Source organism: Coloeus monedula, assembly GCF_965178545.1.
Source record: "Coloeus monedula genome assembly, chromosome: 11".
NCBI lineage: Eukaryota > Metazoa > Chordata > Aves > Passeriformes > Corvidae > Coloeus > Coloeus monedula.
Genome location: NC_138791.1, coordinates 15,920,426 through 16,064,604, shown reverse-complemented (window position 1 = coordinate 16,064,604; position 144,179 = coordinate 15,920,426). Strand labels below are relative to the sequence as shown.

Genomic DNA, 144,179 nt, shown 5'->3' with positions numbered 1-144,179 from the left:
AGTTGTTACAGGCAAACAGTGAACTCAAGAGGAATCTTGGGATGAGCAAAAGCAGGCTAGAAACCACAAAAACTGAAGGATGGCTATTTTAAAAGGTAATTTGCTTGTGACTTCTACCACTTTCAGAAGGGCTACCAAAAGTATTTTCTGTCTTCCTAAACTATTTTCTCTGTATTTGCAACGTCTCCCAGCTCTGTTGCAGACAGGGAATATCTCTGGGTCAGAATTAGGCCAAGAGCATTCAGAGAAGCACTGACCTGCTGGATCATCTCATGGCTTTGGGCTTCAGAGCAGCAAACTCAGATTATTCAGAGGGACACTGAGATTGGGATTCAGCAGCCACCAGCCTATTCACACTTGGGACAGTCAACAGGTCTTGATTTCAATGTCTGCTCATCTCTAGGGACAAAATCTCTTCTCTGAGAGGCAGTACCATGACTTTGCTTAAGTGATCATCTGACCCAGATGAAAAGCTGTTTAAAGACCCTGCTTGGATTAAAAAGCCCAAAAGGAATTGCTTACACTTTCCTGCCCTTTTACCCACTAGCATTGAGGGTTAGCATATGTCTGTGAACAGTAGCATGCTAATCCTAACAGGAGAACTGATGCTTAACACCCGGTGTATTTTATCTCTTTGATCACAGAAAATAGATAAAAACTTCCTGCCGTGAACCAATACCTCATCCCACAAAAGCGAATTCCTAAAGAAAAATATGTTGCATAAGGTCACCTTGAAAAAATCTCTTTGTGACACATGGACCAAGTTTAAACAGTCCAATTGCCTGTGCCAGTTAAATCAGTGCCAATCAAACATCTAATCCATCTTCAACAAAGCATTCTTCCAAGTAAGAATATCATAGAATATTAGAGGCTTCCTTCTTACTTTTCAACACAAATTTGAAATTCTGATTTTTCATTCAACTCACAAAATCTAGAGGATGAGCTAAGAAAATATGTCATGATAGAGTCTGCATAGTTTACCTATCATTTGATAGGCAAGACATTGTTATTTGTTTGGTTAAACAGTGCATAATTAAAAGTCAATATGCAAAACCGTAATAGAATCTGTGTAACTAGTCAAATTTTTGTCAATGACATTGTCTAATTTATTGGAAATCAGTAATAAAATGTTTGTTTCCAACATTATCTACAAAATGATTTGTATATGATTTGAAAATAAATCCATATGGCTTTGGGTCCCCAGATAAACATCCATGGGCAAAGTTCATGGGAAGGTGATCCAGCTTAGACACTGAACTAAGAAGTGCTATTGGGGAGAACAAATTATAGTTTACTTCTTCAGGTCTCTAGTACAGTGTGCAGAAATGAGTTTAGTTCCTTTGGGAATATCTGTCATACCCAAACAGGGAAATACCTTAGTAGGCTGTACCCATTTCATAATGCATACAAGATAGATGTCTCCAGAGGAGGGACAGGAGTCGTCTTATGTTTAAAAGTTTCAGAGTCCAAGCTTGTTAAGAAAGCTGGAAATCAATTATAGAAACTAATCCTGTCAATGAATTATTACTGTTTGTTAGCAAAGCACCACTGGTGTGAAATAATATCATTAACTATAACAATATACATGCTACACTGTGCCCTAGTCCAGCCGGTTTTCTAAAGTCCGACATGAGTCAATGAGTGGCAGCTACCCAAATCAAAAGAAACAAATCCAGTAATCCTAAGGATTTTGCTTCCAAAAGGATTTAAAAGGAAACAGTACTTATTAGTGCTTGACAGGTGCACGTAGGAGAATAAGGAAGGGAACCTACAGATTGAAACAGGATACTTCCAAACAGTTCTTCCAAATGCCTGAAAACATTTCCAAAAGGATTTGTTCATGCCAAGAAAAGCAGTCTTTTCTCCATTGTTGCTCAAGGTGCCAGGCATGGTAGGGAGCTCACAGAGACAGGGCAGGAAGCCAGACCCAGCCAGTTCCTGTTGTGGATTGGAAACCGGCCAAAGAGCCAAGCCTGATTTACAGAGCTCAGGCTGAGATCTTGATTTCAACCTTCCCACTGCCTGCGTCAGTCTGAAATCAGGCTCCTTGCTCTGGACCCTCTCTCAAGCTTGGCTTGGCTGGATATTTTTTTTTTTAGTCCTCTGAACAGGAATATAGGGGTAATTTGATGTGCAAACAGCACAGCTCTGCAACAACAAGCACATGAAAGATAAGAGACATAGTGCTGTAAAGTAAGCCCCAGAACTGCTTTGGATTTTGAGCAAGGACACAGCTACTGAGTGTGCAGTGTTACAGCACTAGACCACATGCCCTGGGAGGGAGAGGCCAGAGGACTGAGTAGGTAGATGGACCCCTTTGATTCCATGATTCCTTCCATATTCCTATTTACTAGGCAGAGGAAATGATGCACTGATACTAAGCAGTGCTAATAATACTTAGAGCCTGAAGCACTTCCCAGTTCTGCCCCTGTTTTGCCTATGTGACACAATGAACTGCATGTGTGGCAGTGCAGTCAGGACAAGCAGTGCTTAAATTTTATATAATAAACATCCTAAACCGACTCCAAACAGCTTCCCTCTGTGACCATAGGTGGGAAGAATCCATTTTGGAGACAAGTTGAATCCACACTTAAGCTTTGAAAACTTCCTGCCTGAGGCTGAGGCATAAGGGGGGACAGGCAGAGAGAGTCAAGAGATGCAAAGCATCGGTCTCAACATCTCACCTCCCTTGTTAGCCTCCTACATACCTACAGAAGTTTACATTGAGATTTAGTGTATTGCTCAGATCCTCCCTCTTCCCACCTCCCTCTGCCTCCTGCACTGGCTGCAGTCACACCATCCCTTGCAAAGACTTTGAGAATCTTCCAGTCATAACAAGAGAAGAATTAATTCTTTCCTTCCCCAGCACACAAGCAGAGGAAGCACTGCTGGTTGGCTCTGTGGGCCATGCATGCCTATGCTCTCATTAGCTACAGCAGAAATTCTATCCTGCTGAAGTCACCAGGAATTTTGACAAATGACTGTGCTACACTCTTTGAAAGCACTGGCTAATATCTCAGCATCTCCAAACAAGTAGAAACAGCAATTTCTAGTTTAGAGGAGATTATCTCACAGATGGATTAGGAAATGTGAGTAAAACCTCCTGGATATTCCAGGTAGGAGAGATTGGCAAAGTCTGTTCCACATTACATGAACAAGAGCCCCACAGTGACCACTCGTAGCCTACTGCCCATGTAGTGCCTTCACAAGACTTGCAGAAGCTCCTGAGAGAAGATGTGTCCCAACACCATGGTCTATAGAGATTACTAGTACTTCCCCGCTGTATACAGCTGTCCTTACAGCAATGTTTGGAAAAAAAAAATCTTTGAAATAATTATTTAATGCCTGTGCTTCTTTCAAAGTCAAATTTCTGTCTTAAAGGTCCTCAGTCCTGTATGTTCACCATTTTCTTATCCAATGTACATTGGAGACACCAGACACTTTAAAACACTGGGAAACATGGTGAATTTTTATGGAATATTCTTCTTATCTTCAAGCACTCAACTACTTAAAAGAAAATGTATTTTTCAAACGTGTGCAGCACTGATTTGGCATCTTTATGTTAAAATTAACTAATTTTATGGTGTTACCTTCTGGCTGCTGCACATGACAATACAGAGCTGGCAGTTACAGCCCATTATAAAGGGAAGAGCAGCAAGAGGGTGTTAACAGCCTATTTAGGATTTAAAGCATCTTGCAGCACGCCGTTTTAAATTCAGGTGCAGTATAAGGTCAGCCTTGAATTGTATGTATAATATGTTTGTCAGGCACCCCATGTGTAAAACTGACAGCTCTAACCTAGTTGCCACAGGCTGTTTTATACAGTTGGGAATATTATGTCTCTTTGACTTCAGTGATGTACACTTGAAAAGAAAATTGTTTCATTTTGAGGAAACTTGGAAAGTGAGAACCTATTGCATTAATAAAATACAACATAAACTTTCTAGCTAAAAAGGCTATTTGGAAGTAGTTAGCATCAGGTCATGCCACAATTAAATGCAATACATACACATTAATAATAATAAAAATAATAAAAGAATAATGAGGCTCACATCGTCTGGTTTTATTCTTGTAAAATTTGACACGTGAAGTCTGGCTTTGCTCTGCTACATTAGAAACGTGAGTTGAATGCTTGGAACACTCTGGATTCCAGGGAGTGCTTGGTGCATGGCTCTGAGAGGAGTGCACAGAGCCAGCAGTGCTCACAGCTCTGTGCCTCCTGCAGTACTTGAACCTCATGGTTCCTGCACGATCTTGAAAGTCCTGCTGCACCACGATAAGGGGTTACTTTCCCACTGCTAGCTTTGGGATACAAGCTGTTTGCTACCACCACCACCATCTTGTAGACCTGCAAAGCTGGGGCCCTACCTATTCCCAGATGATTTGGTAACAATTAAACTTTGTTGTCCCCATTTTATATTTAGCCAGCTCTAACCAGGACAGAATAACCCTGCCATGGAGTGAAACATGAGCAGTCCAAGGCAGAGGCAAGGCTCCAGTGCAAATCAATTGAATTTAAACACCAGACAACTTCTCACTGAGAGCAATCCTGCCTTTCAGAAAGAAAAGAATAGTGGAACGAGATAGGGTAGCTTGGAAGGAGCACATTGATGAAGAAATTCAGGTACACAGCAGCACTGTAGTTTGCCAAAGTCACGTAATGGCTCTGGAATAGAACTGTTTCTCAATCTCCTGCCTCAGCAGAAAGCCAGTCTTACACCACCTGTAACCAACCACCAGAACGAAACAGAGGAGGGGCCATTGTACAGCAACTGCAGCAATGACAAAGGTGGAGGCTCTGACAGGATGACTGACCAGTATTTGGTTACCATCTCTTTGTTATGTCATACCGCTTTCTTCCAGAGAACAACAGTTTCCAATCACTTCTGCCTTACTTTCTCAGAAAAATGGATGCTGATTTATCAGGCCATTGCACACTGATCTAAAGAGTCCAGCTCTTCACAGAAAGGTTTGAAGGTACAAAAGTTTTTTATAATCTCTCCTGGGAGGTAGTTCCTCAACTGGTGTAAAACAACACTCAGTAATGTCAAATGGAAATAGGCCATTTTATATTGCTCGAGGATTTTGTAGCTTTATTTCTTACATAAGTGTTCCCAATATCTTTCAGTCACCTCCCTAAAAGGTGCAATTCAGATTGAATATTTATCATCCTTCTACATTTTTTTCTTCACTTTAAATTGGAAAAGAAAATAACAAGCTGTCTGCAGAGTAATCAGTTGCTATAGTAAACATTACTTTAGCATACAATGCAGTACTTATCTCTGTTCTCTTTAATTAAATCTGTGGTATATGCTGTCATTTGCCTATGCAGAGCAAGTGTTCTTCTCTTCAACCCGAAACTTAATTTCACTAAATAACTCTTTGGTTTTAGAACAAATTGTGAAAGAGGTTAAATTAGCCTGATTTTCCTCATTTCCCACGTCACTCATATGTGCAGGATGTGCGTTACTGCTCTGAACTAGCAAACTTCAGCACCCAGTCGTAATGATGGAAAAAACACTTACACTGTGGAAAAAAAGGCACTTTTACAGGCCTTATTTATCTTCTAATGATAATGGATGTTCCAAGCCTAGTGTATAACTGACTATATGAATTTTTAAGTTGGGGGATTGCATGCAGGCACTATCACTAGTGAAGGGCCAAAGTATGAAGATACTAAATAGACACAAGACTCATGATTTCAAGCATTTATGAAGGAATCTTTGGGTCTCAATTTCTAATGTGTGCATATATGCATAAACAAGTATTGGTGGTAAAGTTATACGTCATTTGTTCAGCTGGTCCAAATCCCTAAAAATCCCTCCTATATCAGAGAAAATGGTCAGGGTTCTGTCAGCAAAGTGTCTGGTCCTACAGTCCAAAGAGAAGGGCATTTAGCTGTCTTGGGAAAGTCTCAGAGAAAAATGTAACCAAAGGCAAGTTTTCCTACCACTGAGAAAGCACCTAGAAAGACATTTTACCTGGAGACTCCAGCTATTAAACCAAGGCATCGCTTAGAAGGCAGCAGTACCTAACAACTGTCTTCAGTGAAGTCTTTGTGCCCCAGTTCAGAGAACCAGCTCCAGCAGAGCAGTTCTGGGCTGAGCTGCAGAGCTCAGGAGCTGCTCTGCAGTGGCTGTAAGTGACTGGTGTCTGTAGCCATCATCCACAGAGATTAGGACCCCACTCTACACCCAGGTATGTGCAGATCTTGGCTCAATACTCCAGAGTTGGAGAATCATAGAACACTCTGAGCTGGAAGGAACCCACCAGGATCATCAAAGTCTGCATAGAACAGCCCCAGTAATCACAGCCTGTGTCTGAAGCACAGACACTTGAAGAACAGTTTGCTTCTGAGGCTCCAAACACTGTGTTAGACACTGAATAATCCAAAGTTGAACTATTAAAAGCAATAAGAACATAGCACTGCATGTAGAATATTGCCTGAATTTTTGTCAGTGCACTTCGCAGAGATGATGTTTTTCTTCAGGTTTAACACTTGTGCCAGTTCAGTCACTCTGCAGAGTGAGTGCATATCCTTGGTACAGAGACATGGAACACTGTGCTGTTTCACAGTTGTGTGGTGGGGCCCATGGGCACTGATCTAATTCCTCTGCGTCAAAACAAGGCATCTGTAATATTACAGCACAACTTACAACCAGGCTGGAGCCAACACAGCCTCCACACTGCTGGTAGGACTGTGTCAGTTCAATTCTTTATGCTTTCTTCACCAGCTAAGGCTCATCTCCCCAGTCTAATTGTATCAGCTAATAACCAGGAACAGTCTCTGCAATGGAAAATCTAGGAAAGTCAAAGGAACAAACTGTAATGATGAAACAGCAGTTCCCATTTCTGATCTTTAGTTACTTACTCTGGAAGTTGCAAAAAAGATCTTCATCTCAGCTACAGTACTTCTTTTTCAGTGCCAGAACCCCAGCTTTGCACACTGGAAATAGTGATCAGTACCTGTCTGTTCAGACTGTCACTTGATTATTGTCCAAATTATCCTTACATAGATTTTCTTCAGTAGTTAGGATATTACAACAATCTGGAAAAATCTTGACAAAACTAGGCTCCTCTATGAAGATTTAGACTATCCTCACACTATTCAGTCTTTGCTACAGAAGGTGAAAAACTATATGATCTCTTTCATAAAAAACTATATTTAATTGTGAACTGTATTGCACACATAAAAACATGTTCTCTAGCTTCCAAAATTATTCTGCAATCATGTTTAATAATATTCCCTATCATATTTACTTAGACATTATATTAAACTAATAAATTGTTGTTGAAATATTGCATAATGAAAAAGGAAATATGTTTATTTTTCTAATAAGTTCCATGTTTTTTAATCAGTTCAATGTGAATTCAATACAGCCAATCTTCTCTTGGTACTGCTTCCCTTACTGAAATCAATTCTTCAAAAGGGAAGGAAATGAAACAAAAAAGGGAATGTAAATGTCTGAGTTACAGTCAATGGAAGTAATCATAGAATCATAGAATGATTTGGATTGGAAAGGGCCTTAGAGACCATTTTGTTTGAAGCCCCCCTGCCATGGGCAGGGACACCTTCCACTAGATCAGGTTGCTCAGAGCCCCATCCAACCTGGCCTTGGACACTTCCAGGGATGAGGATCCCATAGTTCCCTTCCATTTTTAAAAAACAGACTGGGAGTTCTGCCTTTACACTTGTGCAGGGGTAAAAATTTTCTCCCAAACAAAGCACTCAGACATGATGCATCCTTGGTCCTCCTGTGGGCAGTTCCGAGTCCAGCCAGTTATCAAATCTGGCTTCTGCTTTTAGCGGAACAAACTACACAACTTCCCTCTGTGTTTGAAATCTGGTGCTCAGTGCCTGCTGAAGCACTTTGGATGATTTCTTTGTCCCCATGGTGGTCTCATAAGTAGATGAAAACTTCTTACCTAAGTTCATAACCAAAACACTATGAATTCTAGGACTTCCCTTCGTGATTAAATAAAATAAACACAGAAAGGAGTGCCAAACAATATATGGAAGAAGTAACCTGCTTTCACAGTTCATTATTTTTGGGAAAAAACAATCAAATTGGCATGATGTTGATGCACTACAAACTTCAAAGACCAAATAATGAGAGAGCCTGTCAGCTGAGGGCAGGACTCGGTGCAATACCTGTTGGATCCTGAGTGATGGGGAGAAGTTGTGCTGCTGGACTTCACTGCCTGTCACTTACATCCCCTTTATTTTTACAGAACAATTTACACATAGCCACAACTACTGTTGTAAAGATAATCCCACGCCACAGCAAACAAATTAAAATGGAAATTCTCTGTGAGGTAGCATCAAACACTGTGATTGATGCTTTAGACATGCAAGACAATAAATTTTCTGGGAAAACATGACTGTTTAGATTTCCATAGGACACATTCTGGGGGCTTTTGATTTTGTCCATGTGCATGGCCAGTTTCATACTCTACCACTTAACTCTATGGCAGAAGGAAATTTTATTCGATCCATTGGCCAAATAATGTATACAATTGCAGATTCAGGATCTTGTAATTTTGTCATTTTGGAAATATTCTGTTTGATAGTTTATTTTTAAATGTCCTCAAAGGAAAATAATTGCATGTGTAGGAATTTAAAAAGCAAGAGTTATCTAAAGAAAGTGTCTCACCTTGTGATAAACTATTCTGTCAACACTTGAGCTGAACTTCATAATTCTTCATTCCTGTGAAGGACATAATATTCTGGATCACTTTCAGACAGAATTTTTTTTTTTTTTTCATTTTTTATTTTAAGAGCAGAGTTAGGATTTTCTTTTCTACACAAGAAATCTGCCTTCTCATCCTCTTCTCAGTGTCTGACTCTCAAACACCATTTGGTAATTTAAAACATCAGTTTGTCGTATGCCATTTTCACCAGGGAAAGGATATTAGCTCTTGTCTGTTCTTCACAATAATTAAGAAAAACAGGAGTATTAAACGGACTGGATGTACCTCAACTTTCATGGTTCAGATATGACCATCAGAGGAGTAATGTGTAGGATGTGCATGTCTCTAGAGCTGTAGGATACAGAGTGTAAGCCTTGTGCTCCTGTCTGCGCATTTTGCTCATCTAGTATGGAACGTAGCAGGATAGTATTGATTCTCCTTCTACCCTTCCTTCATTTCCTATGGTCTCAGCCTGTTCCAAATCACCCAGAAAATGTAGCTCCAGCAGCAGAAACTTCACAGGTGTCAAATCCAAAGCAAGAGATAACAGAATTAGCTGCATCAACTTTGCACAGATGAAGATTCCCTTTAGCACAAGGTGTATTCTCCAGGTGTCAATCTGGCCAGTTAAGTTCATTTTGTTCTGACTGAACTTAATGGGCTGTAAAATCTCTTTCACTATAAGCAATTCTTATTCAAACCTAGAAGCTAAAATAATTTGTTCTCCCTTTTTGAAGCCAAAACTGAAAGTCCCATGAGTTTTCTTGCAAATTGACCACACTTTTCTTTCCCTGTGCAATGTTGCCTTGTTCACTGGAGAGAATGATAATTTCTGCAAAACAGTGCAAAACTATTATAATCAACACTGCTCCTGCTTCCTCTCCAATATAACACTGCAATCAGCAAAGAACACTTATGGATTTCTTCCATGGAGCCCTGAATTTGTTCTTTTCTTGTTCTCCTCAAATCCATTAGCAGGCCAGGAATTAGCTATGCCAGTATGTTCATCTATAAGTTGCTTCTTGAAAGCATTTTAAAGCCCAGAATAAAAGCCCTGGATCAAAGATGCTTGGCTGAAGCAATCTGTCTGGGGAACTGTAGGAAAGAATTCCTATCACAATGGGAAAGATAAAGTGACTAAAACTCAATCCTAGTAGTAGTTACTCTCAGGAAAGAACAAAAACCACCATGAAGACAGGAAGAACTTTCCATGCACTGTGGCAGGGGGCCAGAAACGTTGAGGTGCCACAATGTTTGGCTGCTGTTTCCAATCCCCTCGGCGAGAAGGCTACAGGTGATGGTGTGGAGATGCAAAAAAAACACCACACAGAAACACAAATGTCTGTGCTTTACTGGGTTCACGTGAGTAACACAGATGCTTGCCTGAAATGCGGAAATATCACCTTTAATAGAGATAGATCCATGAAAGAACTTGCCTTCAGAATCCCTGCTTACTGATTAGCATTTCTTTTTTTGTTGTTTTTAAAGTGTTGCAGGCATTCTTGACATTTGTGCCATCTGAAAATTACAGCTGCACTCCCAGTCTTCACTTGAAGGCATCCTCACCACTGAGAGCTTTTCTGAGAAATGGCAACCTGTCCCCTCATCCAGAAGTGTGATTTTTGAATGGAGTGCAGGCAGATGATTTCAGCTGAATGGTGTCTTCTAGAGGAACACTCTTACATCTTCTTATTTTCTTTGTGTGATAGCAAAAGCCTGAGTCTATTTATTCAATTACCATGTGTTTGAGCCTACAGGCTTTGCATGCTTCTGCCTAGCTAAAATAACTCGTTCTACTGCTGCAATCTAATTGAAAGAGTTCTGTGCAGTCTCATTATGAATTATTCTGTGTTATGCTAGGAAGGCTAGAGGTTGTGAAACTAGTTATATCAGCAAAGCTGGCATCTGATTTCATTAGCTTGCACTGTAATTGCCTTACATTTGATGGGCCTCATACTACCACTCCTGCTCAGAGAAAATTTCTGTTGCCTTTGTTTCAGAGCTGTCAGTTCCACTTTGGGACCTTATGGCTCTGTGATCTGGCACTTGATACCACAATGAGCATCTGCCTGCCAAAATATCCCAAGCAGTCAGGGTGCAACAAGGAGTGTGGAGATGCCATGTCTTTAGGAAAATGCTTGTATTAGTCTAGTCAACTCCAGAATTAGACAACTCCATTTTAGAGTACTCTGAATCGTTACAGTCCTTTCATACCTGGCCAGTTTGCCCAGTAGAAGCACCGTCATGTCCAACAGTGTTCCAGGTAAAGCAAGACCAGGAGGTCTCCAGGACAATACCAAGTGCCAGATAAGCACAGTTCTGAGAGAGAACACATGGGTGAGCACTGGCACATGAGTAGTGACAAGTGTTTACAACTGTTTCCAATGCCATCCTCTTCTAGAAACGTTGACCAGTGTGGAGTTTTCAAGCAGGATTTTGGTAAGTGGCCACGCCAGTATTAGTATCTCTTTTCCCTAGCTTTTTTTTTTTTTTTTTCCCTTAGCATTTATCTCAATCACTGCAGTACTCAAATAGTTGATCAACAGGTTTTGTCTCTCCGACAGTGGGAAAGTAGAGTGGAAATGGGATCCTCTGTCTCTGCCATTCACAGGAAGAAAGATGTCATATACCAATTATTAAGTTTCACCTAGATTTATGGCATGTGTTTGCCATGCAAAATGAAGACATTACCCACAAAGATTCTATGATTTATTACCTGGAGAGGTGATGCATCACTGAAGAAAAGGAAATGGTGGAGGAATAATAAAAGAGGGAGCTAAACACAGGCAGCATCAAGGTGGCAAGGGTTTTCTTCCTTTGCCAACAGAAATTATGCTTCCTAATCCATGTACCTCTTTTAGCTCAAGGAAAGGAATTGGAAATCACAAGGATTTCTGCAAGCAACCTCAAATTGCAGCTGAAGGTCACATTCTTCTATCAGTTTCTTATCACTGTTCTCCAGTTCACTGTAATATTTGCAACTGTCTTTTCCTCCTTTGAAATTCTCTGAGTCTCTGCAGAAAGTATATAAAGTGAACTAATATACAGTTCTGGAAGAGTTGTGAACTTTAGTCTGTCATTTTCTTCCACAGCCAAGGAGCATTCCTTCACATTCCATTCACAGCATTCCTTCTTCTGGAGTTTCAGAAGATGTGAGCTTGGGCTCTTCCTGTACCAGAAGGACCACGCAGTGCTCCTGGGGCCATAGACCATTACATCATTACACCACCACTAAGAATTACATCAAGAGTCACTGTCAAACACCTCCCAACAAATCAAACTCAATCCTCTCAAATTGCTGGGATAAGAATAGTACAATTGTCAAAAATACATCACATTTTGTAGGAGCTCTCCAGCTCCTTTTAAATCTTTTATTTGGAAGTATGCATGAAAAGATAAAGTTACTGGCACATTTAGTAGAATGTCACTCAGTTTCTTCTGTCTGCTCTTAAATGCTTTATCAACTAGTTTGATGTAGTGAAAATACCACAGTTCCAGTAAAAAATTAAATGTAGAACATGAATGGCTTTTAGAGAAAAGCTATAAACCAGTGTGTCATAACAAGCTGCCTCACTGCAGGACACAGGGTGCTTCCAATACATACCCTGTAGAAAGGTGAAATAGCTGAAGCACTTGAAGAGTTTAATACAATATCTGCCATTGTTTCTACTGTAGGGGTGGAAGATACCAATATAGCTTGGGTACATTTTACATAATGCTATATACTGTTGGCATACTACTTGAATTTGTATAAAGTTTCCAGTTATCCTTGGACTAATCAGCTTTTTATTTATGTTTTACTGTGGAGTTTTATGGCAGCAAATTCTTCTGTAACACATAGTAAAACTGAGCTGGTCAAGCAACCATGATATCCCAGAGAAATACATGCTAGTGGGGTAAAAATTTCTGAGGAAGAAGGTGTAATTACATAGACAATGCAATATTTCCAATGAAATTTCAGAGCAGGCTTGAAAAAATGAATTTTCCAGGCATCACCAAGTTCACAATGTAGAAGAATGAATGTGAAAAAGAAATCAAGACAGAGCTGCACAGAAAAATAAAATAAATAAAATCCAACATTCACACCTGTACATCACTAAAGAAATAAGTGTATCTGCTCAGGTCAAGTGGAAAGCAGTTGAAAATACACAGGCTGGGGTACACCTGAGAAGATCCACCCAGTTCAGTCACAACAGGAAGGTTGGCAGAAGTACCTCTTTATGACAAAAACGTCTTTGCTCCAGAGTCCCTTGCAAGCGAAATGGATCAGAAATATTCCCCCCACACTGTGTGGACAAGGGAGTGAGAAATGAAGCTGAGCAATCTATTAAACAGCTCTGTGATGGAGCTGTAAGTCACATCATAAGGTGAAAGGAAACTGAAGCAGAGTCTGTGACAAATCTAAGGAACTGGCAGCATTTGTTAGATAAATGGAAGCAAGTGACAATAGACAACAAGCCAGGCTGTCTGGGCAAAGACTTTGTAGTTCTGAATTTTCCGGTGACAGAAAAGCACACCAAGATTTTTAAAGGCTTTTGTTCCCAGGACCACTGACATGTCACTAGGGAATGCCAGCAAATAAAGAAATAACACATTTTTTATTGCAAAAAGACACAGTGCAAAAGAAGGGAAAGAAGGTTGCTATGAATATTCAGCCACTGGCTTGCCTAACATTTCTGAGGTGTTGGCAATTGACCATTTCTATCCTCTTTTAGTGCCCAAAATGCATTTTGGGCACAGAACTGTGGAAAGCAGGTTTTACAAAGAATAATATTAGAATGCTGGAAAGACTGTTGGTCTGAGACAACCTCATATGATTTCACTTGAAGAGCGGCACTGGGGTAACATGTCTAAGATGTAGCTTTCCTCCCAAATTCATTGATTCCAGAAGTGCCAGAAAACTGGCCTTGAATAACAACTATGAGGAATGAAATGATGGCAGTTCACAGCCCTCTCCTCAGTAGAAAATACCAATTAAACACTGCATTAACTTAGTGTTCACCAAGAGTTATCTACTTAGCTCCAATCAGATATATGCTCTATATTAGTTGTAAGCTATGTTTAACTAAAAGGGTGCAACAAAGGTGAATGGGGTGCAGTTTTTCTTTATATTTTTGTGGATGACACAAGTATCATCTGTGGCTATTTACTCTAGCCAGGGTTGATCTGGCCTGTTGCTTCTAACATGAAAGTATACTATTCTCTCCCACAGGCAACAAAAAACCTCTGTGAAATTAAAATCTTGATGCTATATCATAAAATCAGACAAAATGAGACAAGCACCAGCAATGCCTTATCAGCTGATGTCAGGGGCTGAAAAAGAAGTTGAATGTTCTCTGAATGAAGCCCACCTGCTTCATTCCAGAGAGACTTCTTGCTATATTGCAAGGCATTGATAGCAGTACCATCAACTCAACTAAAATCAGAACCTAGCAGAATATTGATCAGCAGGATCTGAAAGCACTCTTAAGAACCTTGGCCACCTCAATATCAAGCAGGAGCAAACTACAAAATATGTCCATTGCTCCTTAGTACATCCTGCTATCGAATTTTTCCACATCTCAGAAACTTTTTACTGAGCTTATATAGCTTATTGTGGGAGTAATAGAATGAGTGAATAAAATAAAAGTATTCTATCTTCTGTGTCATTGAAATGCAATCAGATTTGCTCAAAGAAAAAGTGCCATACCATCTCCATCCTCAGTGTTAACATTCAGGAGTTTCTCCCAGGTTTGCTTATCTGATAAAAAGCCTCTCCACCTGAAGCCTGATATTAATGCATAAATCCCAGAAATGTGTCTAGAAAAGTTCACACTATTCAACTAAAAAAACATTAAACGAACATGAAGGGAGGATAAAACCCTTTCAGGTTAAAATATGATTTCTTTATTTCCTTTGGAAAGAATAACAACAGACCACAATCTCAAGGGAAATTGTAAATTCCCCAAGGAACAAACAAAATAGCTGAAGACTTAAGAGATTTAAGATATTTGAATAAAATGGTTTTGTAAATTTAAATTTGTAAATTAAATATTCAAAACTCTGCTATTTATTTAGGCCTCAATATTGTAACGATGTCAGACTGCAGCATGGCAATAAAGAAGCAATGAACTGGAGACCTCTGGTCCTAAATATATCAGCTCCTTCTGCTTGAGTTTAATGACCAACCCTGGAGCTAAAAGTGGTAACAGCATATCATCTGCGGATTGGGACCTAAGAGGATAGGAAAAGGCACTGACTGCTGGCCAATAAACACTTAATCATGTCTATCCATCTCTCCCAGGGTTTTACTCTGCCGTCCATCACTGTACCATCTGAGTGCCTTCACGTAAAATCAATAGCAGTGGTGCAATCCCTGGAGGATGTCACAGAAACTCCAGCACATCTCCTCTTCTAGGTGTTTGCATAGCCACAGAGTCAGTGTCTTTGATTTTAATGAGACTGTTAGTGAGTACTGTGTTAAGGAAACTTCCTGTAATCATACAAACATTAAACTATTCCTCCAAATGTTACTGGTACTAACCAAAAGGACCAGACTCAGATACTACATCTTATAGCTCAGTTTGAACATTTGATGAACAAATGATTTTGTAGTTTATCCATCAGCTGCACACCTTTCATCATTTAAGATAGGGAATAGACAAACTCACAAACACTCTCAGGAAGGGCTGCCTCATTTCATACAGGAAGTAGTTCACTGTCTCCCCCATTTACAGCCTTTGTCAGCGCCAATGCTGGATGATTATACCTCCGTGATGCTACCAGCATCTTCTGTCATGCTGATGCCTGCACTCCATTTCTCAGAACACTCAACACATCATATCAGTTAGGAATAGATGTATGTACATATTCATATTCATATTCATTCAGTTCCATTTACTAGCCCATGCAAGACTGAAGTTCAGTTGTGGTAACTCCAAAACAGATAATATTTAAACACCATTCTGATTTTCTCCAGCATAAAACATGTATACCGTTATTTCATGTCTCCGATTCTCCAAGTTTTAGTCACTTCCTTAGGAAATCTATAGAAATGCACCTCAGAAAGAAAGCAGGCAAATAAATAGGCCCAAAAGTTTGTACATAAAGCTCCCTCTCTTCTCAGTTCACTGAGAGGTGGCAGCAAAGTGCTCCTTTCCTCAGTTTCAGAGCTGCCGCAGTTTCAAACAAGTATTTTGTGAACACTTACACTTTCAAATATACTTTCAGATGGATGACTGAAAGCTTCATTAACAAGAGCAGATTTTCTTCAAGGGATAGGATTTGTCTCTTTCTACTGCCACATTCAAGGAGCAGACAAACACAACCACTGATGTATCAAAAACCCCCATGAGCTGCCCAGGACTGGCATGCTGAGGACAGGCCAAGGTCAGTTGTAAGGTACCCAAAGGACAATTATGCAGCATCACAGGAGCTGCCTTTCACATTCTGACCTGTAAAACAAGGTACAGTGTATGGATGGGTTGGTCAGTGAATCACTCCAGACTTAGGAAGAATCACCACAAACACAACAATGCTCTGAATATTTGCTATACATGCTACCATACACTGATATTTATATAGGAGAACTGCAATGGGAGAAAGTATATGGAATCCAACCTTCCTACTGCCCACTCTGAAAACATGCCAACCCAGAAAGTTGAACAAAAGTAATTTCTCCAATTTCACCTGATTATACAGTTAAGAACTGAAGTAACAGTTCTATTTGAAGTAACAATATTGAAGTAACAGTATTATACTGGACTTAACTGCTAAAGACATCAAGAAGAAAAAAAACTTCAGTTTTTTATACTTTCAGTATATTGCCATGAATCTTAGATTTTCATTAACAATAAAGTGTAACGTTGCCACTAAGGCAATGGAAAGCTCATAGCTGAAATGACCAGGAAAATATACTGTGAACAGCTACAGTTATACACATTATTTCAAGAACAATCTAATAAAGCCTAATTGCTTGAATAATATTAGGAGATTGAACAGCAACTGCTTTAAACTCACTGTCTCCAAGCAAAAAGTCCACAGTTGCAATAAATCTTAGAGCAAAAGCTCTCAAACATGGCTCTGGAGCTTTCAGGCTACTTCATCAAATCATTCCAATAGCCAAGATTTCCATCTCTCATAGATCCTCCTCAGCGCTCAGCTATCCTCTCTGTTACCCTGCTGAAGTCAAAGGATACTGGGGAAAAAAAAGGCTTGAGGTTGCTCCCACTGCAGCATCAGCAAAGGCAGATGGGATTTGCACGCAGGCTGAGTTTGGACAGCCCACAAAGGCTGCGGGTGTGGACACAAAGTGCTTTCTGAGCAGCTGCTGTTCCTGGGCCCGGACACTTCAGTTACCCAGGAGAGATGAACAATGTTTTTTACTGCTGTGCTGAAGCAGAGAGAAGCTTTTTCTTAGCATTCATTTCATTCATTAAAATGAATCGTCCTAATGAATTATTGAAGTCTTACACCTCAGATTTAGTTTCACTTGTTTTATGGTATGTACAATTGTCTGGGTATCATTTCTCTAACAAAATATTTTATAGGTCTCTACTACAGTTATTTTCTGAATACTTGCAAGGGCAACTGACAGGTTACATTTTTATTTCCTGGGCACACAGGAATGCCAGGTATGGGAGGGAGAATCTTTACTGGGTTTGTCTCTTAAAACTGCCACTAACCTATAGCAGTATTTTCTCACCCTCCTCTTCCCTCCCTTTAGGCAAAATGGTACCTCAAAGGCTCCTAGTTTTACGCAATGCTCTCTAAGCCTCCTCTTCCCCAACTCCACACTCCCAAAATAGAGAGCTACATCTGCCCCTATTTTTGTCTCTTCCTAAAAAGTTTATTGAAATTTTTGCTTTACAGTATGTTTCAAAACTGCAGAAGGAATGACAGAAAACAGTAAAAACTTTACAGCACATCCCCTTCTCCCCCACCTCACACCCTATAATCTCTGTAATTAGAAATAAATTGTATTGCTTTTTGTTTTTCTCAGGCTTTCCAGAATAATTCAACTTTCAGCAAAGAACATATCTGGAAATACATTTATATCCTAAACATAGAAATAAAAATTTTCTAATGAAAGTTAAGTTGCACTCTTACCTACAGCATTCCCTACTGTGAAGGTTACTGTTTAAAAAGTCTGATTATAAGGCACCATCTGCTTGGCTTCTTTACACTCGCTTTATTCTTTATTGTGTGCTGTAATTAATGAGGCTTTCTGTATTATTACCATAATAGCTGATGTTTTTCTTTATAAATGAGAAGCAATAGCTCCCTGATGAAAATTTCAGCTTACTTCAACAAATGAGAGGAATTGCCTTAAGACTGGATGGTTGTTCAGGTGTCATTGCAGTAGCAAAAGTCTCAGCAATACTGCAGCCACAGTGCTTTGAAACACTGTGACCATGAAGTGATAGATGAGCTGGATGAAGTTAGGATGGCAACCTTGTCTGTAAAGGACAGCTGTCCTATGTGACTACTGTACACTTTAGCAGATAAGGAAAGAAATGAGACAAAATAATTTAACATCAAATTTCTCTGTGAGTTTTTGCTTCATCTTTGTTCCATGGCTATGAAGTACATCACAAAGATAAGGCTGATGCCTTTTGGCTAGGAGGACAATTTCTGTGTGATCCTGCTGCCTCCTTTGTGGTTTTTTTTCTTCAAATTGCAGAGTATCTTATCTTCATGGAGAATGATGGAGTTTTTAGATACACAAACCCAGCATTCTTCACAAAACGAGCAGAAATTGCATGACAAACAGGCCCTCTGGTTTGGTTCCACACAGACAAAGGAGCAAAATTCTACACAACATGAACCAATCCCTGGCTTTCAGTTCCCAGATAAGCATGATGTCCTAAAAGGTCCTTTCTGTGGATTTTGACTTTGTCTCTTTTCTTCAATTTTCAATAAACAGCTCTCACTCTGCAGACCACAGCTGTACCTATAAGACTTGTGAACTTGCCATTTAGTATTACCTAAAGCCTAAGAGATAATCAGCTGAGGTTGAAATGACCTCTGATAGTCACCTTTCAAACACTTAACAGCCTACCTTCAAAAACACATTTCTCCATCTGCTCATCAAGAAAAATGATTTCTGATGGTCTGTACTCACCGTTCCTTCAGGACTGATTTTCTCATTTGGGTGGAATTATTATGGAGCTATTTTCACTCTCTGAACCTCTCTCAGGTTATTAAGACAGACCTGTTCAGTCTGACAGCACAAATGCAACAGGGCATGACTGGGCTACATGAACAATTCTACGCAATTTGATCTCTGCTATATGCAATTAATCTGTACATGCCCATAAGAAATTCCTGGAATACGAGGTATACTGAAACTACCTCACCATTTTGAAGAAACTGGAGGAAACCTGAGGAATCAGGAAGGGAAGTATTGCAAAATCCCTAATGTCACAAAAACCAGCAGAAGAAAGATCTTAAGTAATATTTAGCATATATTTTAATATAAATCTTCTATCAGTAAAGGCCTCCACTAAATATATATATATATATATGCACACACATATATATATGCATGCACCTACACATACATATATGTACATGTATCTTCTGTGCTTTAAATGGTGCAAGAAATATTTGACTTATCACTTCCACTGGCCTCTGAAGAATGAGACACTTCTGCAGGATATAGTGGTGACAAGTTTGCATTAGGCACAGTGCCACGGCTGAAGTCCGTGCTTCTGAGGTAAGACAGCATGAACTGAACTGCTAGTTTCAATGACAGGTTAAAATAAAAAGTCATTGCTACTCTCCAGAAACTCTGGACAAGAGATGAATCCCTTTTCAAGACTATTCATTGTCTGCTTATTGACTGGAGCTCATATTTTTATGCTGCATCACAAGATCATACTTAGCATTAAAGCTAAGTGATTAATTCATAACAATTACTGCCTAATAAAGTCTTCTCTTCTTCACAGAAGACTGATGTATTTTGCAAATTCCTCAGTTATTTGTTGTTCTGAAGTAATGAATTAATTGCAATAATTTTCCTTTTATAGGGTGGCAATAGTCGTGTTTTCAGTTGAAACATGGCATGTGTCATACCAGGCATACATTACTGTTTTTCTTTCCTAGCTGGCAATATTAGATGCAATTATTGAATGAAGCACGCACAAACTCTTACACAGACATAAATTTCATTGGAATTTGGGGGAGTATTCACTGGCAACATTAAAATTCTTTTAAATTCTTTCAGTTATAAATAAGACTTCACTACTTGAGCATTCCTACATTATGCACTTGCATAAATGTCTGCAGGATGATTAGTAGTGAAGTTCGCTCCTTTGTAGAGAACCGAACCATGGGCCATAGACACTGTAAAAACTGTGCTCCCAGAAACCAGCAGACATAAGAAAGTTTACTCTCAGCATTTATCCCTTCAAACTCTGCTATTTTTCATGAATCCTACTCTGAATTCCATCAAGTAAGCCACACGTAGCCTTGAGTAACAAAGGGATTCATTTCAGTATATAGCTCAACGCTCGTTATATACATTAAAAGTCTAAGGAAGCTAAATCCAAAGTGAATAAATAGTGAATTGCTCAGAATACTACACTTAAGATGCATGTTACCTCAAACATAAAATCATCCCAGCCATTAAATGAGCTGTCCATGTAGATTTTCTGTTGTTTCCCTGAATTTTAATTACAGTACACAGGATTTTGATCCTAAATGATTCTCAAAACAAATCACAGACCTGCTTTGGCAGTTGTTGTTAATGAACTGGTCTTCACCGGTTTTCTAAAGAAGAAATTCAGCATTTTCTGAAGCGCAGACTGGTAGCATAAAAATACCTTTTGGGGTAGAATTTTGATTGTAGATTTGCTTGTATGCACTAAAACATTCCCAACATTCCTAGAGAAACAAAATCATCAAAACACATTTATTAAGGACAAACAATATAGATAGCAGAAGCTATAACTGACGGTGCTAAATTTAACAGCTAAGCTTGCAAACGCTACTTTACTAAATCAGATGGATACTAGAACTTGTTGTTTGGAAAAATTTAATTCCAATTTCTTTTGTGAGGCAGAATGCAGAAGAAGAATTTTTTTAGGCTCTGCTACAGCCAAGCTGATGGCTAAAGCATTCCCATTTTGATCTGTAAAACAAGTGCATATTAATTAAAAATACAGTAATTCCAACATACTTTTGTAGAAGCTAGTAAAGGAATGGGCCATGGGGAAGTTCTTTGTGATTCCTTCTAGCTCTACTAATAGAAAAAACCTTTATATTATTATTTCCCAAAGCATAAAAAACTGTAGTGTATGTGTGTATACACACACAAGACTTGAAGTTGAGATAATCTATGTCCATATCCAAGAGTTGATAAAGATAGTTAACTGTATGTATATTTTTTATTACGCATTGTAACAATCTTCATAAGCAAAACATTTTGGAGTTATTCTGCTTACAGGCTAAAGAAAGTTTTACAGAAATGAAGTCAATAAATTATATGGCTTCTTTTACTGAATAAAATGCATCTATATAGAAAGCAACCATGAGGCTTTACCTTCCCTACTCATCTGGTCATATAGATACCGTTTCCTGAGGATACAGACTCTGCTCTTTGCCCATTTTCTCTTTGAATTTCCATACAATTTGCAAGCACCATTCAAAGAGCAAATACTAATGCAGCTGATTTACAAACCTCTGTATAGGGAAGATGATGCTTGCAAATGTAGTAGGAATTCTGTTGAAGTATTTAGGCTGTATGGTCAGGAAATTATTTTCAGTCCACCATGGGTATGATCAGTTCTTAGTCAATTATATTCAGTGTTTTCATCACATTCCTAAAGGCTCCCTGTATGTAATTTGAAGGGATCTAAGAAAGAGTCACTGTTTGTTCTACTCCAGTAACTGACATTTTGACTACATTTTCATGTTTGAAGAATTGATACATTAGCTGGTAATTGATACATTAACTAGCAAAAGAGACACCTGGAAGCACCCCTTGCCAGTACCATATGCAGGAAGATTGCTATTTACTGGTAGTTTTATTCTAAAGGGAACAGATTACAAAACAAATCAGCACAGTCTGTGTGATTGCATTTGTAGATATTCTTCTTCTCACAGCTGGTCTGAGAGGTAACACCATACAACACAAGAAAACCAGAAAAAATTTACAAACTTTGGCCTTTTTATATAGAGGCACAGAGATCTTTTCAAAGCACTGGTGATGAAGTCTGCTTGCTGTTGTGACTGAGGACAGCCCAGCTCCATCAGCTGTGACTGCTCTTGCCACCAGTTAAGGTAAAAAAACCTCCTTTATTTTACACACTTGTAAATGTCCAAATATGCTGTCTAGACAACAAAGCAGTGAGCATATGCACCAAATGCCATAGTAACTGTTGTCATCCTGCTTTATGTTTAGGCAGTTCAGTTTCCTCTGGTGGTGTATTCAGGTTTTGTTACAAGCTTTTTCACACAGTGCTGCACTTCTTTGTTAGGCTCCTCAGAAAGGTTATGGTTTTTATAAACTTCCATGATCACTGAACCGCTTGCTGGTGTCCAACCAATTGCAGTGAAAGTGAAACCTGCCTCCATGACAAAAGATTTCATTGAAATAGGAAAACACAGCAAGCAATCTACAAAATCCACAGAAATAGTACCCCATGACCCCAAACTAGGTAGCATAGTAAGCTACGTTTAGATCAATACTTCATTTGGCAGAAAAATCAATTTCCCTGCCTCTGCAATCCATAAAATTCATCAGGAAAAAATTACCCCTCACATATTAGCAGCCCTTTCACCTTAATGGTTTTGAAATTAATTACAATAGACAATTTCAAACCCTGTAACAGGTTGGGGCAACATGCTATAAGGTATTTCACAACTTGTGGATTAAAACATGGATTAGATGTGATGGGAACACCTATAGCTTTCCTGACTTGCCCAGCCTGCCTTTGGTAGGGGCAAACACTGCGCTTTTAGCTACAGCCTTCAACAGTCTCAAGCAGTAACCAGGTTTCATCCCTGGAAAATGCTCACCTGTTTGCAGATACTGTGCAGAATACACACAACCCCATAAAACAAAGCTTTTTCTCTCAACATCCAAGTAATTTCTCTAACGGTAGTGACATCTTGCCTTTGTTCTTCCACATGGGAATGGCAGCCCTCCTGGGAAAGAGTTAAAGAGCTTTACTGCATGGCACAGGTGGAATTCACAGATTCCTATCAGTCAGCATGGTGGATATGGAGGTTTCACATTTGACTGCCTTGGCAAACTTCATCTGGAAACTTTCCTGCACACTCTGGAGAGCTTGCTGATAGGAATGTTTCTAAATATAATGGCTTGCTGCTAAATATGTTTTTAAATACAAATGTACAGAAGATTATTGATCTAGTCAAGATTTTGCTTCATATTTAATAAATCTAATTTATTTTTAGAATGTTTTTCTACATAATAAACTGCTCAGCAGACACAACAGAGCCTGTCTTTTCATTATGTCACTGTTTTGCTGCTACTCTAACCTCCATTCCTTCCCCCAAGTAAATTTAGCTTTATTTTTTAAGACTGTTAGACATTTCTTTCCTGAATTTAGATTCACTGTATTTTTTAGAGACTTCAAAGTCTTTGTGATGATATAGTGACATCTTACCAAAGAGGTCCAGCCTTTGAGAGGTTGTTTTCTTCCACTGTATCCCACAGCTCAGATCTTTACATTTTTTGTATTCACAGTCCTGTATCGTCTCTGACAGAAGTTCAATAAAATTGTCTTTCTACCCTCAATATCAGGGTTCTCAGCGTTGTTGGAACTGAGTGTTATAGACCTACAGTCTATCTCTGCTGAGAAACCTGAACTCCCCTGTCTGCCTCATTATACAGCAGGCCACTGGAAAGAGGTAGCAGTAGCTCTCCTGTAAACTGATGCATCACTTCTATTGTTTTCAGCCTATCAGTTTAGGTCATCATTCCTGAAAGTTTTGTTTTTACAAAGTCAGGTGGTTAGATAGCAAAAAAAGTGGAGCATTAGTGTTGCTATTGCTACCCTCTTGCTATACATCTTTTTAAAATTCCTTATTCCACTATTTTTCTCTTTATTCCTACATAATATTATTTAAAGTCTTCCCTGTTTTAGACACTTTTCACTTTTCAAGTCAAAGTTATCACACAGTGTTAAAATGCATCACCCTGGCTTCCCACAGAACTGAGCAGAAGATGCAAAGACTGTTTTAAGGCTTCACTTGGTTCCTTCAGTCTGAGCCAGACACAAGTTCCACTATGTACAGCAGAGGTGCAGACAATTTGAAAATGAAAAGGGCAAGCTGATATTTACATACACAGCCTAGTGATGCAGCAGTACACAGAGCTCCTGTGTTACTGCAGACAGCGCAACCAGGACATTTGATCCTACCTAGTCAAAACCACTCTATCCTGCTTCCTTCCAGGATACCTTCCAGTATATTTCAAAAATCTTTTAATGAATGGAAATTTTGTGGCCATATGTAATGGCTGAACTTGGTGACCTAGGAGGGAAATTTACAATTCTAATACACTGGTTTTCCTTCCTTATTTTCACCCTTCCTTTTAGACCCAAACATTGTTATTTTAATCCATTGTTACCCTTCCTCCAACCATTGGTGTATTTACCACTTACCACACATTTTTCTTTTTTAACATTTGAACAGAGAAAGGGAATGAGAAATAGCAAAGGACTGACAGAGCATCATAGTCTGAGAGGTGCTTGTGCATCAGGACCCACGCTCTGCAGTGACACTGTCAGACTCACCCTATGATCTTGTTTCCTGTTCCTCAGCCACCTACACTGGGACTGTTTTACTGAGTTTGCTGCAGCTTTATTACCCTCACTTGTTATTCTTGGGAACACTGTGTGTGGGGTATCTTTCAAATAAACTTATTTATTATAAACTTATTCCCTATGAAATCTGTGTGAATATGAAGCTCAAGTTCTGTGGTTAACCTAAGAATAATTACAAGGCAATATGGAGATGAGGAAGTGCCTTTCAGCCCACTGGTTCCAGTACTCTGAAATGAAACTACAACCCATCAACACCCAGCTAGAGCAACACATTATAAAATTAAAAAAAAAAAATTGTTTGGGAGGTAATCTGCACAGATAAGAAAATGAATATACAATGTCACTGCAAAAACACTTAAAATTGTGCTTTACCTGTGATAAGGGGATTTTTTTTTGTCTTTAAATGTTTTCACTTGAACACTACCAACCATTTAGCCTTAAGGGTAACTTCTAAAGAGGTATAAACTTTACACAATGTTCTTTTTTAAACTTAATTGCAAAACCATTACCAGTTGTTTTGCATTAAGTAGACCACTGCTAAAAACTTAGCTACAATCTAGCCTTTTGTGCATCCTGGGGAAGGTAGAACAGAAGCACACTCAAATGCTGCATATCCATGAGAGATACAGGGAGGAATGTCTGGAAGTCTAGAAGCAATGACCTTTGAAACCAGCCTCTCCCTCTATCCTTTTTCATTTTGCACTTCGCTTCCCTCCCCTCCTCATTTGTGAGGATGGTGTGTTGAGAATACTCCTTAGCTGTTCCCGAATTCCTGCATTTCAAGCGTGTTCCCCAACAATAATTCGTAATTTGTCCCTCCTCTCACACATCAACATATCCTGTACCTCATGATCCAAGAATTCTGGCTCTTGCTCGCTCTAATTACGTCAGAGACCTGTTTTATCTAAATTCTCTTTGGTTTACACATACATAGAAGGAAACTGGATGTGAAAATTATGAATCTCTATCTTTTCTCCTCATACTTTAAAGGTCAGCTATGTTCTGCAATAGATACAAAAAAAAAAAAAAAAAAAAATCATGTCTTGGTGACTACTACACACTGTGCATTTGCACAGTGGTTTTCCACTAAATCTAAACAATAAAAATATAGTAAAGCAGATCCTGCATTATTTATATTAAGCAGTGAAAATGCTCCTCATAGCATTAAATGATAGCCTTGCATGCAATTCACAGACATTATCTGAAAGCTTATATACCTGCTATATATATAAACCTAATGCAGACAGCCATAATAGTCTGTATGAATAGGGAACGCTGTACTTATTGAACCACAGGCATGAAACTAAAAATGAAATTATAGTTCCTCCATCATAATACCCAAGTCAGTATATAATAATCTGAAAGAACAAGCACACAGTAATACCTGGGTTAATACGGGGTACCATACATTATTGCTCAATGCTATCAAAAACTAGCATCTCCAGATTCTTTATTGAAACATATTACATTACTTAAATTGTCATGACAAAGACAAAAGTGTTCCATTTCAGACTTTTCTAGCACCTCAGTTTTTATGGAATTGCAGATTTTTTTTTCTAATAGATGTATAATTTATTTGCTGATTAAGTACCAATAAAGGATTTGTTTGGTCCTGATTTTTTAAAAAACACATTTGGGAGTGTAAGATCTAAGCCCTGCAATGAGCATTCTCCTTTGTTCCCACTCACATCCTGGAGTAGAAGATGTGGATTTAAGTGTTTATCCAACTATTTCATCATAAACCACTGAATAAATAATGTTCTGCATAAATAATGCCTCCATATAATGCTAACTCTGCATGCTTCAATATAGGTGAATTTAACATGAACTGTTGTAAAATTGCAAGCGTATCTCATCCACCGCTAAATTTTAGCATTTTTTTTTTCAAACCATGATTGTAAATTGACCATTTGTGTGAGCTATTTGGTTAACTCTCTGTTACTCATAGGTGGGTTACCCAAAGTGTGCAGTAACCAGAAACAGATGAGGAAATGCTCAGCTGGGGCACATATAGAGACTTTATGTGCAAAGGCCAGGCCATCTCACTGTTGAGTTTGCTTCAGATTGTAGACATGGTACACCTGTATCAACACCAGCCCTTAAGTCATTGCTGATGGATGGAACAATGTTCTCAAATCTGACTTCTGGGACTCTCTTTCATGAAACCTCTGCTCAGACTTGGAACTCATGTTAGATTTGAAGTCCACATGATGGACATAAAGCTACCATGGCTCTGCTCTTCTGCTCCATCCCCCAAGTAGGCCTGAATTCAGTGTCTCAGGTTTGGCATTAACTAACAGGTTTCACAGAATTATTTAGGTTGGAACAGACCACCGTGATACTCAAGTCCCACCTGTGACCAATCACTACCTTGTTAAATAGACCACAGCACCAAATGCTACACCCAGGCCTTTGTTAAAAACCTCCAGGGATGATGACTCCACCACTTCCCTGGGAAGCTGACTGTAATGCCTGACAACCCTTTCTGTGAAAAAGTTCTTCCTAATGTTCAACCTGGCATTGACACATTTCACCTGTGGATGAAGAACAGAGGCGTTTTGTGCAATTCAGATTAAAGTGCCTATGAAGAATCAGCTGGATTCCAGCAGGCCTTATTAGGGTTTATTAGCTTGGGTTAATTTGGTATGTCCTAATAAAAGCCAAAAGAACTTTTAGTCATGAAAAAAGAAGTCAGAAGGCAATACAGCCTCCAGCAGTTCCAGGCTGTCACCTCACACTCCCCAGCCCCTCCCCTCATTGCTGCCTGCATCGCTCCCAGGCTCTGTCTTCTCCACAGAGCCTTTTCCTGCTCTGGTCACCGCACTGGGCCCCAGTCCCAAACCCGGCCGTGCTGGGCACAGTCATCTCAAACACAGAATGGGTCAGGCGCGAAGGGACCACAGCGGCTCCTCTGGTCCAACCTCCCTGCTCAAGCAGAGTCATCCCAGAGCACATGGCACACGATTGTGTTCAGCTTTGGAGTATCTCCAGTGAGGGAGACTCCACACCCTTTCTGGGCAATTTGTTCCCGTGGTCGGTCACTGCACAGCAAAGTAGTTCTTCATGTTCAGGCAGAATTTCTGGGCACCAGTTTCTGTCCATTGCCTCTTGTCCTATCGCTGGGCACCACCGAGCAGTGCCCGGTCCATCTTCTTGAAATCAAGCCTTCAGACACCTGTACACATTAACGAAGTCCCCTCTCAGTCGTCTCTTCTCGAGGCTAAACAGGCACAACTCCCTCGGCCTTTCCCCGTCAGAGAGATAACGCACCCCCTCTCACCCGGGCCGGTACCCCTCGCCACGGCGCCGACCCCACTGGCCCGGCCCCTCACGGCGCACCCCGACCCCGCGGCCCCGCCCGGCCCCTCTCCGCCTCCGCCGGGGCTTCCTCCCGGGGCGCGGGGCAGGGCGGGTACGGCGGGTAAGATGGCGGCGCCCTTGGCTGGGCAGGCGGGGGCTGTGCTGCGGGACCTGGCCCTGCGATCCGCCCGCCTGCGGGGAGAATTCCCGGTGAGTGAGCGAGCGAGCCCGGCCCCGCATCCCGCCAGCTCTGCCGCCGGCAGCCTCCGCCCCGCTCGCCGTGCCCGCCTGAGCCCCGCGGCCGGCGCGGCTCCGCTCGCAGCCTCCCCGCGCCCGTGTCTGGCAGCGGGAGGAACCTTTCTCCTCCCGCCTGGCTGCGGGTGCTCGGGCTGGAGGACGCGTCCAGCCTGGAGCCCCGGCGCTTGCCGGGTCGGGGCGAAGCTCTGGCGGCGGCGGCGGCTCAGGGCTGTGCAGACCAAAGCTGACCGGGAGCGCCCGCTCCGCACGCCTTCCTCCCCCCACAGCTAACAGAACTCCGAATTATTTCCGTGGCCGAGCTGGGGAACGCTGTGCACGAAGTGATATCGTTTGTCTGACAACGCTTCGGGTGGCCCCAACGGGTTGGTTTGGCTCAGTGCGGGTGGCTGAGGTCAGGCTGGGGTGAAGATGCCTGTTTGTGCTCTCCTGGGAAAATGGATCCTAGCTCAGGCTTCCCGGTGGGCTTGAACCTCAGCAGAGCGATGGGAAAGAGTAGATGAACCTCCTGGAGTGGTTCAGGGGCTCTCTTAAGGTGTAGCAGCAGTTCATTATTCACGTCGACAGCAGCCATGCCGAGGTAAAATGAGATATGCACATTTTAGACAGCTCTTATGCTGTTGGCAACCAACTGTTATTTTACCTTTTCATCATGAGCAGCTGTATGAGAATCTACTTTGGTCCACACTTCTGAGCATAAGTGTTTTTCCAGAACCAAAAGCCCCTGGAGCAAAGCGTGTTTGTGTCCGGTTCTCTCCGCAGGTGCCATTGCAGGGAATGCTCCTGGCTGCAGGTGCAGGGCTGTGAAATAAAGAGTGGTGTTGGTGCTGAGCTTGTGTTGCACAACTGCCGTGTGATTTATCTTTTAAGTCACCCACCTCGGTTGCAAATCTGAAATCTTTTGTGCTCAACTTTCCTATTTGAATGCTGGGTACAGTATGTGAGAACTCAATGCAATTGATTTGTTGATTTAGCATTCGTCCATTTCATATATGTATGCATAAACAGGGAGACTGTTTATATGTGTATATATACACACACACAATGATGTCTATATATATATACATTTATCTGTATATATACAGATTTAATTTCATTAGTGTAGATGGGCAGTGCTGTCAGTCACAACAGTGTTTGGGGAATAAGCATTGTATGGTTGAAGATGTGTTCCTGCCGTCATGGCTTAGGTGAGTGTGATCCTACAATAAGGATTTCAGAGGTAATATCCCTGTTGTTGTAGGGCTGTGATATGGAGGGCTTGGAAAGACTGGAGTATGGAGCATTGTCTGGACAGAGTTATCTCGGTGTGAACTGTAGAAGATGTTCTGGTTGAGGTGCCTTGGTTGGTTTCAAGCCCTGTCTTTATCTGGTGCTGCAGTGGGAATTTGAGATACAGGTGGAAATTAGGAACTCATGCTCTATTCTGTCATCTCTCAAAGCATGGAGGCACTGTAAATTACCCCACTGAAATAACTGGGTATCAGCTCAGATCCTCAAGAGTATTCTTAGGATATCAAGGTGGCCAACTTTAAAAAAAATATATTTTTTTGTGCATTATTTTTGAATTAGAGATGTTGAACTTGTATTATAAATCACATTTTGTTATTCTGCTTCTGAACTCTGCCAGATACTGAGAGCATCTCCCAAGATCAGTGCTTTCCAAGTAGGCTATTTTCAAGAACCACATCAGTACTGTATAACAACAAATCAAGTTCTTGATTTCAAAGCAAACCATTTTGTTTTATAAAGGTCTTCAATTTTACAATATTGCATAATAGAATTCCCATTTAAACAGTCTCCTAATCTTCCACTGACTCAGACTTTAAGCTACAAATAAGTTGATCAGCCAGAGTCTGGATTTCTGTGCTACAAAATAGGATAAAGAATCTGAGAGTAAGAGCCCTTTCATTGAAGGTTTTTCTCATTTGTATCGCTCATTCCCTTGCTCAAATGAGAAGTTACACTGTTACTTTATTTAACATAAACGTTCAAAACCTGTCCTCCAAGCCCATCCCAGTGTTTCTTTCACAGATGAGGGTCTTCCATATGGTGTGGGTGTGATAAGGAAATATCAGTCTTAAACTTTGTTATTTCGGTAACCCTGTGTGAGATTTAGAATCTTGCCTCATAACCCTTATGACTTCCTGTTGGAGTGGTGTTTCTATACTATTGCAAAATTTTGTATGATTTCAAAACTGTTGCTGTTCATAGCTGTGAAATTTGGTTGTATGTTGAAACTGTAATCTGCACACATGTTCCTGTGTAACTTCATTTTAGGGCTGGAGTAAATGGTAATCGATCCAATCGCATGAAAATATTTGATCATCCTTCTGCTTTCCCTTTACTTTTTTATAACTGTTAAACATTTTTTACTCCTTTTGCTGTTTATATTCTTGGTAGATTCAATTCTTTGTGCTTCTAAAGTTTTAAATCTGACCAAGTGTTTCAAGAAGATAAAAGATAGATTTGAGTTGTCTACAGTGCATGTGGACAGGAGCATTCAGGCCTGCTCTTGCTGGAGCAGTATTTGTAAAGAGCTGTGACAAACGCTCCTCCGGGCGCCACTCGGCAGCAGAATTCAATCTTGTTGGCTGGCAACAAATAGGCTCCATTGAAGGCTGTTTATTTGAATGGGAGTTGGATTGGGCCCTTTGGGAGAATGCTGTGTTTTCAAAATAGCTTCAGATGCAGTGAAATTCAGTGATGAATATAAATGAGGAACAATTAGAATCATAAAAAAAAATGCATACGGTAACTCCAGTATTCTAATAGAGTGAGCAGGTTGGTTGGTGCGTTATGAGCCCTATCCCAGCCTTCAAAATGGGCCTCAGTCCTGCCAGAACACATCCAGATTCCACATGTGTTGAAAATATTAAAAAAAAAAAAAAAATGAGGGTGGGGGGAAGATGAAATTAAACAATATTTCTGTTATAAAATCTGCTGGAATCAATAGATTTTACAAATAGGGAACTGTGCAAGGTTGCTCACTGCAGATGCCTTCAGTTCCTAGACTTGGATATCTGTAAAACCTCATTAATGTTGAACAGAGAAAGTTCTGCCTTTTTTAAGAAACTATCAGCGGTGGTAGCTGATCTTCCATGCAACACAAAACATTACTGAAAATAACTTTTCAATTCATGGCTTCAGAAGCTACTTTAATGTTGAATTCTTATTTTTTTCTTAGTTTTCTTTGGAGTTCTTGAAAATTTCTTGAAGGTTTGGACTGCTTCCCTATTTGGCTTTTCCTGGTTGGCAGTTTTGCTGTATTTTCAAGGTTTTACATTTAGAGGCAGGAAATACATGAGCCTACAGACTTTCACAAACAGCTTTTTCTAGAGGCTCCTCATCCAAATGACAGGAAAGCCCTCTTCAAACTCTAGACAAAACTGAAATGCCAAAGTGGAGCAGATGTTTGGCCCACTCCTCCCCGGCAGTTCCATTAAACACATGGTTATTGAATCCTATTTTGAGATGAAAGAAGGAAATGAAAACATAAATATAACCTCAGACTGTGATTTTTTTTTTTTTTTAATAATTTTTTCCCCCAGTTAGTTTTATACTAGTGGAACTTCCACCTTGGGAGCAATCTGGCTCTGACACAGTCAGTCACAGCTTTGTCTTGAAGTAGAAAAGCTGCACTTTGCTGCATTGATTTGTCTTCCTTTGTACCTCATGGAGGTATAATTGGAGGATAGGGCTAATTAGGTAAGAGGAGACAGCCTTCATGAATATGACATTAGACTGAGAATTAGCCACACCTGTAGTCTTAAACCTGGCTCTGAATGAATAAATCCTTCTTCTTGACCCTCCAGCTGAACTGCCAACCAGTTTATCTAGAGACTCCTTGCATCCTTGGGTATGTTTAGGATTGGTTAAAGGTTTTTTTTATATAAAAGCAAGTTGGTTTTTTTCATTGATCTGCCTCCTGAGGAACTAGATAAAGTGTCAATAGACAAACTGTGCTTTCTTTACAGTTATCTGAGTGACTGTTTCCTCCTGTTTTTCTCTGGAAATGTCAGTGTATGTTGTAATTTTTTTTTTCTTTTTTCTTTTTTTTTTTTTCTATCTGGCTGATGACTGCCGGCAGGGATTTTATGAAAAATGTGTGAAGATACTGAGATTCTTTTGGGAATACAGAGAAGTGAGATGAAGGTTTAGAAGTTTACACTTGGGGTATAGTTGTTTCTTAGAAGTAGTTCATTTCTCTGCTGTTTTATCCTTTCTCTTGTTTGGAAGGTTCATTTTCAGCAAAAATGGCCAGTGTCCTCATTTAGTTTAGAGATGAGATTGTCTCCCTGCCCGTTTTGGAGACTCACTTGTTCCAAGATGATTTAACCTCAGATGATAATTTTTATTGTTCGCCACACCTGTAATGAGTAGCTCAGCTCATTATTGCCTTGGCCAGTCCAATTTTCTGTGCATATTTGTGACTATCATCTACAGCTTTGAGCATATACTCTGAGGATTTTCTCCAGAAAATTTCCTCCTTTGATACTCACTGCTGAGAAAAGCAGTTTCTAACCATCTGTGACTCAGCTTACACCCATCTCTTCCATAGCATTTTAATAAACCACAGGACAAAGAAGTCATATTACCTGTCCAACTGCTTATGACAGTAACTTTAAACTGGTAATTAAACATTGATCCATGATTAGCTGGCTATTGATTTTATTTTAACTAGATAACAGCAGGAGTGGGTATGAAACAAATAGAAGTTAAGATTGACTATTGTGAAAAATTCCTTAATAGTGGGGCTATGTTGTGCTGCTGAATTCTTTGTTGCATGAGTGAGACTTAAAACAGATTCTGAACTGCAAGCTGAAGCCATCCTTTAATGTGGTAATGAAAATGAAAACTCTGGGTTGGTGTTTTAGTTTGCTTGTGACATTGTGCTGATGGGGATGTTTTTGTATAATTAGTGGTTAAATGTTAACTGTGAAGGAATTTAAAGACTTGCTATTTTTCCACCTACTTGTTGGAACATCTTTTTTAAATCTTCAGTCAACAATTTATACTGATAGCACAAAATATGTTCAATAAATGCAAGTTTTGTTTTGTTTAAAAGGTGCTGTTTTGAGCAGATTTACCCATGAGCTTTTTTCTTCCTGTTCTCTCTCTGGTCTCTTTCTAATTGCTTATAGGTTTCCCTAAACTGTAAGTCTGTATCCCGAAATTGAATTCAATTTTATTTTATATCTATGAAGATCTGAGAGTTTATAAGCTTTGAATCCAAAATCATAAAGCTCTAGGCACTCACAACCCCATTGGGCATGAATGTAAGTTGGGGTATTTAACTCAAAGACTGTTTCTTAAGACTTTTTAACATATTTTGTGATACATTGTTATTCATTTGTGTTTACTTACCTTGCACATGGGTAGTACTTGGTGACAGATCAATTTCTGTCTACCCTGTTTGTCTTCAATTTGTGCATCATAGAATCACAGTCTAGGTTGGGTTGGAGTCTGAGCAACATAAGCTGTGGGAAACAGCCTCAGTTTGTGTCAGGAGGAGAGACTCTTGCACTGTAGTTTACCTTTGATGTCTTAACTCCTGTCCACCTAAATTCTTCATGAGATGCAAAAGTTTTGTAAGAATTGTCAGGAGGAATGAAAAATTAAGTGAGATTTTCAATCATGTTTGGTAGATTTGCCTGCTTGTCCAAGACTTTTGACTGAAAAATAAAGCTGCAAATTAAAAACCAGACACAGATTACTAATGGAACACTTCATCATCTTTTGCTATCTTCCTCTGAAGGATCTGTGGACAAAAGGACAGTTTAATTTGACATCTGCTAATTTCATGGCAGCCAAGAAAGCAGTTACTGCCTTGTGGGGGAAAAAAAAAAAAAAAAAAAGAGTTGTTCATACAGAGTACTGCTATAAAAGTATCAGGGAAGTTCTGGTTATTGGAGGAGTTCTGTGTGCAAATTGTACATAATGCTGATGGCTATAGGTAAAAGATAGAGCTATTCATGATAATTAAAGATAAAAGGGCTATTTAAAGCAACCATATCCTTTTTATTGTCAAGATAGTACTAGCTAAGGTCTGAAGATGGCATAAAAAATGTATTTTCCGTTAAATTTTCTATTGTCTTCAATTCTGTCACTCCAAACACATTGGAAACAGTGAATCTATTTAATTGAATTCTTTCATGCAGAGTTTCAGTCTAGATTTGTTTTTCAGTTAAATGGGTTAGCTTATAATAGTCTAAAGTAATGCCATAAATTTTGGAAGTAGAGGAACAGATATTTGGAGCTTGCTTTAAACGTGATGTGAGATGATTAAACATGATTCCAGAGCGGCTGGAGTGCTGGAGCTCCATCTAGGGAGAGTTGATGACCCAGCTGAGAACCCACGAGTCAGAGTTTGTGGGCAGACCAACATCACTGACAGGGTTATTGTACATTCCTGCTGCAGGCACCTTGATCAGCAAGGACCAGATGAAGCTGCAGGCAGCTGAAGAAGCCTCAGTCAGCAGGCCCTGGTCCTCATGGAGGACTTCATATCCCCCAGGATCTGCTGGAGTGACAGTGCAGCAGGGAACACATAGTCAAGAGTTCCAGGAGGTTTCTGGAGAGCTCTGATAACAACTTCCAAATGCAGGTGTCCGAGGAGCTGACAATAGGAGACATTACTGAACCTCACATGTGGAAACAGGAACTGCTCAGGGCTCTGGCAGCTCCCTCTGGGGAGGTGTCTGGTTTTAAAGCTGAGGGAAGAACCATGGTTGTTTATTTCTATGGATACAGCATGGACTGCAGTAAGACAGAAGGAACAAGGCTGGGCATAGTCCCAATTTCCTTAACCAGTGGAGTAATGCCATCATCCTTTGGGCTTGGAAGTGCTGTTCCATTGGATCAAACTTTACCTTCCTCTCCCTCCATACAGTCGGAAATGTAGAAATCTGCTTTAAGGTCAGAATTTTTGAGGATGATGAGATGATGCTTCTTGTAGTGTCCTAAGCTTGCTTTGAGATTTGAGAATGGCAGCAGGGTGAATTTATATAAATAGGTATAAATAATGGAGAAATATTAATAAAGAAATGACCTGCAAAGGAAAGAAAAATATTCTTAATGCTTGACTTCCTATTAAAGGCTTACTTTCATTGATTATTCTGGGCAGTTTCTGGTTACTCCCCAGCTCTGCCCAAGCAGCTGAAGGCTCTCTACCTTTTGTGTCTTTGTCTCTTAGAGTTTGCTTCATGTCAGTCTACATCAAATGGTCTAATTAAAACCAAGACTTATTAACAATAAAAGGTGTGAAGCACTCAGATTGAAACAAAAAATGGGTAGCAGTATTTTCTTTTCTTACTGCTTCCAGGAAAGAAATTGGTACAGATCATTCTGCACTGGTTTGATAGGCCAGTTATGACTTAGGCATGCAGTGAAACTGTTTCTGTAGATACTTTTCTGTATTTCTTTATTTTACTACCGTGGGCATTTGCATTTTTGTTGCTTCGAAGTGTTATGTTGCTTAGTGCTCAAAGTCATATTCTTCTGTGATGACATAGTTGGGTAGCGTGGAAATTATGATGATTTGACTTCAATATTAAAGAACTGGAACAAAAAAGCTGTGATTATGTTTCATATTTCCTTCTCTGTGATGAAAAATGGAGCTCAAATGGTCTAAATTGGCATTTTATCGGTGTTTTTCTTAAAATATCAGCGACTTCTAACACTTGAAAAAGCATTCTTCCAGGGTATGGTAGGCGTGAAACACTTCTTTGATAGATATGATTACTTGAGATATGAATGCAGAAACATTTCTGTTCATCTTATTGAATATGCTCTGAGTTTCATAACAATTTAGGAAGCTTAATTTGCATGCAGGAAAATAAAAATTGATAGTGGCTACTTTGTCTCATGTTTGGTGGTACAATAGTTTTGGAACTATTTTTTCCTGGCTATGTTTGCTGTTTAGAACATTTCTTCATAGTTGCATAAAAGTATAATTTTAATCTTGTAAAATTTAGGAAATTAAACACTTTTATAAGATCAGAACAAAAATATAAAATTTCCCCTCAAGATTCTTAAAATAAAAGAATATTTCTGATTTATGTGGAGAAGATGGCTATTTCACTTTTTGAATGTGTTGTGCATATCACCAACAATCTTCTTTCATTTCCCAGGGCAGGGTATGTGTTACAGTATTTTCTGCAACTGATTATGCAGTTGTGTATGGTAGTGAGTTTATTTTCATCAGATACTTCAAAGCCTTACTTTTTAGGTCAGGAAAGTATGCTTCTCTTAAAGCTTTGAAGTTTGAAATAAGCAAAATGAACATAATTTGGCTAAAATTAATTACTAATGCAAAGCAGAACTTCTGATGGCGAGCGCATTGACAAAAGCAGAAATTGAATCTGGGAATTCATGTTCTTCCTTTACCCAAGCAAAGGCTCTGAAAATCGATTCCAGAGGTGTAAAGTTTCTGTAGACACGCTTGCTCTTTGGGCATGTGTGGATGTACAATAAGTAATTTTAATACTGTTTTATTCAGCTGGATTTTGGTTTAAAAACACAAGGAAAAAATATTTTGCTATCAGTTTGTGCAGTAAGGACAGAGGGCATCGTTTGGCCCTTCGAGTGTTCTGGCAGCTTGGTGTTTGGGTGGCCAGCTTTGTTTTGTGACATCCTGTTTGTGATGTGACCTTCTGCATGTTGTTTGAACCAGACAGATTTTGTGTAATCCCACAGAGTAAGGAACCTGCCCTGTTTCAAGGTTTTTAGAAGCTGCTAATTGTTCACTGTTCAGGTGAAGGTTTGTGGGGTTGGGGTGTGCTCAGCCCTGCTCAGGCAGCCTGTCCACACTAGCCAAAATGCATCCCAGAAGTTCTCAGGGTCACAGGGGTGCTGCCACTTAATTTGCAGAAATTTAATTTTGCTGATTGCATGTAGATAGAGGCCTGAATACTCCCCTGGGTGGGGAGCAGGACACAGTTGTCAGGGATTTGGTGATGTCCTGCTTTATTTGGAGGTCAGTCTGTAGCAGCCTGACTGAAACAGCTGCTGAACAATAGGCTGGCAAGGTGTGGGAAATGAAGAGTGGTCAGGGTCTTACTGTTCAAAGGGACACTTCCCACCATTTTCTCTTTTACTTTTGAGAACTGTAGTCCTCAAAAGCCATACATGCAGACACCCAGAAGGATCATCCAGGTGGTGGCTGCTAGGATCTGCCTTGTAGGGCCTGAGGATGTGGGCTTAGATTCTGGTTTTGTGAGATAAGGAGAATAAGAATGGCAGAAGGAGCTCAAGTCTGACCCTGTGCATGTTTCTTGTAGATTACAATGGAGCTTAGTGGGTAGGAGAGTGTATTTACAGAATAGCTGTCAAAATCCCTGAGTGTAAGCAAGCTGTAAATAAGTCTATAAAGTGTAATCGTTACTGGAGACTTTAAATCTGCAATGAGTGAAGGACTTGCTTCAAGTTCATTCTTGTGTCTGCTTCCTTGCATGAGAAGTAAACAGAAGGATAAATCAGAAAGCTGCGTTTATACATATATAGGCACATTGGAAGAGAATTATGTAGTTTCCCTTGTGTTTTCTGGAGCTAATGACCCAAATGAGCCCTGCAGTGGAAGAACATCACACCACCCTACGTCATGTCCAGGAGAAGGCAGAGGTTAAGCCTGGCATCAATCAGTTTGCAGTCAGACTGATTGTAGGTGGACAAGGAGGAGTACAAGATCAAGTCAAAAGAACATAGTAGGGCAGGCATTCAGGAACCCTTGAAGTGAAAGGGTTTCTAGCAGTAGACAGGGAGCAGGAACATTCAGGAGAACTGATAAGGGAGTCATGATGTTTTGTTAAGAATGCAGTCAGGATTTTCAGTCACACTTCCAGCCTGAGTACATTTACTATCCTTACTGTTTCATCTGCAATACTGTGAAATATCCATATAACTGAAGTGTTTCTGAAACATTGTGGGTTTTATGTGCATATTGCTATGGTTTTGTTTAAAGGGAAAGGTTCATGAATAGATACTGTTCTGGTTTTTTTTTAATCCAGTCTATATGGTTTTGTAATCTAAATTTCAGAATTGTGTAAGAGATGGGTGCTGTCTTCTGAAATCCTCTTCTGTTTCTGTGACATTTGTTAAAGCACAGCGAAATTGTACTGTTTCCTGTTAGAGCCACTGTGGAAAGATTTAGAAGGTGGGCTTTAATGAAAGAGAGAAATAAAGCAGAGAAAGCCTTGCTAGCATCCAGCCACTTCAGAACTGATGGATACACTCCTGATGTTCCTCTTTCCCAGCTGAGAGATTCCACCACTGAGAGAGGAAAGAAAGCACTGAGTGAAAAATAAAGAGGGATGTTGAAGTATCATTATATGTTTCCTAATAAATATTGATTTCTATGTCATTGCAGTTTAATCTATCGTTTAGTGGAAGGGAACATTGTTTTAGAGGTGGAAGAGGTAAATCCTCATGAATATTTCATGTATGTATTAATGAATTAATTTTAAGGTAGTGGGTAGTGAATGAAATGTTTAAACCCCCCAGTAATGGTGGTATTTTAATTTTAATGTGAAAAAACTTCGATAGAGCCACATATTTTTAGATTCAATTACCTTGGAAAGCTGGCAGTTCATCTAGTGTGCGAGTTTTGGGAAGGTTCTCCCACTTCAGTGAGCAAATCGGGGGAGAGTGCAGGAGTTTGATTCATGACTTGACTTTGGGGTCAAATCCAGTAGGCTTATTTCTTTAGTTAAATCATTCACTTTCCCAGGTTAATTTTAGCATTTTGGGTAGGCTGTTCAGGTTGAGGCTGAAACTGTTCTTTTTATAATTGGTTTCTGCAGGATCTTGCTACTTCGAACTGTCCTGTATTACCCAAAAATGTCAGACCTTCCTACTCTGCCTAAAAGTGCTCCCTGCTGCAGTCCCTTGTATCTGACTTTGTATTTTCTTTTTAAAAAGCAGAAATGTGGCTTATATGGCCATATCATGCAGAGGGTATTTCATAGGTGTTTATTTGATAGAAATTTCTGTTCGTTTCTGTGGTATTATTGAAATAAAACTCCTTTGGTAAGACTGAAATTTGAAGGACAACCTAATACTGTTTCTCATTTAAATTGTGTAAGAATAAATGATTACAAATTGACAGATATTGCTTGTAGTGATTCCTTTCTTGAGTGAAAAACCAATTTCTATTTCCTTCTTAATTTAGGAACTTAAAATTATGAAGAGAGAAAAAGAGAAACTAGATGCAACCCCAACACAAGCAAAACAAACTATGAATTGAAAATGTAATCACTGCTTTTGTTTTCAGGGCCTTGTTGCATTGCACTAAATCTGCAGATGAACCAGCTTTTACTCAGGATTTATTAGTAACAAATAACAGAGGTACAGCAGGTGCTTGTGTGGAAAATGCACTATACAATGTTCTGCAGTGTCCCTGCGGAGTCCCTCAGCCTCTGCCCTGGTGGGCTCAGTGCCTCCCCTGGACACTTTCCCTCCAGTTCAACGTGCCTTTGCAGGGGTGTGCAGAGCTCTGGCATTGTGCACCAGGTAGGCCCAGTCTCTCACCTGTGTCCAGGAGCATCCAAATCCCTGGGGGTGAATTCCTAGGAGACATTTGCTGCTGGAGCAGTAGGTGTTTGGGTCCATGCACTTCTGAGAACTTGTGTCTTTTTCAGAGAGCTCACCCAGAGGATTCGCTCACTACCAGGCTTTTATTATTCCATTAAATAGTGTACAATATTTTCTGGTTTAATTTGTTTTGAAATAATTCAGCCATACTTTATAATGCCTTATGGAACTCATCAATATTGCCTGTGTATCTGTCTAATGAGAGTTCAGTAAATTAGCATATTCATTAAACAAACAAATTATTGTTCCTTTAGTAATTGGTGACTGCCTGTTTCTCAGCAGAGGAGTGATGTCAACTGGCATCAATTAGTTAGTTTAGTGTGCGTTGTTACCTGGAGTTAGGTAATCTGTGGCTGATATCCTGGCTTCATTAGGTTGTATTAGAAAAATCACTGCTGCCTGGTGATGGGAGAAAAGTAGTTTCTCTTGACTAAAAGGATGAGATCCCTAAATATACCTTCTTTAGCTTTTCAGTTAAAATAGCTTCCTTCTCTAAAATTGACATGTTGCTAGTTCAACAAAGCTCTTCTCTTCATTTCTTTGATGTTTGTCACCATCTTTGTTTCCTACTGTGATTCCTGTCTTCCTCTGCCTGGTTTGCAGTGGCTCCTCTTAATAAGAATCTTGCAATGTGTGACAAGAGAAATTTGCTTTTCCTTGAACTATGGGAAAGTATTCAGGGGAAGATTTAACTAAGCACTTTTGATTGCATGGACTAGAACTAAATGGTGACACAAACACCTAATATAGTAATAAAAAAATTCCTGTGATTGTTTCAAACTAGATTTCTGAAGTAAAGTTCTTCTGGAGTGTTACTGTTCTGGACAGTGAGTTGCAGTGAATTTGAGTAATTGCTTTGGAAGGAGAAATGCACTTGAGCTGGTAGTTTCATACTGTCTTCCCCAGACTTGGTTTGCAGCAGGCAGTGCAGTCTCATTTTCAGTGATGAGCACTTCTGGGCAGAGGTGGTGGCCTGTTTCACTCCATTGAAGTTTTTAAACTTAAACAAAATGTACACTTTCCAAGCTCTTGGCCCCTCTCTGAACTGTTTAAGTCTAATGTTTGTAAACAATTTAACAGTAGCAATCCTAATAATTATAGTAACTGTGAGCTCCTTTTATAACCAAGCCCCCATTTATTTGTCTGTGTTTTTTGAGTATATGAAGAGAACCATTTAGTTATTTAACACAGGCATCTTGTTTCAAAGAGTCGTAGATGTTAGGAATAGTAATAATTTTCCACCAGAACAGGCAGTCCAGATTTACTAAACAAAAATATAAGGGCTTACTTCATGTGTGGTTTTTTATTTTATTTGAAGTTAGATTTCATAAACCTTTGTTGCACTGACAGATCTCACTTGTTCTGAAAAGTGAGTATATGGTTCAGTGGTATAAAACAGTAAATTGCCCCTGCAGTTTATTGATCAAAATGCCTTAGCCTTCAGAAAACTGGGAAATGTGATAGGTTGGGCTTTTTTTTTCTGACAGACATACTGCATTTTACTGCTCAAGATATTTTGTGTGGTATATTTTCAGAAATAAATATGGAACTAAAAGGCCTATAGCTGTTCACTAGAGTTTGTGTGTTGGTTTTAATTCAATTAAAATGAATTCCCATTTGTAGGAATAGGTAATGGAACATAACTGTTTAAAGGTCTTCAGCTGTGCCTGTAGATTTTAAAATCAAATGCTCTTGTTTAAGGCCCTGTCTGCTTGTGGTGCTTTGATACAGACTAAAAAATAAGCAATTCCTGACTGCTGTGAACAAAAGTATGGAAACTGTTTTTGTCAGGGAAATATTCAAGACTTCTTCCTAAACTAGCTCACAGAATCAATTTTATCCCTCATAAATATATCACAGAAGTCTAGATTGAGACTTTGATCATAATGCTCAGTGTTGGATGAGGCTGCTGGACTCTGCTCATACCAAAGGGACCTTGCTGCCATATGGCATACCAGCTAAAGTGGGCAGTTTGGGATGTTGATGGAAGACAGTTTCCTCTGTGGCTTTTAAATAGGATGACCTGGAGGCTTGCTCCTGCTTTGGAAGATTAAAATTGCTGGTTTGTGGCAGCCAACAGGACGTTAGTTTGGAAGGACATTTGCTGTCCTGTTTTCCATAATGAGCCCCCAGGTTTACAGTGTTGGCCATCTCTGGAGAGAAGGGGATGTGTGGTTTGGCTCGATGGGACAGCTCTTACAGCCCATGAGCCTTACCATGACTCTTTCCTTTCTTTTGTGCTTGAAAGACTTGCTTTCCTACAGAGCATATTTTTGCTTTTTATGACTCACATTTGTGATAAACTTCTGTTTAGTGTGGTGCCTTTTTGCTAAGTTTTTGTTTCTTGTCGGGTTAACTTACTCATTTTGTGGGCACTGCCAGCAAACTGAAATAAGTGGTTTAGTTTGTTTTCAGTGGCCTATGTGGTATATTTTAAGTATATGACCTAATAAAATGTGTCTATACCTGCAGTGGTTTATATGAGGGTATTCAGTTTATTTCGTTTATTTCTGATGGTTTGTTTTTGAGAGAAACTTCTACATCTTTGTCAATTGCAGAAGCTGTATGTCAATAAATATAATAAAGGTTTATGCCTCATATTGATGGATGGCCTACTCTTTCATTACTGTCATCTTTGTGTATCTGTTTTCCTTCATATGTGCTTGGAATTGCATTGCAGGTCAGAGTACACAAATGGAATAAACTGGAATGCTGTAGGATGTGTTGGCTGAGCAAATAGATTTTTCTGGTGACAGACATTTATTTTTGATCACATACACTAAATACACCTCCTTTTAAGTTCAGATACAGAATACATCTGAAAGACCTCAGGAACATCACAGTTTTTATTCCCAATTTACTTATTTCCAAGATAACCATTACAATAAAATCCAAGTTTATAAAACTTGATACTTTATGTATTTGACATATAATTTTCATTCATGTAGAGTTAATTTGTGTTGCTAGAGCTATTTCACAGGATCTATGAGCACAGTTAAAGGTACTTGGCATCAGTGGAGCAACAGAAGAGGAAGAAAGAAGTGGGCGTTTATTTGACCAGCTTTACTGCCAGGTGCTTTTCAGAGGTCCATCTTTGTTTTGTGATATTAATACTGACTTCCATTCGTACTGCAAATGAAAAGGAAATGTTGGATGTTAAAGTGTGTCTTCCTTTTAACAGTCATGCAATAAAATGCATTAAGCTATGTTAATGAAAACAGTAGAGCTGCTCAAATTATATAGGTGTGTCAAGGGATGTTCAATTATCCTAGAAATTAGCTTAGTAGTGGTCTTGTTTTCCTTAATAGTGTTGATGAACACTGGATTCTCTTCCCCAAACTAGAATTGTTTGGCATTTTACAAAAGTAGAGATTTGACCTGGAGAGTCTTACCAAGGGAAAACCGGTATTTGAGATTTTTTTAGGGAAATGATCTACACATGAACACTGGACTTGATAAGGTGAAATACATAGTTGTGGATGGTTAGCTGAGGTAGTTTCATGTGGAATTAGGCATGAAATGGCACTAAATTTTTTTAAATTTGATTTTTTTAAGACCAAGAGGCCTCAGTCGTAATAGAGGATATAATTTGAATTTTCAGTTGCTTGTCAGACTTGACCCTTCAGTTAATTCTTTTTGACAGCTTTTTCATATACTTGTTACAGAACACACTTAAGATTCTATTACATGTATTCTATTTTTAAAAGTCAGCCTTGGACATTTTACCAGGGAGGCCAAAGAATGAGAAAACCTTACACCAAGTGTATAGGTTCAGGTAAGAAATAATCGGTGACATCATCTGATGAAGTTTGGGTTTACTGATGCTGCTCCTGTTTTGTGCTTATATGGAGCATTTATTTTCGAGCAGAGTTTTGCTGAAGTAGTTAACATGCAACTTGCAAACTTCTTGATGAACGTGTTAAGACAGTTTCTTCTGGTTTTATGAGCGTGTGCTTTCTTTTTCCAAAAGTAAGCACTCAAAAGATACCTCCTGGGTCATCTGAAAGATATTGTGCATCAGAGTAGTTAATGCTGCATATGTAACCACGATGTCTCTGCTGCAGTGTTTTCTAAATCTGTTTGGGCTTTTGGGGGTTTTTTTAGTGTTTTTTGGTTTGGGGTGGGTTTTTTTGTTTATATTGGAAGCAAATTTCTGCTAGAAAATGTATTTGTAGTTCCACTCCTGTTTAACTAAGTTGTTATTTTTTTAGCCCTTATTATTTAAATAATACCATTTTTTTTTCTTGTCCTGTGACTGCTAAAGAATTGGCACATGGAACAGTGGAAGAATAATGCAACTGCTATCCAAATACATTATTTCTGCAGAGTCTTCAGCATTTTATGAAAAAAAAAAAAAAACAAACCAAACCACCAAACAAAGAGGAGGTAAATTAGAGATTATTGCAGGTTATATGAAGAATCAGTTTTTTCTCTAGAGTAGTCAATAAACCACTGATGCAATTCTGGAACACCTGACCTTGTCAAGATGATCAAAAAGAAATGTTTGATTTCTTGATGTGTGTGCCACTCATTTAATCATGTGGGACCAAACATTGTCTCTGTTTATATAGAGAAGGAACTTTGAATGGAAGGCTTGTCCAGAACAAAATATGCAATTCCTAGTAATAGTAGTTTTCTAAATCCTCCTTACTCTATGTACTTTTGTTCTACATTAGTGTGATTCTGACTGGTAACAAAAATCTTGGAGGTTGGAGAAGGGAAGGAAGATTAGAAGTGAAACCCAACCAATCCTTTGTGCTTTTGGAAAATGCCAAATAATTCCAGCCAGCAGGAGAAAATGTGGTTTGAAATTTGTACTTGATTAAATCATTCTGACTTCATCTCACTTCATGTTACTGCTCAGTTGAGGCCTTTTGTTCCACTTACTTGAGTTTTGGGATTTTTGATGTTGTCAGGCTCTCAGGAAATGTTATCAGTTGTAAAAGAACCCTATTTAAGTGTATTAATCTCTTTGATAAGCACTTACGTTAGAAATTTAATCTTAAGGAATATCTTATTAGGATGAATTTAATTCCTCTTTAAAGCTTTATTATTTTAAATAACATTTTATTTTCTGTGTACTGCTAGTAATGTTTTCTTAGTTTTACAAACTGATTTATTCTTAAACCTTATTTGTGGTTTAAAAATAAAAAACAAAAACACCTTTTGATTTACCAGGCAGATCTGAATCTCAAATAAGAGCCACTCTGCATCTACAATGTGTACATCAATACACAACATGAAGTTCCCATATGAAGGATAACAGAAAAATACCATCAATGGAAAATTTTCTCATTTTTTGTCTGTCATCTTGTGAAGATGAAAGAAGAGATGTCACACAGGGAGTCAGGGTTTGCTGAAATCCACACACAATTTCCAGTCTCTTCTTTGCAGGCTGGTGGGACAGGATCTACTCCTTGTGCTCCAGCCCAACCTTGCAATAAGGAAACAGATGAAGCACAGACACATTTTGAACTGCTGGAACATCCTGGCTTTCAGCTGGGACAGAGCTTCATGGAAAGATCTGAGAGACCTCTGGTGTTTTCTGACTAATATGTAGGGGGAGGAGACAAAAGTATTCAAGCAGGGATAAACTGGGAATAGAAGGTGGTGAGGATCAATAATGAACAGAAGTTACTAAAAGCTGGGCTCTGCATTCCTGTGCTTTAGGCTCTCTTTTAGTTGCTTCCCCATTCCCTCTTTCAGATTGAGATTATTTTTCTCATGGTGATTTACCATCTAATTCTTTAGTCTGTCTTTGTTGAGAGCTGGAACTGAATTGGCAAATCTAGCAGTGCTGTTTGATGCTGCTGCAAACAATGAAACAGAGCTGTAAAACAGGAGAATAAGCAATACAAAGACAGGTGATGGCAGAGTTGTGTTCTGTGCCAGATTAAAGCCTCCTGATAACTTTCAGGGGGAAGGGTTGGATTATGGCTGCCTGTAAAAGACTATCTGTGGGAAATTGCTTTCTCTCAGACCTTTTTAGACTCTTCCCTAAGGTTTTTTGAAGCTGTACCTTTGTGCATTACTACTCTTACTGTCAGTCTCAGGTGTAGATTTATCTGTAGAATGCATAAAAGTTTATGATGCCCAAGAAATGCCTAAAATGGGCTATTTGAAGCCCATCTGAAATTTTTGAGCATCCTTGGTATAAATGTATTTGGAGGGTAGGGATTCAAGATTCTTGTATAAATTCAGATACAGATTTATTGCAACGAAAACATCTTTGGGTTGGGAATTGGTTCAAAGAATCATCTGTTTACTCATGTTTCTAAGATTACATGGTCACTTTTCTTTTTGTTGTCACCCTAAAATGTATGTCCACAGCTGTTTTGATTTTTCAAGATGGTCTTGAAAGAGCAGTCACCTTTGCAGATTCAAAGCTTGTGCTTTATTTCATCTCTTGTAACTGCTTTAGTTTTCCTGCTGTTCTCATGACATACTGTGTGTATCTTGCAAGGGCTTTAAAGCAAGTTTTTCCTGTTCCTTGTTCTTCAGAGCTTCTGGTACAGACTTCAGATACTTATTAATTTTATCAAGCAGTTCATTCACAACTGGGAGTTTTTTTCTGCAATAACTTGATTGAAAGTCCTCAAAAAGTTGGCACTCAGTAAGACAGTCTGCCTTAGAATTATGTAATATAGCAGGGGGTGAAAAAAATGTGCTCACTAACCTGGAGTTTGTAGGCTTTGCTTTTCTGTGCCAGCAGTTCTTCAGCAGACCTTTGTCTCATCACCCTTAGGACTGCTTTGATACTTTTCGAAGGAATTATTCTCTTATTTCCTTTCTGTGTTCCTCAGACTGGCCTGGTTCATAATTTAGGAAAGAAATAGTGTCATAATATCTTAATATGAATTGTCCAACTTTTGTAAGAGAACATTTTCCTTATGCTTATGTATGTCTGCACTTTATGCATATGTAATAAGATTTTTAGCATCCCATCAATGGAGTATCTCTGTGGTACATTCTGAGTTATATTTTTGGGTTGTAAAATATCTGTTGTATCCCAAAAGCACCCATAAGGTGCCAAGAGGTGTTTGGGAGCAGAGGTCACTGCAGTTCCCACCAAGCAACAGCCATAAAAGTCTTCTCCAGAATGAAATTTTTTGAATGTTTTCCTTCTTATTTATTTGATTTAGATCAGCTTCATAATACATATGTGTGAAACTGATTTATTGTTCTAAGTTATGAATAAAAGCTGTTTTGAAGACTTGGTCTTAAATTATAAAACCAGTGACCGAGATTTTATCAGCTGTATTACTGATCTGTAGAAATTTTTAGATAAATTGAAAGGGTCCCTCCTGGCCCCCAGTGTTAATCCCTTTGTGGAAATGATCCTGAAGTAATAATTGTTAGAGCCTACCAGAGAATTTATAATAGGAAAACAAATTAAATGTCAACAATTATGAAAGGGACTTTAAATTTTGACCCTACATTTGAAGCATTGCATAACTGTAATAACACATTGTCTGTGAAGAGCGTGGAGGAATATAAATCATATGAGGTGTCTGTATGATGTGTAGAATTAGAGATAGCCGTAGAGCAAACTGACAATGTCATTTTGTTCCTCTAAAATATGTTAATGAGGTTATGGATAAAAGGATTTAAAATGTCATCCTGAGCTATTTTTAACTGTTTAGGTTCAGTCGGAGTCACTTTTACAGAAAACATGCAGTTATATACTGTAAAAAATGGGTTGGTGTTTTCTTTATGTATCAGTCTTTTCTGCTGTGTTTCAAAGAGAATAGAACAGATGAGAGTTTGCTTTCAGGCAACTCAGCCTGTAAACCTTGAATGTTGTGAGAGCATGTGTGTTACTGGAAGACTTTAGCATGAAGGGGTTTTGTTTTCAGTATAAAGTTGCATAAGGTTAATAATTTTTTTATCATGCTGTTAGAAATCAAAGCATTAGTGTAGTAAATAATCCTCTTTGTCTAACATTTCTAAATACATAGCACTGGCTTGCATGCTGTGTTTCTTAGTTTAGGGGAAACCAAGAAGTGATTGTGGCTGGCTGCCAGGAGGACAGCAGTTTGTCTCTCCATGTGGGAAAAGCATCTTTTGCTGGCACAAAAGGTGATTATACCATTGCCAGGAGCCAGCTCCACCTTTGCCATTATACCATTGCCAGGAGCCAGCTCCAGCTCCTTATTTATTGCTTTTGTGTGAAACAATTTTTCCTGTGTGGAGAATGTGTCCTTTCTTAAAACCATTCAGTAAAGATCTTGTGACTTCTCTAGTGTTTCAAGGTTTCCTGCCAGCACAAGCTGATGTGATGTCTTTGTGTGTGTCAGGCTGCTGTGTCTTTGTACTGTGTCTTTGTACCCATGGGGTGTAGATATCTTTGTATTCTCACGGGGACACCTAAACTGGCATGTTGGGAATGAGGAGGGAACTCTTCTCCAGCTGTTGTTGGCCTTGCATGGCTGATGTGGCTGTGCTGGTGTGCTCAACAAAACCTACTTAGAAGCACAACAAACAAAGCAGAGATAGCAGACCACTGAAAATATGTGTCTTAGTGTATAGTTTCTTACAGAATAATGCTAACTCCATGTCAGTTGTTTTTCTTCTCAGATATGCTTCAAGAAACACATAGAATCAGTGGAAATAATTTTATAGGGAGGAATTAGATGAAATGTCATATAGTAAGGATATTTAATATGAAACTGGATTTGTTTTAATGTAACAGTCTGTTAGTATTTTTATAGCAGAGGATAATGTGAAAACATAAATAGACTTTAGATTTCAAGCCAAATTTGCCTTGATATTAAATGCAAGACATTTTGTCTGGCCAAGTGAGTCTTGTGTAGCTTTTAAAAAAATATCTGTAGTTTTCAGAATACTTGGGATGCACAAATGTTAAGAAAAGGCACTTAGGTAAATCAATATGGATTTTACCTTTTCTCTGGGCGTTGTTTAACTGCTGGTTTGAGATATCTGTAAGGTGGAAGATCTCAGTGGGCTGTCTCATGAACTGTTCTTAATGAGCATTATGTTATTTTCCCCTCTTGTTTTTTCTAGACTGTTCAATTAACCCCCAGACGATGGCTCAACCTTCAGGAATACCAAAGCAAAAAAATAATGGCAGACCATGGGGTTACAGTTCAGAGATTCTTTGTAGCTGATTCTGCAAATGATGCCCTGGAGGCTGCTCAGAGACTGAGTAAGTTGCCTGATAATGGGAGAACTCTGCTTCACTGGATAGCAATCTGGAAAATAAATTGTTTTCTAATAAGTTTAAACAGTCTTTAAATTCATGCTTACTGAAAAGCTTTGATATTTTATCCAGACATAAATATATGCTTAATTTTATATGTGAACAAGTTTATGGCAGCAATACTTAGAACTTTTATTTCTCAAAAGTTTTGCATGCAGCATGTAACATGAGTTCTTTAATTAACATTATAATAATTCAGAATGTCATGAATAGTTGCTGAGGAAATTTTTTTTTTTGCATATTTGATATAACTTAAGGAACTGAAATAAATGAACTGGTGTAAAAAGCTGTTTTCAAACAAAAATTTGCTCTATTAAAAAGCAAAGAAAGGAAAAGGTTGTGGCCTCTCCATTTTAAAAATATAAGGATATTTTTTAAATATCTAAGGATATTTGTTAATGTGTGTGTGTCCATATGAAGAAATAGAAAAGGTGAGTTGAGTTACCATCACGAAAGGACGTGACAGTGGCTTGGAGAGAAGACCCTGCTTCTGGAACTTTATTTTGGTTTTCTAGCAACATCCTCATTCTAGCATGGTGAACATAAGATGATAATGTGGGTCAGAAATGGATTTATGTAATAGCTTTTTTCTCAAAAAGAAAGTGTTGAAGTACTTTGTCAATCCATTCTAACTCTGAAATAATTTTTCTCCTTTTTAAAGTTGAGTAGTTTGTACAGTTTTCCTCTTCATTTAGCTTTTGTTAATATATCAAACATCAAAATGCCAGAGGCCAGACATTATTATAGTCTAATTGTGTAGTAACAGGAAGGTTTTTTGGTTTATGCTTTACCTAATGCACAGGCCACTTAGTTAAATGCATTTCAATTTTGCACCCTGGAAGATAAATTAACACAACTTACTCATATCCAAGATCTTATCAGAGCTCAAGTAGCTGACTAGCATTAGCATAATGGCTTGTTCAATCTCTAGAACTTCATTAAGTTGATACATTTTTCAGTGATCAAAGCCTTCTTATGACAATCAGTATATTTGAAAATATATCTGAAACAAAAAATTAAGTGCAAGTGTTATGGTCATTTAGCAGTACAAAATGGAAGAGTTGGACACAAAGCAAAGCACATAAAATTGGAATGTTTCCTCATGTCTGGATGTCTGAGAAAATCAAGGAATGCTAACTGAAGCTGTGGCAAGTTTATCACCAGTCTTACAGCACTTAAACTCTCCTCTTCATGATTGAACTCATAAATGGATTAGTCTGTCCAATAACTATTGCTATTCTTGATCTCTATGACTGTTTGGAGAAATAAATTACTCCATTAAAGGCAGTGAACCTCCTCTGTTTTATGATGCTAAGTTTATTTTAAATAACCTCTCTAGCTTGCTTGCTTTGCAAATCACAGAAATATCTGTCTACTAAAAACAAAAAAACTGTGTTTCAATAATCAAAAGTAAAATCCAGAACCAAAAAATATTTTCTCATGCAACTTTATCAGGTAAATTTTATTTTAATTGTGTGGGCTCGTTTGCACTTCAGAAAGTGTAAGTTAGTGGTGCCTTTCTTCATTTGATGTAGTTGCATTCAGCCATGGTGCACTACTGAGCATGAAAGAATTGTGGTTTATGGTGTGGAATCTATTTCATGTTGGAATGACTGACACTCCATTGATCCACTTAATAATTAACAACATCCTCGTAATCATTCTGGTGGTGTGCTGTCCTTGCACTTCTAACACTTCTAACACTTTGAAAACTAAGAATCAACAAGAGCATCAGTTTTGCTACCACGGTCATTGTTGTTCCAAGATTTTGCCAGGTTTATGTTCTTTATGATCCCTCAGATTAATATTGTCTCTGTCACTCAGGTTTGTCTGCACACTTTGAAACTTACCTGCACAACAGGAAAGTTCAGCCCACAGGAGGCACGAAATATTATGAAGTAAAATAACTGGTGAAGGCAATTTGGGGATGCTGTTGATAGACAGGCATTCTGCAGTAAAATATGGGGAGAGGCCAACCTCCCCTGTCAAGTCCTGGTCAAAAATCGGGTGGTTTAGGTGTTGTGTGCCACATTGCAGCTGTCCTTAACTTTGGCTTCTTCAAACAAGAGAGGATGCTTGTCAACATATTTTAAAGATAAAAATAGGATAAAGTTCTCAAAACTTGAAAGTCAAAGGTACAGTATTTTACTTGTGAAGGGAAATTCTTTCTATAGCCCTCATGAATACAAGAGAAACAAGAATTTTCCTTTATATTCTTACAGCATTACCTCACTCATACGGGTCTGTGTGTGATAAAGGGATACAGATAAGGGGATAGGAATTTCTGTCATAGAATTCTGCATAAAGTCTGGAATTCACAATTTAATTTCACAATTTTACCACTATTTTGTGCTTGATAGAGCTGTCTTTACTGCTTCAGGGCATGTGCTCACCAGTTCTGCTATTGTTGGATTTCCTGTTGATGCAATGGAAAAAGATGAGATTAGATGATTTTTGCTGCTGTCTTCACTTGCGGGAAGGTGTTAATGCATGTCTTCTTGAAAGGGTTTGCCTTTATCCAGTATCAGCAGTTTTGTTACACTTTGCTCATTTCCTCTGTTTCTCTCTATTTTTATTAATATGTACACTGAATGTTAATTTTCTCAAAGACTTTCAAAACTTACCAACTGCATAAAAGGGAGTCTACAAGGAATTTTTAATGGAAAGAAAGGATTGATTTTTTTTTCCCCCCTTCTAAGATAAGAATGGCAGATGTGAAGAAAATTAACATGACATCACTAATACTGACTTCAAAAGAAGTCGTACACAATAAAGAATACAGAATTAAGCCCCAAGGAATTCATTGCCTTCTATGTGCTAAGCAATTTTCAGGTGTAACTCTTGTAGGGAAGGCAATATTTACAGACTGCCAAGAAATTCAGTTACAATAGTTTTCTGGTTTATGTTAAAATTCCTTGGTTTTCAAGAGAAGAATGAAAAAGATGTTGTGCTGTTTTGCTGCACAGTATTGTGTTGCTTGATCTGCTCTCTGAAGAAACTCAATTTGTAGACAAGTTCTTACAATTCCAGTGCAACTATTTAATAGGAAAAAAGTGAAATATTTGGGAGCCAAGTTTTTGTCTGAAATATAAGCTCATCTGGCACAAGTCTTCTGATCTAATTCTCACTTAATTTAGGGCTTGTTTAGCCAGAGAAGGCATTTCCTTACTTGCTGTTTCTTTTCTGTTGTACTGTAGTAGCAATACCTAAGGAAATAATCCTTATATATGATATGTGTACCCCTGAGGGTGTGTGCATTGCCCCTGCCTGCACTGTGCATCATTGCAGGGCCATCATTTGCTCTGGGCTCCTCCAGCAGAAGCCCTTAAGTCTCATGCTCTGCCTGATGGAGAGGTTATTAAGGGACCCATCATTTTAAACTAGGAGGTGGGCAAAGCTGAGAGGGGTTGTAATTATGCTGGAGGGGGTTGCTGTGCACTGTCATTTGGCTCTTTAAATCAGTAGAGAATTTAGAGGTGGCTGGCGCTGCTGACAGTCCTAAATCGATGCCAGGAACTTGGCATGTGTTTCTTTTTCTGAATTTTAACAAAAGCAATAGAATGCTGCCTGTTGCCACTTAGTGTTTCATTACATTTAGGAGTCAGGTGCAGTGTTCACACACTATCACAGAGAAATGCAGTTCAATTGAGTGCAAGGTTTTTATTCACTCTTCTTTTAAAAAATAATAAAACAAAACATAGCCTCTGCATGTCCTATTTCTATTGCTTATGCATGAGGGAACTCATAAAATTCAGCTTTGGACTGAAGGCATGCTTTTTATATCAGGCTGGAGAGGTACACATGTATTTTATAAAGAACAGAACATGTTTATTGAAGCATCTTTTCATGAGGTCATTTACCTGTCACCTATTATTCACCATTTTTCAGAATATTGAAAGAGTTCTTGGTCATGTGAGCACCAGTCTCCTTCCTATCTCAGCTCCTGAGGTTTTTTTCTTCCTATGGCTTTTTAATTTAAAGGGAAGGCTGCATTTTTAGATGCTGTTTTAGATCCCTTATCTGAAAATTCACCTCTCTAGTACAAGTTGAGAAAAACACTTGAAATTTACGTTTAGAAGGGTTCAAAAATTGACCTTTAGGTTGGTCCTTTTTGTGTAGATTATGAAGAATTTGTTGGTGATAAGCTTTTATGCTGGGAAAATGAAAAACATCCTTAAACCTGATGTTTCTGAGGATATCTGAAATGCGAATTCAGGCTCTTTTTTATTATATCAGGAAGAGCTTTTCTATGAGTATCCTGTACAGAGTGGCCCTCTATATAAAATTTTATTTGAGAAACTTGGCTACTTAGCTGATCTTTTTTTACTGTCATCATGGGATTGCTTATGTGATTTAATTTCCTCTCTGTTTCTGTCCATCAGGATAGATAGAAAAATTGCTTCTTTCAGCATTTCTATGATTTCCTTATTTCTTTCCATTGTGTGCTTCAGTGTGAAGTAATAATTTTTCACCTGTGCATAATGAGTTATTTCTCAAAAACCCTCATGGACTGAGTGGTTATAGCTAGTTATTTTTTAGAGCCACTCAGGTTATCCTTTTCTGCATACATGGAAAAAATTGTGTGTTGCTGCAATAGCATTCCAGGGAACTGTACACAGAGAACTTGCTTGCTGGTGAGGAACAGCTCTTCCTCAAGTCCTCTCATTTTCTCTGACAGCTTTTATTAAAGTTCCTTAGACTTAAATTATAGCTTTCTGAAACTGTTCTTTCAGGCAAAATAATTCTGTAAGTTATTGATTAATACGATTCTATTCTCAGATGGGTAAGTATTTAGAAAAGTCTTTTAAATTTAGTAGAAAACTGGTGGTGGATGAGCTGCCTTTGGACCACGTTCACTGTTACTGAGTATGAGTATTTCTCTATTCCACTTAATGGATTTTGCCTTGTCAGAGTGATGAAATCTAAGATTAGAGTGAATTTGCATTTTCCAGGCACTTCTCAGTGATAGAAAATACCTGTTAATACTCCATTATTTGCAGTCTTCATAGGCATCCCTTGAATGCATCAGTTCAAAGCTCCACAAAATTTGTCAACGTCTGCAGTTTTACTTTTTGTCCCTTGTTCAGTTCCCTGTTGTTTCTTAGAGCACTTTCCTCCCTGTGTCCCTTTGCTCATTTCTTCTCAACCCTTCTCCCACTTTGAGTTCTGATTGAGAAAATCCTCTTCCTTTTTTTTTTTTTGTGCTAAACAGTCAGTTGTTACCCTATTTAGCATAGTTAGAGTGCATATTTAGCAGTTGTGTACTGCTAAAAACCATTTGTATGCATACTGGTTTTTTGCTTGCTCAGACCCACATTTGCTTGACTTGGCAATCATAGAAAGTAATGTTTCTGTGTATGATCAGAAGACAAACACTGATTGGTAACCACAGTTTAAATTATATTTAAATATTGTCAAATAATATTGTTCAAATAATAGTTTTTTCCTACATTTGTCCATGTTGCAATGATTTGATTTTTGGAAAAAATTCTGAAATATTACGGTTGTGCGAACAGCTTTAAAATTCTCACTTGTGTCTGAAAATGATGACAATAGTAAAGCAGAGTAGAAATTATGAAGGCAACATGTTGTTTGCTGCAGTTAAAGTAATTCTTTGTAGGAGGCTTGGTAATCAATATGTCAGTGATCCAATTTATTTACCTCATCTACTGGATGAAAAAGATCAGTCATGGAAAATCAGAGGAGCTAGGAAAGGTGTTAAAGGGTTCTGTTCACCAAACGTGCTTTGCTAGGGAGTTTGTTAGAAAGTCCTGGGGAATTAGCTGTGATACAGCTACAGAACAAACCAAGAGTAAAGCACCTATGCATAGTAGTTCTTTTTATTTTTGGTGCTTTAACTTAATCTGTCTTGGAAGCTGAACTGCACAAAGCACAGTCAAGGTGGAATTAGGATTTCATTTGAGGATTTCACACTCAATCCCAGTCGGTGCTCCAGGACCATTCCCCTGGATAGGAGCCCTAAAGTGCTGCTGCTTTCTCCTCCTTGTGTGCATGGGTTGGTTGGGTTTGAATCTTGTAATTCCTGCTTGTGCTCCCTCCCCTTTGCTTACCTTCTCCCTCTGTGTCTCATGCTAAGAAACTGCTTCACAGAGGTGGCAGAGAAGTGGCAAACTTTCATGTGCAGCAGTATTTAAGCAGTGCAGCACCCTTGGTACACCCTGCAAGGGCTTTCTGCCTTTGCTTTCCTGCTTGTTCATTCCACCTCTGCAGCTCAGCAATGTCTTTCCACATAAAGCCTTGGCACCTCTGTGGAAACCAGGCAGCTGTGGAACCACATATGCATTTGTTGGTAACGGCCACATGTGTTGCATCCTGCGTGCCAGGAAAAACAGGCAGAGAAATTTGCAGCTTCCCTAACTGGGAGTTTGAGTTTTATTCTTTTCCAAAGAAAATTAATAATAGGTTTTGTCAAAGCTCACCACTGGGTATTGGTTTTTTTTCAAGTTGAACCTTTCTGTTTCAAGTTAACTTACAAATTGTGGCTTTTTTAATATTTTAGATATGAAAATTCTTTGCAGGACCCTCTGTCTCCAGAGGAATTACAGAAAGAGTTAATTTGAAATGCAGTGTTATGGAAAACAAATTGTTTTGTTTTTATTATCTGTTCCCTTTGTTAGAGAGTTACATGCTGAGTGTGAGTCAGTAAATGCAAGCTTGAGACTGCTTACATTAGTTAGATATTTTATAACCATTCTTTGTCACCAAATGTCTTCATATTCAATAGATTTATAGTAATATGAGTAATGGCTTCGGGGCTAACAAATCAAAATCTCATTTCAGATGTTTGACACTAATGTTGAGCTGACTTATTGTTCTCTGTGTTGGATTTCTGATCAAATTACCAAAATAACTACTTGAAAGTAAAACACAAAGTCAAAAATACTCTAGAAATGGGGTACTGAATTCAAAACATAATGTGTGCCACAGAGTGTGGGCATTTGCAATTTTCAGTTGTGTTAAGTACCCTACTGGATTTTCGTTCATAAAAGAAGGAGGCAACAGAAATTATAGTTTTTTTATTTCAAAACCAATCAAATTATTGATTCAAGAATTTTATCAGGTGGTAAAAAATGCAGTTTTACAAGAAAGGTACAAGATGACTGCTGGTATTTATTCCACTCCTGTCACACCATATTTTATGGTTCTTCAAGGTAGTTTTGCAGCTGCAAAACAATAACCAGATGCGTAATTGAGAAGCAGCTGCATGAAATTGTCATTTTTTTATGCATGAAATCGGAACCATTAGACACACTTTATGTATAATATATGAAATGTATATGTATATATATATATGAATATGTATAATAATACGAAATACTAAACAACGTTTTCTCTGTAGTATTAGCAGCTGTGTAAAGGAGAGAAATCACTCCTTCTGCACTCTCTAGATGCCCATCAGCTTCTAAATATTTGGGGACCAGTTACTGAAAGCAAGTTTCATTCTTCTCTGGTTTTCTTTCTTTTCCTTGTTTGTTACTCTGTGCTGTGTAGTGCTGCATCTTCTATGTGATCACTCTCAGTGGATAATCCCATGTATAGGGGTCTCAAATACAAAATTGATGTTTATGCCTGTTTTTCATTTAAACTTTTCAGTGGAAGGACCAGTAGCAAAATCACGTTGAATAAAATCTAAGCGAGAACAATGGCAGTCCTAAAATAGGATGGTTTATAATTGGCATTGTCACAATTTCCCTAATCTCCTATAGTGTCCCCCAAGTGACACAGGGTGCAGCAGGAAGATATTGTTGTTAGTTATCCACTTTCTATATATAATTTATTTGGGAAAGTTCCTTTTTTTTTTTAATTTGTCAATTGTTTCTGTTAAATTTATAACACCTTTTGTCTTTATGGACTAGGTGGTGGTTTAGGATGGGCTGGATTGACAAGTAAGGATATTAACTTGTACATTTGCTATAGAAGCACATGGTTTTGAACCAAGCCAGGAATCTGTCACAACTAACCTTTCACCTCATATGAAGCTCAGGGAACACCCAGCATCCAGCCTCCATACTATGATTCCCATCCCCTATTTCCTCCTTAGCCTCCTCCAGTCAATGAGGTAATAATAACTAGTATTTTGCAAAGGTTAGGATGACTTGCAAGAGCTTGTTTTATCTTTAAAGATGGGAGTAAATTACAAGTTGAATATATCAGCAGTTGAGAAGTATGATCATAAGAGGCTGTGATTATTTTTTTTTTCTGGTAGATAATCTCTACCTAAAATGGTAGAGCAGTTTTTGAAGCTAAGGATGTTCTGACATTTTGTTAATCTGCTACTTCATATTTGAGAAAGTGCTGTGAATTTTAAATATGTTTATCTACATTTCTTCAAATATTTGCAGTTCAAGAAAAGTAAAATATTTCAACACATTTATGAATACAAAATGTGTCTTTGTAGCCCTGCTGGATTCAACTGGGAGATATTATCTGACTCTCTGCATCACAGTATATTTTAAATGATGCTCTAACCCTTGAGAGTGTCATCACAAAAAACATTTAGTGAGAATCCTGTTCAGAAGTTAGCTGTGCTCTTATTTTAAGTGATTTTTGTTTTATTAAGAAAAATCTGAAGTTGACAGTTTTACCTATGTGTGGTATACTCTCCCTGGTCCTACAGTTAAAGTCAGCTTTTGTTCCGTGCATCATTATGAAGGGGAACATTTTTCTTGCACCTCCCCTGGGCTTAGTTGCACTGCTCACCTGAGTAAGATGAATATGGCTAAAATACAGGCTATAAATCTTAAATATATTTATTGTTCTAAATACTTAAGAACAGCCTTGGGGGTTTTGGAGAAAGAGAAGAGAAAGGCAACCACAAACAGTTTGCTGTATAAACAGTTTACAATTTAAAGTCACTGGGAAGATTCCCACTGCTGCACTGCACTCCCCTCTACTCCCTGCCAAGCCTTACCCCTCTATTCCTCCAGTTACTCATCTGTATAGTTTAGTAATAGCTTTCCTAATCTTGGTGTGTTGTGCTTTGTCCCCACAGATTATCGTCACAACGGTCCTGATGCCACATCTGCTCCTCTTGTTCTTGTTACCACAGATAAATCCTGTATCCAGTTTTTTGGTTTAGCTCATTAGAATGTTCAGTGTGGTTGATTTTCTTACTGGCCTTTCCACATCTTGCATTCAGTGTAATACAGCTTTTGCTTGGATATGTTGGAATAAAAGAGGAACAAGAGAGACTTGAGGCTGATCACTGCAAATTTGACTGTCTTAGGAAAAACTAGTCTTATGCAATCTCTCCCCTTCCCCAATTAAATATAAACTTATGTCTCATGCAATAAAGTAATCTTCCATTTAAATATGATGATTAATGTATACTATAAATAACTTACTTATTTTATCTTTTGAGTCACATTCCTATTTGAAGTGCATATGCAGATAGTATTTATTTAGTTGTTTCTTTGATCCGTAAGAAACCAAGTTAGGTGCTTAAAGATGTTTGTATGGAAAAGTTATTTTACAATTTTAAAATGAAAAACTTTCATGTGTTTTCATATTTTATGTTGTTGGTTTACAAGATGAGACTCCTGTCTTGTTGAGCTTATGCAGCTTTGTGACTATTTTCACAATTTTGATGTTATGGGTTCCGATTTATGGCTGGGTTTTATATTGAGTTTCTGATGTTTAGTGTCCTGTAAATAGTGAGATGTCTGGACTTGTACAGACTGGAGTGAGTATTCCTTCAGAAATCTCTTTGCTGATGAAGAAACAAAATAAACAAGTCAACTTAAATACTGGAGAGAGACTTTTAAGGGCCAAGGTTCAGGGGTAATTTAACACGAGTTGCATATCAGTGAAGATGTCTCGATGATGTCGGAATTTTCAGTTGTGCAGAAAGGATGCAATTAGTGCAGTTAACAGCAGGTAAGGCAACACTAATTATATGTTCTTTTGTCTCTAGGAATTGTTTTAGCTATTTAGAGCCTTCTTCTTCTGCATACTATTAAGTAAATTATACTGCAAAAGACTTTCTGAGAGTAAACTGTAACCACGATTTATACAAGTGTAATTTATACTGCCTTAGATATCAGTTCTGAACTTGACCTTGAAGTGAGAAGGTTGGAATGGAACAAATGACAGAAGCACAAACAAAACATCATGCAAAAGTGTTGCCTCTAAAGAAAAATTGCCCTGTTGCATATCTGACACGTCAATAAAGTCTGGAACTCTTTTCAGCAGCATAGAGAGAAGGAATAATCTGCTGTAGGTTTATTTTCAGCTGTTACCTTGTCTAATTCGTAAACCAGGCAGACACAATTACATGACTCTGCAGAAGCTAAGAAGTGGGTTTTCTGATGTGGTAAAGCAGCTTGCTGACCTAAAGTTAATGAAATATTAACCAGTGCTTAGCAGTTGTCAGGATGACACAAAGCATCTGTTTTTGAGGATTCATAGGAGGGGCCATTGGGATGATGCTTAGGTCACATACTTGTCATTTAAATTGCAGACTGGCTGAACCTACGCACTCAGCTGCCCAGAGTTATAAAGCTGGTGTACAGGTGTGATCATCTGCTGCTGACAGGTTTGACAGAGATTTGATCCATGGTCCTGCTTGTCTGAAGCTGAGAAGGTGCTGAACAGCACCGTGCACGAAGAGTGTGACCATTTGAGATATACTCACCTCTTGTGTCAGTCCTGTTATAGGTTCAACATAGGTTCAAGGCACTTAAATCAGCTGCACATTCTCTTTCTTTGCAAACAAAGTTGGTGTTTATTCCAATTTTTCATTTTTACCCAGAAAAGCTCCATTTATATGTGAGTAATTGAGGAAGTTCCAAATTCCACTGTTTTATATGACTGCTCACTCTTTTTGGTGTTTAGACTGTGCAATTTCATTAAAATATGTAGAGTTTGATTTCCAAGCATAATACTTGCCTTCAAAATCCCCACAGAGCCCAGCTTGCAGGAAGCCTAAATGAAACAGCTTTGCTGGTTTCCACATCACATTAAGATACATCCTTTCCTGCAAATGCTGATTGCCAAACCAAAAGCTGATGCCTCTCTCTTGCTTTTATATTCATTTTTCTAGGCTAATTTAATGTTATGAAACCTGTAAAACACGAAGTTTAATGTATATAGTTATATCTTTTCTGCTGAGGTGGTGATTGGAGCTGAAGATACCAATGCTAAGCTGTCAGAACTGAGGGGGTAGCATGTTTATATTCCCTCAAAGGACTGGGAAAGGGGCTGTTGTGTGAGAAAGGCATGTGGGCTTCTAATTAAGCAGGGCAGCGGTATTAATAACTGAGACTTGTGCCATGTGCCTTGTGAATGTATGTACTGCTCTCTGTCTTTTAACTAACTGCAAAGTGCCCTATTGAGTACTAGAAGTTGGTTGTCACATGTACCCTTCCTGCTCTTTCCAAGTCCTAAACGCTGATCATGTATCTGAAGGAGAATCACAGATTGCATTCCTTGGGTTTCAGCTTAGCTGTGGTTGGCCTCACTACAGCCCGCTGGATCATAATTCCATTGAATTTGCAATGCTATCCAGCAAACTGGCCTGAACAGAGTCCTGTGTGACACATCAGGTGCTGAATTGATTCAAATGAAATGCTTGAGCAAAGCTATGTAAACCCTTCTAAATTCTCAGGAAAAGAGAGATTAGAAAGACTGGAGTAGTCAAGGGAAGCACTGGGAAACCTGCAATTGGCAGGAGGTTCTTGTGCTTCTCAGTGGGCATTTGGTGTCCTCAGCTTTCCTGCGAGGTTCAGGAGCAGGTCAGCAGTTTGTAAGCTCACATTTCTTAAAGGACTTAATAAGAATTTGTGCAAGTAACACAGGAAGTTTGTGGTCCAGGAGTACCAGTAATACCCACAGGTGTTAGGGAATGTTGGTTTCTGCCTATATCAACACATTATTCTGAAATACAAGTTGTGACAACAATCAAATAAATTAATTAGTAAATTCAATAATTTTGGTCTCACAGTGGGTTAAAATGTGTCTCAGCTATCTAATGTCCCTACCACTCACTGTATACAAATAAACTCAGGGAGCATGGATGAGTGGGAAGAAAGAGCCCATTTTAAAAGAGTGAGGAAGAAGGAACCATCAAAACAGATATCATATTCCTCCCAGCAAAGAACTCCAACAAAGAACAGCCCTAGATCAGAATGAAACTGTCCACCTTTGGATGCTGAAGTGCAGTGGAAGGATGAGCATAACACCAGGAAAAGAGGTAGCAATTAGGAAATAGTTGTATAAGAATTTTAACTGCATTATTATAGAGGTTTTTCTGCACATAAAAGCATTTATTCTTGTTCTATAATAAGTAAATCTGGAATAAAAAAAGACACTGTTGAGATCATGGGTATATTTATAATATATTCTTGGCTTTATATGTGTCTAAATATGTAAATTGTGTTTTCTTTTTGCCCATAAACAAGGTTTTGAGTGTAACATTGCTCATGGCTTAGGTTTATGCAAACGCCTAACAAGTGTGACCTGCTTCCCTGAAGCTCAGCTTCTGTACCTCTAGAAGGTTCCTGAGGTGTGTGTGCTTCTCTGCAGGAGGCCAGTATTTGGATTTTTAAACACCTTTCCCCCTTTTTTGTTATGAATCCAGAGTCAGTACACTGAAAGCATTGCCCACTCGGAAATACTTTTTTAAAAGAACAAAAAGACAGTTTCTTTTGTATATAAAGGAAGAAATAGGCTTATGTGCAGGAGTGAAGGATCTTAAATAAAACATTGTCCTTTTTCTACCTTCGTTCAACTGGGAAAATCAATTTTTGGTTCCTCAACTGCAAAGAAAGATCAAAAGGAAAAACTGACAATCTAAACAAAGGGCAAGGTGATGTGGGCTGCTTGCACTCCTGTTCCCTGGTGTGCTTCATACAGGCACTTTTCCAAGCAGAATATATTTACAGAAGAATCAAGGGTATTTTTTTTTTTGTATCTCTGAATCAACGATGTTGGGACTAAAAGTGACCTGAATATAAAAGTAAAAAAATGCTACTTTATGTTGCAATTTGTGGAGCTCTTTGGTGCAAATATAGGCAACAGTTCTCAGATGTGTCAGGTTCCTCATTGCAGAATACTTATGTTTTAAAGAATTGTCATTGATTTTACTTCACTAGAAATGGCCAAAGTCGGTACTTTTTTTTTTAGCATGTTATGTAATGCAAGAGAGAAAATATTTTTATTCTTGCTTAAATGCCAACTGGATTCACATTTAAATCTTCATATGAAAACTAATTTTAGTCACTGTGGAGGGAAACTTTATGGAGGTTGGCTTTCCTGCTTTGTATTGATTCCTGTTTATATCTTTAATAAATAAAACATGATTTATTGTTATAAGCTCATATTTACAAGAGGAGATTAAAGTGTCAGCAGGAAAAACAGAAAGGAGGAGTGTGAAAACTCTTTAAAACACACAAATGAAAAAGCACCCTGAACTGAAAAACAGCTTGAAGAGCTTTTATGAAGTATGTTAATTATCTTCTGCATAAATGTAAAAAGTTGAAAGTAGTTATAAAAGTATTTGATTTTAATGTATTTTCACATTTTTGAGAGAATTACTGTGTAGACATCAATCTTTTAACCATACTGAATGTTGATTCACTGGGTATTTGTGGAAATACTCACAGCTTTTTACCGGCTAAGCTCATAGTTCAGTGCCTTAGAAAGCCTCGGGCACCCTAGAGAGGCAGCACGGGCAATCCAGCGTTTCAGGAGCTCTGAAAGCGGCAAAATGGCAGCTGCAAAGCTGATACCACCAGCAGAAGCAGAAAGGAAGAAATACATCCTTCAGTTTGCCTAATTCCTGCAATTAGAAGCTTTCAAACAGAGACAGATGCAGATGTTCGCAGAAGGGACGCAAAGCCAAAGAGCGCAGGCCCTCTCTCAGGTCCTTTCTTTTATTGGGAGAAGGGGAAAGGGGCAGACTGGGGGCAGACCCGGGGTGAGCGGCCAGTCAGACACTGCTGAAAAGTCTGAGTTACATTTGGTTTTGTCCTCACTTGGAACAAAGGGGTTCAGAGCACATGGCAGAGGCAAGTCCTGGCTTGTCTTGGGGAGGGTGAAGGGAAGCTCGGAACAGGCAGCAACAGGTATTATAACTATAAAATAAACCGGCTGCATCTGACTCAAGGCACATCTTTGCAGGAAAGTGTTTTTGTCTGTATGCTGTGTATCAGTGTGTTGGGTCTTTACCCATGCAGGCAGAATTCATTTGCATTTGGGCCTCTGTGTTTGGCATGTCTTGGCATGGTAGGGATGCAAATAACTATGTACAGAATGCTCATTTCAAATACAGATGGTCCCAAGTTTCAAAAGCAGCAACTGTAGCTGTCAGCTCTGGGACTTTTGGGAGTGTTTGCAGGGAAGGGCACTCTGCACTGTAGCATTTGAAAAACAGAACCTTTAGAAAGTGCCTCCAGATGATTGGCACAGATGACCAGTGATTTATAAAGCCTGTGATTTTTTTCTTCAAGCACTGATTAGCTCCAAGACCTCCTCCTTCTCATCAGGTGTGTCCAAGGAAAGTTTTGAAAGCAAATCCAGTGATTTAAGGCCTTAAATTTGTGTGCCTGCATAATAGCTTTGTAAGGCTGATGTCAGTATTATATAATCAATAAAAATATGTCTGTATGTTTGATCTGTGTAGATTTTGAGGCATTTCAAACTGCTTGCAGCTTGTTTATTGTGCAGTTAAATCTTAATTTGTGATGACAAAGTGCTCTGAATTAGGTGAGTGGTAAGAAGCCATGTAGGAAAATTATGATAATAGTAGTGAAATGTGCCTGATTTTGTAACTGTGCTCATTTGCAAGATTTTTCTTTCTTTGTCTATTCATTAATTGTTTGTGTAACAGGAGAGTTCCTGGGAGATGTCAACAGAAAACTGGCAATCCACCTGCTCAGTCTGCAGTGCCATGGAAGTGTCATTGTGCCACTTTCTCACTTCACTTAGACAGGAGAGCAGAGGCTGGCTGTAGCTCTCTGCTGAAAGTAATGCACTCTTCATTTTCACTTTTATTTGTTGTCCTGCTTCTTCTTTCATTAGGTCTGGGGCAGCTGAAAGCTTTATGAAAAGCTTATTGCATGGAGCACATGTGACTGGCCGGGGTGGCCAAGGTCAGAGGCTCAGATGTCTTGTTCTCTCTATCAGCGCCTCTCCTGCACTGCTGTCTGGAGCTTCTCTCCAAAGCTGCCCTCGACAGAGCTATGAAACAACGCACTCCTAGGGGAAATTACTTGATTTCACACAAATGTTCTTGTTCATCCCTGATACTCCTCTCATGCTGCCAGGTCCCTTGTCCCCCTGCAGTTTTCCTGGGTTACAAGCACAGTGACAGTGCTTTGCCCTGAGGGTGGGGACCTTTATGTCTTGTTTTGTCTTCTGGCTTGGCCCTGTGGGTTCCACACAGGCTGCCTTGGAGGGTGGAGCATTTAATTTTTGCTCAGGCTATTGTTCTGTAACATGCTGGGGTTTTGTTTAAATCTCTTTGCCTCCTAATGTTTCCTATGCTGAGAACTCAGGAAATTGTTGACATTTCAACCTTTCTACAGGCTGCAAGTGAGTAGGACCTACCCTCAATTTAGTTGCTGCTGCTTCAAAATTCCTTCAACAAATGCAGACTTGGTTCTGCAGAAATGAGCCAAGGTAATGTCAGAAAAGCACTTCAGTGTTAGTCAATTGAAAGAAAAGACATGCTTGTAGATGTTCAGTTTCAGATCAATGGTAATAAAGTAAAAGAAAATTATTATGTGCATTATCAGATTTCATTTCTTGTGTATCCAGATTACTTGGCTTTAAAACTCTAGTCCAGAGGCTTTGCATGCAATTTACTTTGAAGAAAAATCTCTTAATATCACAGCAGCTACTTTTGTGATGAATTTGAAAAAGTCTTTCCTTGTGAAACAAAGGAATTTGTACATACAAAGAAGAAAAAAATAGATAGTGTTAAAAAAAGTGCACGAGAAGAAAATAAGGAATGGTTTAGATTCATGTAGGTTTGTTTAGGACGTGGTAATCTGTCTTAGGGGAAAAAACAGGAAAACTGGGAGTGTGGTTGATAATTACTGCAATATCCTTGTCATTCTGGGATAAGTGACTCTATACCAAGATGGACAACTTTACTAGCAGCGTTCTGTAAAGGTAAAATGCTGATTTTCAGTATTTGTTGGGAGTTAAAACATCAATAAATTTTATAATGTCCCTAATGCTGAGAGAGTAACCTTTAACCTCCTATTGATTAACATTTGGGTTTTCTAAGATAGAAACATTTTTTATTTTTACTGTGGAATTGTTAAAATTCAACCCCTGGGGTTTTCTTGCTCTTTTTTACTTGGGACTGCGTTAACAACCAAAGAGAATGTTACTGATTCTGTCTTTGCCCTGTAAGCCAACAACAGAGAATTTGAATTCTCTTCCCTGTGTCCCCAGCCAGATAATTCATTACATCACGACTCTTAAGACAATGGTGTAAAGTTGTATATCCAGGGTGAATTTGTTCATAAATTTAAGTCTTAAAATTACCTTGTAATATGGAAACTTTCCCATGGTTTTGTTGGATAGCTACAACTCGAAATATGAAACACAGTTGTTTCTCTGTGTAGCCTTAATCAGCTAATTAGTTGCAGGCCTCTTAAGAAGAGATCTTCAGGAAATACTTAAATCTATCCCATTAATTGGGGAAAATGTGCACTTAACCAGGGTTACTTAGGAAATTGTAATCTTCTTTCAGACTGTATCTGTTTTCTCTAGCAAAAAGTGGTATTTTAGTTCAAAACTTTTCAAAGAAATTCTGAAAGGCAGAGTGGACAAACAAATGTGATTATCTCTGAGGTGCTGTATCCTGCCAAAGGGCTGTGGCTCTTTTCTGCTGAGGAAGCATCTGTGGAGACCTGCTCTGCACCAGGTTGCTTTCAAATATTTTCTACTATTGTGTATCATGTTCTAGCTTGGCTTGAATTGTGTAGGCTGAGCTGCAGGTTCTGGAAAATCTAAAGGGAATGTCAGCATGAAATACCAAGGAAAGTAAATGGAAGCAGTGGACTGCCTGAATTGACCCACCCCTGAAGTGGATTGCACCAACTGATCTCTATGTGTGTGTGTGTGTATAAACCAATTATGTATATATATATATATGTGTGTGTGTGTGTGTGTGTGTCAGAGACTCTGCCCATTAGCTTGACTTCCAGTAGAGGACAGCAGTAAAAGCAGTTCTCCCACGTGCTTCTAAGGAGTTTCTCCCCTTACAGATGTTTTATGAAAATAACCAATCTGATGGTGCAGGTAGTTTTTTGTTTCCATTTTACAGTAAGAGACGTCAAGATTTTATGTAACTTCAGGTACTCAGATGGGACTCTCAGACCAAATTGCTCTCCAATCAGCACATACACAAGATGTAATAAAGGGCAGGGAAGAAGAAGGTGGCTGTTGAGGGGTCATTTAGAGCAGCAGCTTGCAATGATTTGGAGTAGGATGGATTTTCAGCTGCTGTGTTAGGTAATGGGAATTCTTAGTCCCTGTAAAATGACAGGGCCTGTAATGAGCTGACAGGCTCCCAGTCCAATTTTGACCCATGGATGTAATTTCTCTGGCAGAGCTCTGCCAGATCCTTCTGGCTGGGCAGGAACCATCCTGTTAGCAAATCCATGGAGTGGGTAAAGGTGAAGAATATCAGAGTCACAACACAGGTTGTGCTACACAATTCATACAAGCTGTTGTTGTGAAGTTCCACTTCTAGAAGAAAAATCTTAATTGTGATCTTTGAGGCATGCACTGTGATTAATTGTAACCTCCAGTGGCTGGCATGGACCAGAAATGTGTGAATGGGAAAAAGGCTGAGGAAGTGTTTGGAGCATCTTAGACATATGCAGACATTCCAAAGCATAATTTCCTTTATATCATTCCAACCATATGTATTTTTATGGGCTTTTTTTAGTGCCTAAAAATCAGAAAATAACTTTTAATTGTTGTTTATGAAGCACCATATGGCTGTCTGTAATTTTGGCTTCTCATGGAATGAGGAAAATGAAATTAATAGGAAATCACACTCAGAAATCTATTATTAAGTTAATGGAGCTAACAGCTTGTCCAGTGTCCTCATACAGATCATGTTGTAGCTGCATATAATAAAAAGCAACTCCTTATAAAACCACTGAGAAAACAAAGTGGCAGAGAGAGGCCGAGCCAAGAAGCTGCATGTGTTGGTACTGGGCATGGTCATGAATGGCTCAGCTAAAAAGCTACTGGTGAAAATCAAGGATACAACATGTATTTTGGCACTTGCTTTACCATGTGTTCTCAATAATTAATATTTTCTTCTAGGTGGTTTATGAATTAAAGGCTCATCTCAGGACAAAAATCTCTTGTCCCATTTTTTATTTTCATCTTTCAAGTAGAGACTTGTTTGGTCAACCCAACTAAGTTGTTCAAAGTTCTGTGCTTTTTTTTTTTTGTGGCTTACATTCAATAACTAATGGGAACACTTTAAACCTAATTTTTTTCTCTCTTAACCTGTCCTAATAAGCAGTGAGTTTTCAGAGCTGAATCTGTAAAGTTTTCATTATCTTACTTCCACCAAACATTCAGAATTGAAAACTCTTAATACAATGGTGCGAAAAAAGGATACATCACAAGATGAAAGACTATAAAAATTACCAAGCTATGAAAAGCACAGCAGGATGGGGTTTTTTCTCCCCCTTATTTGGAGCATTCCCTAAATTGCCTCTCTTCAGCATTTTTGAAAAGTGTCTGCAGATGATGTGATACTAAGAAAAATATCACAGAACAAAAAAGAAATGTAGAAAAAATAACCAAAATAAGGTTTTTTTTCTTAGAAGGCTAATTAATATTGGCAGGGATACACTGTTGGAATGTGCTCTGGATGGGTTTATGTTGAATGTCTTGACTGTATGTGTGAGAAGGAATTGGATAGGTTGGGTAATTTTATAAATCTGTAAAAACAACATTGTTCAGGTAATACAGATTTGAAACTATCTTCTAAATAAAATTTTTTGGGTATTGAATCTAAATTAACTGGTGTATCATTGATCAGGGAGATGGCCTTTTTATGGAGTAATTGAGTCTGAAATATTGAATTAGATATTAAAGATTCTTATAATAGGTCTCCTCTTAACCTTTTCCCAGTATTAGATTATTTTGGCAATTGCTTCTATTTCACATATGTGATGAATAAACAAAAACAAGAGGAGGATGATGGTGCATTCTCTCCCTTACTACTTGGGCTCAGTGATTACTGGTGTTATCTGACATTAAGTTATAAACACAGGTGCTTACCACAATTGAAACTTCATCTGTCTTCAGTAGTTAATATTTACCAGTTGCCAGAGGATTTTAGTTTAAAATATTTCTTTTAATACTGTTTAATGCAGTAGGAATTTTTATGCAATTAAAAGCTAGATACCATGAAATCTTAACAACAGGAATCCTTAGAAGGTTTTTATGCAAACTGTGCAGGAAAATATCTCCAGGAGTAAATATGGTGGTTATTCCGGTTGCAGTGTTTCTATCTTTTAAATAGATATTTCTCCATTCATGTTTGTGTTCCATTGCCTCCTGTATTCTTTAAACCTTTATGTGGTGAGTTTTCTCTGTCTGTTTCTGGATACCTCTGTTTTCTAGATCTGGAGCTCTGGAAATGAATGAGCTTTTGCCCAGAGTAGTTAATCTCCACTTGACAAGAAGGAAACATTAGAATCAACTCTGTTCCTGATTCTTGGATTTTCTTTTCACTCTGGGTAAAATTCATTGCTACTCTAGATGGCCAGAGCTATACCTGTTCATCATTTTAGTCCCACTTTTATCTGCAAAAGAACTTGAACGTCGTGTAGCCCTGTGCAATCCCTCACCCCAGCATCTCAGTTACTGGACTTCTCCATCTGGCTTTTACACCTGATGTCAGGTGTCTGTTAGAAGCTGTGCTGGAAAAAGATTCTTTCTTTAAATTGAGATAGTGTTTATTTTCATTGTGGAGTCTGATTTTCTTCTTCAGATAGAAAGTACTTCCGTAAATGAGGCTACATCTCAGTGCCCAATACTGGGGTCTTAAAAAGTCCTCTTTTCAGTATGTGATTTCTGTCTGTAAGTTGTGAAGAAGGTTGGGAAGGGGTTCGTGGTGGTCATTGATTGTGGGGAGTGGAAAGTCAGGTATTTTGAGTTAGTTTGGGTAGGTGGTGGCAAATATTGCTTCAGTCTTGCTTCAAAATCAGGGCAAAGAATCAAGGGCATATGTAGAATAACAGCTTCAAAGTAATACTTTTCAACTTTCTGTCTTTAGCACTATTGAGGCAGACATAAATTCTTCAGTGTGATCATTTTCCCATCCAGATGTTTCCCAGATAATGACCAGTCTAGCATGATTCTCTTCAGAGGCTCCATAAATTATTTCAGCAATACATTGAAAACTTTGTACTTAATTCCGCTGAATAACCTGGATAATGAATCAGGCTACTGGAGGACATTTCAATCCTACTGGGCTTGGTTCAGATCAAAATACTGCCAGATTTGCTATTCTTTTGCATGTTTCTAGTTTTGGATGTGGATTGATTTATTTATGGTCTGAACATCAAAATGTGCGGTATCTATTGCCGCCCTACACAATGAAACAAAAACTAAGGGACACAAGGCTAAGAGTTAGAGTAGAATTGTATAACAGGAACTGTCTCTGGGAGAGAAATGTTAATTTTGCTAAAAATGTAAATTTTCAGCTAAGAGCTGTTCAGTATTTTCATTGCTTTGGGTAAAAAATGCAAACTGTAGAAGAGATTTAGGTTTGGAGCTTCATTAAGAAATTCTTCATGAAATGTGTCAAAGCCCCACTGAGGGAAATATTTATGCCAAGCTGGCATTAGTGTGTGCTTAGAATTAAGCAGGTAACTACCTGTTTGATGAAAGCATCTGTATTGTGTCACTGTAAATTATTGTAAAGAGGAGAAATGACCACTGGTGGTGAGTAAAGAAGTGAGGTCCCTTGAAGTGGGGCAGTGCATGCACATAGCTACCTGTCACATCACTTTCTCTCAGCTTTTACAAGGCAGCAAGAGAGGATGAAACCCTTTGAAGGAATTTGGTCCTGGCCTAGTATTGGCAGCCTTGCAGAAACTGGATCTAAAGTTGATGCACATTGAGCTATCTCCCTTTGAGCCTGTGGCCTGTTCCTCGTGCTTTCAAAGGCTGTTGGATTCCCAGCCTCCACTGTGTGATGTCCTCCACTTTTCTTTAAGCTTTGGCTTCCATTTTAATGCTTATTTTTAAGGATCCTGCTGGGCATAGCAGGCCTGTATGGAAAGACTGTGCTTGGCAAAGGGCTAATTATCAAGTCTCTACTTGAACAGGGTTCAGCTGTCACATATTACAGTATGGATTTGTTAACACTTCTTAAGGGGTGGTGGTAACATTGCACTTGTCTTTACTCTCTGCATATTTTCATATATGAAAGAGAGTAAGTTTAGGTTTTATACTATTACTGTATCCCACAGCTGTGGGGAGAGGAGAGGAGAGGAGAGGAGAGGAGAGGAGAGGAGAGGAGAGGAGAGGAGAGGAGAGGAGAGGAGAGGAGAGGAGAGGAGAGGAGAGGAGAGGAGAGGAGAGGAGAGGAGAGGAGAGGAGAGGAGAGGAGAGGAGAGGAGAGGAGAGGAGAGGAGAGGAGAGGAGAGGAGAGGAGAGGAGAGGAGAGGAGAGGAGAGGAGAGGAGAGGAGAGGAGAGGAGAGGAGAGGAGAGGAGAGATCCAGCAGGCAGGAATTGTGCAGCAAGATTGATTTATTTAATTGTTTTACAAACTATTTTATAGACTTTTTTATTCATAGTCTAATTGAACAAAGGATCAGCCACCCCTTGGGTTGATTGGCTAAAATCCTAAACATCCATTGTCAAAATATTTTTCTACTGTACCATAAACATAGTTCTACAAGGTCGCAGGTGTTCATAGTTTATAGAACTTCTGCTAATCTCTTCGTGACAGAGAAAGGTATCCCACAGGCTTAGAAAGAAGCAAGAAAGTTCTTGCTAGCAGCAATATTGTATCCACATTATATGAGGAAAAAATTCTCTGCCATCAAGGAGGTGATGCACTGGAACAAGTTGCCAGGAGAAGCTGTGGCTGCCCCATCCCTGGAAGTGTCTGAGGCCAGGTTGGACAGGGTTTGGAGCAACCTGGGATAGTGGAAGGTGTCCCTGCCCATGGCAGGGGAGTTGGAATGGGATGGGTTTTAAGGTCCCTTCCAACCCAAACCAGCTATGATTCTATGATTCATATTAACTTGCTTTTTTACCATGTGAACTCTCTGGTTTCTTGTTTAGGTTTTTTATTTCATGCTCCAGTTTTGAGAATATCTCCAACTACAACAACTGCTTTATGATTAAAAGTGAAGTGTGAAAAAAACTAATATATGTGCCTCGGTTTTTATGTATTTGACACTACATACAGGTTTTTCAAAATCATCTCTGCAGTTCAATAATGGATAAAAGAATTAGAATCAGTCAGAGAAGGCTTTGTGTCTCTTGTGCCTTACATATAATCAGAAAGAATGAAATTTTGAACACGTTCCAGGAAAGCAGGTGTGTGTATTGTTGCAGCAAGGGGCGAGAACAGTGTTTGTTCCTAATGGCTGCTTGACTTCAACACTACAGATTGCATAAAGCCTGTTCCCTGAATTGTATTAAAACAAATCGTGTTATGGTATGCAGTCAAGAATTTAGGACACAGTTGATCTGCCTGAGTCTGCTAGCTTTAAAATATATTTTACTGGGGGGGAAAAAAAAGGTTTGCATGTTATTTTGGCAAGGAAAACTTGAAATCCTTGTAAGCTTTAAAAGGTAAAGATGCAAAGAAAACTGTCAGTGTATTCATTTCACTTTTTTTTTTTTGTAGTTTAGGGAAATGGGAGGGATAGAGAGAAATGTCTTGATAAGAATCTGTTAAAACTGACAAATTTTTGAACGACAGTTTTAGAAATCAAGTCTTGTGATTTATTCATGTATTTTATAAGGAAAGCAGGTCTACTAAAGCATATGAATTTGCATCCCCAGGTTTCTTACTGCTTAATAGAGTATCCTGAGAAGCTTCCATGGTGGTATTGTCAGGTCATAGGGATTGTGACTAATACAGAAGGAAAAGTTTTCTTTGCTTGCTTTTGCAGCCTCTTAAAGTGAAATCATCAGAAGAGGAGAAAAATAGTATTGGCTTGGGCATAATATAAAGAATATTTTGAAGTCTAAAAGTAGCAAAAATGGACCTGTAGGGTATAATGATGGAAGAACCCTGGATCCCTTTGCATGGATTTTTCCATTTTTGTTCAGTATTTGCTATTTATGTGCTGTAGGACACCAGGATGACTCTGCAGGTTACAGAAATTGCCTTTCTCTGTTTTGCCCATAGAATGGATGTTGCTTTAGACCTGGCAGAAAGAGCTTTTTCTCTCTTGTCAGTGAACTTCCGTGCTCTTCCACAAAGGAACAAACTTGTTCCTTTCTTGATTGAGTTTCAAACCGTATCTACTCTCAAGTTTGTAAGCAAATGTGAAAATAGTCATTTTTCTAAGCCCTTTGTCTATTACAGAGGAAATTTATGTAAAAAATAATGAGAAGTTAGGTTGAAAAAAGAAGCTGTTAAAAGCTGAAAAAGTCAGAAGTAAGATATCCCATGGAGTTTCAAACAAGCACATACAATGAACAGCTTCAATATGAGAACTGTTTCTTTTGGATCCCTGCCTTAATGTGCATATATTTCCATGCATTATAGTGGTGCTGCTGGATCTAGTGAGGCTCCGTTTGCTGTATAAGTAATTTATCAGGTTTAACTTATATGTAGGATGTGTGAATACTTGATTACTTTTACTCTGAGAAGGTTTAAGACTGCAATATTGAGAGTGAGCTTTAGCTTAGCTGATTTTATCTACACCGGTGAAGTGTGTAGTAATGGCTATGAAAGCAATTAATAATACTAGTGACAGAATCAAGAGACTGACTAATTTATCATTATAGATTTTAATGAGGCTTATAATCTAGCAATAAATATACAATATATTCAAAAGTATGGAGTTATAAAAAGGATGATTTATTTAACTTTCATTCTAAACTGGTCTGCTACCCAAAGGTTGTAGAAAGTAGGCTTGTAAGAACATAATTCTTTTGGTGTTATGGAGCAGAAGGATGAAAATAACAGAGGAAGAGAGTTTAAATTAAAATTAAAGGGGGGAAATCAGTTGTTTATCTTCATTCAAAAGGCCTTTAAGCACAACAATAGTTTTGTAGATGTGGGAGGTATCTTGTGCACACCTTCTTTTTCATCTCAATCTGCTCGCTTGGCAGAGCGTGGGAACTGCCTCGGATGCTGCATCCCTGCAGTTCTCAGAAGATGAGGAGCAGTGGAAGTGGTAGCAATACTTGGGAAAAGGTGTCTCAGATTTTAGACCAAGTTGTTGTAAAGAGACCCAAAATGTGAAAAGTTATTTAGCAACTTTAAGATTCAGTGTTCAGTTTGAAAAATAAGCTTTACTATAGTTTTTGTATTATTGTATTTTTCTTGTTATGGTCTTCCTTATTGCTTTTATTCTTCTCCCTTCTTTCCTTGCTGGACTAAGTCTACAGAATGTCTCTGGCCAGGAGTGGTGCTAAAATGTAATAAGCTCCTGACAGGATCTTGCCTGAGCAGTGTAAGAGAGTGGCAGAAATTTGGAAAATTAGTTATAGCCAGTCTTGCCCAAAGGGAAGTTGGAAACTCAGGTGGTAGGGGTAGCATTAAAACAAGAAAGAAGCAGCAGTAATAAAACAGGACAGATGAGACCCCAAAAAGTAGGTTTTCCTACTGTTGGATCAGCTAGATGTAAATAATAAAACCCAAAACCAATCCAAACTGGACCCTTTTAAGGCTTGTAAGGGGAACACTGGGTTCTGGAAGGAAGGCCCTGAGCTGCAGAGATGCAGTTTGGGAGATTATTTAGAACCCTTACAGGACACTTGAGCATTTGTGGGTTTGCATCAACACTGGTGAGGAGACAAGTAGGAATGGCATGTAGGTGTTCTGGGGTTTGTTGGTATCCTGATAGTTCTTGTGCTATCCAAAATAAGGCATAATTGCTGTCAGAAAACGTCTGTAATGTCTACCTTGTTTTCTTCAACTGTCATGTTATGAGAGCAAAACTATGAAGCAGTGGGGGAAAACCCCTTGCTTATGGAAAGGAAGCACTGAATTTACTTCTGTTTTTAGGAAATCAGTGTTCAGCATAAATGCTTGGGGGATGGAATTGGTCATCCAGTGAGAGCTCCAGCCCATCCTTCCTGGAGTAATATTCTAGACAACCATGAGAGAAATGTGGACTAAAGCCTGACTGGCCAAAGCAAAGCTTGAAGTTGCACATGTCCAAAGAAAGAAGTGATTTGTTTTCCTCAGAGCAGTTTTACCAGGTAAATACATGTTTAGGTTGCCCTCTGCCTCTTTGTGGGGTGGAGAGTTTGGAGCTGGTTGGAGATTCCTGTACCTCATCTGGCTCTTTTGGGATTCAAGGAGGAGGAAGCGCTCCAGGAGTTCTGCTCATCAAGCACAACCTAATTATTTTACCTAAAGAAGGGTGACCATCAAAGTTCTTGAAACTGGTTACCCTCTGCCTGGCCACTGTGGGCTGGGGTCCTTCTGTGCGTCCTGGCACCCAGCTGCCTTTGTGGACACAGCTCTTGTGTGTTTATATACTCAGTGTTTGGGTCAGTAAGGACACAGGGCTTCTGTAAAACCTTGATTTGGCATGTCTTCAATTTGCTTTCATTGTGTGGCTCCCGTGACAGTGGGTTGCTCTCATCTACTTTGCAATGTGTGCTAAACTCATTCCAAGAGAGATCAGGGCATGTTCCAGGGACACTTTGCTTCTGGTGCAGTACCTACACTGGAGTCAGGGGCTTGCAGTGAACCCTTCTGTGCTCAGTTGACTTGCACTGGGGTAAAAATACACTAATGTAGTAGTGAAATGAGTTCTGCATTTTTAAGAAGGTGCAGGCAGTAATTCATTTACACAGAGCCCCTGCAAACAGAGAGGCCAGACCACTGAAAGTCGCATGGTGAGACAGAAGTTTGATTGGGAATTCATGTGAGACCTCCTCCCTTTGTCCCAAGCTATAATTCTGTGGTGTGGGAGGTCTTGTCAAAGTAGTCCTGAGTTCTCTCTGGTAGAAAGCCTTTTGTTCATAAACAGGGAGTGTGTGAGACCTGTTCCTGTGCAGCCCTACATCGTGTGTTCTTTACAGCAGTTCATTTTTGATAAGCTACAGCACATTTTAATGTAATTGTTAACATGCCTAATTTGCAGCCACACAGTCGTATCAATAATAATGGAAAGTTGTTCACAGGTAATAAATTAGCATAGCATATAACCAGCAGAACTCTGCTTCTCAGTATATTGTTTCACGATCAAGAATTCAGTAGTTAAATATACACAGCAGTGGGCTGAGAACAAGCTGTTCATTTTTGCTGCAAGCAGTACCAGTGGACCAGAGTAATCATAGCTCCCAAAAGCAGGACTGATTTTATTGATTTTAAATAGGCTTTCATTATAGCACTGAGCTTATTCCAATTGCAAGAAGTATCACTGCTGTTTGTATTCACAGCGCTGACTGAGGGAAGGAGAGGTCTTGTTGGATGCAATGTAGAGGCTGTTTGTCCCTCAGTGTTCTATTCTGCCCTGCTGAAACATCTGAATTTATTATAGAAAATATTTTTTCCTATGTGGTTAAAGTTTTTTAGAAATGTAGAGTCAGCCACAGTTCTGAAATTTTGAATTCTGACTATTCTTTGGAGGAGTAAAGGTCTTGCTTATTTATTGGCATCTGACTTAGGGACCAGCTGTATTTTGGTTCCATTTTTTAAAGGATTCTTTAGAAATCATGGAATCACTTTGCTTCGAAAAGACCTCTAAGATCACCAAGTCCAGCCATTTAACCTAATACTGCCAGGTCCACCACTTAACCATATCCTTAACACCACACCTGCACCTCTCTTTCTCTATAGGTTAGTGTAAAAAAGGCAAATGTGAGAGCTGCTCAGTCTGAGATATTAATGTATTCGGGTTATAATTAGTTAAGAACACATGCTGCTACCAGCAATGCGTCATTAATCTGCATGGAGCAGTTTGCAGCTATTTGTGGCTAAATTAGTGACACTTAAAAGCTGTTGTGTTTTTGTATTTTTTGTCACGGTAAAGAAAATTATAAATCTGTGACTAAAAATCCACATATGCACACTTAAGAAGCGGGCTGGTGTGTTGTTTGGTTTTCTTTGGGGTTTTTGTGTTTGTGTTTTAATTTACACAAGGCTGGTCAGTCAATGGCCATACACAGAAGTTGGTTGAAGCCTTAATGCTGTTTAAAATGTGGTACTGTACTTTATGGTGATGTAAAGACATGTTGCTTGTGATAGGTTCTCCTCAAATCCTTTATGTGTAACTGCACAGTCCTGCTTAAACATTTTTCCAGTGTTACTAGAACAGTTTAGAACAGTATTAATAGAAATTAGTTACACCTTTCTGGTTTTAATGGATTTAATACTGACTTTGGGTACCTTTTTTATTTTTTTTTTTTTCCTTAAACCTACAAGTGAAGGTGAATTACTTCAGATATTCTAGCTAGTCCCACATTTTTGTTTTGGCATGATCTTTCATAACATAATTTGGGAATTCAGGCAGGAACAAACATAAAAATTTTGTGTGAGCATTTCTAGAAATCAACTCTTTAAATAAGATGGTGACATTAAGTAGTGAATCAACTTCATAAGTACTGAATGATCAAGCCTAGTTACTGTAAAATGAGATCTGGATGGTTTATTTCATTTTACAGAGTTTGGGCAAATAATTATGGAATTAAATTGCATCCTGTTGGTTTCCTGCAGGGCATGAAGAACCTTCTATTGTGCTCTGCTGAGCTGCTGCACTGATTAGTTCTTCAGGTCTAATCTTTACGTGGCTGTGCTCACTTTTGTGTCTGTTTGTTTATGGGTTTGATAGTTGTTTTTCTGAAGTTACTGTATTGCCTTGATGGTCCTCTAGTGGATTATAAAAATGTACACATTAATTCCTTTCTCTGACTTCATTTGTTGAAGCCTAGTGGAGATAATTGGTGCTCATGGAACCAATGTGGTGGTTGGGAATGAGGGTGATGATCACTCCCAGAACTGATACCACTCATCACTGATAATCAAAGCTCACATTGTTGGGATGGTTGGAAGCTAAAATTGATTTAATTAAATGCTTACAGCATCTATTAACAATACCATATTAGATTCTTTATCACAGCAGCTACTTTGATTTTTAGAGTTTGCTTCTGCAGGTTGAAAAGTGATTTATAGTTTTAATTCATCTTAATTTGTGTGCTTAGGAAACATTTGATATAAAACTTTTTGTTGCATTTAAATTTCCTTGTTATCTGCCCTGCAGTGGCATGAGTAATAGGGAGCCCAGAACATGAATATATTGAAATGCATTAAATATTTTCAAGGAGAATGCTTTTAAGGTTCAGAGTGATATATGTCAAATGTTACTGAATGGATAAACATATGGAGAGATTTTACCCTCAAGAAGCTTGGAAATTAAGCATCTCTTAGTACAGTATCTATTTTTAAAATAATTAACAGTAATAATAGAAATAGTAATAGTAACTTCTACTACTATTACTGCTGTGTTTAAGTACAATACCTGTCTTAAATAGAATATTTCTTTCATATTATTTATTCTTTTCTAAGGTCCAGTTTCTTTTGGTAGCTGCTGAAATTTATTATACAAGCATTTGAAATGATGCTGTGTCAGAGCTTGTCTGCACCAAAAATTGCTGCACCTCTAAACCTGTATTTAATAATCTGTAAAATGTTTTTACAGCCTAGAAAGTCTGTGTGTGTTTGAATGAAAGTATCTGTATCCTCTGTGCCAATTAAACAGTAAATTTGTCAATTTAACAACAAATTCTTATGTTTTCTTGATACTTAGATAAAATATTATGGTTTGAGGTGTGATGTAATCCAAACACCACTGAAATCAAGAGATGTCCACAGACTGCAGGAGAGGGTAACAATGAGCCTTTTCTAGGCACACCTAATGATCTGTTAATATTAGGATGTCAGGCTTTGCAGAGCACCCAGCACTATTATGATAAATGTGCAAAGTGACAGTAGTTGGTGATAATAAACATCTGAAAGGCACCTGAGAGGCGTTCATGGCTCAAGAAGTCGCTGTGATCCAGAGCTGCAGAGATCATGAGTGATGGTTTGGTTTGGTTGGTTGTTTCCGCTTCGCCGTTTCCCCCGTGTTTGACTCTGTAAAGATGTCGGGACTGCTTTTGTTTGGAACATAGGACATGGTGCAATTGCTTTTGTCACTGTCTTGCTGCACTTTCCTGTTACTAAGAGACTGTTACACTCAAATTGCCAAAGATCCAAGTGATGCCTCACAGATGAAATGTTTTCACAGCTTCTGCCCTTGCTCTGCTCTCACCTGCCCTTTGGAAATAGGGATTTCTGCTTTAAGAACCACCCCCATACATTTCCTTCCATGCATTCAGAGCAAAGAATCAAATTTATTTCCCTTGATGAGCACTGTTTTGTTGTGTGCTCAAGACAAAATATGATCTATGTTTAAAAACCATGCTAGTGTGTCAGCCATGGAGCTGTGCTGGTTGTGTGGTTTGTTGTGCACGCTATGTAGCTTTAACAGCATGGTTCTGATCTCTACAACGACATATTTATCCATCTAATAAGCTGTGTATATCCATCCCTTAACTTCCTTGAGCAATTCTTTTTTAACAAGGTTGCTTTATAGAAGTGATGAATTTACTTTTGTTTCATTTCTCACTAGTAATGAACAACTTCTTGTTGTTTTAAAAGAGTCCAACCTGGAAATGCTTTTTAATCTCATACTAACAAGCTCAATAACTGATAAACTACAGAACTGCAATGTGCTTTTCTTTTACAGAGGCAAAGGAAATTGTTCTGAAGGCACAGATTCTGGCTGGAGGGAGAGGGAAAGGTATTTTCAATAGTGGATTGAAAGGAGGAGTTCATCTAACTAAAGAGTAAGTACTTTAAATTAAAGAAACATAAATAAATTGCTCCTTGTATAATATTTAGGCTATTTACAATAACTATGGACTGTTTATTTTAATATCTGTCAATAAACTAACATTTTTCCTTTGTTTGTAGCCCTAAGACTGTTGAACAGCTTGCTAAACAGATGATTGGGTACAATCTGTCAACCAAGCAAACTCCAAAGGATGGTGTGACAGTTAAAAAGGTAAGATTTTAGCCTCTTAAAAGTTGAAAACTGTTTTCAGCTGCAATTTTGCATTAATAAGCTGGGATGAATGACGTAGATTTTTTTTTATATCCTTCTCCAATTCCGGATTGATTGCATCTAATTGATGAAAAAAAAAAAAAGAAAAGGAAAATGTTACTTCTTTTTTCTGTTTGTGTATGTATTTTGTTCATCAATTTTGGCATACCCACTGATGGAAAAATAAATTGATTTCTGCCTTGTATATTGAAAGCAATCCTTTGTCATAGGCTCATCTTCCATCAAATGCATACTAAATGGTGATATAAGTTCACATAGCATTAGCTGTACATGTTCATTAACATTCTGCTTACAGAAATAGTAGATACATGATTACCTGTAGTAATAATATTATCTGTATTTCAGTCACCCTCAGGTCTGGGCAAGTCTTAATAAAGCGACAGATGAATCACAGAATGATTTGAGTTGAAAGGGGTCTTTAAAATTCCTTCAGTCCAACCCCCTGCAATGAGCAGGGGCATCTTCAACCAGATCAGGCTGTTCAGAGCCCCATCCAAGCTGGCCTTGAATGTTTCCAGGGATGGGGCATCCACCACCTCTCTGGGCAACCTGTGCCAGTGCCTCACCACCCTCACTGTAAAAAATTTCTTTCTTATTTGTAGTCGAAATCCGTCTTCTTTAGTTTAGAACCACCTTGACCTATTACAACAGGCTCTACTAAAAAGTTTGTCCCCATCTTTAAGTATTTAAGTTTGTCCCCATCTTTAAGCCCCCTTTAAGTATTGAAAGGTTTGCATGGGAATGATCTCAATTGAAAAAAAAGTGTCTGAACAGGAGATTCTTCCTACTTATTGCAGATACAGACCAAAATATCTTCATGGTAGTGATTGAGGTAGCACATGGGAGTTCATTTTCCAGTGATGGTGCTTTCTGTAAGGCACCAATATTCGCTTCAGCATAAATGGGTTGCTCTGTATTGGCCTAAATAAGAGAAGTAAAGATTCAGCAAGGTTCTCCTTCAAATTAGTAAAATTCTGTGAGTCAGGAAATCCTGGCAATTGCCTATCTGCTGTATCTGTTTTTATCTCTTGCTTTGTTTTACTGAGCAAGAATCCTTATACAGGTAAGTAGGCAAGAGCCACACTGTATCTGATGCCAGGAAATAATTTGGCATGGGCTGAAGGAACTGCAGTTCACATTTAATATCCTGTGAACAGCTTGGTGTATTAGCATAGAAGGGGAAGGAACACCTGTCTGGAAAGATCCTGTCTAATGAGGGCTGGAGGAAGGTGTTCAGGCAGTTCTTCTCCTGGGGAGCAAGGAGAGCAGATTACCATCACTCCTCAGAGTCGTTGTTAAAAAGAAATACTATATATTGAAATAGGAGAAATAGTATTAGCATTAAGGCATGTCTGTCGGAGATCCTGATAATACTAAGGATATAAGACAGGATATCCCTTTTCCATATTAAGGCAGTCTGCTTGGGAAAATTAGTATTTTAGCTTTCTTTTATAAGTTCTTTGTTTTTATTCTTTTGCCCTAGTTGGCCTACCTTGAATACATCCACACACAGATTCTGCTCTTTTGTCAGATTGCAATCCTGCTCATCATTGACAGATTCAGTTCTGAAAAAGAAGCTTCTAACTTTCTTTGAAATTGATAGAAATGGAAGAAGGGCGTGGGTGTTGGGGGTTTTTCACGTGCATTATTCAAAGGATTTATATTAGGATGACTTTTGTGCCATGTACAGTGTAGATATAGAATATTTAACTTGTGGTTCCTTTCTTCCCCCTCCACATGTTGTTTGTATGAATGAACAGTAGGCAGGACTAAGCAGCAGGGGCATAGGTGAAGTTTAAGGTGAAGTTTGCACTACTGAACTTCAGATATTTATTTTGGTGGTACAGGATTATGTACAGCCTTGAGAGACTGGGTATTCTTCCTTTGCTGTAGAGTTCCAGGGAAACCCTTCAGGACATGGTTTGCAAGTATTTTAATGTTGATCCATGATAAACCAATGTGATGCTTTTCGCTGGTTGAAGCTGATCATCTGCTGTCATAGACTTTCATTCTGATTATAGAGTTGGCTTTTAAAAGTATGTTGGCTTTGAACTAGTATGTTTTATAGTTTTTGGAATTGAGATCTTGATTCTTACTAATTAATGGTAAGAGCATACACCCTGCTTTAATTCATTTTGTAGCAGTTTGCACAATGTTATGCTTATTAGATAGTGAAGAAAGCATATTTAAAATTATGCACTAGGTCATCAAAAAACTATTTCCCAGTAAAATTATGTCTTTTTTAAAAGCATTTCATGTTTACAAAGTTAGCTCATGTTGGGATCTTTAAGGTAGTTAGAGGAGCTGAAGCACTCCGGTTTGTAGTGTCAGGATTACAAAATCAAATACTGACATTTTAATCAAGGGGCAAACTACAGTAATATTGTTAAACATACAAATTTAGCTATGTCTGAGATACCATTTAATGCAGCAGGAACTTAGTGTACTGAAAATGCCAGGCAGGCTCTTTGGGCTTGCTAAGGGCAGTGGGAAAGATGAGAACAAATCACTGGCATTTTTGTTCTATTTCAAGGCATGTGCTTTCTCTCTGCATGTATGGAAGAGTTTGTGTGTCTACATGTACTTAAGGAAAATTGCATCTCAGGAAGAAAAGAAAAGGCATGTTTTTAGGGTTTGTGCTTGTTAAACTTTTCAGTGTTCTAGAAAGTTTGAGTAGTTTAAAATACTCCTATGTTTTAAAAAATTTAAGTAATAAGCATTTTTCAGAAGGAAAATAGTTATTATGTCGCTTTCTGTGAGGCAGTCAATGAGCTAGTGTCAAGTCAGGGAGTGGAAGTCATGTACCTTTTAGATATATTTGTAAGGAAGGTATAAAAGGTAGAGATTTTCTACAATTAGAATAATTATGAAACAGAAAATGGTGGTTTCAGCTTTCTTTCTCAGCTTGTGCACCTGCTACAGAATTTAAAGTGTGTTTGTGCTTCTTCAGATTGATGTTTCTCAAATAAATAGCAATCTCCAATTCCCTCATAACTTGGAACCTGTTTTGTGAGTTTACATAAAATCCTCTTATGGCAGTTTGGAATTTGGAGAGCCTGGCTATCTGTGATGACAGTCTTCTCTTATCATGACAACCTGAGAATTCGCTACCTGTGTTTTCTCTCCAAGCAATAACAGAATGAACATTTTGCATATTTGATTCTGTTTAAAAAAAGCTGTTACAGTTACCCTCATGAAATTAGATGTGTGACTTAAACTTTTAGGTAGCAATTTGTTGCAAAGAAGGAAAGCTTGAAGTTGTCAGGAAGTTTTAATGAAAACTGATTTTTCCCCAGGACATTTTAAATATAGATATGATATGGTAAACAGATAATGATGCGTCATATTCTTTATCAAAAGCAAAACAGACAAAATGTGAGAAGAGTCAACAGTCTCTAGATTCAATTTCACTATTCTTAACTGTTCATCAATGTGTTTGCATTAGTTCTGTCATGTGAGTGATAGGTAGACTTAAACAAATGATGTTTAAAGACTTTGAACACCAACTTCCCTGGCTTTGCTCTGCTTCAAACAGGGAGGATGGTGAGGACAAGTTACTTTGTTGGGAGAAATTAGAGATATTTCAAAGTCTGACAATTTTTGTTCTAAGGTTGTCTATTGCAAAGTAGACTCTCAGTAGTTTTGTGAATTAAGACAGAGAAGTATCTGATGATGTTGACATTGTTAATTAGCAACAGTGAGGACAATCACTGCAGTTGGAAGTTGCAGTTGAAGGTATCTGATTTAATAATGTTAGTTCCACCTGCTGTGCCTGCAAATGTATTCCTCAAAACTTGTTGAATGTATTCCCCTCCTAAGTCTGGCCCTCACCCTGAGCTCCCACAAACTGTCTGAACAGCTCTGACAAGATCCAGCAGGATCAGTTGGTTGTATATGACCTGTGTCTAAAGTAACTGACTCACATTTTTCAGATACATTGATGCAGGATATATAAGAAGGTGAAAACATGGATGCAGGTAAAAATAGTAGCAAATCAAGGATGCTTTCCCTACCCTTGCTCGTTAATTTGACAAATCTTGGCACGTAGCCAAGCTATGTCTCTGAAGTTGTCTTTTAGCATCCCTCTGTAGTAAACTGAAATAGGCAGATGCTTTTAAGTAGTGCAGTAGTTTTTTGCATTCTTGGTTCTCTCCTTCACCCTGGCTTTCTTTACTTTCCTTTTTGAACAGTCGCTTATTTGAACTATTCCTTTACATCCTCTTATGTTGTATGAATAAAGCAAGGTAAAAGTAGAAGGAAACAAAATTACTATAAAGCAAATTTCTTCCAAGTCAAAATGACCATAAATAAATTTCATCTTTCCTTCAATTCTGAGCACTGAGGGCTTTATTTGATTCCTTGTTTCTTACACTTTTTTCTCCTCTTCTCTAATACATACTGCCTGGCAGAAAGCCCCTACATTCTTTTTTATGTACTCTGGAATAGAATGTCAAAAAAGCGACTTGGGTGAAAGTATAGTGCATCTTTCTTGTTTATAGTCCTTGAACTATGAAAACCCCAGAAATACTCATTTGATGGAGCACCTTGTGCTGGGTAGGCAGAGTTTTAAGGCTGCAGGTATAAAAATGCCTCTTGGATCTGCTGACTGAGAGAATTAATTTCTCCTTGTGGTACATTCAGCAATGATCTTTGTCTGCAATCATTGTTCAAAACTGTCACTTCATAAACAGACCGTGTTAGAAAGATGTTGCTACTTAATCCTTCTTAATTATGTTCATATTTGGGAAGTGATTTTCCTGATTTCTACCACTTCCATTGAAAGTCGGGAAGTAGTAGCTCTATTAAGGAAGAATGTAGTGCTAATTAAATTGCAGAGGTGGCTGCTTCACTTTCAGATTGAAAAGCAAAACTGTCATGCAGAGCAGAACTACAGTCTTTGCACCTTAGATTATGGCATCTGTTATGATCACAGGCAGCAATTATTAATGATCATATGCAGATTTTTTTCCTAAAATTAAGAATATTTGGAAAAATTTAGTATATATGTATATATATCAGAACAGTTTTGTGAGTCCTTTGCAAGTGTAGAACTACTCAGTCTCTGAAATTGCTTCAATAGCTGTTGTTAAATTACTGCAAAAACAGTTCAGGTGAAGAGGAAGGTACAGTTATTGTAATACTAAATTGGAAAGGACTTTGTGTTGTTTTTGGGAGGAGGGAAAAAAATCGTAGCAAGTACTTGGTATGGGCCAATTTCTGTCACTTTTAATGTGGTACTCATAGATTCCAAATGTGGGATTTGAATCTCCTTTCTGTTTTGTGCTGTGGTGTCTGTCAGGTACTGGTACCAAATGGCTCTGTAGCTTAGAGTAATAACTAGAAAGTAGTACCTCTGTGGAAAAATAGATATCTATGTTTCTAGATTGTGCCAGCATCTGAAGGACACACACCTGTTTGACTCTCTAAACTGAAAGTAAAATGCTGGATGGCAGAATTATCAGTAAACCCATTTTCTTAGGAAATACTTGGGCAGGGCAGGAATTTAGTGCAGAGATTACAAGGGCTGGGTGGCCTTTGGTCAGAATAAGGGAGGGAATTTAAGCCTGAGGTTTACTGGTGAGGAACAGCACTGCTGGTGAGATGCATCTGAAAGCCAACGTGCCCGTCCTTGTATCTGTGTGATCTGCAAACCGCGTCCTTTGTGACTCACGTCTTTCTGGGGGCACATTAAAGTGCTTGTCGGGATGAAAAGGTAATACGGATGCAGCAGCAGCTGTTGGAAAATCCCCAACGATGAGGTGGTCCAGGTTTACATTGCTGGCTGCGTGCCCCAGTGAGAAGAGCAGCATTAGAGGAGTCTCTTGTTTAGAGAGGGAAGATTTCTTGGGAAAAACATCACGGGATTGTAGGACTGTAGTAAAAGCAGTGAAACAAATGTTTCTTTGCAGGATAGCAAGTATCAAACTGCTGCATTTAAGGCAAAGTAGAAGGACCAGTCAGAACCACTGATGTTTTCTTTTCTTCCCTCTATTCATTTTTAGGTGATGGTTGCAGAAGCACTGGATATTTCCAGGGAAACATACTTTGCAATTCTGATGGACAGAGCCTGCAATGGACCTGTCATGGTTGGCAGTCCTCAGGGTGGTGTGGACATAGAAGAAGTTGCAGTAACTAGCCCAGAACTTATCTTTAAGGTATTGAAATAGTGGTCTACAATGAAAATTTTCCTTGTCAGTTGTCTAAAAGAATATTTTTTCCCCCTTTCTTCTCCCTTTTTTCCTTCTTCCATGTAGAAAGGAGACAGGAAGAACCATAAAAATAGTGTTTCATCAAATACAGGGTCAGACCTGTCATCTAGTAAATGAAGCATATTTAACATCTGATTTTGTTAGAATTTTTCACTTAGAAAAAGATCTTAAATCTAGCTGTTATGTGATATGTTAAACTTCGTATCTGAAATGTTTTATGAGTGAGTTTCACTTTCAGGAAGGTACACAGTTTTTTCACAAGTGGGTTGGTGCCAATATACTTATTGTTTCTGTGTCCATTTTTCTCTAATTTACAGAGTTGTTAATTATTTTTTTGTACCTGCAAGACTTTTCCATCTGAAATACAACTGTTGTAATTACTTTCTTAACGATGACTACACTGAAGTATTTTTTATGTTACTGTGGCAAGATAATGAGTAGACAAGCTATTCAGCTGAGAAAATAATTGATACAATCAAGTATAATTATTCAAAAAGTTGTAAAAATATTTAACGTGAATTTTAAAATTATATAAACTTCACAGTGTTACTGGGCAGTGACACTCATTGCCTTGAAAATATTCCAAAATATGTCATAAAAATTAACTAGACTAAATATTCGTCAATGCCATCTGTACAGTAATTAAAAGTGAAAACTGGTGTCACATTGTCTTGTCAGCGTGCAGCTCTGAAGAATTATATATTTTTTGGAAGGACTGTTTCACAGTCAGTGTGGTAATTATAACATCCCCTATAGGCAGCTGCTATAGCCTCAGTCTGGGGGAGCCTTGGCAAACAGCCAGGCTTTAATTACTAATTTGCACATGTATACTAAATGTTTTCCTTTTGAAGTTATAAACCTCCATTCAGATTGAATATTTAGCTATATTTATGCATGTTACTGTTGCAGGAGGAAATAGATATTTTTGAAGGCATAAAGGATCATCAGGCATTGCAGATGGCAAAAAATTTGGGATTCCAAGGACCTTTGCAGCAGCAGGTAACTTGACTCTACTCCCTTGATTTAGGCTGAAGACTTTTTAGCCCAGCTCTATGTTCAATATTTTCCAGCAGGCAGGAAAGGCCAACTGTCATTAAATCAGAATCACTTTGACATTCTAAATACTAAATTGCACCTATGTAATTGTCATTGGGCTTTAGCCTAATTGTTTTAAAGTGATAGTCCCTAGTCTTTGAAGCAGTCGATGGCAACATGCTGTTCCACCATGTGGGATTCCTTTGCTTTCATTGGAATTCCATTGGAGCTCTGTGAATGGTATGGGTAGAGCTGGTTTTGAAAATTGGCTTTTAATATAGGCAGAAATAAAAGTGTGTCTGGATTTGTGATTGAAACCTTTTAAAAATTTTTAATCTTTAACTCAAAACAAAGGGCTGCCAGCTTGTTGTCTTTTCAGTATTTCTTTCTACACATATATATATTTTGAATATATGTATTTGCCTTTATGAATCATTTTGCAGAGAAGAGAAGAGAGCTCATTTAAGCTATTTTGGCCTGGTTTTTTTTCTGTAGTATCAAACTGTCATTTTTGTAGAACTCCTTTATTTTTTATTCAGCAGTTTTAATTATTTTCTATCCTAACATACAATTAACAAATGCATAATGATTAAGTTGATTAACACACATTTGAAGATTTAGCTGTATAGCTAATGAGGAGGAATGATTATGTAGAACCTTTCAACCCTTGAAGAGTTCTGGCACTTGAAAATTAACAGCAATATATGTATGGACTTTTAAACAACACATTTAAATAATGCTGCAGGAATGCATTTCTTTCTTTGTGCTGTCAACTAAAAGGAATTTACTGAAGCATGAGGACATAGTTTTTATCCAGACAAATCCTGGTATTTACTTATATGTTCTCTAGTTCTAGGATGGGATTTTCTGCTTTGCCTTGAAGACGCTCAGTACTTGTAGACCTTGAAGAGAAATGTTGACATTAAGCTGCCTAATTCAGACAGGTGCTGAAAGATGGAGCAGCCCTTAATAAAAATAAAGTGATTCTGGTGTTCTGGTGCAGTTGCAGCAGAGGACTGTGGCAACAGCAGCTTTTCAGGTGGCCCAGAGTCAATGCTGGGTTCATGGTGGGGCTCCCTCCCCAGTATCACTGCTGAGAGCCTCACCCCTGTGCTCTTGGGGTTGTTTGTCAACCTGAGTGTTTGTGCCAAGGAAGCTGCTGCACATTTACAACTGATAATTCTTTTAAGTCAAACCCACTGAGAATGCTTCAATTGATAGCTCTTGGGCAGGGAAGGCTTCCTAAGCAATCTGTGTGCTGCTTCCCAGCTATAGCTCTTTAAGGAATCTTATCACAGAATCACAGAGCAGTTTAGGTTGGAAGGGACCTTAAAGACCATCCAATTTCAAGTACCCTGCCATGGGCAGGGGCTCCTTCCACTAGATCAGGTCACTCAAAGCCTCATCCAGCCTAGCCTTGAACACTTCCAGGGATGGGGACTCCACTGCCTCTCTGGGCAAAACTGGGATTGGGGTTGAGTCTTTCCAGTTGTGATGTTTTCTTTTGCATGACCAATCTTTAAGCATAACTAACCTAAGCATAACATGACTTATGCTTTCTTTTGTCTAATTCATTTTACTTATCAGGAGAGGTGCCAATTTTTTTTGGGTTGTGTACTTCAGTTAGCTGATCAGTAATGAGAGGAAAAAAATTGAGTGGTTCTTTATTAGTGCACTTCATCTGCAAACTTATTTCAGCTAATAGGTTCACAGTGTGTAATGAACCAAAGGGATTTTTTTTACACGTGTTCATGTTGCTGTTTTTAAGTAATTCTATTAGTGGAAGAATGTTAAAAGATTAAAAGACTTGGAAATTAGTAGTCAGTGGTGGTACTTTTGGCCATGGGAGGGGGCATGGAGATAGAGGATGAGGAGTAATGGGGAACAAGCAAGAGTATCTTGTAATGAGTAAATAAGCATGCTTCGGGCATCAATTCTTCAAGAAAACATTTCATACTGATGTAGGAAGGAGAAATAGATATTTTTACTAAAGCCACCAGAGTGCCCAAACTACTTTGTGGTTTCTGCCTTTAGGCTGATGAACGTGAAGGCAGCTCAGATCTCGGCGTACCGGGGAATACTTCATTGTGTTGGTGCCTAACAGTCACTTCCCAAAGCAAACTTGTCATAGTAGTTGCACTGTCTATTTTGTAGAAAATCTCCAGTTTATGCAGTATTTAAATGCACATTTACTAAATGTTACACAGTACCATAATGCTGCATTATAACAATGTAAGAGACTACATGAGTATGGTTAAGAAAACAGAAATAAAAGCAGTAATTATCTAGGACCGGTGTGCAATGTAATACATTAAAAATAATCGATAATGGTTTACCTTTGCCTTGAAAACATGAACTTCTATTTTTCTGTGTGGTAACTGTAAATCATTTGATCACATTTAGGCAGCAGATCAAATTAAGAAGCTGTATAATCTTTTCTTGAAAATTGATGCCACTCAGGTTGAAGTCAATCCCTTTGGTGAAACTCCAGAAGGGCAAGGTAAGAAATTGAAGGAAATGAATGCATTATAATTCTTTATTTATGCAAGCTATAAATTAAATTGCATAGAAGCATGTAGCAGCAGCTTTGTATTAATTTCATTTTGTAATGTAATTTAAGCAACATTCATAAATATTCCCATGGCAGATTTTATCTTTCAATACCTTTTGTTGTTTCATCCAAATACGGGAAGTATTGGCTTCTACATGTTCTGCTTGGTGAGAGACAGCAACATTTTCTGCTCTTCTGCTCTGTATAAGGTTGGGGTTTTCTTGATTTTTTTTGGTGGGGTTTTTTGGGTTTGTTTTTTTGTGTGTGTGTGTTAACGCTGCTAGAATTTCTGAGATTGTGTGGAAAGAAACTTGTTCTTTTATGTTTGCATTCATATGGGTAATTTAAATTTTAAGGTGCATGACTCTGCAGCCTGCTAGAGCACAGGACAAATTTCAGTTGGAACACTTGGCTACATCCTTTGGGAAGAAGAAGGGTCATTGATCTACCTGCACCATGACTACAGGGCTGAGGAGGTGTAGGGTAAAAATAAGGAGCTGAATCAGCTTTCACCTCATTAAAATATTTGGTTTTCCAACTGAAACTTTTCCCTCTATTTGTCATTTTTGTCCAAGTAACTCGGACAAAGGTGAAGAGGGGAGGATCTAAAGATGCCTGTGGGATATTGAAATAGAGTAGGGCTGGTCCAGGGGGATCACAGTTACCTCCTCATTGTTTCATTTCACTGAGGTGCTGAAGGCTTATTGGTGGGTACCAAGAGGGGAAATTGGGTGTGCAAGTAGAGGCAAGTGAGGGAGAGGACAGTAAGTAACAAATGTGGTTCTTAAAGACTGGAAAGAACCGTGGTGGTACTCGCTTTGCATCCTTGCTGATGTACTGTGAGGTGGCACTGTGGAAATAAAGATTTGGATAAGTTACCAAGTTAGCTCTTCTGGAATGGCTGTGCATATTTAGTGAGAAGGGCTTAATTTGAGGGATGGTAGGAGTTTTTATGCTGTTTTCTCTGAGGTTTTTCCCCATGTGTTTTGCATCCAGGAAGCTGAGGAGCAGAAACAGAGTGGGTTTCAAGCTGTGAAAGCCATCTTGCTCGCAGAAATGCACAGGAGTTTTCCTGTGCTTATTTCATTTTGCTAGCAGTTTCTCCATCTGAAATGTCTTAAGGAAGAATAAAGACAAAAAAAATGGAAGAGCATTTGAATAGCTTAATGCAGCTCTTCCTAATAATAAAATATAAGTCTCTTTATAAAGCCCATTATTCTTGTCAAAGTAATGGATAAGATGGATTTATTTCTTGCTGTGTTTTGTGGTTTTCACTTGTGTGGATTTCCATTAGGTTGTATGTATTTCCTTGTTTAATATCCTAGCAAATGCCTTGTTAATCTTAGTGGGTCAGAAGCCTGGAACTTTCCTTTTTTTGTTGTTTGTTTGTTTTTGTTTTGTTTGCTCTCAGTGTAAACTGTTGAATTGGCAGATGACAAAAATCCTACACCGCTAACAAAAACAACAGAAGTACTTCATGAATATAAGTGTTGGAGCATTCTTCCATATTTGTTTAAAAGCAGAATCCATTTGTATAATCTATCATGCATGTAACAATGTGCTTTTGATAGTGAAAATGGTTTAATAAATATTAATACATGTTTTTGCTGCTACTTTGTACAGCACAGCCTTTGTTAAAGATGAGTGTTCTGTAGAAATGAATTTCTATTAATGTGACATTGAGGATGTTTGTATGTAGGGTAAACAGAGCTCTGAAACTGCAGTTGTACTCTAGCTTTGAGTTGGTTTAGCAATTTAAGCACCTGAAAGCTTGAAGAAGAAAAATGGTCTTATTTCATTGCTGAAAAAGTAATTAAAGCAGCTCTAGTGCATTAGAAGTGTATTAGGAACTGCAAATATTTCTGCTTTTGGCACGTTCCCACATGATGGTTGACCAGGTAAGATCTGGACTCTTCCAAGAGATTTATTATACTCACTCACAAACAATTTTCTGAAACTGCAGTCACTGAAGTGAAATTTGATACTGTTTTAATTTAATCTGTTATCAGTTACAAGTCAAAAATTAAAAAAAACCCATCAACATCAAAAAACCAAAACAAGAAAACACAATGCAAATCAAGATATACATCTGAGACTCTCCTACTTGTGTTAATGTTTTGTTTGCTGTCTCCTTAGCTATTTTTTCCTAAGTTAAGAAACTGTATATTAAAATGAGTTACTTCTCCACCAAACAAGATTGTGTTTTATTTTAATTAATGTGTATCTATATCAAAGACTAAAATTGTCCTCTTAATTGTCACTGATGTCCAGATGTGTGCAGTGCTCATGAACACGTGCACATGTACCATGTATGTGTTCCAATGGCAATGTGAATAAAAAACCCCAGCAGATAGAAAAACTATTAGATTTTTATGGACACAGCGTTTAAAGACACTTAGATCTGATTGGTTTGCCTTGAGAAATCAATTATGCTTAAGTCAGTAATTATAATCTGAATATAATACAAGGAAAATTACTTGCATAGTAATATGATAAGTATATAGTCTTACATTTACTTAGAACATTTTAATGAGGCATTTGCCTATGCAAACCCATAGAAATAATGAGTCAGAAAATAGGCAAATAACACTCCACAGGCATTTCTGTTACTGGTGTGTTAATGTGAGTATTGTGGCTGCTAGCCAGTCCTTTGTATCTTTTATTTAATGTAGTCAGATTTAGCTACTTTTTAATTTGTTTTTACAACCACAGCAGATTATTATTGATGAGAAGTTTTGTATTTACTTTCTTAATTTTCTTTATTTAAAAGTAATCTTTTGGTAATTTTTAACATATGTTGGCTTCAGGTTTTTTGAGCTCTTTAATGAAATAATGTGTGTACAGTTAATAACATCAGAAATTCAACATGTGGCTAAGGGGAGAGCATTTTGTGTTGCTCAGCTCTGAATGACCACGCGTTACCACGCGTGGCTTTGGGTTGGTGCTACCTGTTCTGTCTGTTCCAAATTTGGAAGGTAAACTCTCCTGTGGCACCACTGCAGCCCACCTGTCCAAATCATAAAAACTGCCCTCATAATGTACAGGAACTTTGTTTGAAGCAAACACAGAAGATTTTCCTGTGTGGTGTGGAGATCTTGCCGTGCCTTTTCTCAATAGAGGATTTATGGAAAGCCTGCCCTTTCCTGCTGGAATCAATGCTAGAACTTCAGCTGCTCCTGTGCTGGAGACAGCATCACTCCCAAAGCAGCCTCCCCCTCACTGCTGGAGTAGCTGTAATATTTCAGAAACCCTGACTGACTGTAGACTCTAAATGCCTGGATGTTGTTTTATTTTCTCCTCCAGTTGTTTGCTTCGATGCCAAGATAAACTTTGATGACAACGCAGAATTTAGGCAAAAAGAAATATTTGCCATGGATGACAAGTCTGAAAATGAGCCCATAGAGAATGAAGCTGCCAAATATGACTTAAAATATATAGGACTGGATGGAAACATTGCTTGCTTTGGTAAGAACAAATACATCCAAAAGACATTTGAAGACGAATTTATACTTGTTCAGTCTATAGACTTTGTTTACATCTGACATTCAGGCCACCCTTGACAGTATTTCAGTCTGTTTTGCTGAGTATTTCTGCTGTTTTGTCTGTCCTTCCACAAGTTCTTGCAGGAATGAAACTAAAATTGTGTGGAAACCGTGCTGATGGCCACAGCACACAGGCAGGGCAGGAGTGGTGGCAGAGGGAAGGCAGGCTAAGGGGTTTCAATTTCTGAGTTTTTAACCTGATGTAATTGGTCTTTCCAAAAATTAAAACAAGAAAAGTCATCAAAATCTAATCAGTAATTAAAAAAAATGAGTGTGTTACTTAAAAGACACTTGAAAAGTATGTGTGTATAAATGTGACATTCCCAGTTACAACTGAATATTAAACTCCGTTTCCCTTTAAGGAAAGCTGCTAAAGAATCTGCTTGGAAATGGCAGGTTTTTTATTTTCCTGAAGTTTCTGTAGAACAGAAATTACTCTGCTGTTTAGAAGAGATAAGTGGAAAAGTCAGCTATGCTCTAAATAATCTTCATTTTGTTCAAATTCTTTTAGCTAATACAGCATTTTATTATTAATCTAACTGAATTAGGCTTTTTTTTCAACTTAATGAGAAAATGCCCAGCATTTATATTGGCTCACATGTGTACTCCAAACACAAATCTAGAAGATTCTGATAATGTGTTGCAATTGATTCAGTAAGAGAGAGTGAGCCTTTAATCTTAATTAAAAAAAAAAAACAAAAAAAAAACCAAAAGACCCCCAAACCCAAACAGTAATTGCCCACATTGTGCTATTTTTTTACTGCTCTGATTTCCTGGTGACACAGGAGTCGTTGTCCAGCAGGAGCAACAGGAGCAGCTTAAAGAGGACACATAATTCTCACCTACTTTACCCAGTTTCAAAGATGTTCTTACCCATGGAAATGCTTCTAGACTAGTGCAAATCTAAAATAAAAGGCAGTTTCAGGAACATCTGAGGTCTGTCCCCAAAACTGAGTTATCTGTGATGCAGTAATACAAAGCATCCACTGCTATCAGACTGATGGGAGAGGAGCTTAAAGAGTCAATTTGTCCTTCACATCATTATTCCCAGAAGTTTTTATGTGTCTTTATTTTTAATAAAATCAGAAGGTTTTTTTAATTCCAGAATTACCATTCCCATGCTCATGCATGCTTAAAAGAAGGTGCACATCTAAGCCCTAAAGAAAATTAAATGTTGGTATGTTTGCACCAGAATTTGAATGATTTGTTGCATTGGATATCCTTGAATAGCTACTGGCGTATTTAGAAATAGCTGTGTAACATTTTGAGCCATGTTCTGGGGTTGTGCTGATACATTTTAAGCCTTTTCACAAATCATGTCTATGTGAAATACAAGCAATTGATGTTTACAATTACAGTCAATGGAGCTGGACTTGCAATGGCAACATGTGATATAATATCCCTGAATGGTGGAAAGCCAGCCAACTTCTTGGATCTCGGTGGAGGTGTGAAAGAAGCACAAGTCTATCAAGCATTCAAGCTGCTGACTGCTGATCCAAAGGTAAAAATGTTGGGTTTGGACTGGGAGCTTCCCCATGCAGCAATAGAGCTGAGTAGGATCATGAACAGTGCACCGAAAAACCCAGATCACGGTGAGAACACTGAGGGTGAGTTACTAAAGGGGTGATCTGGGAGGAAAACTATTTCAGTATGAACCACTGGACAGCCTTTTCAGTTCTTGATCTGCACTCAGGTTTGCTGGTGAGTTGTGAGTGGGAACTTTCTCAAGGCAGTTCAACACAGAAGTGCAGGTGTGCTAATGCTGGCCATTGCAGTGTTGAACTCGGAGCACTTCGCTCCTAAAGTGGAATTTGTGAGAATTAGATGCTTAAAATATCATTCCTAATAGTGTAGTGCCACAGTAGACTGAGGAGAAAAATGGGAAAATTAAGCAAATAGCTAATTCTAAGGGCTGATTTGTACTCTTTTAAGCTCAAGATTTCTAAAATATCTGACTCTGCACTGCAGGATAGTCTGTATTTAATTAACATTCCCAGGCTGGAATCACAGCCTGGAACATTCTGACACTTCCTTTTGCAGATGGAGCTGCAGTTGCTCTTTTCTTTTTTGAACAAGAGGAGAAGACATCAGTCTGTGTGTACTGAGTAGAAGTTATTTCTAGAGATGTGTGTTGAGGTCATTGGTCCCCTCTGCAGACAGAACTGGAGTATCTGCTGAGAGAATATTGATCAGGCGTGGGCTTTGGAGCAGTGCCAGCTGCCCATCCTGCCAACGTGCAGTTACGCTTTTGTGTGTAGCCAGGACTTGGTTGCTGTTGATATTTTTACTAATGGAAATCTGTCGGAGGGCTTTGATCATCTTTCCCATCTCCTGCACCAAAGCATTGCAGCTGATTTCAACATATTGCCTCTTTTTGTGGATCTGGCTTCATCTGCTTTATCTCACTTTTCCTGTGATTCCAGTCATTTTCCTCATGTTCATTGTGATGTGATGCTAGCTTCTAAATGCCACCTTCCTGTGACAATTACGCTGCTGTAATTGTATGCTCTGTGCAGCAGTAAGTGATAAAATGTTGGGACTTTTCAAATATTGTTTGCAGCAAAATTAGGGAGAAAATTTACAGTACAAAATAAACACAGTACAGCTTCATATTGTGAGTTCTTTGCAGCTGTAACTCTCCCTGCATATTTTTTTAAGCACCTGGTACCTTGACGTCTCAAGTGTCTGTTGTTTTGGTTGTTTGAGTTGCTCTGCAGTGAGTGCTTCTTGTGATGATCTGGGTTTGCCTGAGATGTAGTTTAGTTCTGAAACTTGTGCTAGTGGTAGAGAAGCAGGTGCAGTAAAGTCTCAGATACACAACTTAGCTGGTGATTATCACTGTGCCAGGTAGTTTCTACTGTCTGCTGCAGCACAAACAGCAGGTATTAATTTTGGTGATGAAGCTTACTGAGTTTAAACAATTTTAAAACAAGGAGGCATTCTAGTAGCTCTCAGCTACAGAACATCTGTGTGCCCAATATTTGACTTGTAAATGTATCCTTCTATTATACATTCTGCTTATATGTTAGTGCTTAATTCCAGCTGCATACACCAGGGCTAGTGAAGCTCTGCTACTGAGAGAAAGCAAAAGGGAGCATGGAAAGGACCTGGATTAGGCATTTATGCTGTAGCTGTGCCATTCCTGACATTGACTGGCTGAAGATGCAGAAGGCAAAAAATTTCATATTTTATTTCATTCTTTTCAGAAAATATAGCAAACGTCTGTTATTTCCTCTCCTGATCCCCCATGTCCATTAGCTCACTAATATACAGTGGGATAATTGAATGAATCCTCTCTTTTCTTAACTAATGGAGGGGCTTCAGTCCCAAGAGTCTTTGTGGCTAATGCAGCATTTACAGGTTGTATCTGGTCAGTCATTGCCCTGTGGCCTTTAACTTGATTCCCACCTTTTTCGAGAAGATAAAAGTTTGTTCTTGGGAACTTGAGATTCAATTAATGCTTGCAAATGTCTAAATATCTAGAGACTAAGAAGTAAACAAAAAAAAAAAAAAAAAAAAAAAGCCTTCAGGGCTGTAATGTGGAGAAGAACTATCTTCTAGTTGTGCTGGCAGAGTTAAGGACATTGCAGGAGAAGAAATCTTCCAGAAGGAGATGTTCAACTGCACTTTGAAACAGATCTCTTTTTCTCTCTTTGGTTGTCTTTAAAATGTCTATTTGTATTAAAGCAAAAAAAAAAAACAAACCACAAACCCAAAAAACAAAAGAAACTAAACAAACCAAAAAACCACACAACACCCCCCTCCCCCAACAAACAAAATAAACAAATCAATGTATGCCATGGTTTGATTTAGTGAAGCTGGGGATGTTGTTTTTGGGAAAAGTGAAGATCTGGGCTGGTTTGCTGCTGGTTTAATCTGTCAATTGTCAGTGTCTATAATTCTTGGGGAAAAAAAAATGTGTGAGGGTTTTTGTTGCAAAAGGTTACCCACTGGGTTTTGGATGGAAATGCTGTCCCTGGAGCTAGTGACCCTTTTTATACTCTGCTCGTCTTGTTTGCTGTCTGCCATATCCAATACTTCCTAGGTTAGACAGGTCATTGCAATGGTTCTGAATTGCTTTCTATTCACTGTCTAAATTCCAATTGCTTTTTTTCTTTCTTTCTTTTTCTTCTCCCTGCCTGTCCTGTTTCTGTAAGTTTGTGCTGTGCATCTGCTCTGGCAGGAAATGTACAGTCTTCCCTCTTTCTAGATACTACCAGGAAAGATGGCTCAGTTCTAGGAGTTCAAGCTGCTGGGATACACTGCAGGAGCTTCATTTATCCCCCTTTGTCCCACAGTGAAGTAAAGTGGTTGTTTCCTAAAGTATTTCTGAGGTTCTGGGTGGTGCCTGCCTCTCCCCTGCACGTGTGAATTTCTGCTTCAGGCATCTCCACAAAGTCCTCATCCCTGAGTACTCTCACATCCTTACCAAGCTCCACAGGTGCTTGTTTTTGTTCATGCTGAAGACCTGGTTACCATATGATGACTGTAGGATTCATCAAGGTTTTTTGGAAAGGCTAAAGCTGAAAAAATATCTGCTCATCCCTCATGGATCTCCATGGGCTGCAGGGGAATCTTGGCTCTGGCATCTGGGGCAGTTCCTGCCTCTCCTCCTTCACTGACCCTGGTGTCTGCAGGGCTGTTCCTCTCCTATTCTCACTCCTCTCTCCAGATGCTGTTTTTCAGTTTTTTGTGCCCTTCTTAACCCTGTTATCCCAGAGGTGTTGCTGCTGTCCCTGATGGGCTCAGGCTGTTTCAGAGCTGATGGCATTGGCTCCATTGGACATGGGGGAGCTCCTAGCAGCTCCTCACAGAAGCCACCTCTCATCCCCCTGCTACCAGAACCTGGCCTCACAAACTCAGAAAAAAGCCAACTAAGCTGCAAGCAGGTTGGTTTTACCATCATCAGACTCTAGCCCTGATCTTGGCAGTGCACTCCTATTAGAAAGTATCACTGAAGCACAGGCAGTTGAAGGCCAACATCGTTTGTTGTTCTTTTTCTCCTTTTCCCACTAAAGTTCCTTTGAAAACCTTTTTTGAAGCCTGTCATTGATGATATGACTAAAGAGTCACCAAATTAATTGATGTTAACAACTGTTAGCTTATTATTTAGGCAAAATACTATTGACAGAAAGACAAACGTTTCTCTGGAAAAAATATTCCCTATTGACATCTGTTAGCTCGTATCCAGGGAATAATTAATATCAAACATGCACAAGACTTTATTTTTTTTCTTTAGCAATTATCTGGTCCAAATTCAGATTATTGTCTTAATTATATGGACTAGACAATCTTATTCCTGTCACTTTGCTTTGCCTGTTTATGTTCAGATGTATCTCTGTGCCCACCACATAATTGGCACTGATGTGTCTCACTGTTGTGTGTCAAGCAGAGGTTTTGGGGCTTTTGTTTTCTAGGCATCTGAGAGACGTTTCAGACCAGAATTCTGAAAGAGGATACCATTAAACCATAACTTTGCAATTCCCTTCTTTTCCAATTGTGTTTGGTGTGAAAGTAATACAGTTTATACATCCTTATTATACAAGACATTTTTATCGCCAGTTTATCCTTTGCCTTCAGGGATTTTTAGTATTAGCTTTCTTAACATTTGCAGTCTGTTCTGTGGCAACAGAAGGGATAACATTATAATAAGAGGAAAGATTTGGGATATCCTTTTCTTAGATTTCAGAAATAAAAATAAAGTTGCCATGTATAATGTATTTGGTCTTTATTTCGGATGAATTAATTTGGAATTGAGTGAGCTAGTTCAGTTCAGACCATTCAAAACATCTCCAAACATTCAGGCAGTTTGGAGTGTAGTAACTATATTTGTGTGTGTCTGGACTGTTTGCTCTTACTCTGCAACTTTAAACAATGACCTGCTCCCTGTGTTAGGGGGAAAAAAATATAAGAATTCCAAATGCTAGATTTCTGTGATAGTGAATTTCATCAGCCCAGAGCATAGGGTGGCTGTGGACAGTTTGTCTGCATTTAGTTGTCAACAGCGGATTTCTCAGTATTACAATAATGGAAACTGCTAAGACAGAAGGAACAGATAACTATCACACATGCAGCCTGTATCAGTGTGCATGTAATGTTGGAGAAAAAAGGGAAATGTAAATAAGATTCAGTTGTGAACATAAAATAGAGTGTTAGCACTGAATTTGTTTGAGTTGTCAGATTTCATGTCATTTCAGATAATGCAGAGGAGCCTTGTTCTTGCAGACTCATTAGGAATCTTTTTGGCTTCTCATTCACGTCACACACCCTTTACAGACTTCATTACCCAGCTCTTCTTTACACAGCATGAAAATTCTTTATCCTTTGTGTGTTTCTCTGATTCACACAAGCGGGTGAAGCATCCTGTGCTGGTTTGAGTACCCTTAAACACTGTAGCTGAAGAGCTACTCTAGTGCACAGTATCTGTGTGCTGTACTGCACTGTTCCACAAATGTTAACTGCTGGTGCAGTGTTCACACTCTGCATGGCCCTTCACAGCTCCAGCTGGGTATCTCAACACAGTGACACTTGAATTTAGTGGACACTTTTGGAAGTGAAGGGTCTGACTGGTATTTTTACCCCTTTGTGTTAACTGTGGGTTATAGTACTCATCTACCATCTACAAACATTGATCAAAAATTATATAGTTTGGTAAAGAAGTTAAGTGCTATGAAAAATATCAGTTATCACTGCTTATTGCACAGCCCTGTCCTCCTGGCAGTTTAGTACTCAGCACTGGTTTTGTAGAAGTGCAATATTAAATTTTTAAAAAGAAAATCAAAATCTATAAACCTGTTGTTTTTGATAGCAATTTTGACATTTCTGTAAGATGTTGTCTAATCAATCATTGAAAAATTCCACATAGTTTTTGGAAGCTGGATCTTGCTACATCATCTTAGTATTAACTCCTAATAGCACATAGAGGGGCCATTCTGTCTTGGGGGGAAGCAAACAGGTAGGTAGAGACCAACATTTTCTCTGATTTCAAATATATAGATGATTCAAGTGTTGAAAGAGGAATCCGACACAGAAAGGTGAAGGAGCCTTCAGTTAACCTGGGCAATCTGCCTGGTGTTGCAGGTCAGTGTCTGCCTCAGGCAGGCAGGAAGCAGTAAGGGTTAAGAGCAGCAAAGAAATGTGACTGCATAGGGTAGCTGTTCTGAAAATTGTCCAGCCAAAAATGGAACTTGAGTCCTACAGCAGTTTATTTTAGGAATTTATAGGCTATCCAGCACCACAAGTTTTAAAGACTAGCTAAACAAGCAATTATCCAGGATGTTTCGGGGAGAGTTGATCCTGCCTTGGAGCCAGTGAATGCTCTGGACATTCCTTTCTGTGTTTCAGAGAACAGCTCTAAACATAAAGCTGTGATTAGTAATTTTGTAAGGGCAGTAATGTCTTGACTTTGGATGTTTAAGATTATTCTTATAAATGGACAGTTTGTGGAGGTAGAAAATACCTATTAGAGTGCAGAAACATCTTGCAAAGCTGGGAAAAGTTCACAAAGGCATATTGGGTTTTTTGTCTCAGAAATTTGTACAAATACTTTGCCTTTAGCCAATGGAGCAGCTCATCGTTCTTTTAAAGATACTGCAGGTTTTGAGTTTATAGGAGTAACTTAGGAGTTTCCCCACATTTGTATTAGCTCTGCATTGGTAAGAAAAGACAGACTGATAGAACTTTAACAAGGATTTTTTTCTGATGTGCCTTTGCAGTTTTGCAGAATTAATATGAAATGACTATTCATCTTTTAAAACACTTAAAATAGTAAAAAGTCACTCTTTCATTTCGCTGAGGCACTTTTAGAGACTGATAGCATATTGACAATATTTATGAAAATGGGAGGACAATTGTGCATTTAAAATGCATAATTGAGTTGTCTTGATTTATAACCAAAAGTAAAATATTTTTCAAGAGCATGTGTAGTATTGAGTCCTAAGTAATTGATATGTAAATATACTTTAACATGATTCTGCCATTATTTATGGGCACTGACAAGTTGAATGCCTTTTGGCATTTTATAGTAGGCTATAATGAATCTTAAAAACTGGATATGAAAATAAAATTCCTAAGCAAGAGGAAAACTTGCAATGATTTTGTAATTGCTTCCTTTGTGGCAGAGTAGAGAAAATACACAAATATTTTCATAGATGGTAAATGCTGGCAAATTTATGGAAGAACCACAACACAAACTGAGCTATTAGGTTTGGATGGAATTGGAAATGTTTGTGTGCTAATTATCCTCTCTGTAGTGTTGTCCCTTCTAAAACAAGGAGAGACGAGCAGGCATTTCCATTTCCTTGGAACACAAAAGGCGTCACCCTCCTCAGACAGCTGCTCTCTGGTCAAGGCTTGTTGTGTTTTCCTGCTTGTTTGAAGGTGTGCTTGATCAGTGATCAAAGTGAGACAGGATTTTGTTATTGGCTGTGGTTGTTAGTGCTTGGGATTGGAGAATGTGGACTTTTCTGAGGTCTCCACCGGTGAGCTGGGATGGCTCAGCCTGTGGTGGGAAGTGTTTGAGAAGTACCCAGGAAGGGTTATGGGACAGTACCTGTCTCTTGTAATGTCATAGCCTGGTGTCACCATCTCGCTCCAAACCAGGGCCTCAGATGGAATGTAATGGATCCAGGCAGTAAATCTCCATCCTGAACACCTTCCCAGCATCTCTGACTGCCAAAGGCCTGATGTCATGTCCAGCGTGTGCAATAGAATGTGCAGTTATATCTGCATGTCTTGGGATTGCCCAGTAAAAGGAAATGTCATGTAAAATACAGCAGAAAAGTGTTTAATCCTTTACTGGGGTTTCCAAATTGATTAAATTTTGAAAATTTATGTGACTCATTTCACAATTAGTGAGGATAAAAAGAGAAGATATTTTAGGAAACTCAATTTGGTAATTCATCTTGGTGAGATGAGTAATTTATTATGAATCTACTTTTAGATCTTCTATCTAGCAGACATACAGGAGAATGAAAGACAAATAATCTGATAGTACAGGTAGGAACTAGTATATTGAAAGAAAAGTTGTAGGTGTCCTTACTTAAACTCTCCTGTAGAGAAAATCGCATTTTAATTCTCGTTATTTTTAAGTGGGCGTTATGGCTGTCTAGGCAAGTGTTTGTTCTTTCAATCAAAATGAAGAAATTTAATCACCTTGCCTCCATCTGTTCCTGATGAACTGGCCCAGACGATGAAATGTGTATCTCGAGTAGGTGCTTTCAGCCATTTGTGCTAGGTTAGGCACACTCTTGTGACAGTGGAATAAATAACAACTGGTTTTACTTATCATTTCAGAAGCACCGTGGATGGATGGAGCACAGGTAGATAGGACTTCATATTTTTCTTATTGATAAGACTCAATTTGGAGAAAAAATGGTAAACAGTGCCAAAATTAACAAGCGTTTTCCCATCATAAAATTATCTTTTAATGACAGAAGGGCCTGATATGGCTAAGATTTTTAGAGTAAAGATACATCTATTTTTTTTTTTTTTTTTAAAGGGTGTCATAGGGTGATGGAGTTTTGGAAAAGACAAAAATTGTTTGAAATACAGCTTATTGAGAGAGGAAAAAAGCTATTTCTCTTGAATCTCTGTTTTGTTTCAGGTAGGGCTGAATTATTTTACAACTTCTTATTCATGCTCAAATTCAACAAGAATTCAAACCTGTTTCAAGTTTTAATATTTTATTATCTATTATTCTGAGTGGATGGATAAAGCTGAAATAAATGAGTCTGTTCACCTTTGAAGCTTGTCATGTGCTTAAGTAGTTGGCAAATTAAGTCTACATCTACCACAAATGAGTAGCTCTTAGTCTTTTTCCTAGAGGTTTAGTTTCATCTTATAAAAAACTATCCTCTTACAGGAAGGTAAACATAGTCCTGCTCCTCAAAAGTGTTACATTTTTTGTACTGGCATGCTCAGCAGTCTCTAAAGTCAGGTGTTTTCTTTAGAGTGATGTGAAAAGTGAACAGTTTATTTCTTTTAGTGCTCCTACTTTTGATAGCAATGTTCAGAAAACAGAAGTTATTTCATTTCCATCTCCCAGTGGCCAATTCTTTCACGTTTGTAGCCTGGGGTGTGTGCAGGAATATTCCCAACAGATTCTGTGGGCATCTTCCCACAGTCCCTTCAGTTGCTCAGGGGCTCAGTGGATTTGAGTGGCTCCAACAGTTGTGTTAACAACTGTGAGTAGGGAATAGTGGAGTGTAGAGTCTGTGTAAAGTAGCGTGAGGGTGTAAAGGATGAGGTCTGCAGGAAGAACCACTTCAGTCAGAGCTGGGCAAAGCCTGGGGACTGTCTCTGTGAGTATATTGGATTTTGTGGTTATCACAGGGTTATGATCACACACCAAACCTGGAGGAAAAGCTCATAATGTGCTGTTTGTGTCAGGTGCAGTGAGCACATGTCAGTCACTTGATCTTTCAGTGACTTTGGCTTGAATTGAATGTATTGCCCTTAATCAACTTTTCCAATGTTCGTTAAGGTTCTACCTAATACCTTTGGGGAGAGAAATAGTTTTCCCATGGATGTTTTGTTCATTTGTTTTGTAAACTTTTCTCTCTATATTAAACACCTACATGTGTTTGTTTTTCTGTCCCAAACACCATAGCAGATTCTGCTTAACTCTGGTGAACAGAAAGCAGGACATTTTTGCTGCCCTATTTTTCCACTCCTTTTGTGACAACTCAAAAGGATATTTCTTCTCTGTCCCCTTTGTTCAACAGAATTGAACTCTTGCTTGCTATGTGAGTATTGCTATGTGAGTACCTTTAAAAAGCACTGGAGGGGAAGGTAATCTTAAATATCTGTATTTAAGGAATGCATTCCCTCTCCATTATTAAAATGACAGTATGGATTCCTTTCTAAAACGTGGACAGAAAACCCATTGAATTGCAGGGGAGTTACCTGTGGTTGTGGATGCCCAAGGAAGGGAGAAGGCAGCAGGTAGCCATGGGGCTTGAAGGTACAGACTGGGCTCCTGCTGCCTTTTGGCACAGGTTACATGGCTGGGATCCTATACAGCTTCTGCTTGTCAAGGGAAAGCAGGGTCCCAATTCCCAAGCATTTTCCTATATTTCTACTGTAAAGCAGAATGGAAATGCAAAGCTTTTTTTTTTTTTTTTTTTTTTTTGTTGCAATGGTAGAACCTAAATGTTAACAGAAACTGTCACTTTACCTGAAGGATTTCATTTGGAAATCTGAGATCCTTTTAATGGAATCAGTCGATTTTCCTTGGGGTTGGTGGACAACCACACTTTTCAGGGGAAGAGAACTGACTCAAGGAAAAGACTAAAAACTTAGTTTTTCATAATATTTTTTATGGGAAAAGATTAAACCATTTTGAGCCAAATTACTTGGAAAATTCCAACTAAAAGGCAATTAGTGCCTGTATATGGAAAGACAGGTGGATAATGTCTGGCCAAATAGATTTTGCTGAAATTTCCAAAATTATTCAGGTGTTTTCAGCAGAAAAATACCAAACATTTTAAATTTTTTTTTTTTAAGCAATTAGAGGAGTTGATTAAGAATAAGGTAGTAGCCTTACTTGTTGCAAGTAGTCGTATAATTTCTGTTCTGTAAATGTTCTGTTTGGCCAGGATGGAGCAGGTATTGTACTACTGCAGCTATTCCAAATGAATTTAAAAGATATTTGACTGCTTTTACAAAACCATTTTCACCTTGAATCTTCTGCTATGGCTGTCTTATTCTTTTTCATTTGCATACGTATTTTACTCATCAAATAAGTAGAGGAAAAAGATAACTTTCTTTTTAATTTTTACATGCAATTTGCTACAGTGAAGGTGTATCTGTGAGTAAATCTGCAGGTCTATACCTGACTGCTGATCTGACAGAACTTGTGGGCACATTTCCACAGCCTGTTTTGTATGCAGTGCTGGCTGTTGCTGTACTTTAGAAACCATTTCTAATTATTTAAGGGTAAGCCTGAGTAACCAAAGAGCTGCAGAGCACCAGATGTTCATTCCCTGGGAATGTGGGGGAGAAGGAGCCTCTTGCTGCAAAAATACTGCTCAGGGCAGAGGAGCTGGAGCTGTTGTGGCTCCCACCATCCTCTGCCATCCTCCCCCCAAGAACTCTGCAGTGCCTCAGTGCAGGAAACACAGCAATCCTGCTATCAGTGCCATAAAATTGGATTTCTGAGTGGCTGACAGGTGAGCTGACCATGGAAGTCAGTATTCACTTTACCAGAAAAGGGAATTAAGTCTGCACCTTCAGACAGGGCCCTGCTGAGAAGGTTGTTCAGCAAAAGTGTGCATAAAGCTCTGTCCTGTGACACAGTGATGCCAACCCTGTGATTAAAGCAGAAACCTTTGTATAAGCTATGGATGGCACTTGTGAATGGTAAATTTGGAATTAATAGTGATAACATGGGAAAAGAGTAAAAACATCTCATTAAGAAAATAGATTATATACATGCTTATGGGGTGCAAGTTTTAATCTAGATAAGATTAAAACTTGAAAATGCTGAGGATTTCTTTTTTCTTAACTAAATCTTGATTAAGTCAACCTCCTAGAATACTGTTGGGGGCCTGTAAGAGGCAAAAAAAGAAGAATCAAGTATTGGGTAGAAATGAATGAATGTGCAGAGTCAATATTTGATAGTAGGTGGTGAAAGTTGAATGCCTGATGCTCAGCAAATCATTTGATTTAAAGGTTTGGGACTGCAATGCTTGACTTCTCATTGAAGAAATATAAAGGAGCAAATTACTATTTGCTGAAAAGTCACAGAAACCTTATCAGAATTGTTTAGTTCCTGCAGCTCCCTGGAGGTTTTCCTCTTCAACCATTGATTGAGTATGTGCTCTCTGAATTGTGAAGGATTTGCCTTTAATCAAAACTTCTGTGGGGCTCTGCACAGTTGTTCTGGGATTTTTGTGTGTATTACTTTGAGAGAGTCTCAAATACATTTTTGTTTTCACTTAGTCATACAAATTGTGGAAGTAATTGAACTGAAGAGATAAAAGCAATTAGAGCAAAGATGGTGTCTACATATCAGCAACATTCCTTTAACTCTCTTAATAATGCTGAACATCTGTTGAACTTCCATAAGAAAAGCAGATGGGTTCAGCCTTGCCCCTGACCAGTGGAAGAGCTTCCACCTTACTGACTACTGCAGTGTGAGGCTTTCCATCAAAGAGCTTCCTTCTGCCACTTGTAATATCAGTGGACAGCTCTGTCATTCCCTTCTGTCAAGAACTATTGGGAGTTTTGACTCAAATCCAAGAAAGAAAAAGGATTTTTTTGTGTGAATATGTTTTCATATTTAATGTCCTCAAAAAAAAAAAAAAATTACATCTAGAGAGAGATTTTCTGCAGCTCACTCTCATTAGGGGTAAAATCTGCTGCACTTTTCCACCCTTTGTTTGACACCTGATTTGGTATTTCATTTATTTTTTAGTCTTGCTGAGTTCAGTGTGTTTTACCACACAGCACTCCAGAGTGCTCATCATAAAAAGCTGGCCACCAAACTTCCATTATTCATAATTTACCATTCCAAACCAAAGGAGAAAATCTGACACAAGTTTGTTTTCAGTAGAAACTATGATTAGTATCCTGCTGGTATTGGTGCTGCAGTTCTGTACAGTGACAGAGCTTCCCTTGGCATGAAGTTGAACAATACCAACACAAGATTGTCCCAGCAAGCCAAGAAGAGCAACTCCACTATTGAATTCTCAGGTGCAGCATCTTGGCATGCAAATCAAACCCTGTGTAATTCTAGTGCCAACTTCTTGGTCAAAATCTCAGCCCTGGTGTTGAATTTAATTACACGGTGGATAAAGAGCATGAAGTACTTTCATGTTATTTAGGAAATCGTGGTCATGACTACTAAATAGTTTTTACTCTTCCCTGAACTTGGTACAGGGATAATTGTTTATCACTCACCAAGTCCCTCATTTTCTCACTTTTTGCAGTCAGAGGTGCTGTAAGGCCCCAGAGTCACAATACCACCCTCAGCAGAGGAAGATGATGTTTATCAGAAATCAGGGGAACTTGGAATCAAGCTAAAAGTGCTTCAAAGGTGGGGCTCTTTTCCCTCTCTTAAGAGAAGGCAAGGAAAACTTCAGTGAAAATGATTGTGCTGTCTCAGTTCCTTCTTTGTTTTTGATGTACTTTCATCAGCTGATTTGCTCCAAAATAAAATGCTGCAAATGAATTATTGTAATATAAAAGTAAATACTGCTTTGGTCAGCTCTTCCTTCTCTAGAGGTGCATTTTATATGCTAATGCAATTTTTTGGTTACTTTGGGGAATTGTATTTGCAGAAAGTGGGGATTTGTTTTGGAAGTCAAATATTCCACTCCAGTTTCCCACTGGGGAGGAGGGGTTGGTTGGGTTGGTTTTTTTTTAAAGCATTTGTCAGGCCAGAACAGCTCTAGAGGCTTTAAGTAAAGTGCTGATTGCCCTGTCAATCAGGGTGCTGAGGAACTGGGAACTTCACAGATTGATGCTTGACAGAATAATTAGAAAACTGTCACTTGAAGTAACCACTCTGGTGTTCCCTAAAGAAATGTGCCAGTGCCAAATGTGTGCTGTCCAGATCTAGAGGTTAAATGTTCACTAAGACAAAACATAGCATGTCACCAGCGAAAATTACTTCCAACATGCTGTGGAAGTGATGCTCCTCAACTCCCTAAACAGGGACTACACAGTTTATTGAGCTTACCTGCTTTGATCTTGCTCATGTATTCAAGAGCTTTTCAGCCCTGAATGAGGGGGTTTAACTTGGTAACCCACTGAGGCATTATCTAACATTTTAGATACCAGAGGGTGTGAAAGGGTTTGAGGCAAAAACACTTAAAGCTGTAACAATATTTTCCAGTTCTGGAAAGGTTTAAAGGCAATTCTCTAAGTATTTTTGAGTACTTTTCACTTAAAATAAATGGATGCAGGTATTATCACAAGTTTCTTTCTTAATCCCTAGCTCTTAAGGAAACTAGGAAGTATTTTCCTGATTTGGGTTAGTTTGGAGACTGCTCTGAGGAGCACAGGACTAGGGCTGTGACATTTGTGTGCTTTGGTTTTCACTCGTGTTAGTGCTGCATGGTCTGCATGGGGGCTGGCACATCAAGGCTTCTAGGAATCAGTTGTGGAATCTCAAGCTGGAAGGATCCAAGTAAGGTCTCTCTCAGGAATAGTTTATATGGCAGAAAGCTCTTCTGAATGAACAAAGTAGGCTTATCTTTTGCAACCACACTTGCATAGTCACTGAGTTGAGGTTTGCCTAATTTGCAGCTTGGAGTTTATTTTAAGGTGTAAGGGGCTTTTTCAGTATTAATATTTTACCTAAATTGCTTATGAATCCTCCAAGTAGTAAATACAAAAGATAATTCAAGATTTTAATTGAAAGCAAGTACTTTCCTATTGATTTGGAATTTTATAGGAAGATGTGCTTTATTTTGTCACTCCACTGCTTAAGATCTCTTTGTACATGAGAGTGGTTTCCTGATTGCTGTTATCTGTAGGGCCGAATCTTGAATTGTGCAGTTCTCCTGACGAGGAAAAACTGCTTCAGTGAGTTAGAATGAATGAGTTGTAGATGCTCAGGTTGCATTTCTCAACACTCCTGCTGGAGCTGCTGAGACTGTGTTTTCAATGGATCTGTCAATCAGAAGCGCAAGTGTCTTTTTCTTTGAACACTACAGATACGGAAGGTCAGTGCTTCTATGGATTTAGCTGAGAATAATTTTGAAATTTCTATTTTCAGAGTTGGAGATGAAATTTCAAAACTGCCATAGGGAGAGAAAAAGCTTTATTTCCATGAGCAGTCAAAGTCCGATTCTCTCCTCAGTGAGCTATTTCTATTATTTATAAATCTCCTGCTACTGGAGTGTTAGTGCTGGTTTGCATTAGTCTGCTAAAATCATACTGGATCCTTAATACCTGTTTAGTTCTCTTCTGTGCAGAGTGAATTGAACTGATTTTTTTCCTAGGTAATGCACCTATGCAGTTATGCACATGTGCAGAGCCTGAAGCAGTGTTCACTGTGTGCACACCGAAGCCAAGTGCCCATGGCCAGGCTGGACAGGGCTTGCAGCAACCTGGGATAGTGGAAGGTGTCCCTGCCCATAGCAGGGGGGGGAATGAGATGAGTTTTAAAGTTCCTTCCAGCCCATTCTATGATTAATTCTAACACAACAGGGTTCCTATGATCACAACAGCTCTGTAGCAGCACTTCTTGGAAAACCATTCTAGGAAGACAGGAGGACCTGTGTCAGCTTTTGAGAAAAACTGGAGTGATTTCATTCAGCTTAGAAAAACCATCAGGAATAGGTGAGATGGGGATGATCTGTTTCTTGAGACTTAGGATCAAGGCAAAGAACTTGTTGAAGGCAGGATTCCTCTCTTGCATAAGGTGGGATGTGAAGACAGAATCCTTCCCTTGGAACTGTGTCTGAAGGGTCCAAATTCTGCTGGAGCTGGAAATTTTTGAGTTACTGTTCTTTCTCAGCTGCTGGCTGCCTGCAGAGTGAAGGGAGAAAGTTTCTCCATATGTTGGGTGCAATGCAGTGAAGAACTGATTGGCCACTGGGTCAGGGCAATTAGTGCAGCCACAGATAGAATACACATTTCCGTATAGTTTATGTTGTTTTTTTACCCAAACCAACCTTCAGATTTCAAAATGGTACATTAACTTTTCACTGACACAACTTTTCACCTGCTGCATCAGTGACAAAATTACAGAAGCTGATTTCCTCCAAAGACCAACATCAAAAAACCTAAATCAAATAAATGACATGAAATAGAACGTGATGGTGCAGACGCTCTATCTTTATGATTATTGTCACTCATGGGGGGAAAATCCACATAGGACATTCCTATCTCTGGCACCCATTAGAGATGTTGTCACTTCAAGCTCACAGCAATGAAACCTTTAGAGGCTCCCACACCATCTCCTATTAATTTTTATTCCCTTTTTTTTCCCTATCACATATACCAGTTTTCCACGCATGCTTCATACACATTTTTATCATAACAGTTTCAAGCAAACTTCTCTTATCTTGCTACTATTCTCCAGTCCAGAGTTTTTAAAGCTCTAGTGTCCCTTTCCTACCCTGAGCTACAGTAAAAGTGTTCTCTCTTTTTATCTTGTTAATATTTTTTTAAAGGATTTGGTGAATTTTGATTGCATTTTGTAAATATGTGAAAAGGGAAAACTTTTATTTACTGTCCTTTGAAATCATTCTTGTGTAGATTTTGATAAATTGGACCTGGCATAAATGCCTTCATTTTGTTCTTCTGTCAAACTTCCATGTCTGAATAAATCAAAGAAAACATCAAAAATAATGGAGGCAGGGGGTGAAAGGGTTATAGGGAAGTGGTAAGAAATTATACTCCCTGGGAGGAGGGACATGCTGAGCATTTTGAAGTGTATAAAAGGTGTAAACATGAAGGAGGGAGTATAATTATTTAATCTTAATAAAACTGGAACTAAACATTTTTAAAAACAAAGAGAATTGAATATCATAAAAAAAAAATCCTATCAGCTAGAGCTATAGTGTGAGACTTTGATCCTGAAATTAGCTCAGTGTGTGCCCTTCCTGATGAGGCAAGGAGTCTGCTGAGCAGGTTCTTCCCCTACTCAGTCTGCATTTCTGTTTGCAGAGTCCTGCCAAAAATCACTTCATATTTGAAATAAAGTGTAAGCCATCTATCTGGAAAACTTTAAAAGTAAGTAGGCTGGAAAAGGGAAGATATTTCATGGTCTGTCAAGTGAGAACTGGAACTCCTTGCAGGTATTTTTTGGGGTTGAATTAGTGATCTAGTTGCATGCACAGAAGATGGCAGGTGTTAAATGCTGTTTCCGTAGGCTGTGGTGTAATTCCAGATTTGCATCTGGAAACAGGATCTGGCTTCAAGTGTGTTCTCTCAGTATGCTCAAACTTTTGTTGGAGTTACTTACTGTATGGTTCCTCCTCTTCTTCTGAGTTTTCATCCTTTCCCATGTGGGAATCTGTATTCCTAACATCTTTCCATTCCTTCTTTATGGATTGCCCTTTCAGCCCCTGTGCCCCAGTTTGCAGTGGCACTTGTGAACACAGAGCCAAATCCACCACCCTGGTAGAAAGTGGCAACCAAGTACATCTCTGTTCAACACCTTGCTGGTATAGGAAGCAGAGACTGAAAAGATTATTAAGGAAGTGGGAATGGTGTCATTTAGTGCCAGTGTCAGGGGTTCGATCCATTCACTTAAGTGTTGGACTCGATGATTCGTGTGGGTCCCTTACAATTCAGAATATTCTGTGAAGATGTGTCTGGGTAAGGTTTTGTCAGGTTTGGGTTGTGGGTTTTATGTTGTCTTAAGAGATTGTTAAAACTCCCCAACGCTTCTTGAAATGTATTCAGTTCTTGGGGGAAAAGTCAGTGTCAAAGTGTCAGTGTCCAAGGCTGAAGGGTCCCAAGGTTGGGATCCCAAAGTAGCTTCGAGGAGATGACAGATCTCAGTTTCTGGGACAGAACCATGATACAGACGTGCCTACGCTGTTTTCCTTTGATTTGTGTTGGATATTACCTTTTTTAGAGTTAATATTTTTGAGTTAATCTCTTTGTTTGTAGCTCTTATAGAAGAAAGGAAGTGATATATTTCTGTCTATGCCTATTAATTTTCTATCTTTATTTCCCGGTCAACATGCACCACATTTCTGCCTTATCTTAAAAGCAAGGCTTTACTGGTGCTGGAGTAAATGTTCTAATTGAATCCCTCCATTTGGCACTCTAATAGCTTGTCAATTTGCTCACGTCTGACAGCCAGCCCTGCTGCCTTCACAACTAATGCTTGTTGAGTGCCAATATAAATGAGCATGATAATAGTCTGATACTGCGTCTAGTCTTTTTCTAAATTTATTGTCAACATTTTTCTGAATCTGTTGTGGTGTTTTCCTCAAGGAAAATGATTGAGGAATAATGAAATCTTGCTGTGTTTGTCATATTTGTGGACACTGAACCCTACAAACAATTTTTCATTTTCTTTCGAACATCAGAGTTGTGAACACTTTGTAAAACATATCCTATTAGCTAGAGCATTACAATAAGGAAAGAGTGTAAAAATTGATGTCCATTTAAAAGAATAAGAGAAAGGGAAAGAAAAGGATGAAGAAAGGCTACCCTTTAGATGATTGATGGGCTGCCTAGATCAAATATGTCTAAATTAGATACATTTGTATAATTGACCTTCTGAATGGATATAGATTAAATGTGATTGATGATGTCACTATTTAAAGAAAGACTCCATTATTTTGCCATTTTTGATGGCTTATTCTGTTGGAACAATAAAGCAAATTATTGTCATGACTTAAAAGACTAATAAATGGTGTGGAGGAAAGGTGAGGAGTTGTGATGGTTGTGGGGGTGGTGAGGCCCTGGCACAGTTTCCCAGAGAAGCTGTGGCTGCCCCATGCCTGAAAGTGTCCAAGGCCAGGTTGGACAGGTCTTGGAGCAACCTGGGATAGTGGAAGGTTCCTACCCATGGAGACACTGGGTGAGCTTTCCAGTCCCTCCAACCCAAGCCATTCTGTGATTCAATGATTTTTACATGCTGTGCCACTTTGGTGTACAAAATTGTGTACAGGAGAATGTTGAGTTTAACGGGCTCTTGGAAGACATTCGTTGTAATTGTTTATGTTGAAGTATGGAATAGAAACCTGAGCTGAAATCAAGGTCTCTCCATCCTCATCCTACAGTTGAACTCTTCCTTTCCTTAAGCAGTTTAACCTAAACAGGTAAAGAATGAAAGGAAGGAGTTCTCTGGAGGTGGCAATACTCTCCCAAGTTACCCAACAGCAGCCAGAGGCAGAGCTGTGTTAGAATCCAGGTTGTGTGACCTGAGCTGTGCAATGCCACATCCTCCGCTGTGGTCTCCTGCCAGGCTGAGCTGAGGGAGAGCACGTATTTATAGAGGTGTCAAAGTCATGCTGGCTGAAGAAGGTTTGCTATCTGTATTTTGACAGGAAAGGAGATGGTATTTATTAATGCCCAAAACAAATAAATGCAAATAAACACAAATAAATGATCTTCTGTAGTAAAGTTGAGGAGAATGCCTGTAAAACGAAGTCACTTTCATCTCATCTATCTGCTTTGTTGAAATAGAGGTCTATGAAGAGAAAAAGGTTACTTTCTGAGATTTAATGCCCTGAAAATTTACAGGCTTGATGCTTAAGCAGTAATAAGTGAAGCATTAAGGCATTTCTTGTGGATTAATGACTGGCTGGGAGGAGTTGATGGTTTGAAGAATAGCTGAGGACCATTAACCTCCACTGGTCATTAATCTTCAAAGGCTGCCTTGAATACTGAGGTCATTATTGCTATGGAAAATAAATATTTGAGGAGGGGGAGAGACGAAGGATTACACAGACTTCTAAAATATATGGTTTGAATGGTTTAGTAGCTACCTTGTCTATCATATGTCATTGTAGGTGGACAGTCACTAATATTATTAGTTTACAGGATTAATAACAGTTTTGAATTTTCACTGCTCAGGTTGCTTTTATTTTATTCACTAATTCAGCTGCAAAAATTCGTAGCATCAGGATAAATACAGTTGTAGAAATGTGACTGTAGGGTGCATACAGCTGCCTGGTCAGAGAACTGGCCATGGTGCTTCTAACATTGTTTTCACGTTTAAAGGAGATGTTGTGGCTTCCATTAAACACCCTTTGCTCTGCAGCCCCTTCGCCTGTTCAGGCACGTGGTAGGTACATGCCTGTGTCTTATTTCCCTGCCAGAGGACATACCTTTCCTTGATTTCAGTGCTCAGCAGTGTTATTCTCAGCAGTTCTTCGCAGAATAATGTGATGTAGCATTTCATTTGCTGCAAGTCAGCTTTGCTGTGTGGATGAAAAGGGCTCAAAGTGGCCGGTGTGCCTCAAATACAAATGAAAATCAAGCTGGCTGTCCTGCTGCTGTTCAGAATTCCTGGCCTTCAGTTGCAGGACAGAGAACAGTGACACCTGGAAGAGAGGATGCACATTTCCAGTCTCACCTGGAATGGTTCTTTCCAGCAACCTCCCAAATGCACTGCTTTTATGTGCTCTTTGTCCCAAATTCAGCACATGAGGAGTGTTTATGCTATTAAAGGGGAAATGTCAGATGAAAATCAGCTCAACTTTATCTTTGTCAGGGTTACAAAACTGAGCAAATTCATAAGCAAAACATTTGGGGCAGGGGGGTTCTTCCCCTCTTTGCTCCATTCAGCACAGCTTTCCATATATGCTGAGTTTATTTTCCAGGTTGAACTCCTCTGCTCTCATCTCGTGTCCTGCCATCACAATGAGCAGTCAAGGGAGCAGTTGATGGATATTTTGATGATCAGCTACCTTGTTACTCTAGAGTTAAAACAAATTTGTGTCAGTAATATGCCAAAAACACTGAGGTACGTGGAGGTTATACAATCCCAAATCTGTATGTGCTCCTTGAGACAGATTTGAAGGTTAGGAAAGACCTTTAAGATCATTTAGTCTGACTTCCCACAAACATTTGACCAAAAATGCCTGCCTTGAGCTCAGAGTTCTGTGCTTGAATTAGTATATGTCTTTTTTAGAAGAAATTCTCCATCTTCATCATTAGTTTAGGCAGATACCACATATATATTCCTGGAAGCTTTTCCATAGTTAACCTACTGTACTATGTTGATACCTTCTGAAGTATTAGCTGTCTCCTGTCAAAAGTTATTCTGTGGTGTTCCACTCAGTAGTGTAATAGAAAGAATTTCTTAAGTGAGGTTTTTCATGTTCTGAGTAACTCCTCTGACTCCATTTTCTTGCCAAAAATCTGAGAATGTGAGACTTAATTGAATTCTAAGAGGAGCAAAGACTGAGACAACCATTGCTTTGTAGTCCTCGTATTTTGCACAGGAAGGAGTATCCAGAAAGCAGAAACTTCATGTAGATAACAACAGCAAAATTAAGTTAAAGACTTCCTTAACAGCTGTGCATAATGTCAAATTTGAAAGTGTGACAAAAATGCTAAAAGTCCTTTTTCTGGTTCAGTTTGTAAAATCTGCCTTTTCCTACTAAAACATTTTAAATGGGAGACTTTACCTTAAGTGAAAGATGAATTAATCAATTTAAGCCTAAGGCAAGACAAGGTATGTGTCAAGTTACGAGTTTTTGGTGAAGAGCTGTCTGCTGCTGGGGTTGATGTGTGCAAGTTGCATAGCAAGCTATGCAATGGAATTGAAAACTTAGGTATAAATACATGTCTGGTGTTGGAAAGTGAATGAAACAGACCTGCACTGACACTTAGTGCTCCCAGGAAAGACTTTTTCTTGTGGGAATGAAAAATTAATGAGAAACAGGCAACAACTGCAGCATCGCGTTATACTGAAAACTGCTACCCGTAGTTTTTTCATAATTGGGAAACCAAAATAGCTATCCAGAAATCAATACAATGGGTTTTGTTTCTTTGAGGGTTTGTACACATTTAAGTCTTTACTACTTGCAGCTTTGTGCAGTGTTGAACGGTGTCCATGCTTTTTTTTTTTTTTTTTACTATTTTTTCGAATGGACCAAGATGTTTTTAGAAGAATGCTCACAAATGCTGGCCATACATGGGAAGGCCTGAAAATAACCAGTAAGTGAAGTGAAAACCCAAACATCCTGGTGACATCCACATTCAGCAATATACAAGCTGAACTATTGCATCATTCTGTGCTTTAAAACAGTTTGTCCTGCCTACACTGCAACTGATGACTGTAGCTAAATGTAGATCCTGACTGAGGAATTGTATGGCTTGTGATTTAACAATAAGTAAATTCTTATTTGTTTGGCTGTAAAATTTTTGAAAGAATTCCAGTTCCTTCCTCATGTGAAGTGTTATTGACTGTGAGCATTCACAGCTCTGCCATTAGATGGGTTTGTGGAGTTTTTCAAATAATAAATGTGGGGCATAAAGTAGGTTTGGAATCCCTCAGTGGTGGGTGGGGCAGAAGGGTTTGAACAGACACAAGAAGGACTTGCTGGGTTTTGATTTCAAAGCCTGAAGAGTGGAGAATTATTTCAGAAGTAGCTTTGTAACTTGTGTGTGAGTTTTATACCAGAGGGAGAGCAGCAAGCTCTCAGAGTAGAACCACTTTGGCATTTTCTGCCAGTTCCACTGTTCTCCAGAAGTCATTTTCACAGCTGCAGCCATAAGAGAAAATCGGGGATATTGGATTTGCTGAAGTCCTGGTAATCAAAGCCTAGCAGGTAATAATAGAGGCTGGCTATGATGGTGATTAACTGAACCATAGCTGTTTTGCAGGAAGGGAGATTTTGTGGAAACTTGAAGTCCAGGCCAGAAAATAACTGAGGTCGTGACATTGAATGAGGGCTCTTTGTAAGTAAGTGCAAAAAACAATGGCCAATTTGAGGTGTAAGTGTTTAGACCAAGAATCCAGACATCCTGGTGACAGTCAACTGTGATGTTCTTGGTCTTGCCTTGGCAATTTGCATTAAAGGATGATGTTGACTAAGCCTCCTTTAAAACACCAATACCGTTGAGTTTGCTGTACTCCAAGTGCCCATCCTTGAAGGAAAAGAATACAGAATCAATAAACACAGGACATGAGCAAAAATATTGCCAGTTTGGATCAGATTTGTCATCTCTATTAGTTATTATATCTCTGATGGTAACCTTTAGCAGATGGCTAATTAAAAGAGAAGGGTTAAAGAAACCCTGTAAGAGGCAATTATGAACCAAAAATAAAATATCTTATTCAGATTTCCTGATTTTTTTTTTTCATTTACTAAAGTGTTGTATTGACTTTTCAATTATAAAATCCATATGCTTGGAGTGGTTAAATATATTCATAAAGATGGATCTAAGATTATAATTTAATAGCAAGGGCTTGTTCTAAATTGTTTAATATATTCTCTGTACTTCTGATAGTGGTGACTATAATAGAATGTTCTCTTTATGTGAATGAGTGAATATATTCATTCCATAAGAATTAATGAAATACAAGTATATTTATGTTGTTTGCTCTGTCAAGTACCACACCTGTTTACATTTGAATCCATTGCAATGAAGTTCTGCATGAGACTTTTTCTTATCTCTGCTGAACTGAGTATTTGTAAACCTATAGAAAAATAAACAATTTTGCATGTGTATTTTGGTGCTTTGTTATACAAACTTGATTACCTGGGCTTTGAGCAGGTTTTGGTTTTTTGACAGGATGAGTAAACCACTGCCATGTACATTAATCTCACTGCTCTACTTGAGCAGAGGAATTAATTCACAGGTGAAAGAGTGCAGGAACTGGTAAATCAGATCATTTCAATATCACTGTATTGTTGTTCCTTCTGTTTTCCATCAATTATAACCAGTTAATTTGCTTTCTTGAGACCAACTGGTTGTATCACTCTTCACCTTTCTAGAGAACTTATATTTTAAATTAAACTTTGAGACATTCTACCATTCATATTTGGTAGATATCTGCCAGAGTATAAACTGACCCTTTTCATTTTGCATTGTGCTTTCCAAATCCAGCCTGTTTTACTCTTAATCCCTGGAGATTCTATTTCTTCCACATTGAGTTACTCCTTTGGTAACTTCTTGCAAAGGGACCTTTACAAATGCTTGTGCATTTCAATTACAATGCATGAGTGTCCATAAGTTGCTGACACAATTCATTCTTTAATTCAAATTCCAAGGCCTCTTGATGTACTGTTAATCAAATATTTGGGGTTTGTCATCTGGCGGGTTGAAAAATCAAGAAATAGTGACTATGAAGTATTTGAGTATTTACAAGAGATGTACTGACTGTTTCAACAAGGACCTACCACATTTTTCTAGTGCTTCTCCTTTCTGATTTGCATCAATTTTGTCTGCAGCAATGTGTTGCCTGGAGTTGTGACTGGTAATCATCGTGTTTCTGAGATAGCTTTGATCATGTGCTCATAGAGGATTTTGTGAACAATCTATTTAATTCCATATGATCAAAATAGTCCCAAATGAAAGGAGCAATGCATTAATCATTGTACCATTTACCTTGGCTTTAATTTGTTGATATTTTTTCTTTTCAAGTAGAAATTTTTCTTTATCTGTTTAAGTAGTGTTTCACTCTTAGTTTTGCAACAAAACTGAGGAGAGCATTGTTCTTCATTGGCATAAGCAGCAATTTTCACTCTTTTTAAAGTGTTTCTGGTGAATTACATACAATAGAGCAGATTTAAACACACACAAATTTCTTTTTGGGCTACTTAATGAAAGTCCTTGGGGGTTTAGGTACGCTTCTAATTTGGATCAAATTGGAACTAGTCAGAAAGTTGTAGAGCAAAGAGATTTTCTTGATACATCACTTTGGATACTTTTTAAATTTTTCATCCAGGTTGTATTTAATTCTGAACAGAACCAGCATTCCCGGAAATCCAGGAAACAGCCTGCTGGTTTTTCTGTTAGGTACGGTATAGGAGGTTTTGGGTGTCCTGAAGCAAAGTTTTGAAACATTGCCCAATTGTTTGTGGAAACAATTAAATTCATAGGCTCAAGTTGAGGGACTAATTCGACAGCGTTTGCCAGTTTGCAACTGGCAGAGGATTATAAATGAGTGTATCTGTCAGCTGCAGACACTGAAGACAAACGACAAAGTGAAACTTTGATAATGAATGTTTTACTATCTGTTGTTATTCAAGAATCATTCTTGTTGACTTCATGGATTATAAAGTTAAATTGTTTCTCTGCCTTTCCCACTTCTCTTCCACACCAAGGTAAACTAGTTTGTGATACTGTACATGAGTTAGAGGTATCTAAACAAAAATCATTGATTCTTAAGTTTCTGTATTAAATTTCTGAAGCAATCTCGCATTAAGTGTGTAAGAAATTTTGTGTTTTCTTAGTTCAAGGTTACCTGTAATGGAAAAGGTCTTTTAGACGGAGGTGGCATCATGGTGTTCTAGTGTAGGTCTTGGCACATCTTCCATGTCCTTAACTGTATGTGTTGTAGCTTTTTGTTAGTTTATTTTACCAGCAGAAGTTTTTTTTGTCTGTCAAAGATGTCACTTGGGCAATATGACTGCTTATTACTTTTATTCTATTTGAATGTACTGAGATTGTAAAGATCTTGTACATTTACTTTTCCTATTGAAGTGGAGAAAAAAGCCTGCAAATGCTGCCATTATGTTCAGCACCGTATTCAAGCAGCGGATTATATTTCTGGTCTAGTTTGGATTAATACAATATTCCTACAAACAATTTAGTCTTTTCCCATGAGGAATATGGTTTCCTCTGTCTTCATATTGACTCCTAATTGTTGGTATTTCAGAAGATTGAAGTCAGGTCTTACAGGGAGTGCAAATCATGCAGCCTTTCAGATCTAAACATCTTGTTGATACGGGAAGCAGACTGTTCTTGCAAATTATTTAAGCCTGAAATTAAATAAATTCTTCTGAGTATTTTTTCATTTCTGAAACTCAGCCTTTATGCTTTCAAAATAAGACGGGATTTTAAGCAATGACAACTTTTCACAGCTTAAGAGTTACCTTATTTTTGCAGAATTAGTCTTAACCCATGGCCTTTAACATTTACCCACTCAGGCAGGCATTTTTCAATTAATAAGAGGGGTGGCACCTTAGCAGTGAATACAGACAGGGAAGCCTGCAATTAATAGATAACAAGAAACAATAGTTTTAATAGCCCATGATTGAGCGTATTTAATAAGTAAGGAGATTTTCTCACTTTAAACAAAGAGTAAGTGAATGTGTATGGGATTAGCAGTTTGCATCAGGGGAATGCCATTGTCTGGGATGAAAAGAGCTGCACATCTGTAGATAGTTGATAATTCAGATAATTATTCATTTATGTGTAGCTGACTATTTCATAATAAGAGGGGATACAAGTTTGGGGGTTTATTTTTTCTGACTTAGATGGGGAAATGATTAATTACAGAGCTGTATTTCATGTCAAGTTGTGAATAAATATGTTTAGCATTCATATGCTTGTTTACAAACAGGAAACCCACACCGCTTGCCAACAGTTTGATTAAAAACAAAAACCATTCAATTCATCACTAATTCTCTGTAGGAAAGATCTTTGCATTTGTGTAGTTTGGCATTTTATAATTAAATTCTTTTAAAACATTTTAATTAGGCAGAAGTAAACCAGAGTCCTTTTGTGTGCTCGTAGTAAGCACTCAAAGGTGTCACTGAGGTGAGAGCTGTTGAGAGTGCTGAAGGGTATCTTGGCTATGAAGACTGCTCAGCTTGAGGTTTGTAGTGTGTGTCCACACTTCGTTGGGAGATGGCTTTATCAAATCAAATCATGAATCCAAGAAACCCTTTTTCAGTCCAAGTTCCTCGACTATGTGTTGGTTCCCCAAAGTGTGGTAGAAATCTTTGGGCTGACATCTCACAGAAATGTATTTGTGATGTTTTCCATGCGAAAAAAGAACTGTCTGAAACAGGGACTTGTAGCAAAGCAGTTCGGTCATCACCTGGCAGGACAGAATCTAGGCAGGACCCTATGCTGTTGATGCTTGAATAAAGAAAAGGTGGGAATAGCATGGATCTGTAGGAACAAGCCCAGAGGAGGGCCACAAAGAGGATCTGAGTGCTGAAGCATCCCTGCTATGAACACGGGCTGAGAGAGCTGGGGTTGTTCAGCCTGGAGAAGAGGAGGCTCCAGGGAGACCTTAGAGCACCTTCCAGTGCCTAAAGGGGCTCCAAGAGAGCTGGAGAGGGATTTTCTGCAAGGGCCTGGAGTGACAGAACAAGGGGGAATGGCTTTAAATTGGAAAATGGTACATTTGGATCAGATACAAGAAATTACTTTTTCCCAGTGAGGGTGGTGAGGCCCTGGCACGGGTTGCCCAGAAAAGCTGTGGCTGCCCCATCTCTGGAAGTGTCCAAGACCTGGTTGGTGGTGCTTTGAGCAACCTGGGATTCCTACCTTGTTCCTACCCAAGGCAGAGGGTTGGAATGAGATGACCTTTAAGTTCCCTTCCAACCCAAGCCATTCTATGAATGAGATTATGGTGGGCCATTAAAGGCCTTGGAAGCGAAGTCAAGGCTGTCCTGGTTAATCAGCCCTGCTATTGCAGACTGTGGCTCAGCATGAAACACCCACTTGGAAATGTTTTTATGTAATCTCCTTTTTATGTAATTCCTCTTTAGCCACTACTGTGCATAAGTACTTAAAAAGTAATTAACAGAAACTACATGCAATGCATGCATTAAGCTGTTTCTGCCTGCATTCATTTCCTTGGTTATAACCATTTGTGTTGTTTTCTTTTGAAATACGGACTTTCAAGTCACTTCTACAGTCTAGCCCAGATCACAAGTTTGTCTTGGTGCTGTGTGTATTGGAAAACAAGATGTGTTTCTCAGATGAGGAAATAGATTCTAACAATGGGAATTTTTTCTTTCTGTGAATCATCCAGCAGGAAATTAAAAAAAATGTCACCATGAGAAGATAAAAATGTGCAATTTCGCTTTTATGCTCTCAAATTGTAGAATAAATAATCTGCTTTGGATGTACTTGCTTATCTGATTTTGAGATTAAAAGGTATGGGACACTGCTGGACTTGTGTGCTTAGCATTAAATATTGCTATTGAATTTTGCACTATATTAAGGCTCTGAATTAATTTTTATTTGGGAGTTGCCTCTTTGTATCTTTGGAAACCTCACCAAGGAACTACATTCAAGTTGCTGATACCCAGCAGACAATCTGTATTTAGAAAAAGTGCTACTGAAGACAAGTGACAGCTTTTGGCTGTGTGAAATGTGGTTGGTTGTATAACTGAATATTTGCTGGCTATTTGTTTGTTTTCATCATACTTAGTTTCAAGTGTTATGAGAGCATACATTTGAGGCTTGTTCTGACTTTTTTTTTAATTTAATGTGGGAGTTTTAAATCCTGATAAGCTTTTTCCAATTCTCATTGAAGATAACAAGTCTAGGAGAGCCATTTTTTGAGATAGATATTTTCCTTGACCATACTGCAAAATCACTTGTAAAGCAAGGGAATATGTTTAACAGGGACACCTACAATTCCATGTGCTGTTCTGTACAGAACTGGGGTGAGATATAAGAAGCAGCCTGTGATTTACATGCATCTCCTGTTAATTTTAATGTGCTGGATTCCCCATGGTTGCCTCGAGCATCTCAACCTTGATTAATCTAAAGTTAAGTTCCGTTATGCTGGCTTATCAGTGATTGTTTTAGGCTCACTCCATCTGTTTCTTAATGTAGCTCTATAACTTCTTTCACAGTTCAGATTTGCTGATTATATCACTTTGGGGTTGTGGCTAAAACATTCAGTTCTGGTTTTATTACAAGATGCTTTGATAAACTTGTGAAAAGTGGATGGGAGATTATTATCGAATAATTATTTCTCTGAAGGTGATTCCCTTTTTAATGCAGAAAATGGGTGAAAAAAGTTCAGTGAAGATGAAGACGATAGGTTAAATTATTAGGAAGAGTGAAGTGACATCACTGATTTGTACTTGTCAAAGATTCAGGCCAGTCTTTTCCCCCTTGCTTTAAGGAAAAAATGTTAAGTTGCATTTTATGTTTTTGCAAGTAGCAAGACAGTCCAAAAAGGCATGTAGAACCACTTTGGTTGAACCACTCAGGTTGAACTCCTGAGTCATCCCATTTTGCAATAATACAGTTCTTAGCTTAGCATCCTATTTGTGGGGATGTTATTACTGGCCATTAATTTTTAAACTGTCACTTTTTTTTTAGTTTAAATTACTTTATCTAAACCTTGCAGAAGATAAAGATCATTATCTGTCTTTCAGAAGTCCTGTCCAGAGCTGAATGTCTCTAATATACAATGCCAGAGTGGACAGCCTTTGGAAGAGGCATTTCTGGAACAAAAATTCTCACTAATGTTGAGGTGGAAGCAAGTGCTGCTGGTCACTGACTGCTGGTGACCACTGAGAAAAGTGTGAGCTGCTGGGTGGTCAGGGAGTGTTGCAGGCTGAATTTAGCAAGGTGGGAGGAGAATGTCCTAATTCTACTTAGTCTGTGTTCCATCTGGAGCTTGGTATGTCCCAGGAACAAGCTCCTGTCCTCTGGTTGAGCACCAGAGGCTGGATGAAGCAAGAGGAAGAGGGCACATAAGCTCTTCTTAAGCTTGTTCCACATGTGGACAAAGTCATAGGCATTAATTTCTGTTCCCATCTTCTGACTGGGACTTGATCCTTGAAAGGATAGGAAAGAGCAAGGAATTAATTGTATTAAAATAAAAGGAGAAGAAATCAAAATCACAAATCACTTGTCCAGTGCCACATTCCTGATTGATGCTAAGTGGTAACTGCTGAGATTACACAACTTTGTAATCAGTGAAACTGATAAAGTTTCACTGATTACATATGACTCAGACATGCAACTATTTTGTGATTTGATTTGGAAAAGGGTTGCACTGATATATTAAAGAAATGTAAGCTGTGTTTTACTGAAAGAATGTAACTGCATTGAGTAAGGTTTGGATCTGTCTTGATCTGATCTGTTTTCTCCAGCAGTAGCCAGAGGCAGGTAAAGAGGAGCACAGGGAGAGGACAAGCGTCTGAGGATGCTTCCTAGTGATCTTTGATATCCTTGTATTTACAAGTCTTTGGTGGTTTTCTTTCCAGGAATTTGTTGCTGTGTATTCTCAACTGATGTAAGTTTTTGACAACCAATATCCTGTGGCAGCATTTCAGACTGTAACTGTATGCTGTATTTGAAAATAACAGTAAAGGGACCCCTTTTGTATTTTGACCATCTCATTACAAGAGCTAAGGACTAAGAAATAAAAACTACCTGGAGGCAGGCACAAAATGGTTGTACCTGGTTCCCTTTTTCCCCTGCTGGTTTCAGTCTTGGCTCTGAATCCTCCTTCTGTTTCCTTTGCTAAGATGGAAAGTTGTGGTATATTTAGAATATTCTGTGTACAAAGCTTGTCCAGTGTCTTTATCACTCTTCTAAGTACCTTTCTGAGTTTTACTAGTTCTGCTTTGGTTTACTACATGTTAAAAGTGAGCTGATTTTTATGTGGTAGTAATTTGGAACCTAATGAGCACAGCAATTCACATTTTTGATGACTACAATGTTACTGTAAAAGAACGTGTTTTAATTATTTGGAGATTTCAGATGTGTATATGCAGTTCAGTACCCATGACAATGCATTTTTATACTTTAATTAAGCTTCTTGAAGTACAGAAGTCCTTTTTAAAAGTTTCCATTGTCTCAGTAAGAAAAGCAACCTGACCTATATAGGAGCTTCTATAGCATTTCATTCTCTTCTGCATGTGGAGTAGAAGTTAGGGATGTTTCTCAGGTGACAAAAAGGAACATCCCAAGTCTTCCTAGAGCACAAGAATAACTGTTCTTCATCTCTCTTCTCCCTTGTGATGGGTACTTCTACTTAGTACTTTGATACTCCAAATAAACACAGTAATATTTGTATTTCTAAAGAGGAAATAAAGATAGGTTCTGGTGACTTTCCATTTTGGGAAATAAATTTCACTAGTGAACCTCAAATATTATTCACATCAAGATTTCAGATCTTAGTGGGGCATTGGTTTTCAGTGGTTTGGTTTTGGTTTTTTTCTTGGATGAATTATGAAGTAACTCTTTGTTTGGAGCAAGGCACATTTCAGCTGGACTTGGGAAGAAGTCAAATGAGTAGGGAGAGAGAAGGCACACTTTGAGATGTCTCCAAACTGATAATACATGCATTTTTAACTGGCTCTTGAAGTAAGCACAAAGTCTTGTACAGAAAGTCATCAAATCAACAGCTCTGTTTAGTCAAGCCTTGTTGTGGGTATTTGTGAATGTGCCATTTATTGGCTTTGCTAATCTGCCAGGTGTCTGTCACACACCACAACACACCATCCAGTGTAACTCACTCTTTGGACAATTCATCTGGCAGCAGCCCACGCTGTGGATTCTGTCCTGCACCAGCTCCAATTCGTCATGTACCCATGTTCTCCAGGTGCTGCCTCTTTTGAGGAATACTACACATTTTTAGTTCAAACAATTCAAACTTGTCTGACCTTTTTTGCCTTTTAACACACCATAAAGAATGATGAAACTGTACACAGAGGCACCCCAGGGCAGACCATGTTGCTGAAATAACAAGGACATGTTGCTACCTCCTGTGTCACATGCGTCAATAATGATGACACTGCCACATTATTTTTCAGAAAGCTGATTATTGTTTGGCAAAAATCTAATTGAAACTTCAGACAGTAAAAACATTAGAGAAGGTGTATGATGTGCCTCTGAGAAATTAATCTGAAGTGCAGAGGCAAAATTCAGCAAATATTGGATCAATTTTTATAGACTTTCGCTGTTGTGGAAGAACTACTTGCAGTCATGCTGCTGTATAAACTGTCTTGGATGAGTGGGTTTGGAGGGTGTCTATAACTTATCATGCTAATATGGAACAGTCAATATGAGTTCCCTGAGTATTTAATGACCAACGTGTACTGCTTGTGCCTAAAGAGGGGTGGCGTGGGTGCCTCTTGGTTTTGCTGGATTAATATCCCCCAAATCAGGCCCAAACATGCAACTGCCCTTAGTTCTGGGTGCACAAAGAGGAATTTAAGGGCATTCTGAAATACTGCACTCTCATCTGACACACAAGGAGTGTGACGTGTGTTTTTTTGGTCTTGCAATATGTGGTTGTGCAGATTGTTCTGAAGTCTGCACTGCTCATCCAGGGCTGATCACATTGAAGCTCAGATATTTGAATGAGAGTCAGAACAAATTTATTCCAAATATCCATGATCTGGTAGAAGAGTTATCCTGCCATATTTGCACCAAAAATACAATTGTTCTAGCGACTACCTGCTGCATTATGTCCCCAAAACAATGCTAAAGGCTGTTGTTCTGATTCTCAAGTATACTCCAGAATGGTACTTTGTGGTCTCAACATTTTCTTTTCCCTCTCTTTATTCTTTTCCCTTATTATCATAAATAAGGATTATATTAGGAGCTGGTTGTGCTTCCTATCAGGGAAAGAACATGCCTGCATGGTTGCAGGCACTTGTCTGCTCTGCCTGGATCACAAGGTGGGATTAATTAACTCTGCTCTGTGTTAATGTGGGGGATGTGGCTTCTGGACAGGACTGAGGTCTGGCCAAGTGGAGCACAGGCATAGGAAGCATGGAATGGTTTTCAGCTTCCTAAACACATCTCAAATGTGATCCCCTAATTAGAGATGCAGAGGAATGATGGATTATCGAGATGGATGTGTTTGTGCCAGGGCTCAGGGTAGGCAGAGTGTGTGTCCTGCAGATGAGGAAACGTTCCCAGAACAGGCTTGGTGTGAGACTTGTCACTGAAATTCATTGAAAAGGAGATTCCTGAGATCACATTGCTGCCTGCCAAGATATTTTGGAATTTGAAGGAGGCTGTGTGTCCAGAATTGGAATATTTCTGTTCCCAAAACATGTACTCCTTGGAGTGGGCAAAGGAATGTCTCTGGGGACTGTTTCCACTGTGGTACTGTGATGTGTAATTTGCCAGTCCTCATTTCATCTCATTCCCTTAATGAGCTCAGATCCCTTTATTTTTATTCTTGCATCAATGCTACAGAGAATTAAGACAAAATCCCACAGCAGGGGTGTTCCTGGTGGTCCATTCTGGGAGGTATCTTTGGCACTGAAGAGTACCAGAGCTCTCCCTGCTCCAGACCCCTTCTGGCCTGCCTGTTTTTCATACCCCAAGGAAGGGCCACAGTCTGGATCTGGTCAGTTAGCAGAGGATTGTTGCTGAATTGTTTTCAAACCAGCAAAAGCCAATAAATTCATATCCTGTTCTAGGTCCTGAATTTGCTGTAAGCAAGAAGGACTGAAGACTGTAGGCTGGCTGTTTTAGCACACCAGAACCTGGAACTACAAAGTTTTTTCTCTGAAAAAATGTGGTATTTGGGACTCTTAGCATGGCACTAAAGGAGTTGCATTTCAAAAAGGCCTTCCTCCAGTGCCAGCCAGGTACTGCCCTCTCACCTGCCATCCAAGAATAGGGCTTCACATACAGCAGTGGGATGTGGCAGAACCAGGTATTTTCTCTCAGTGAGATTTGCATTGCTCAGGAATCTCTTGAATACAGACCAAAAATTAGCTTTGGACAAAATCCTTAATCTGCTTTTCCTGCAGAGCAGTTGGTGCCCCCAGACAGAACAATCTGAATTGTGTTTTGGAGGTTCATCAGAGTTCTTTTCCTGCCATGGCTACAGGGTGCATTACTAGTAAATTTTAAACCTTGACCTGTTTTAGAATAGTGCAAGACATTCAAAATTGCATTGTATCAGTATTTCTTCACCTGACTGCAAGTGTTCTTGCTTTGCTGTTCATTGATTCAACCTCTTTAAATTTATCACTTTCAGACTTTTAAAGTTCCATCACAAAGAGGCAGAATGATATTTTGCATAATTTTTATAAAGCAAAATCATATAGTTTGGCTTTAAGTAGAAAAAATAACTCTGCTCTCCTCTCCAAAGAGATTTTTATATTCCTTTTCCACATTGAATTGCACTGTCCTCTAGTGGGCGTTTTAAGCAAATGTTTTTGTGTTTGTGAATCTTTTGTACTGCTCAGACACAGAAAGCTTAATCTTTATTTTCAAATGAACCATAAATGTTGGCTGATAGAAAAAGATAGAGGATTAGAGTAGTATTTCAAAACTGAATAAGAAAATGTTACATTTCACCTGTGGTCCAAGCTGTAATAATACAGAGATATATGAAAACGTCTACATCTGATTTATCGGAGCAGAAGGATAAAGAGTAAAGATGCAAGTGTATGGCATCTGTCTTTTATTACATTCTATTACTTTGTATTGAGAATTGGAGAAAATCTGCTTCTTTCAAATTGAAACAAATTTGGTAAACGATGAATGAATGAATATTAAAGACCAGTGGACTAATAGGAAGGATTAAATGCACTACATTAGATTCAAAGTGAAGAACTATGTATCCCATTTTACCCAGTAGTTTGTTTTTTTCTTAATATTGCTATCTACCTCTTAAAAGGCAATGCCCTTCTTTTAACTGAGATTCCCTGGGATGTGAGGTGTCAAATAGGTCTGAAATCAGAATGGGATACAAAAGTTTTACATGACAGTGATTGTCAGGCTTCTGGATGTTTGCAGTACTGGTTGTCTGGATCCAGCTGTAGGTGACAGCACTTTTACTTTCTTGCCATGGGCTGGGAATACATCTGGATCTTCAGTGCTTTTGTCCCAGCATCCAGCAGTGTGAGCTTCCCCCCAGTCTGTGACATGTTTGAGTGATTTGAGATATCATCCTTCCACTGGTGGTTTTTTCTGTTGAAGGAAGGCAGAAACAAATGCCTGGCAGTGAGCTGCCAACCTGCTTTTCTTACTTATTTCCTGGCAACTTAATGACTTCTTTGGTAAAAGAAGATGCTTTTGTAGACACAAAATATGACTCTGCTGACCAGAAAGACTGGGAGACACGATGCATGCTTTAACCTCAAAAAATGCTAGGAGCCTGCAGGCAGGAGCATGTTTGCCAGCTGTACCATGCAAACTCACTGTCTTCCACATAGATGTGCCCTGTGGCATCCTAGAGAAGAAAACTTGACTAATATAATCTGCTTCATACTGCCTGGGTACACTTCCAGCTGATGAAAGAGGAGTGGTCAATGAATTAATTCAGTTTGCTTGAAATAAAAGGTTTTTTTTTTCAGACTTCAATCAGACAAACCATGAGCACGTCCTTTGCTAGTGTAGCTTTTAATGTGCTGCAGATGTAGTTTTACTGACAGTTGCTGAATAGCTTGTTTTCATCTGAACTACATGGATTGAACTTCAAAGTCACAATTTCCAGCAAGGTCAGAGATTATATTGGTGATTTTATAATATTTATACTTCACTCTTTGAATGCTCATGCACCTGTGTGCACATATAAAGGAAAAGATGTGTACAAAGTCTCAAGGCACGCATGGGACACTGAATAATTGGAAACTGTTGCAAGTCTTTGATGTCATCAGATGAGATAATGTGGGGAGGGTGGTGAAAGAGGTTCTCAAACATACACGAGCAGAAACTAGGCACAGGAGAGGAGTGTTTATGTGCTGGGGAGGGAGAGGGAAAGCAGAACAACTTCTTTATGAGGCTGCCCATGTTTGGGTCTTCTCCCCGTGCTGATGGACCCCAGCCAAAGTTAAACAGCATCCATGCTTGGGTGTCTGCTTTATGTGAGATTCAGAGCTCTGCCTTGGAGGAAGTACCTGTTGGTGCTGCAGCACGTTGTAATCCTACACCTGTTGGAGTTGTTCTGTGGTAACAGCAAAGGTGGAAAATCAAAGAGGAACAGCAGCTTGCCAGTGCCAAGCTTTTGTCCTGTCTCTTTTTGTGTGCAGAGCTGGTGTGGTTGGTGCAGGCTCAGAAGGTCAGTAGAGGTGAAAGCAGTGGCTGCAGCCAGCCAGACATCCCCAGTATGGATTTATAGATGGGCTGTGGGAAAGGTGAAATGATTTACAGTGCTGCCTCTGTTCATCCTAAAGTGTGTGATGATCACATCTCAGTGTGCATTTCATTAAGGCTGGGGACATTTTTATAGAAAATAATAAGAAGAAGAGAATATAGTAAATGCACATACACTCTATCTGATTTTAGAAAGCAGCCAGCTATGCAGAAGCTGCTTCTGCTCTACCTAAAATGCCCTTAGTTTTGTGGAACCTGGCAGCCCTGTGGATCATGTTGGTGATCCAATACAATTCTAGCACTAATCTCCTAACACCATTACTTTGGTTAGTACACAGTTACATTTATTTACAGTGTGGGGTTTTTTTTGGTGCCAAACATTCAAAGTAGAATTGCAGGCTTTGTCAAGGCTGACTTTACCAAAAAGTGACTGGAAATTAAAACTGTTAGTTTTATTAATGAAGTAACATAGATTTTATATAGATATAGCTATACATAAATATATCTACTTTCATATACAGAGAAAATACTCTTTGTGTGCCTGCATATCTGTTCATACAGCACTTAGGAGCTGTGGGATTAATGGCTGTTCCAGTATTTGCAATGATTTAATACAATATCTAACATGAAGATAGTGATACTGCAGCACTCAGTTTCTATCCCTTTGGCTTCCCAGCATTGGTGCTGTGGCCTGGAAGACTGCGGGGTTTTACCAACATTGGTGGTGATGTTTCCATGCCATTGTGGGTTCCCTTATTTCTCCAGAGGAATACATAATCACTTGCAAGTACATTTGATGGGGATTTCACATCTGTCAGTTGTTTTGCTGCATTAAAAAAGTTTGACCCATGGATATGCAACTATCTTTTTTTTCCTTGATAATGTTGCTGAAATACAAAAAGCATTTATAAGGCATTCTGGTAGGTAAAAATGGTTATTAGAGTAATGATATTATTTCGTAACCTGCCTTGTATGCAGGCAGTTTGCCTTCTCCTTCATATGTCTAATAGTCCACAGGCATTATGCTGAGCATGTGGCTATATAATGGTTCTGATATGCTACAGGAGGTTTATTTTTCTCATAGACTTAAGTAATACAGAGATAGTGCATTCTCTGTGCACATGAAACACTGAAAGCCTCTTCATCCATCTACTGTGTCTGAATGCTAAAGTTCTTTCAGCTGGAAATGCAGGATCTAGTCAGGCTACAGAAGCATATATAAACAATGTTTACAGATTTCAGCAGAGTTAAAGTGAATCTCAGCATCATTTGAACTGATCTTCTGGTTTATTTGGAAGATTACGATAAAACCCAAGATCGAATTCTCCACCTGATTCAGTTTCTTATTGATTGAATCCTTTTAGACTCCTCTCTAATTTAACAGTGTATTTTTATTAAAGCCAAGCACACAAACATCAATTATCCAAGCTGCATCTAATTTCCTTCATTTTTTTTTTCCTTTTGCTGCCAATGGATTAGAAGACATGATTAGAATTCAGCTTGAAAGCTGAAAAGCAGATCCCTAAATGAAAAAGTCTGCGCTAGGAATTAAAATATCCGTAGTGGGCATAAAATCCTCCTCCTTATCTCTAATAATGTAAACACACTTGGTTAAGTTGAGCTGTCACATGTCTGGTGCAATGTCCCTGAATTAGGAGGATGTATTAGAAAGGGTGGAGTGGTGTCTGTGGCGTGTCCCACTGTTAGAATCCATCACCAGGGTGTTTTAACACCAAAGTGTTTTGCATAGAGGTATCTCTGCCGTAAGGGTTCATGGAATAAGAGTTGGAAGAGCTCCGTTTTTTCTCTTAGATTTTACTTCCTATCACCAGGAATGTTTGTGTGTGCACAAGCAATGGGAACATAGAAGGGGCCTTCTAAGGTTTTGCTATTGTAGCTTCTGCAGAGTTAAGGATTTTATAATGCAAAGGTGAAATAAATAACTGCAATGGCATCACCAACTTAAGATCCAGAAAACCATTACCTGGTAAATGCATGCATTTAACATGACAAGAAAGTGTCTAAACTATAAGGAAGAGTTATAAAATCAATTAAATTGTATGTTCTTGTTTGACCTGTGCTCTGCCTGGGATGAGGAGGCCATACCATGAGCCATACATGGGCTCCATGAACTGAAAATGCACTGGATCATCTTTTGGGCAACTTGGTCTAGTGGAAGGTGTCCCTGTCTTATGGGAAGTAAAGCATTTGTTGACATGTTTTGTTTTCCTTTTGTACTGTGGATGGCAGTATTACTACCAGTGCTGAACTCTGTGTGTGTGAGTGCACATCACAGGAGTTAATTGTCACATTTTTCTGTGGAGAAATATGAAACCTGATTGTGCAGAGTTATAAACGTGCATGACCTCAGGGAATTTTCCTGGTGCTGGTATGAGCCTGGCTATCTGGAGATGGGCAAAGTGAATGCCCTCCTCTGGTGCAGTGAGTTGAGCATAATTGCAGCTGACATCATGCACCAGTGCAATGCAGTGATATTTCATTCCTTCAGACCTAATCCCTTCTTTATCTTATCAGGTTTTGAGTCAACACAGTTCTGGCAAAGCTTGTTTGTGACACCCAGTGACACAGTGTCACCCAGCTTCTTGTAGGGCACCCCAAATGCGGATTAGCCCCACTGTGGAATGAGAAACAGCTGGGCTGCATCCCTATGGTGTCCTCCTCAACATGATGAGACTTGGTTGGAAGACTGGAATATGGGCTTGGGTTAATCTTTTGCTACCTTACCAAGTGGAAAGAAATCATATTTAATATCTTTTATGTATTAATGTCTTGTATGTTGTGAAGGGCAATTTAATTGTGAATTGGGTGGAGAAACTGCAGTTTCCAGAAACTGATGAATAGCGGTTTTTTGAGGTTATCAGTTAACCTGCTGTAATGAATGCTCTTCATTACATGCCTCTCCTTGTTAATTAGAAGGGATTTTTCCTCCTCTTTATCAAGTCAGGGCAAGTATATTACCTTTTTCTCTGTAGTGCTTGTGATAAAGTGAAGATCCAGATTGTTTTGTGAAGTGTCCTCATGAATATTTCATTGCATGTGCATCACACATTCACACCCTGTGTTTTCTGAGCTCCAACCTCTGATGATTATTCAACACATTTTAAAAATAATCAAACTATAGATTGTTTAAGGTCTTTTTATTTATATTTATAGGTAGAAATTCCCTTTGTTTTTGTAGAATACTTTGTTTATGACATTAATTACCATGCCAGTTTAGACCAAGACAATTAATCACTGCTGCACACTGGAGCAACAACAGACTCAGACTCAAGTTCTCTGAGTGCAGAGGTGAAGCTTGTACCGTCCATAAATGAGAACCTGCCAGACAGAGGGGAATTGGTACCCTGGTTTGGATCTTTGACCTGTGTTTATTTAAAAAACAAAGTCAAAACAAAACATAAACAAGCCCCCACTTATTTCCTCCTTGGTTTCTCTCCTACAGGTTGAAGCAATCCTTGTAAACATATTTGGTGGGATTGTGAACTGTGCCATTATAGCCAATGGTATCACCAAAGCCTGCCAAGAGCTCGAGCTGAAAGTACCTCTGGTGGTCAGACTGGAAGGTGAGTGCTACTGGATTCAGACCAAAATCATCCCTCATGTGCCCAGTAATCAATCTGGGATTTCTTCCATATCAAAGTGATACACAGAAAAGACTCCACAACGTGAAAGTTGCAAAGTAGGTATGTTTTAATCAGCTGAGGCGCATGGGGGAATCTTTCCTCCCAAGACGTGCGCATCTTCAGCAGCTCTTGGCTTGGTGTTTATGTGGTTACAAACTACATATGCATCAGAGTACACAATACACCTATACATATTCATTGCCTGTCCCCGCTTCATATTACAATTAGCTCTAAAGTCATTAACATATCGGTGCACTTGTGCAGTGCTGCCTGCTGGTCGCGGGCCGGGGTCTCTGGGATGAAGTAAAGGTCTTCCTCAGATGAAGTAAGTAGTTCTCCTCGGGTTGGACTTTTTACCTCACCTTCTTGCACAGACTCCTTGTGTTCCTGGCGCAAGGCCAAACCTCAGAGCTGGCTCAGGCTGGTTTCAGGGTCCAAAAGCAGGATCTTTGGTCACGGTTTCTTCCCCTTGTCAATGGTCTTGGATCCTCCCCTTATCCTCCCTTACATCCTTCCCTTTGCCTGGCAAGCACAATGAGTGTTAAGCAAGCGATATAAATTGTTTAGCAAGCAGCTGCAAAACGTAGCAATGCTAGCAATACCGTGGTCAGTGGTTAACTCTTAAAATTCTAAGCCCCCTGTATCAAAAACACTAAATAGATTGGTCCCTCGCAGTGAGAATATGTCCAATTCTTCAGTCACAGCACAACCTGAAGTCAATAAACTCATATTTCCTCATCTATGGTCCTTGATGGCATTGGAAGCAATGAAATTTTGCAATGGAAACATTGTGAATTTGCCTGTAAGATTTGCAATGCAAATAGGAATTATTTTGATGCAAGTTTATGTTTACTGGAAGGTATTTATTTTTCAATTTTTTTTTTTTTACTGAATGCAGTTCTGTTATTGATAAACAATATAGTTTTCTTACATTTACACCAGTGCCATAATTAAAAGACAGATGTTAGAAACAGTATTTGTAGGAGAGATATTACTGTAACATGTTCCTCTGCCCAAACACCCAATCCAGCTAAAATCCATTAAAAACCAGAAGATTTGGTAATGGTAAGGAATATTTTTTTCTTTAGTGCATCCAGCATTGTTTCACAAGAAACAAAAAAGCCATAGGGAGGGGAGGACAAGCACTCTTTGGCAGTTACAGACTTTAATGGCAGTGGGTGTGGAGTTCTGCCTCTAATTTCTGAGAAGTGCCCTGAAGGAGGGAGAGTCTTCTGCCATTGAGTGAAAAGTGCCTTGATTGCAATCAGCACACAACCCTGGTAAGCTGAAAATATTTCTTTTTGGCCAAGTAGGTTTGGAAAACAGAGAGATTTCTGGTTGAGTTTTAAGGCCTCTTACTCAAACCCATCCATATTCAGGTTTGTGTGTGTGTAAAGAGCATAAAATGTCCTGTGACTCAGCATTCATGATGAACAGAGGAAATGCATCCCTTTATGGACCTGAGATGCAATACTGAGGTGGTTTTTCACACTGTGCTAGAAGGGGGAGGGAAATACGTTCTGAACACTTCAGGCTTTTTCCATTTCAAAACTTCCCCTCACCAGGATTCCTGAGGATGCATGCAGAGTGCCCATGGAGCCCTTTGGTTAGGGGGATGCTCGTTTTATGTTTCAGGAGAAAGCAGAGCTTTCCCCTCCCTCATTCTCATGCTACGTTGCACGTGCTGGCACGACTTCTGTTGTGGTGAGTGCAGGGAAGTTTAAATACTCTAAAATTGATTTTAGAAACAAATTGTGAACATTTTCTTTGGATGATGCAGCACTAGTCAACACCTTAAGAGACTGCATAAAAAGTTTAATATGGATGAAGGAGAGACTGATGGATGTTGCTTAGAAGCAGAAAAGTTTCATTATATTAAATCTCATTGTTTATCAGCTCTAGGCAATGTTGTTTCACTTTTTGTCATAGCAAAAAAACTTTTCCTGTCTTTCACAGCTGGGAAAAAGTTTATCTGTCAGATCTGCAAGACTTCTCAACTGCTATAACTGCTCCTTTTTAAGTGAAGATATTGAAAAAGCCATTAGTTTTTCCTATGAACAAGATGTTTCTGTTGTGATTTTTGAAACTGTTATAAGAGAAACAAGAGGAGCAACTTGCTTATTTTAAACTACAGTCTGCTGGGTCTGCCACTGCATTTGCTTGGCCTTTCTCCAGTAATCTTGATGATTCCATGATTGTACAGAAGAGTGAAAGCCTTGCAGAGGTGCCTGTTCCTCTTGTGCCTGCGACCTTTGAGTCATTTGCTGCTCTATCCACAGAGACCAAAGCTGAATCTTCAGAGTGTCAAATGCAGATTTAAATGCAAACATCTTTGGGTTACCATCTTCCCAGGATTGCTCACTCTTTGCTAGGTCTGTAATAATGTTTCTCCTAGACTGGTTTCTGACTCTGAAAATGGCAGTACCACATTTTCTTTAGGAAGCTCTCTCAGAGAATAACGCAGCAAACTCCCACTTTTGCATAATCTTTATCTCAAAAGTTTTTTTTAATTCCTCCTCTTATTCCTTGTGTTCATCCTAAACAAAGAGCTATGATGCTTACAACCTTCAGCTGTTGTACTTTGGAACTGTTAACGAGTCACTGCTGCTTTCTCTGCCTCCTTAATCACCTAACCAAGCAATGCATGTATGTTTGGTCCTTTTAATCTTTCCTCAGAAATCAATCCCTCTGGATCCTTAATCATCTTCATTGTTCTTTGAACTCACACCGGGTTATTTAAACTTATAAGGATTTTGAATTAATAATGAGTACAGTGGAAGTAATCAGACTACCCAAGACTTTTTAAAACGTCACTGATGACATTTTACAGTTCAAAAGGAGAAAAAGGAACAAGCACTCTTTTGGGTTTCCATTTTGAACATTTTCCCAACAGACGGTTTGTGATTATTCCCATAAATCTAACAGATTTGTGACCTGCACTTTAAAGACTCTTTGCCCACATGCACTGTACTACAAGTGTCTTGATGACTAGAGTTTTAATCAGTCAAATCTGTCTTGATTTAGTAGGATTCTGTGGACAAATCTTTGTTCTCAGTTGTATAATAATTACAAGCAGTTTTACCAGTGGATAAAGAAAGGATTACTCTCCTCTTTGAAAATGGTAACTTTATAATTGCATATGTTTGCTTGACTTATCAGTAGAGAAATCACCAGCTGAGACACAGGATTATTTTTTAAAAAGCTCATGGACAAGTGGAGAAACCACATATTCCAGATTTCATCTTCTACAGATAGAAAAGTAACTGCTGCTGAGTTTATGCAGGATTTTTTTCCCTTTAAAATGTAATACACTTCAGTTAAGTTTTGTGAAAACTGACAGGAGTGCTGAAGGGAAGCCAAACCTTGCTTCTCATTTATGTAGCTCAGAATTAGATGAAAAGAGGGAAGAATAAAAAATAATTGTGAATTAGAGATCTGCTTCTATGCTGGAAATTTTACATCCTCTCTCTTTCAAAAAATGAATTCTCTCCTTCTCTGGTCATAGAACAAGAAGAACTGGGAGGGATCATAACTACTTAATATGTTGAAACTCAAGTAGAAACAACTTGGTTTTTATTCACATCTGAATGCAAATTTTTTTATATTTTTCATTCATGTGATTAGTGACCTTGTGTGTTCTTCAGAATCTAAAATTTTCTAGTATCTTCAGAAACCTTTTACACACAAGTGAAATTTTGCTCCAGCTTGTGTATCTTGTTTGCAAGTATGGTTTAGTATGTATGCTTGATTTTTTGATTTTTAGTATCCCAAATTGCCTGTCAAGAGGGAAGAATGGGATATTGCAAAGTCACAGCTTCATTCAGATCAGACATCTTGGGCTTAAACATTCAGCACAAATTTAAATGTGCCCTTCCCTGTTAGGATGTAAACATGAGGCAGAGGGAAAGATTAAAATATTCTTTGGGGAAAGTGTAAGGTAGAAAAGGGCAAATGGAGTGGACAGAATAGAAAGAGTTTAATTGTCTCTTACAGGTAGGCAGTGGAAGTTGGTTTATTCTTGACTGCAGAGCCAACAGGTGTAAGATGTGTAAGCCACCAAAACTTTGTATGTTCCCTACCTAAAGGTTACTAATTAAAGCTTGTCACCAGCCAAACCTCAAATCAAATGTTGTTGACAGAAGGTTAATGGTGATAAACTTCAAACCTTATTCTCCAATACCTGTCTTTGGGACCTGAGAGGCCACGAGTTTCCAGCTTGTGGGCTGACAGGAATGGCATGGCCTGGATCCACGCCAGGGGGAGATTTGGTTCTGTGCACTCAGCAGTGCAGCATGCCAAAGCTGGACCCTTGCTATGGGTACTGTAACATGGGCACAACCTGCTCATGTCACCAATAATTTTTGACGTTCTGCATATTGTGAAATTTTTTGTCATAGCAGAATGTTTTGGGTCGATCTGAGTATTTTTTATATTATTCATCTATTTGTTAGCACATACCAAATGTATATAACTGTGTCTTATGCCCTTATACCTTATTTACCTGAACAGCCAGAAATTGCATTGCAGAATCCTGCATCCTCTCTGACCATCAGCATTACACAGTGATAATTTAGCCTGGTCCTGATGGGTTTATGACAGTGCAAGTGAATAAGGATCCAAATTCTGCATCTGGAGTATGACTGGGCGTGTTTTATTTGTTTGATTTTCATTCAACCTCTCACAATGTGTGCTTGTGTGATCTTACCTCTCGTAGAGACATGCTTAGACAGAATTTTTATTATTGGGATTGTTTTGGTAATGAGTTGAATACATTTGCTTTGCTACTGATAGCAGAGATTTCAGGTCCACAGAAGTGTAAATGTGAGAGATTGCATTTACACAGACTGAGAGTTTGTTCCAGAACCCAGGTTTCAGCAGGAGGATGTTTAGATTACAAAGCCTGAAGGTACATGCCGATAAAATTACATCTTTCCAGGTTTTCCATGGAGTGTTGTTGACAGTAATATGTGTCAGAAGACAAAAGCTTCTTTTTCTAATTAGAAAGCCATTCTCTTCATAGAATCCAGTTTAAAAAAAAAAAACACACACACACAAAAAAAACCCAAACAATAAAACCCAGCAACAACAAAAGCCCCACAGCCTCCAGCCCTGTGACTTTTCATCTTTTCTCAGTTGGCTGCAGGGTAGGTGAAGGGCAGATTATTCTGATAGCCTGGATATGGGATTCTGTTTACAGTTCTCTGACACCATCCAGTGGCAGGAGGTTAATGCTGGAATAGTGGGATTCTTTATTTGTTTATTTTAACATGTTGCAACAAGATGGTATTCTTTGTAGATACATAAATGTTTCCAGCATTTTCTGAATGATTAATTTTAAATCTTTTACCTCTGCTATTAGCAGGCTCATTATAACTTCCATATTCTCCACATAGCTAAAATAGTTAATCACAATGAGATAAAAGGCTATCACTAAGAAAAAAAGAAAATTATAGCAAAGGAAATGCTTGTTGAAAAGTGTGTTTAGTTGTATGGCCTGCCTATAAAAGTGTTTTATTTAAGAAATACAAAATGTACTCATACTCTTTTGACTGCAGTAAGAATTTTTTTTTCAGCTTTCATCATTTCATTTCCCTGCATAAACTCCCTCTCCCTTCTCAGGGGCCTGTGTTTTGTATTGATTTTGTAATGCATGTTAGACAAGTGGTGTGGAGAGCAATCAATGCAGTGCAGAACAGATCCAACATATTGTTCCCTCTCTGACCTGTTAGTAAATTAATATTGGCCACTTAGTGAAGAGCAAAAGTTAGTTTTAAATACATGGCTATCACAAACAGCACAACATTTTTTCTCTGTTGGAAAATTTCCAGGAAAATTTCCCTCTTTCCATTTTTTTCTCCTCACAACACTTTGTCTTGTAGAATCCTATTTGAGAGATCAGTACAATCACGACTGTTTTAAATGTTTATCACACTTGTATCTAAATAAAAGACAAAACCTTCAAGGCTTGTTGGGAATCACTGTATGAATGTGAGGGACTCAACAGAGAAGAGAACCTTGGGAATGGCTCCTGCCTTCCCTGTACAGTGCTGGGCTGACAAGTAGCAGCCTCCACATTATGTTATATAGGATGATTGAACAAAAATCAAATATTATGTTCTTTTCTTGCCCATAATATTATTTTTTTTTCCTGTAGAAAATGTTCTGTACAGTTCTGGGTGTTGCTGAGCAACCAAATCCCCCTTCTGTCAAAGATTTCAGATGTCTTTGACCTTCCTACACAAACCCTACAGCGTGTCCTCTGCTCAACAAGGGGAAGCATGACCTGGGCTGCCAGTGCCTTTGCAGAGGGAGTAGATGGGGTCCCACATTTCTCTTCCTGACTCCTGCCTCTCCCATCACAAAGTGCTGTGATAGGGGTGCCTTTGGTCCCTTTCAGCACCAGGAGTGGGAATCCTGACTTGAGCATGCTGATGAAACAGGCTTTTGAAATGCTCTGCTTCTGTTGTACCATTTCAGATGTTTTATGAAGTCTGCCCAAGAAAAAAAAAATCATCCTTTAAAATGAGCATTCTGGAAGTTGCACAGTAAAGAGTATGCTTCTTGCTTGGTTAATAATTGAGGATGTAATTAGTATATAGCTCCAAATATAATTAAAATTCATTTTGCTAGGTCTAGGAATTACAAAGTAATTAAGCATTTTGACATGGCAAATGAACAAGGAACATGACATGGAGAAGGAGGATAGAAATTATTTTAAAGAGGATCAGCTCTGGGTCCTTGTGCTTGTGACTAGTGTGTGATCCCAAAGTGGATTCTGCTTCCTCAGTAGGATATGTGGCTCCAGGTTCTTCTGTGGTGCAGAGCATAGCAGTGATCAAAAGTTTCACTTGGCTTTGCTGGGAAAGCTCTGGTGAATTCAGATTTTCTGTTAGTCTTAGTTTTCCAGAAAGAACGAGATAGAGTAAACAGGAAGGTGATGCTCTTGTCTTTTAGACAAGTTCGAGAAGTGGGGAAAATGTATTTTCCTGAAATATCTTTTTCAGCTTTGGATTTTTTTCCTTCCCTGTGCTTTAGTCTATTGATTGAAGTTGAGCTTTTTCCATGCAAAATGGAGCCCCTGTGCTGTGTGACCATACATTCTCCTTGAGGTGGGGTGGACGTGGTGCTCAGGGTTTATTGGTGGACTTGGCAGTGCTGGGTTTCCAGTCATACTCAAAGATCTTAAGGGTCTTTTCCAACCTAAATGTTTCTGTGATTATAATAATATACTGCAGCAGAGGGGAGGGAATGGTGTCATGCTGAATACTTCAGAGACCTTTGTATTCCCTGTTTTTAGGGAAAATGCAAAAGCATATTCAAGAGCAGCTTAAACCCAATTATATTTTCAGGATTACCCAAATCTTTGCCTTTCAACAGCCCGTTTTGCAGCTTTCAGTTGTCACAGGTGAATTTTAGTTATTGTTCACTCACTGATGAGCTGTAACTGATTGTGGCTAATAAATGCCATTAATAGAGCCTGGTACGTGGTCCATTATCCACTGCTCTTGTTGGATGTTCCTGCTGACTCTGGGGGATGCTGCATTGACCCTCTAATCTTCACAAAGCCCCTGTTGTGCACACAAGTGCCATTATCAGATTGCATTGTCTGTCACGATTGTCATTGGAATTACGAGCTCCTTCTTCTCAGCCCAGTCTAAGGCACTCATTTAATCTGTTGCTAAACTGAAATGATGTGTAGTTTGAAGCATTATCTGATTTTTCAGAGATGTGCTAGGAGATGTTCATTAATATTCATTAATATTAATTACTAATTCTAGTCAGTGTTCTTTTTTAGGAACAAATGTCCACGAAGCCCAGCGTATTCTGAGTGAAAGTGGCCTCCCCATCACATCTGCCAATGACCTTGAGGATGCAGCAAAGAAGGCAGTGGCAAGTGTGGCCAAAAAATAACACCTTGAAGATTATTCTCATGGAAAGTATTTGTGTTTCACTAGGCATCATTCCTGCTGTTATTGCAGAGGATTAATGGAGTTCTCCTCATCAGGCTTGGTGGACTTAGTTGGAGATACGTGGCCAACTCAGGCTTGCAAGTTGGCTTCAGAAATTTTGCAGCTACAATCTTGAACAGCTCGTATGTCTGTATCTAATTTTGGAAATTTTGTTAGTCACAACTGTAGTAAGTAATACTTCACTCCATAAAGCTCTTGTTTGTCTCTCCTTCCAAAATTGTCACTGATAAACTCATGATAAGACAAAATAAGTAATTATTTACTTCTGTCAACACAATTGTTCTTTAACTGAACACATTTAGGTCACCTAATTCACAATATTTTCATTCATGTTTCTATATTGTAAAGGGTCAGCAAACTAATAGTGGGTTTATATTTTTTATGGACTTTTGCAATAATGTAAAAAGATGTGCTTCCAATACTGTTTTTATTCAAATGAATGATGTTTATTTTCTTTTTTTAGAAATCACTGGTTTTGCCTTAAGATTATTTTCTTTTGTTGATGCCAATGGATACCTCACAATAGGAAAAGGGATTGAGTAGTTGGTAGTGAAAGGACCTCCCACTCTTACTGTGCCTATGAACCACTGAAATGTGATTCATTTCTTTCCTAGTTTTTGGAAGTGCCCTGCTGTATTTTCAGATGTAGCAGTGCCATACAGGGGGCTCCAGGAAGATGTGTCTGCCACTAAGGAAATGGCTGCTAACTTTTTAAGATAACCTCTTTTGTGAGAATGTCACTGCTGTGAGGTTTTAAAGATGAGAAAACTGAAGCAGTTTTCTCTCAGGAGCATGGAGAATTCTTCAGTTGATTTAACTTCCAAAAACCATTTCTAATTTATTGGGAATAAAACACAAATGAACTTTTCAAGTTTTAAAGTATTTGCTTCTCAGGCATCAGTAAAAATATGTATAAGAAAAGAAACCCTTAAGTTTCTGTACTCAGATATTGACCAAGATTCATTTTGATTATATACTCTTTTGTAACAGTCAAAATTCAAGCTGTTAGTTACACAAATCGTTCATTCAGGGAACAGAAGGCTATACTAAAGAGCTTGTGTAACTAAAGAACTTGCTACAAATCTCTCTCTGCCCAGGAATTACGTGCTGAAAAATCATCAATAAATTTGAACAGTGAACAAATGAGGGGATATCATGATCTGGTCTTGTAAATGGGCAGAGATATAAAATTTTGTGAAATAAATTCCTAATTGTGATTTTTTGAGCAGCTCTAATCAATATCATGTTCTGCTTAGAAAAATGTAAATAAATTTTTCTTGACATTTCCATTAAAACTGTTACATTCAAAATAAATTATCTGCACTAATCTTTGGCTCTTGACACAAAGAGTGCTGATAGGTTGCTATCATCAATTCCTGCAGGTTTTTCCTTCTCCATTTCTTTCTCTACATATTGCTCAAGGAAAAAATGTGTGACCATTAGAACAGCAATAAATATGCCACAAGGTCTGTAGTTATTGACAGAATGAAGGAGAAGGGTATCGTTAGCAGCTTTCTTGAAGGTACGTAAAAGCCACGCTGCTCTGAAGGAAGAAATGTTTACCTCACCACAATAAATACAAGAGTTGCACTCTATTTTATATATTTTAATACTGGAAAGATAAGATTCTGTGGAAGAACTGTTTGTGCAATGTTGTCACACACTGTGTCCCTAACTCTAATCTCCAAACCATCCACTGTGCATACACAATTATTATTTTGCAAAGATTAATCTGTGTACACCATTTTGTCAAATAAATGTAAAAATGAACATGTTTATTGACTCTGTGCTTTCTATAAAATAGAAAAATGTTTAATTTGCCTGCGCTCTTCCATTCAGCATTTTGTGACAGGTGGGTGAAATCAAATGCATTGGAATTTTGTTTTAGTTGGGTGATATTTCTATACTCCAACATATGTGCCTTTTATCTAAATAAGTAGATCTTTTTACCTCTGTATGTCTTTTCTTATATGTAGGCTAATGACAGTACATACAAGCTTTATTCCTCTTAAGCCATATACAGAATGGAACAGTATAATTTTTATTTTTCAGATGTAATATGGAAAGTTCCCTAAGCTCTGGTTTGGTATCTTTGAAGGTTTGGTATTTCACAGGCACTGTGCACTGGCTGTAACCAGAGGCTCGGTGTGGTCTTGTGGACTGGTTTGTTTTATTTGTAAGGATTGTGTCTCTCAGTGTGCAAATGTGCAAAGTTGGTTTTGGTCTCCCTGGGAAAGGTGTTTTTAGTTGCATTTTGCCCACACAAACCAAACAGCAGCATAAGCAGTGGGTAAGTTCCAGCTAATCCCCTCTGTGAAAGCTTTAAGTGGGATTTAATTAGCCCTTAAATCTGGAAATTTCAACCTGTATTAATAAAACTCCGTAGGACAGGACACTTCGGAAGGCAAAACAGGAGGAAACTGTTAATGCTGACATTGTGTTACGTCTTTAACAAGATACCTTTAAATTCTCACAGCGAAATAGTAACAGCTGGGAGTTCTGGAGTAATGTCCTTAACGAGCACTTACTATCCTATTTGTCAGGCCTGTGCTCCCCTACATCCGGCAAAGCAGCTGGTATCATGCAGAATTGCTGTGATTGGAACAGCATGTCAGTGCAAATCAGTCACACGATGAGATGCCAAGCAGGGCTGGCTGCCTGGGCCCTGCCCTCCGAGCTGAGCCGTGCCTGGTGCCTGGGGGTGTCGGGCACCTACAAGAGCAGCTGCTGGTTGATGTGTGTCAGGCTGGCCTGGAGGGTCCCCTCATGCAGGGAGCTGAGCACTGAACTGGCTGAGGGTGCCCAAAACACAGAACTGAGCAGCCTTGCTGGGCTAGAAGAGCCAGGAAATCTGTGCACAGAGCCAGGCCCTGGCCAAACCCTGTCCTAGAGCAAAAACTGTCAACTTACAGAAATCCCCAAACCTCCAAGGCTTAGGGCTTTATTACATGACATGTAGTATGCAAGTTCTCAGTGCTGCTGTAAGCCTCAGCCAATTGTGAGATTTCATTCCTTGTTTTCCTTTTTGCTGCCTTTCAGGAAATTGGAGTGTCTTTTGCAGTCAAGGTCAGCTCTAGCATGGCCCAAGTGGGGCAAAGCAGGTCACTGCACTTTTCAATTTATTATCCAGCTTCTTTCCCCTTCCTCTTCTAAACTTACTGGGTTTTTCCCCCACTTTTCCACCCACACAGCTCACTTCCTGTATTTCATCACTGCTTGTGGTGCTGTTCTCAAAACTGGCTGAGCCCACACCACTGGGTTTTGCTGGGTTTGTGTGGCTGGGCTGGCTGGCCTGGGGCTGAATGAGTTGTGTGAGCATCCAGCTGCCCACCTGGGAACTGGGCATGCTCTGGCCAGCCTGTCTGGCACCAGTGGCAGGGTGCAGGTGGTGCACACCAGCCTGAAAGCCATCCTGGAATTCTCTCAGTGCCTGTCCATTGCTGTCCCGGGTGACAAAGACCTCGGTCTCCTGTGTTCTCCACTCACTTCTGTAGGACAGGAATTAAAGCAGGAGCAGGAAGGGGCTGAGGAGTGTTTGACTTGCCTGTCCTGGAGTGCTGGGCTCTGAAACAGAGCTGAGTTTTCAAGGCTATAGACAGACATATTTGGGATAAATGAGAGGAGTAAAAAGCCTGGGAAAGCTTGGCACCAATGTTAAGGTCTGTTTCAAAGTGAGGAGAAATACTCATCTGCAAGGAGAAAGA

The 144,179-nt window shown here is 38.8% G+C and overlaps 1 protein-coding gene across 1 annotated transcript; it reads left to right on the top strand.

The window, feature by feature from the left end:
* Positions 1–27,874: 27,874 nt before the first annotated feature.
* Positions 27,875–142,209, top strand: SUCLG2 (succinate-CoA ligase GDP-forming subunit beta). The gene is made up of 11 exons (XM_082288653.1): positions 27,875–27,974; positions 48,630–48,771; positions 78,775–78,874; positions 79,002–79,092; positions 85,155–85,307; positions 86,271–86,360; positions 88,800–88,896; positions 92,251–92,412; positions 93,848–93,990; positions 132,325–132,445; positions 140,301–142,209. Exons 1-11 carry the CDS (start codon positions 27,891–27,893, stop codon positions 140,414–140,416), a joined length of 1,299 nt encoding a protein of 432 aa, XP_082144779.1. The 5' UTR covers positions 27,875–27,890; the 3' UTR covers positions 140,417–142,209.
* Positions 142,210–144,179: the final 1,970 nt, after the last annotated feature.

Bases quoted from the DNA above. Each gene is read 5' to 3' on its own strand.
- SUCLG2 (XM_082288653.1), top strand. From the start codon at position 27,891: ATGGCGGCGCCCTTGGCTGGGCAGGCGGGGGCTGTGCTGCGGGACCTG. The intron at 78,875-79,001 runs GTAAGTACTTTA...CTTTGTTTGTAG, and splicing joins GGAGTTCATCTAACTAAAGA to CCCTAAGACTGTTGAACAGC. The intron at 85,308-86,270 runs GTATTGAAATAG...TTACTGTTGCAG, and splicing joins GCCCAGAACTTATCTTTAAG to GAGGAAATAGATATTTTTGA.